A 144179-nucleotide genomic window follows, 5' to 3' on the forward strand; every position below is an offset into this window, starting at 1 on the left:
CTGAACTTTCATCTACCGAAACAAGCATTTCAATGGAAATCTCCATTCCTCAAGCGTTGTTATTAGATTGTAAAAGGAGATGGTTAAACAGCTTGGAAAACAGTCTGATGCTGGGAGGGATTGGGGGCAGGAGGAGAAGGGGATGACAGAGGATGAGATGGCTGGATGGCATCACTGACTCGATGGACTTGAGTCTGGGTGAACTCTGGGAGTTGGTGATGGACAGGGAGGCCTGGCGTGCTGCGATTCATGGGGTCGCAAAGAGTCGGACACGACTGAGCGACTGAACTGAACTGAAACAGCTTGGGAATCTAAGCTTAAAGATGAAGCCGAGTTCCTTTAACACGGTAAGCTTCCATGCTCCGGACACACTGGATCTGTAAATGTACATCATGGTGCATTAACATCTAAGAATGGTAGCATGATGATACTGTAAAAACACAGGAGTTTTATTTCTTAGAATGGAGCTTTTTGGAAATATAACCTCAAGATGCCTTAGAATCTAAGATTAAAGGCTTAAGATCTTAGCATCATAGAAGCTTAGAAAAGTAGTGGATTTAAAGTACCATAGAGTAACAAATAGAGTCCCAGGAATTTAGAAGTGTAGCTTCTTAGAATCATAACACATAAAATCTTTTAGATCTTATCATCTAGGGATCATAGAATTGTTAAAGGGCAGAATCATAGTATGTTAAAAACCTGTGTAATAGAATTTTTGAGAGATGCAATTTAATCATTGTGGGATCTTAGGTGTTATCTGTTTTAGCTTCTAACATTGTGGAGATTCTTTTATGAGGGTGTTTCTCAAACAGCATTGCAACTGACATTTTTGACTAGATAATTCATTGTCAGCATGGGAAGGAGAGGTTGCCATCCTGGGCACTGTCATATGTTCTGCAGAATTTCTAGCTTTTACCCAGCACTTTGCAGTAGCACCACCTCCATCATGACAATGAAAAGTACTTTCACCCATGGCCAAGTGTCCCAAGCACTGCTTAACAGCATCTGTTAGCTGATCATCCCTGAGGGAGGAAATTATCTTCTGAGGATTTCCCCAGCACTTCAAATTTAGTGTGTACTCTCTGCTAGGTTTGATCTCATTTGAACCTCACAGTTATTATCTTGCCACTTTACAAGCGAGAAGGCAAAGGTTTAGAGAACTTGAGTTCTTGGGGGTCACACAGCTGATACGGGGGTGGGGAAAGATTTGAAGTCACATATTGGACATTTCTCTAAATGCTGACTTCCCCCCTCAATTTCCGTGTTGGTGGCTTGAACCGTAGGAAAGCAGTTTCTTTTGTTGAACTGATTCCTACTTCTTCTTCCAGTCTTATTCATGATGCAATTATCTTACAGTTATAGCTTGTCAAAAAGCCAGACCGCAGAGGCAGACTCTCTGGAGTCCAATCCGAGATCCATGGTATGTCATCAATGTGACCTTGGAAAGGTCTTCACTTTTTCCGCCTATGTTTCTTCTACTGATGTTTGTTGTCTTTACTGCTGTGTGCATACTGTCCCCAGTTTTAATATGTTTAATACCTCTGTTTTAATATGCTGCATAATTTCAGTTCAGTTCAGTTTAGTCACTCAGTTGTGTCCAGCTTTTTGCAACCCCATGGACTGAAGCCAGCCAGGCCTACCTGTCCAGCACCAGCTCCCAGAGCTTGCTTAAACTCATGTCCATCGAGTTGGTGATGCCATCCAACCATCTCATCCTCTGTCGTCCACTTCTCCTCCTGCTTTCAATCTTTCTCAGCATCAGGGTCTTTTCAAATGAGTCAGCTTTTTTCATCAGGTGGCCAAAGTGTTGGAGTTTCAGCTTCAGCATTAGTCCTTCCAATGAATATTCGGGATTGATTTCCTTTAGGATGGACTAGTTGGATCGCCTTGCAGTCCAAGGGACTCTCAGGAGTCTTCTCCAGCACCACAGTTCAAAAGCATCAATTCTTTGGTGCAATATACATAGGCAGGGCTTGGCTGAATGATTCTTCTGTTCTACATGGTGTCAAAGGAGGTCACATGATGTTATTCAGTTGGCATATGGCCTGGTCGTGAGGATCCCAGATGAGTTTGCTGACATGCTTGACTCCTTGTTGGGGTGATGGGGAGGCTGGGCGTCTATGGAACAGCTGACTGAAAGGCAGGTGCAGATTTTCTGGCATGAAGGTCAGACATCTTACATGGTGTTTCTGGGCTCCAAGAGTGAGACTTCTGACAGTCAAGGTGGACACAGAGTGGCTTTTATATGACACGTTTCTGGAGCGACTGAGCACCTCGTGGGTCATTTCTCTAATGGTCAGCACAGTCAGAGTCCACCCAGGTCTGAGGGGAAGAGACAGACCCCATCTCACCATGGAGTGTCTAAGAATTCACAGCCATGTTTGAAAACCACTGCACCTACAAAAAGAGACAAGAGCAATGCTTACCTCATCAGGCTGTGAGTCTTAAAACGGCTACACTTGTAAAATGCTTAGCATATGAAGAGTAGTCTAAAATATGAGCAGCTTTTGTTTATATGTGAACTCTAATTCACAGGAATATCTCAGAGCTTGCAAGATCCCTGAAGCCTTAAACCTTTCCCAGAGCAGAGGAAGTCTTGAAGGCTGGGTGGGAGCCAGGGCACTTGAGGACACCGGATTAATTTAGACACAGCCCCAGAGAGGGGCTATGAGATAAAAGCATTTCCATTTTAGAGGGTGAAAGAGCTGCTTCCATAAGTGACCAAGGCAGAAGGGCCGGCCTGGATTTATTCACATCCGTATTGGAGTCGACGGCAAGTGTGTGTGCCTCTTACATGGCAACCGTGCTGAGCACAAGCAACAAATACAGTTAGGAGGTGAAATAATAAATCATTAGCAACCGTGAGCCTTTCCTTGTGTGGAACCATGAGGGGGGAGGATCCCTCAAGCAATTCAAACTCAATTACTCTGCTCACAGGGTGTTTGAAATGGAAACAAATGAAGGAGGCAACCTTGGAGGCAGGGGGCATCCATCAGTGCGGCTGAACGCGTTTTTGTCCCGGGCCGCTGGTTGGATTTTGTTAAATGGAAACAGGAGGGAAAATACTGAGAAGGACCCCTCACATCTGTAGAGCACGTCTAAGTTAGCAGAGTGGCTTACTGTCTGTCATCCCCTTGAGCTTCCTGGAAGTTTCAAATGGCTGAGTCCATTTTACCAAAGAGGTGACTGAAGTTTACACGCATCAGGAGCCTAACCCAGCATTACAGGCTACCGACTGCCAGGCCTAGAACACGGGCCCTTGGGTCCTCGCCTGCGCTTGTTTCCAGGGTTCTGGTGTGGGAAGAACTGAGCTATAGAGCAAGTGGGGCATTGTTTCTTCTGGAGACTCTGTCTTCTTTTCCATCTCTGTATGTGCTGTGCTTAGTCTGTTGAGTCGTGTCTGACTCTTCGCAACTCCAGGGACTGTAGCCCTCCAGGCTCCTCTGTCCATGGGATTCTCCAGGTAAGAATACTGGAGTGGGTTGCCATTTCCTACTCCAGGGGATCTTCCTGACCCAGGGATCAAACCCAGGTCTCCTGCACTGAAGGTGGATTCATTACCATCTGAGCCACTAGGGAAGCCCAAGAATACCAGAGTGGGTAGCCTATCCCTTTTCCAGGGAATCTTCCCAACCCAGGAATTGAATGGGAGTCTCCAGCATTGCAGGCAGATTCTTTACCAACTGAGCTACCAGGGAAGCCCCTCTCTTCCATCTGAAGTGAAGTGAAGTCTTCAGTCATGTCCAGCTGTCTGTGACCCCATGGACTATGGCCCATCGGGCTCCTCTGTCAACAGGCTTCTCCAGACAAGAATACTGGAGTGGGTTGCCATCCCTTCTCCTTGAGATCTTCCTGACCAGGGATTGAACCTGTGTCTCCTGCATTGCAGGCAGATTCTTTGCCATCTGAGCCACCACCTACATGCCCTCTATTCTGCAGAATCTCTTCAGGCCTGGATCTGGTGGGGAGCTATTCCCCTGCAGTAGTGGCTCGTGGAGTTCTGGACCTTATGAAATCTACCAGAGTGACCATATGGCTTGTTAGGACTGCCATGACACAGTGCCAGAGACTGTGTGGCTTACACAACAGGGGTTTATTTTCTCATAATTCTGGAGGCAGGCTGCCCAAGACCCAGGTGTCAGAGGATTGGTTCTGCAGAACCTCTCTCCTTGGTTTGTAGGTGCCCATCTTCCTGTGGCTTCATGTGGTCTTCCCTCTGTGTGTGTCTGTGACCTCATTGTCTCTTATCGAGACACTGGTCACATTAGATTAGGGCCTGCCCTAGGGACCTCATTTTAACTTAATCACCTCTTCTGTCTGCAAATGCAGTCACAGTTTCAATGATGCTTAAAGACCAGGCCTACTGAGATTATCTGAAGAGAGAGTTTGGAAAGAGAGTGGAAACCCAGGATGGGGCAATCCAGACCCCGTGCTGACATTCTCACAGGCAAGAGTTGGTTGGAGAAAGAGTCAGTGAAGAGGCTGAGAGAAAGTGACCAAAAACTGGGTATGTCAACAAGAAAAGATGGGAGTCCAGGAAGTAACAACACAAAAGAGTGTTTTGAGACAGAAGGAGGATTTTCTGAATTTAATAAAAAATAAAAACGGAGAAACAACTGTTGGGTTTGGCAAAATGGAATACATTATATCCTTGATAAGAAAAGATTTTGTGAGGAAGTAGAGGCAAAAACCTGAATAAAATTACTTGAAAGGAGACCTGAGGTATGCAAGTAGAAATGAAGATTATGATCAACTCTATTAATTTTGAATGAATGGGACTCGGGCTTCAAATGACTATGAACTTGGCTGCTGGCAGCATTATGCTGCTATCTTGCAGCTTTGAATCCAAAGAGTAATAGCACTAGCCCTTAATTACTGTTCCAAGTTCTGATTCAAAACATCCCTGTTGGGACCCCACCTTGGCCTAATTAGTCATGGCCGAGGGCTCCAAAAGAATGTGGCAGTTCCCAGGTAGGTCTGTCTGGGATGGGCCAAAAAAAGATGCAGGCAGGTGAGAGGGAGTGGGTAGTTCTCCAAACAGGGAGGAATGGCGCTGTTAAACAAAGCATCTTAGAAATCAGCTTGGTAAAGCCACACGGCAACCATGTGATGCAGACAGCAGTGTTACAACCAGTGTGTAAAGGATGAAACTCAGGCTCCTCCAGCTTGTCAGTGTATACATGCTAAGTTGCTTCAGCATCTCTGAGTCTTTTGTGACCACATGAACTGTAGCCCACCAGGCTTCTCTGTCTATGGGGTCTCCCAGGCAAGAATATGGGAATGGGTTGCCATGCCCTCCTCCAGGGAATCTTTGTGACCCAGGGATCAAATCTGTGTCTCTTATGTCTCCTGTATTGGCAGGTGGATTCTTTACCACTAGTGCCACCTGGGAAACCCCCCAGCTCATTAGGACAGAGTGTAAATTCATGCTCAGATCCAGTGGGCTCCCAAGAACTTGTGTTCATTCCAAACAATTACAAGATACCATGCGGTGAAAGTCAACACTTAAATACTGACTCAGGAGCAGTTTTGACACTATGCGTCAATGCAGGTGTTTCTGGAAAGTCTCTGGCCACTTTATGGCAAGTAATTCTCTACCCTGCCCACACCTGACAGCCACCTGAGAGTCAGAAGAGCTGACATTCTTTTCTAGGAATATTAGTGGAGTTCTTTGGGTCTTAAGATTTTTCATATGTCTTTGGTAAAAACACTAAACCATAAGAAGTTATTTGTGGCTTAAAGACATTCTTTTCAACTTCTGCTTGGCCATTCTCCCCTTATGTTAACTTAGCAAATAGCACAACATGTGTGAGTCTTCTTGACTTGGTCAGGCATAGGTTCTTCTCTATGCATCTATCGGGGGTGTGAGAAGAGAAGAATCTGTTGGTAGCTTCTGGCTCATTATTAAGTGTCTCTGGGTTGTGTGTGTCGGAGAAGGCAATGGCACCCCACTCCAGTACTCTTGCCTGGAAAATCCCATGGATGGAGGAGCCTGGTAGGCTGCAGTCCCTGGGGTTGCTAAGAGTTGGACATGACTGAGTGACTTCACTTTCACTTTTCACTTTCATGCATTGGAGAAGGAAATGGCAACCCACTCCAGTGTTCTTGCCTGAAGAATCCCAGGGACAGGGAGCCTGGTGGGCTGCCGTCTATGGGGTCACACAGAGTCGGACACGACTGAAGCGACTTAGCAGCAGCAGGGTTGTGTGTGAGGGTTTCCCACGTGGCGCAGGTGGTAAAGAACCTGCCTGCCAAAACAGGAGACAAAAGAGATGTGGGTACGATCCCTGGGTCTGGACGATCCCCTGGAGGAGGAAATGGCAACCCACTCCAGTATTCTTGCCTGGAAAATTTCATGGACAGAAGAGACTGATGGGCTACAGTCCATTTGGTCCCAAAGAGTCAGACATGACTGAAATGACTTAGCAGGCTTGTGTGTGAATGGGTGTGAGGGAAGGGTCTGTTTGTTTAGGCAACACTATTATAGTGCGATCATTCACATATGAGAATAAACTCACGACAGAGGCAGTATTATTTTAAAAGGGATCATAATGACGAAAGTGATTTTGTGTTATTTGGAGCCAATTTATTTTTATGTAACATAATGAAATGTGGACTCGATTTTGATAACCTACTCTCTTACATCTGCAGAGTTGCTAAAATGCCAAGCCTTCTTTCGTGTGTGTCCTGCCCTGGGAATTTAAGGTCATGCTGACTTCCACGGGTAGACTGGTAGGGCGAAACAGTTGTAACAATGTTGGATTTGTTTCTTACTTAGCAAAATGTTTAGCCTTCTGGCCTACATCACAGTTGAGCTAACCCCTCTAGTTTTCTGCGCAAGGCTCACTCTTTCTTCAGCAACAGCCTGTATTTTGATTCTTGAATAATGGGATTGGTCAGACCAAGTGCTGGGCTTTTACAGCTTCTGCTGTGCTGGGGCCCAGTTGTCTGCTGTCAGTATGGCATGAAGGAGGCCTGAAAAAAAGTGAAAATGTTCGTTGCTCAGTCATGCTCAACTCTTTGCAACCCCATGAACTGTAGCTCGCTAGGCTCCTCTGTCCATGGGATTTCCCAGGCAAGAAAACTGGAGGGGTTGTCATTTCCTTCTCCAGGGGATCTTCCCCACCCGGGGATCTAACCTGCGTCTCCTGCGTTGGCAGGCAGGTTCTTTACCATCTCGTCACCTGGAAGCCCAAAGACAAGGGTGTGTGTGCTCAATCACTCAGTCGTGTCTGACTCTTTGCGACCCCATGGACTGTAGCCCACCAAGTTCTTCTCTCCGTGGGAGTCTCCAGACAAGAATATTGGATTGGATTACCATGACCTCCTACAGGGCATCTTCCCAATCCTGGGACTGAAACCAGGTACCTGCATTGCAGGCAGATTCTTTAATGTCTGAGTCACCAGGGACCCCTGAAGAGGAGGGTTCAGTTCAGTTCAGTTTAGTCACTCAGTCGTGTCCGACTCTTTGCGACCCCATGAATCGCAGCACGCCAGGCCTCCCTGTCCATCACAAACTCCCAGAGTTCACTCAGACTCACGTCCATCTAGTCAGTGATGCCATCCAACCATCTCATCCTCTGTTGTCCCCTTCTCCTCCTGCCCCCAATCCCTCCCAGCATCAGTCTTTTCCAGTGAGTCAACTCTTCGCATGAGGTGGCCAAAGTACTGGAGTTTCAGCTTTAGCATCATTCCTTCCAAAGAAATCCCAGGGCTGATCTCCTTCAGAATAGGGAGCACCAAATTTAACTACCAAGGAAGACATCTTGACCCAACATTTATTAGAAAGATGTTATGGGAAATATTGAATTAAGTTTAAAAACTTGAAGTTGGATCTGCTCTCACTAGGCATATAACTTTTTTTCTCTCTTTACTTCTGGGGAAAGCAGAAACAATTAATATTCTGTGACTGTGGGCTATTTTTCTTACATAAGTCATATTAAGATATGGGTTCCATTGCCTAGGAGATAAATTATACACTTCGAAATAAAGGAAGATAAAGTGTAAAGCTGGCAACATATCTATGAATATACTTTCTATGCCAGAAATTAGATTTGCCTGCTTCAATTAGAGAATATAGAAAAATCTCTCTTAGTGTTCAAAATGATAAAAGAATTATAAATAGAGGTTTCTGTTGCACATCATTTCTGGTCCCTATGAGGAAAGGAAGACATCAGAATGGTTTCCTTCTTGTAGGCAGCTGCTTGTTTGAACCCAGGAGTTTGGTTGAGGGTTACAGGCAAACTCTTCGACATTCACTTATTTGTGTACGGGTGCTAAGTGTCTCCAGCCATGTCCAACTCTTTGAAACCCTCTGGACTGCAGCCCACAAGGCTCCTCTGTCCATGGGATTCTCCAGGCAAGAACACTGAAGTGGGTTTCCTTGCTTTTCTCCAAAGGATCTTCTTGACCCAGGGATAGAACCTGCATCTCCTATGTCTCCTGAATTAGCAGGTGGCTTCTTTACCACTAGCGCCACCTGGGAAGTCCTGACTCATTTATACAAGTAGGTTAAGCCAGGCCAGGACCTAGTATGGCTCCTAAGTTTAAAATAATTTCCCCTTTTCCAGAGTGATGAGCTGGATGCAGGCAATGTCTAAGCATCGCTTAGAATATGTGGCACGAAGCCAAGGAAGAGTAGCCACCCTTTGACGGCTTCTGACACCTTAACTTCCCATGGCTGTCCATCAGTGCATTTAAAATAAGTTTTAAAAATGAGTCTTATCCAGAGAAGGAGGTCTTCCCTACTCTAGGGAAGGTTCTGTAGGTATCTGCTCCCACATCAAGGGGGTGGGACAAAGTTCTGTCCTGTAGAATCGCGTGGATTCTTCTCCAGCATCCCAAGCACTGGTCTGTCCTTAGTGAGGGCCTACAGGTGAGCTCAGGGTGACTCAGGAGGGCGTGAGCAGCGCAGCACTTATTCAGAAAAGCCAGCATAACGTATCCTCTCTAGTGGTACTTCATTCTCGAATACGCACCAGGCAGGTGTCTCTGAGGTCTTTCTGTGCAGGACCTTAGTCCTTTCTGCTTGTGAAAAACAAGCCTGATGAGGAGTTGTCCTGTGGTGTTTCATAATCTCCCCTCTATTTTCTTTCTGGATGGAATAATGGAACTGCCAATTCGTGAATTGAATAATTGAAGAACTGTTGGCAGCTCATGAGTCAGAAAAAATCCTCCCTTTTGAAATGATTCTTTAGGGTGAACAATAGAGGCTTCCACTTCTTCCTCATCACCTGTCCTCCCATTGAACTGGAAACATTTGGGAAATCCCTGAGGCCCTGTTCCCTTGGGGGTCCTAGGCCAATCAGCGGCAGCCTTCTTTTCTAGACATCAGAATGAAAAATGGTCATTGTTCTATCATTGAAAAGCAAGTGTCTTCAAATAATTATGATTATCCTTTGTAGTAAATATTACGAATATCTCTCCAGCCATGGACTAGAGACCATAATCTAAATTCTTGTGAGATAAGGGGAGGCTAACTTTCCATAGCGAGGGGAAATCAAGCAGAAATAATAGTAATTTACACCTCTACAGGAATTATGGTTCATACTGTGATGTCGCAAATATATTTTGATCTTTCTCACCAGCACTGGGTAAGGCGATCCAAGATTATTGTTTCCATTTTACAGCTATACCTCAGAGAGGTTAACAGATTTCTGTAAGTTCACACAGTCAATTGGCGGTGAAACTAGAACAGAAAAAAAGACATCTTCTGGCAGAAACCCTGTGATTTTCCTACTATCATCCAAAAGTTGTGAAAGAAGTGGAACACTGCTTTGTTTTGTTTTTTAACCCTTGTTCTGTTGGTGCCATCATTAAAAAAGAGAGAGGTGGATGTTTTTTAAATAATTCAATATTCCTTAGAGGTAATTTATATGCTGGGTAAGTTTTTGAGGTTTGGCATCAGAATTCTAGAGTTTCAATTTCCAATTCTAGTATTCATTAACTATGGAAACGAGCAATTAAAAAATGTCATTAATCCTCATTTACGTTAGTTATAACATGATAAAAACCAAAAACCTACCTTGTTGGGCCATTGTACATTCAATTAAATAAAAATACATGCACTACACACAGCAGTCTTTGGTCAACGGTGACAGTGGCAATGGTGGTGATGTTGGTAACGAAAGGGGTAATAATAGGAATGGTGGTGATGGTGATGGTGATGGTAGGAATGGTGATGGTGGTGGTGGTGATGATGGTAACGATGATGGTGGTGGTGGTGATGGTGTGGTGGTGGTGGTCATGGTGATGGTGATGGTGATGGTGGTGATGGTGATGGTGATGGTGGTAGTAATGGTGATGGTAGTGGTGGTAATGATGGTAACAATGATGGTGGTGGTGGTGATGGTGATGGTAGTAATGGTGATGGTGGTGGTGGTAATGATGGTAACGATGATGATGGTGGTGGTGATAGTGTGGTGGTCGTGGTGATGGTGATGGTGATGGTAGTAATGGTGATGGTAGTGGTGGTAATGATGGTAATGATGATGGTGTGGTGGTGATGGTGTGGTGGTGGTGTGGTGGTCGTGGTGATGGTGATGGTGATGGTAGTAATGGTGATGGTAGTGGTGGTAATGATGGTAATGATGATGGTGTGGTGGTGATGGTGTGGTGGTGGTGTGGTGGTCGTGGTGATGGTGATGGTGGTGATGGTGTGGTGGTCGTGGTGATGGTGATGGTGGTAGTAATGGTGATGGTAGTGGTGGTAATGATGGTAACGATGATGATGGTGGTGGTGATGGTGTGGTGGTTGTGGTGATGGTGATGGTGGTGATGGTGTGGTGGTCATGGTGATGGTGATGGTGGTGGCCACAGTGATGGAGTGATGGTAGTAGTAGTAATATCAGTAGCAGCAAAAACAATATTCAGTATGTCAAGGATGCACAAACTGATATATTGAGAGAAGACTTGACTAATTTTAAGTTTAGCAGAATTTTGTGACCCCCTCTATTGTAATTTTTCTTGCACTGGAAACCAGAACCTCTGGAAAGATGGAACTTAAAATTATGGGGTCAGGAAGAATGAACTTTCCAATTCCTGTTGGGTCATTACCCTTGTGAAGGGCTATTGTATTTTATTTTGTCCTTGGCATTAGAGGATGGAGGTAATTTCATGGGTTTGCACTTGGTCTTTCCTACTATAACAGCTCTTGGGTAAACAGATGACATTTCCTTTCTGCCAACTGATAAGCATGTCCACACTGATTATATTTTTGAGAACTAGGAAAAGTACTACTGGGAGGGTTTGTGGGTTTAGTGACCTCACTCTGTGGTAGATATATTGCTGTTCACCAAATATCCCAGTTCCTTCCCTCTAAAGCCACATCTTGTGAGATGATTTTCTTTCCCCACCCCATTGGCTGTTGAAATGTGAGCAGAAGTGACCTGCGTACCTTTTGGCTCTATTTCTCCTCTTTCTACCACAAGGGCAGAGATTTCTTGGATAGACACTTTCTCATCAGACTTCCCCTATATGCGAGGCTATGTGAAGCAGAGATGAGGCTGAACCACGATGTGACTGAGAAAGAAATCTCTGTTGCCTTTGAAGTTGTTTGTGTGGGATCATTTAACCTGACAGACATACCTCATTAGATAATGATATACTAGGGTGCAGACCATATTTTAATTGTCACTAAACGGAGAAAGCAATGGCACCCCACTCCAGTACTCTTGCCTGCAAAATCCCATGGACAGAGAAGCCTGGTATGCTGTAGTCCATGGGGTTGCTAGGAGTCAGACATGACTGAGCGACTTCCTTTTCACTTTTCACTTTCACGCATTGGAGAAGGAAATGGCAACCCAGTTCAGTGTTCTTGCCTGGAGAATCCCAGGGATGGGGGAGCCTGGTGGGCTTCTGTCTATGGGGTCACACAGAGTCAGACATGACTGAAGTGACTTAGCAGCAGCAGCATAATATCTACCTTAGTTCCTGGAATACAGTAGGTACTCAATAAAGCTATTGCTTAATGACAAGTATCAATAGAAATGTATCTACTATTACTGCCTTACTTTGAAAACCCATAGATATTTCTGAATTTTGAAAGATTGTTAAGTTTCATCTTTCAATTATTTATAAATAATGGTAATTGATCCAAGATCTTGGGCTTCCTTGATAGCTCAGTTGGTAAAGAATCTGCCTGCAATGCTGGAGACCCCAGTTCCATTCCTGGGTTGGGAAGATCCACTGGAGAAGGGAAAGGTTACCCACTCCAGTATTCTGGCCTGGAGAATTCATTCCATGGACCGTATGGTTCATGGGATTGCAAAGAGTCTGACACAACTGAGTCACTTTCACTTTCACTTTAACCTAAGATCTTATACATAAGAGGCATTTAATACATACTTACTGATTTTCAAGAACCTGATATGCCTTAACCTTCCTGCCTCCTGTGGCACTTGATAACATATTACAATAGACCCTGAATTCCTCAAAGACAAGAATCTTGTTATGTTTATATTTATTTCCCCACAACCTAGATCATCCTTATCACATTTGTCACAATTTTGTGTCATATGCAACCAGACATTTAATATAGACTCGGTAAATGACTGACTGAATGATTATAAAGAAATATATTTCCCTTGGGTATGTTTTAGGTTGACAGGCTTGACATTATTTAGGGAAAGAGAGGGACATTTCCATCTCAAACAGCATCAGTTTACTCTCCTTAACTAAGAACTAGCCAATGATCAGATATTGACCTTATAGGCCTTCTAATGACCTTATAGTCATATTCACGACCTCAAGTGTCAGATTGCCTGTGGTTTTATTGATTAAAGGTACCTTGTAGAATATAGAACAGTTAGATAATTTTAGATAAAGAATTTTGTCATTATTGTCGGTGGTGTGTGTGTGACTATGTGTGTTTCTACCTAATTGATAAGCCCTCCCTACAATAGGGAATTACAAATGGTGTCATTCTGATGGCTAATCTCTGCTGAATTTGATCATAGGAAACACAAGTTGAGAGTGAATTTACTCACATTTATAAAATGTGTGGGGTCCATATGGGTGAACAGATTGCTTTATTCACAGGTTGTCCCATGTGGAGGTTAGAGCCAGACATAAATGTCCCTCCCTCTCTGCCCTTGATGTCAGGAAGAATCAGCTTGCGGCAGCCAGGGCTTGTGGTAATTTGGGGCTGACCACATGAACATCAATTACAGACATGTTCTTGGATCTGGATGGTTGGAATGACCTCTAACCTGTCTCCTTGCCTCCCACCTCCCTAATTTAATCCCTTCTTCATTGTTCTGCCAGACTCAGCTTCCCAAATCACCATTTATTTTTATCAGGTTGCTCCAGTCTGCAGTGGCAGAAACAGTCTGAGCCTGTTTCTGGTTTTCCAAATATCACCTTGGTCAGACTTAAAGGATCTGTAATAATACCAAAAAAATTGTATGCAAGCCTTACCTACAGATTAGAACCCAGGGATATTCCTTCTGGGGGAAAGAATTGATCATGGCCATCATCCTGGTGCTTTAGTCTGGGGCAATTGTAAGAATGAGCCCTTCTTTTCTTTTCCAATGTGTGTTCATCCCTCTCTGCCCAGGATCCTGTGCCTTGTTCTGATTGATGCTATCTCATTCTAAGAGGCATTATGGCAAGGTGGTAAGGACTTGGGTTTTGTAGTCAGACTTGGGCTCAGAGCCTCACGATTGCCCCTATCAGCTATTCAACCTTGAGCAAGTGACCTAGACTTTCAGATCCCAACTGCTTTATGCAAAAACCGAGGTAGCACTAGTGACCTCCAAAGGGTAAGGGATGCATTTTGCATGTTTTTGTTGATACATGTTGAACATTTAGTATTTGGGAGCTCTTGTTTAGTCATATGTCTGATGTTTTTGGAATATTAGCCTTCAGTTTTGTTTCATTTTTAAACATTCCTAATGACTCAGAGAGACTTGCATCTCTCTTGGATAACAGAAGGGTTCAGGATTTAGATCAACATTTGTGGAAGACACAGGGCCCCAGTTCGGCACAGACTTGAGATGATGTCAGAGGTCAGAAGCACAGTCATATTCACCTCTGACACTGCTGAGCAGTGAGTAATGGCTGACTTAGGCTGTCTTGCTGGGAGGCCACGATAAAAATTATGGACTTGTCAGTGGCAGTGATCTGGGTTATATCTTTACGTTGGTCATTGTTTATTGTGCCAACCTTGGGTGATCTTCAGATCCACTCAGTCTGAAGCATCCATCATCTGACATCATTCTAGGCTACGAAAGGATATAATCTAGCACTTTCACCTTCTCCCTGGATATCAAGACTCATCGCCACTGTATCTCCCAGCAAACAAGCTGCTTTTTGTACTGTGTCACTGGACATTTTGGGTTTTAAAATAAGGTTTTCCAAAAGATTAAAATCCTGCTGCAAGATAAACGAGCAATGAATTTGGAAACGAATGACTTGGCTTCTAATATCTTTTTGCCTCTCCTTCACTGTCTGGATGTGGCAGAGACACTTACCCTCTATGAGATCTGGTTTCCTCAACCACAGTATCTGCTTCCAGATGATGTAGGGTTGCTGTGCATGATAAATAGGACATTCATGATGTAAGTGCTTCATAAACTCTAGTCACAATAAGGGAATTTAAAAAAAAAAAGAGAGAGAAAGAGAAAGAAAATAGCAAAGAGGGAGATGATTAGGACTGATATAATGCAGATTCCTCTTTCTTGGTAGTCTTTAAACTCCATGACCAAGCTAACTTCCAACAAAGAAGAAGATGGCTTATTTAATATTTATATTTCTCTTGTATTAATCTATCATCAGTACTAATTTATTTTGTACACATTTATTAATTAGTATGTCTATTTCTATTGAGATTAGATTTGTGGAGAGAAGCACAGGTGCTTTTTTAAATTTGATTTGTCCTATAGATTCATTTTATTTGCTCTTAGATGAAAATGATGTGCCCTTACAGAAAGAAAAGAACCATGTTGATAGATGGTTCCCCTATCTAGACAGTGAAGGATATAGTTAAATAGGTAGAGACTTTCCTTATAATCATCAGTGCCTTGTTATAATTAGATTGTGAAGAATGCCATTTAGCTAAAATGCATAGGATCAGCATCAAGGTATCAGGGATTTAGAACCAAGTTCCTAAGGTACCTATGTACTTGACTTTGAACCACCCTCTGTTAGTGATAAAACATTTTTGTCAAATCACCTAAAGAAAAAGTTTCTTAAAGAGTAAAAGAAGACTTCCCTGATGGTTCAGTGGTTAAGACTCTGCACTTCCAAGGCAAGGGGTGAGGCTTTGATTCCTGGTCTGGGAACTAAGACCCACATGCCATGGTATGTGGCCAAAAAAGAAAAGCGTAAGGGATAAGAGTTGGGATTTGGCTGAGCGTATCTGAGGAGTATTTTTCAAAACATGGTCTTAGATGTACCCAAGCATTGGACAAATTGCCCAAGTATCATGTTAAAAACACAGATAATAAGACCTAATGAATCAGAACCCTGGGATGGGGGCCTTAGGACATGAGTGTTGGAGATGTCTCCAGATGCTTTGGAGGTCTGCATCCTGAAGACCATGCTTTGAGGAACAGCATTTTGGAAGTATTGTTCCTGATAAGCATACTGTTAATATAGTTCGATTTTTTTTTTAATGTGCAAGAAACTAGAGATACACTGTTAGTTGTATGTCTGATCTGAGATGGACCTGTAGGTGCCATCCTCAGTTTAAATCTTATTTTGTTTACTTCCAGATGAGCATGTTTCCTTTGGACCCTAACAGCCCACCTGTAACTTCTGCTTTCTCATGTCAAGAGTTGCTGAATGTTCATTCTCCCTTCACAGGTATGGGTTCACCATCTTGGAAGCCGGATGTTTCAGTCGGGAAGGGAGCAGGAAGTAGCGCCATACCCTTCACTCTATGGATAATGAAGCGTGGATGTGTGATGCTGCTGAGGCCGGACCCACATCCTCACCCTCGGGGCTCCAGGAGCCATTCTGTCCTCTCTCTGGGGCTTCCCATGTGTTGGTCACTCAGTCGTGTCTGATTCTTTGTGACCTCATGGACTGTAGCCCAGCAGGCCCCTCTGTCCGTGGAATTCTCCAGGCAAGAATACTGGACTGGGTTGCCACTTCCTTCTCCATCTGGCATGCAACTGTGGGCTTCACTAGTTCAATCTCCTGCTGGTGTCCGGCCAGGTGTGCCTTCCCAAGCCTACCCAACACCACTTCACTACCTGCCGGCTCACCTCGGCCACCACAATCCCATCAGCACTTGAGTGGGATTCACTCTTTACATCTACTTTAAATTTCAGGGCTTTGCCATGCCTGATGATTTCTGCTTAATAGACTCTAGTGTACCTCCTCCCTCTGTTGACAACCCTCTGCCTTTTCATCACAGGGCCTTTGGAAAAAACTTCCCCAACCTTTCACCTTTTGCCTCCTTCACCTGCAACTGTGTTTCATTCAACAGGCCTCAGCTTAAATGGCATCTCCCTGGGGAGTCAGGCCCCCAAGATTATTGAACCTGGTACTGGAGAATACCAGGCACTTGCCTCGTCTGCAATGACGTTGGTGCATTTCTGGATGATGATGCCCTTGTACTTTGCATCCTGAATACAGAGTCCCTGTGAGGAACAGTGTTTCTCATTCATTATTGCATGCTCATCACTTGTTTGTGTGTATGTGTGTTTGTGTGAGTGCACATATGTGTGCTCAGTCATGTCTGACTCCTTGAGACCCCTTGGACTGTAGCCCACCAGGCTCTTCTGTCCATGGAAGTTTTCAGGCAAGAATATTGAGTGGGTTACCATTTCTTCCTCCAGGGGATCTTCCTGACCCAGGGGTTGAACCAGCATCTCTTTCATCTCCTACATTGGCAGGCGGATACTTTACCATGCCACCACCTGGGAAGCCTGTGTAGATGCCTAGTTTAAACAAAAAAAGAAAGGCCTACATGGGACCATTTTGTTGTTGGAATAAACATTAGGAAAATAGAACCATGAAGCAGAATTCAGTTACCAACAAGTGAAGTTCATCGTGAGTACAGGATATGAGCTTAGAAATGTCTGTGCTAATACTGCACAAAGGCAGCAGCTGAAAATGTAATCATTCAGTTCAGTACGCTGCATGTAAGTTAAATAAGCAGGGTGACAATATACAGCCTAGACGTACTCCTTTCCCAATTTGGAACCAGTCTGTTGTTCCATGCCCAGTTCTAACTGTTGCTTCTTGATCCGCATACAGATTTCTCAGGAGGCAGGTAAGGTGGTCTGGTATTCCCATCTCTTGAAAAATTTTCCACATATAATCACATATATAATTTTCCTAATATAATCATTAGGTTCTCAATAAATCTTAGATAATATGGAGTAAACCTTCCATTCCTTCATGACATTCATCCACTTTCAGCAGGTAAAAACCAGGCAAAGTTTTACCATTCTAGAAGTGTTTTTCCTGAAGTGTTTATGCACCACCTAAGTGATGGGGTTGGATCCCTGAGTTGGAATGAGCCCCTGGAGAAGGAAATGGTAACCAAATCCAGTATTCTTGCCTGGGAAATTACACGGACAGAGGAGACTGATGGGCTACAGTCCATGGAGTCCAAAGAGTCTGACACAACTGAGTGACTGATACTTTTCACTTTTATTTTCACACAATTTTATTGTAAGCCTTTTTCTTTTTAACTCAAAAGGTGTGTTGTTTGAATGTAAATGCTTATTGTTTCATCAGACTGTTATAGACAAACACACACACACACAGAGAAAGCACATGCGTGTATTGAAAAGTTGTCTTATAAAGTAATTAAATACATAAAACTGGGAATCCAACATTCTGAATTTAAATATAAGCATCGGCATACGCCATCTTACTGGAGTGGACAAGTTATATAATCTCCCTGGAGCATACTATATTATTTATGAAATGTAGTTAGTAATACTACCTTCCTCAACAAACCGTGAAGAGGATTAAATAAGGTATTCTCTGTAAAGCAATTAGCAGAGTGCTTAGAGCGTACTTGCACTAAAAATATTTGTTTTTATTTCCATGACACATGTTAACCTAGCCATATTTGAACAGTGCTAGAGCACAGTGTCCGGCCATAAGCAACATTGGCTCCTGAATTATCAGGACTAAAACACCAACATGGTAAACACCCTCTTTGGAGAAGAATAAAGTTTCCATTTTTCCTCCTATCTAATGAATATTTGTATTTCATTGTGCTAAATGAACCAAGATATTTCCAAGCCTCTGTCATTGACCTATGGAATTAGCAACCAACCAAACAACCAGATATCAAATAAGGTATTTGTAAACTTGTTAACTTTGAGGGTGGGTCCATCTCCTCATTTTATCCTGTAACCTACTGAATTCTGTGGAGTTATAGGCAATGCCATCTTTCACTATATTTTCAGCTATCCCCTCAGAGCAGCCCTGTACTTGTTTGCTATTCCCTTAGACTTATAAAAGCAGTATAAGGAAAGGGGTTAGAGGGATGAGTATAAGGGTTATATTCATCTTTTCTTGGAAAAAATAATGTATCTAATTTCCAATGAACACCAGATAGAAGGTATTTTTAAAAATTTACTTAAAAGATTCATTGAAGTTTTATCTGAAGCTGTGGCTCACATGGTAAAGAATCTGCCTGCAATGTGGGAGACCTGGGTTTGATCCCTGGGTTGGGAAGAGCCCCTGGAGGAGGACATGGCAACCCACTCCAGTGTTCTTGCCTGGAGAATCCCCAGGGACAGAGGAGCCTGGCGGGCCACAGTCCATGGGGTCACAAAGAGTCAGACACGATTGAGCAACTAAGCATATGACGTTCAAGAACTGGTCACGTTGGAAGAGTGGGAGGTTGGTTTGTCACTCATGATATTTCTTTTCACGTAGAGATCATCCATCAGTAAAACAGTTCTGTCTTCTCTCCATCATTCACTGAGGTTGAGGAAATGAGGCAAGTTCCATGATGAACAATTTTGGGAGAGGGTATGTACGGTTTTATTCTTCCTGTTACCCTTTCTTGTGACCTTGTCTATTCACAAAAATTGTGTGCTTTCAGTTTGACTCAGCTTTGTTGTAAACTAATTGGTAAAGATCCCAAGTGCACTAAGAAAATCTCATCCCTTTAATCTTTTATAGTCACTCAAGTTGCTTCAGAACTCTGACTGGAAAATATATTATTTTTTAAGATTTAGTTCAGTGCGAGGTACCATTCATGTGGAATTTTGATCTGAAGGGTCATTGTTGCTTGTGGAGGATTTTCCATAAGAAAATATCCCCAAATGTGGAGCTGAACCAAAATAACTCCAGAAACTAAGTGAAAAAAAAAAGTGTTGCAATATTTAAGGAATAATTAACAAAAATGGGTCACCCGGAGGCTCATGAAAGTTTTCCAAATAAACATAAAAAATGGAATTTATTGATGCCTTTGACAAGAATGAGTTAGTATAGTGGTAGAGGAAAAAAATGATGTGACAAAAAGACAGAATGAGATATGAACTAGAGGAGAAAAGTTACTTGAGAAATTTTGCTTTTAAGAAGAGGAGAAAAATAAGGCAGAAGGGCCTAGGGATATGGACTCGATGCATATTACTTCTTAGAAGGAGGCATTATAGCACATTTGTATGTGATGAGAAATAATTGAACGAAGAGAAAAAATTGATAATGTAGGGAGAGAAACATTAAACATTAGGATTAGTGACATAAACTAGTTCTAAAAGACAACATATTGTATGATTCCACTCAGGTGTAATGTCAAGAAAAGACACATTTATAGACATAAAGTAAATTAGTGGTTGGTTAGTGAAAAGGGTAAATGTGAAATGACTTCTAATAGATTAGTGGCTTCTTCTGGGCATGATGAATATATCCTAAAATTAAATTTTGGTAGTGGTTGTACAACTCTGTAACTATATTAAAAACCACTGGATCATACATTTTATACAGGTGAAGCATAAGGTTGATGAATTTTGTTTCAATAAAGCTATTTTAAGAAGAAATGGGTGGTAAGCAAACACAATGTTAAACATTTGAATACAACTACTCATGCATTGACATTTCAAAGTAATGACAATAATGCTTACTACTCGGAGTTGTAAAGTTCCACAAAGAAATTTGATCTGAGGTGAAATTAACATTTGCTTTCTAAGGAGGTGAATTGGATTTATGCTTAAAATACACACATTTTCTAAGAGTATAGTCCAGATATTGCTTAAATTCAGATTTTTAAGATTAGGTAAAGTTTAAATTTTTAAAGTCATTAAAAAATGATGCAAATATTTTGTGTTATACACATTCAAAATTAGTAGAGAAATTAAATTTTTAATGAGAATAAAAATCAGTATAAGAGAATCCAAAAGGAAAGAAAATTTTAAGACACTATCACAATAAAAATCAAACAGAAAGTGACACATAATATATTAGAAATAAATTAAAATATATCAGTGGGCACAATTAATTTGAATGGTCTGATTGTCCAGTTACAAGAGATTGCTAACTGCTGCTAAGTCACTTCAGTCGCGTCCGACCCTGTGCGACCCCATAGACAGCAGCCCACCAGGCTCCCCCGTCCCTGGGATTCTTCAGGGAAGAACACTGGAGTGGGTTGCCATTTCCTTCTCCAATGCATGAAAATGAAAAGTGAAAGTGAAGTCGCTCAGTCGTGCCCGACCCTCAGCGACCCCATGGACTGCAGCCTTCCAGGCTCCTCCATCCATGGGATTTTCCAGGCAAGAGTACTGGAGTGGGGTGCCATTGCCTTCTCCATACAAGAGATTAGAAAGAGTTAAAATATTGGCAGATTGGATGAAAAAAATTCAGGTATATGTTGCTATAACAGATATATCTAAAACAAAAGAACAGAAATTGGTTGAAAGTAAATGGATTGAAAAATATATACCAGGTTAGAATTGTGTTCATATGCAACTAACAGAAATCTCATATGACATTGGCTTGCAGAAAATAAAACTTTATTTCAATCTCACATAAATGAATGCATTGTTGGGAGGTTGGGGTTTTTATGGTGGCATTTCTCACGGATGATTCAAGTACTTTGGGGAAAGGATAATGAGGGGCAGTCATTAGTCCTTGCCAAATCAAGGGAGAGGTATAATAAAAACCATCCCGCTAATCCAGATTACTGTTAGACAAAGTAGACTGTAAGAACAGAGCACTGATGGAGGCAAAGACGGTCCAGTTTGAATAATCATACCTTTTGATGTTAAATTTGACACAAGTGGATCAAAGTCACTGAGCTTTATTTACATACAGGTGTCAACTTGCTCAGCGATGAATTCATATGCTGAAATGATGACATTTGACATATTCAGCTCTCTTTCCTCTCTCCCTCTCTGTCTGTTTGTCTGTCTCTTTCTCCCTCTCTTCTCTAAAACCACTTCTTGCCACAAACCATATACAAAAATAAAACAGATAAGAAATCCACATGTAACTGCTAGAAGTATAAGACTTCGAGAGAAAAACAGGCAGAAATCTCCATGATGTTCTGGTTAGGCAAGTATTTCAAAATAGGACACAAAAAACAAACACCATAAAGGAGACACAGGTACTTTTGACTTCATCAAACTTAAAAACATTAAAAACATCTGCTATTTAAAACCCATGTTTAATAAAATTAAAAGATAAAATCTAAACTAGGAGAAAATATTCACAATAGATATATCTGGTAAAGTACTGATATTTATTAATAAAAAATAAAAATCTTTTATAAGTCAATAATGTAAAGGTTAATATTTACTAATTATTGTCATTCATAAATAGAGAAATATTTATTTACAAATATTTTATTTATGAAATTAAATGAACTAAAGGATTTAAAACATGTATAGCACAGTAAAAGATACTCATGTTCATTATTCATTACAGAAATGCAAATTAAACCACAATGATATTACTATTATACCAACACTAACATGGCTAAAGCCTAAAAAGCCTGATGATATCAAGAGTTGTCAAGGATGGGGGTAATTAGGGGAAGAGGATTGAGAGGTATTAATATAAAATGTGTAAGTCACAAGGATATATTTTACAGCACAGGAAATACAGCCAATATTTAATACTAAATTAAAATGGAGTCTAATCTATAAAAATTATTGAAGCACTGTATTGTACACCTAAAGCTAATATAGTATTGTAAATGAGCTATATTTCGGTAAAATAAGTTTTAAAAGAATGATTAAGGCGTTTAGGTAATCATTTCGGGGTGTTTTTAGTGATCCTGATTAAGGAATGGATTTAATATTCAACAGAATCAGAATACTTCATAGTGTGATGGAAGTTTCATAAAATATTTATATATGTGTAATAATCTACATTAATGTCATATTAATATCAGTGTTTATATGAAACATGCTGTCTCAAATCTCTGGTTCCCAGGTCTGGAACTGCCCACATGACCACTAACTAGCCCTTCTCTTTTATCCAGCTGTGACTATTTATTCTGACTCTAATGCTAGCTCTAATTTTATAATCCCAGCCTTGCCTTGGATCTCCTGGCTCAACTTCCCACCTTTCTTTGAGCTCTGTCCACTCATGATCTGGCCATGAAGGTTTACCTGCGGCCAGGTACCAATGTGCAGATTTACGAAGTATAAACACTGTGCTGGGAGGTCTTTCCTCCCTCATTATCCCTATTATCTTGGAATAATTTAACAGCCTCAAGTCCCTCAAAAGACTATCACAGTTAACAAAAAAAAACAACAACTTCCTAGGAGGAGATGAGAGTTGATAATCTAATGGGTCTTTTTCATGTTTTACTGCACATCTCTGTGATAGAAGCAAATGTAATTTTTATGTAGTTATAAGAAGGAAAATTGAAACAGGGGTCATTTTGTAACATTATATTCCTGGGCACTTGTTCCAACTCCTGTCTGCAGTCACTGTTCACCACTCTGGTGTAATTGCATAGGTCATTTGGGGAAAAGCATAATTATACCTTAAGGTAATGTTCCCTCATGCATTATTAAGCTGTGAATTTTCCTAAAGTAGGCAGAGGGAGTGAACTAGGTGACTGGAAGGGAAGTTAGAGGATATTGAATTGGAAGGGGCTTAAGGATCAGGTTCATCTCCTCTGCAGGGCTTTACTCCTGACTGGAATATCATCTTGAAAGGCCCTGACCATCAACAAATGCCTGACCAAATGGCGTCAGCATTTATTTTTATTTGATGGTCTCGCTCTTTAGGTGGAGGGCCTCTTGAAGGTGATAACTAGTCTAACACCTCCAGATTTTCTCAATATCCAGCACATTGCTTGGGTATTGAGAAGGAAATCGCAACCTGCCCAGGTATTTTTGCCTGCAGATCTCATGGACATTGCAGCCTACTGGGCTACAGTCCCTGGGGGCTGCAAAGAGTAGGACATGACTCAGCGACTAAACGACAAGCACCCTGCCTGGCACAGTGCAGAAACTCAGTGTTTCCTGCTGAGTGAATGTTGAAGACATTTCCAAGAAAAGGAAATACGAGATGGGCTTTCTTTGACAGATTATGCTCCATTTCCAAACATTTGGGCCAGTGAAAGAGACAGTTTTAGAGTCTGCTGGAACCTGAGTTTCATAAAGGAGAAATGAATGTAGATGGCAAAAAAAGTTAGACATGGAGATGGAGGTGGTTTAGATAATTGATGTCTGCCAGTTTGTCACTTAACTGTCATAAGTATCAGAATGTTCACACATAAAATGTGGATATCTACTGATTAGGTTGTATCAGGTTCGTGGAAATATAGCATCTGCAAGTGCTTTCTTGGTGGCTCAGTCAGTAAAGAATCCACCTGGAATGCTGGAGACCTGGGTTTGATCCCTGCATAAGGAAGATCCCCTGGAGGAGGGCATGGCAACCCACTCCAGTATTCTTGCCTGGAGAATCCCATGGACAGAGGAGCCTGACAGGCTATAGTTCATGGAATTGCAAAGAGTCACATGACTGAGAGACTAAGCACAAGTGAAGAACGCAATGACAAGTTCAGCATAATAATGCAAATGATATTTACCTGCTGTCTTCAAGGCATAGCACAAGATTATTTACATTCAATAAAGCTTTTTTTTTTCCCTTCAATCAATGACCATGCATTAATCAGTTATGATGTGCCAAGAAGTGTGCGAGGTTCAGGGGTACAACTGTGACCTAGGTGCGGTCAGGTGGGGGAGTCAGACAAGCCAGCGCATCACCATCCAAGGCAGGGAGGCTTGACCAGATCTATAAAGGAAGAGATTTGTCTTTAATTCACTTCTCCCTTTAGTACTTTAACTCCTTAAAGAAGGAAATACACTTGCAAATTAACCAGATAGAGGTTAATGAGCTATGATATTCAACGTGCCTGTACTAGAGCTTGGCACATAATCTGTGCTCAGTAAACATTAGCTATGTTATTAGGTAAGGAGATGCCTACTGACCTCAGTTTTCTTGTTAGAAAAACAATTATAAATATGAAACAAAGTAAAGCTGGAAAATGAGAGAGTGGCAGGGACTGAGTCAGAAAAGGCATTGCAGAGAAGGTGACTTTGGGGAGAAGAACTGAATTAATAAAAGGAGACAGCAAGAAAAACAGTAAGTAGGAAGAGTATTCTAGACAGAGGAAACAGACAGAAGACACTAAGCAGAGGATTGGTTGGCGAGCTCAAGGGATATTATGTAAAGACAGCAAACTGACATACAAGAGGCACTCAGCAAGTACTCAATATGTGAAGTCCTCACCTTTTATAAATTGCTTTCATGTAGATTACTGTATTCATCCTTATACCTGTTCCAAGATGATGTTTCATGAAAGAGACTGAAAAAAGGGTTTGCTCTGGGTTTCATAGCTACTCTGTGAGGCAAGCAGGTCTTAGACCCACAATTCCTGACTCATTTTGTCATCCTTTATGTATTGTTAGCAGCTGAACTTATGATTTTCCCTCTGTTCACATTTTCCAGCCCAAATCCCTGAATCAATGTCCTTCCTGTATTTAAGTATGGAAGCTATCCGGAGACAATACACCTTTAAACAAGATGTTGACTTACATCTCATAGAGTTGTAAGCCCTCTCTTCCACCCACGCACCATATTTCCTTTTGAACAGACATGCTCATACATGCACACTCAGTGCTAGTTATAAAAGAAAAGACACTCGATTACAGGGTGTTTAAGTTTTTAGAGAAGCCAGGATTCCTTTCCATTTCTTCATATCGCATCCTACCTTGGCCACTTTCTCCTTCTCCACTACGTCAAAGCCCTCTGCGATACTAGAGTGTCTGCAGGGTTATGGCATAACCACACATTATGGAGATGACTGTTGGACTCACACCTTCTGTCTCTGGGTGTTCACACTGGTTTACTCTTGGCAAGATGCGGTTCATAAGCAGGCCTCTGAAATAGACAGAGAGAAATGCTTGTCATGTTTCGGTCCAGATGCTCTCAGGGATCAAAGGTCCCTTGGCTACGAGTCATTCCCTTGGAAGCTGTGCAGTGGGCTTTGCACAGGGAATCAGGGTCTAATTCTTCCCTGTAGTAACCGAGCATTGTTCTGGAAGCAAGGGTGAGTTGTTTTTGCATTCTTTACCCTCCCAGGTCAGAATGAGTGAAAAAAGGAACATAAATATCTAAGTTTGAATCCAAACACAGGTAGCTCCAACTGTATAATTTTGAGCAACTTGTTTAGTTACTCTTAGATTTTGTTTCTACCACTGAAAGTAGACATAAAATGTCTATCTATCTTTTTCCTTCCTTCCCTCTCTCTTTCTTTCATCCAAGTTCAACCTGTTCTATTTTCCAGTCATTTATCTCTTTTGGCGGCACATGTGTTCAGGAAGTAATGAAAAGGTCTCCTCTTCTTTCAAGATGTAAGAAACAGGCCTTGAGTTTTTTGAAGACTGAGCCCTCCCCGCTCTGGAGGAGACCAGTGATTCTGCAAACCTCGTTGCTAATGATTTTGATACCTTCTTTTTAAAAAAGATGACGTTTTGAACTAATTATAGATTCACATTGCAAAGCGAGTAAGAGCGGTTCTGTGTGCCTCCCACCTCAGTTCCCTCAGTGCAGGATTGCATGATCATCTGTGACAATATCGCAACCAGAAAAATGGTATTGGCACGATAAAATAAAATAAAATACCTGCTTTTAGGGATCCTGCGTAACGTTTTGGCGCTCATATTGTAGCATTCACTTTTTCTTTCTCTAAAATTTCTATCTGAGGGAGTTATACACAGAAATACAGGATCTATTCATGTCTGAACAAAAGCCTAACACTGCTAATGAGGGGATCTTGGGTAAAAACTGGATTGGAGAAACTTGGTGAGGCTGCAGGTTTCAGTGAAATTCCATTTCCCCTTCTCTATCTTCAGAGTTCATGCACTTTCATTCCAGAGAGAACACAACACTCACAGAAGTTAGGGACAAGACTAGGTCTGCCATGGACAAAGTAGGCTCTGTCTCAAGTTGCTGAGCCCTGAAGCGTCCAGAGTGGGCACACAGGAGCATCCTTTAGCTCGCCATTCATTATCAGAGCAGGAGATGTAAGAGGGAGACTAATGGTGACCTTCAAAGACAATAACCCGGTTTCCTGGAAAAGTGTGCAGCCTAATACGTCTTCTGACTTTCAGCTTCTCTCAACTTCTCCTCCTCTGGGACAGACAGTTCCGGCCCAGGGAAGATGTGTGTTGAGACAGGCAGAGGGAGCATAAAGGGGTAGAGAGGGTTTTCATCACATACCTCATAGGGTATCTAAGAGGATTTTATGAACCAGTACCAGCAAGATACTCAGCCCAGCATTGGGAGCATAGTAATTGCTCAATAAGAATAATGTTGTTCTCCTAACATATATCCTATTCAAGAAGCTGATCCTCAAATAGACAGAGAATCTCAGTGTTGGAAGGTGACTTAGAAAGTGACCAGTCCCACCCCATGCAGACATCCCTTCTCCGAAATACTCGCCCGGTTGTCTGACATTCTCTTCTAGACTGAGTCATGCTCCTGAGGGGGGACTCCAGACGGAAGCTAGAGTGGGCTGGCTCCGTTAGCACCCATCCCTAGCCTCCTAATAAATCTTTCTGTGTTGAGGAGGCTGAAAAGATAAGATCTATACTTCCAAGACACTCTTGCAGCTAGAGTTCATGTAGCTCCTAGGTTCTGCAAAGCAGGTGTGCTTTCTGAAACCCAGAGGCTGATGTGAGCCACCTGAGCTATTGCTCTGAGAGAGTGATGGTGGTATTTCTGGCATCCAGTTATGGAGTCACAGGTGCCCAGGACAGTGAGGGCAGCATGTTTCTGCTAGACGGGACCTGCGATGTGCCGAGCTGCTGTATTTATGGCTGTTCCCGGGAAATCTGATCCCCCCAGAGATTCTGGGAGTGCTGAAATATAATAAATATTTCTTCTCCTGCTTAAGATAGCTAGATTGATTTTATTTTTTAAACAACGACCCTGATTAATATACCCTTCACAGGCTCTATATTATCTAAACAATAAAATGTGATATATTCCTGTGACAGCCAAGTGTCTACATGATTTACCCCCTGGGACATCTCCTGTCTCATCTCTCACCCCGCCCAACCCCTGACCTTTCATTTCCATTCTGCCTCAGAGTTTCATGAATATCTCCTTTCCATTTCCAGGAAAGTTTGGTTTAGATAAATTTGGCATTTATTGAGCCGACTCTGGGCCCTCAGACTTTATGTCTGTTAGTTCTCTGTGTGTATGTGTGTAAGAAATCACCATTGAATGCTTGTTAGTTTCCAGTCATTTATCTAGGCTTAGGCTTCCAAAACAGTATGGAATTTAAAATTAGGTGGACTAAGAATAGGAACAAGAAAAATAAAGATATATATTAGAAATATGTATTTTATATATATTTGAAACATATCACTGTAAATGACTCATGGGGAAAAATGTTCCCTTGGGAGGAAATGCTGGATTTAGAATCAGAATTTTGACCAAGAGTCAGTCCTTTTGAATGAAAGAAAGAAAACAACCTCTGGAGAAAGATTTCTAAGCAGAGGCAACAACAAAGGCAAAGACTCCAAGGGCTTCCCTTGTGGCTCAGATGGTAAAGAACCCGCCTGCAGTGCAGGGGCCCAGGTTCCATCCCTGGGTCAGAAAGATCCCCTGGAGAAGGGAATGGCAACCCTGCTCCAGTATTCCAGCCCCTAGAATCCCATGGACAGAGGAGCCTGGTGGGCTATGGTCCAGGGGGTCGCAAAGAGTTGGATACGACTGAGTGACTAGGCATGAGCACCAAGGCAGAACAAAGGGTGTAGTCTGTGAAGAATCAAGGGAGGGTCCTTGTGTCTAGAAGACAGAGCAGCCGGATGATGAGAAATGGTAAGAGAGAGGGAGGGATGCAGGGTGGGGAGGGAGAGAAGGAGCAAGCAATGAGAATTTAAATTCTGACCTCCTGAATTAGACTCAACAATATAAATCGTCTCTCATGTGACAGTCCTGCAAAATTCTGAAGGTCCCAGTGAACGTGGACTGGAGACCACTGTCCCAGAGCAGCACAGTGAAAGGAGGTAAGTGGCTGGCTTCGTGGGCACAGTGCCCTCCAGGGAGATGTCCAGAACAAGGCTGAGTCAAAATGGAATAAATGTAACTGCTCGTCCTTTTGGACTGCTTTAAACAACTTTCCAGATAGTTGGTTTTTCTCTGCACCCCCAGTTCTTATCCAACCACCTGGCATAGAATGTTCACTCAGAGGGTGGTGATTATAGGACTGGTGGACAAAAAAGTACTCTCAGGCTGCTGTGAACTCTCAACATAGCCCCTCATTCTTCCATCTCCTTTTACAGATGAAGAAACTAAAGCCCAGATGGCTGATGGAACTTTGGAAAGATCACACAAATATTTAGTGATGAAGCTATAAGTAAAACCTGAGGCGTGAGACTCCCAGTCCAGTGATTTTGTGCTAAAAATTGCATGAAAATTACCTGACTCTAGTTTTCAATGGAATAAAAAATAAATTATACAGCTGGGAGCTGTCTAGCACGGTGACTGTAACACATATAAACTCTGCAAATGTTTGTGGAATTGAATTAGAAATCGGAAAGATTCAGAAAGCTTCTCTGGTTTATCTAACCTCTCATTTTGCACTGAGATGGAAAGTGGGTGCCGGAGCTGGGGATGACCTTTGCCAAGGTCGCATGGCTCATCGGCCACAGAGCTGCCCAGAGAATCCCTGAACCCTTTGCCTCTTGATCCAACACTCCCTTCCTCGCATGTGGCACTGGAGTGTGACTGAGGTTCTGGAGGCTGAGTCTGAGGGTAAAGAGGCATGACATTGTTTAAAGCCATTTCATTGTCAGCTCAATCTGAGGCGGCTGAGTAGGAAAAGACAGTAATTCAAGTTGTCAGGGCCCTTAGAAACCTGCTCTGGGGTGTTGTATTCATAATGGAAAGAATTGTAATGCTTGAACATGGTTATTCTTGGGCCCATTCTAAAACCAAGAGTGTGTATTCTCAGCAGGCTCCATGCAGACAATTACAGTTAAACACAAACCTCCAGATAAGCTAAATTTCCGGGACTTGGTAAATAGTTCCATGTTCAGATAGTGTCCTCTTGCTGGGTGCTGCTGGCATAAGGCAGAGGGGACGGACAGAGCAACTGTGGACTCCATTTGCCAGCATCTCTCTGGGTCATCCTTGTCTCCTGTGTCCCTGGTAACTTTGGGAGGCACATAAAACACTCCCCCAATTCCCTAACAGTGTAGAACCAGTCTGAGCCACTCATCCCACTTTTTCTTGCTCTGCAAACTGAGTTAGTCCCAAATGACCTTCCAAAGGCAGACACTTAATCAATAGGAGGTTCTAATGAGCCTCATTTGCCACCGCAGCTATGTGGGAGGGGAGAAGGCAAATCACAAATAGGAGAAGCCTTATCTCCTCTCCAGCTGCCTGCAGGGAGTGAACTCATGCCCTTTTCTGCATCTTCAACTCTTTCTTTCATTCCTTTAAGTGTTTTTCCTTTCTAGAGAGAGTGAAGAGAGAAAAAAAATGTGCTACGCTAACACTGAATTCACCCCAACTTTTTAGCAGAATGCAAACCTGAAGCCTTTAGAGCTTCCCAGGTAGTACTAGTGATAAAAACCCACCTGCCAATGCAGGAGATGTAAGAAAGCGGGTTTGATCCCTGGGTTGGGAAGATCCCCTGGCGGAGGGCGTTAGAACCCACTCTAGTATTCTTGCTTGGAGAATCCCCACGGACAAAGGAGCCTGGTGGGCTACAGTTCATGGGATCATACCGAATCAGACACAACTGAAATGATTTAGGATGCACATACAAACCTAAAGCCTTACAAATGAGCTATCCTCAAAGACCCACTGTTTCTCCAGCTGATTTTTTCACTTTCAAATAAGAAACTGAGTTCTATAAAGAAGAAGCAACTCGGATACAGTCATCCTATAAGCTCAGTACAGGGCAGTATGTAGATCTCAGTGTTTCTGTATCTACAGAGCTCTTTGCCTCACACTTGAAAGTGAAAGTGATGTAGCTCAGTTGTGTCTGACTCTTTGCGACCCCCGGTGGACTGTAGCCTATCAGGCTCCTCCGTCCATGGGATTCTCCAGGCAAGAATACTGGAGTGGGTTGCCATTCCCTTCTCCAGGGATCTTCCCTACCCAGGGATTGAACCCGGATCTCTTGCATTGCAGGGAGATGCTTTACCATCTGAGCCACCTCACACTTAGCTGATGTCAAATTTCCTAGGTTATTCTGGTGACATTAAGAAATATGTAGGCTGATACACATCGAACTTCTCTTGTAGCAATGTTTTCAGAGAAATTTCATAAGACACATGTGAAACCCTTCCCATTTCATCCATGGTACTTTTTTCATTCCAGAGGCACCGGTTACCACCTGAGTTATTCAGTGATTCTGAGAGACTTGTCTTTTTGCTCCTCTAATACCAAATGCATCTTCAAAATAAGAGATCTGAGGCCTTGGAAGAATGTTCAAGTCCATTTTCATAGACTCAGAGGAGCCTCTGAGAGGTGCTACGGAAGCGACTTCCTTTGGAATCATCTCCAGTTCTGCTGGGAAAAGCTTTCTCTTCAGGATCAGCAAGTCCTGGGTATGAAGCTCAGGGCTGAGTTTCTTTCTGTGGTTGCTGGAAAAGTATGATCCTGCCTCTCAATTCTCTGGGCTAAAGCACAGAGGTCATGATAGCCTCTCAAAGAGTTTATATGACTGTTACTATGTTATCTGCCTATCTTCTTCATTTGTTAATCATTAAAGGCAGTGAGTGCACAAATTCATTATGTTAGGGTTCTTTCATGCAACATAGGAGTGGTTCATAGCTGAGTTTCAGAGTCCTGGGACCATCAGGCAGCCCGAGAGGATGGTTGACAGGAACTCTTTTTAAAAAAAATTTATTTATTTTAATTGGAGGCTAATTACTTTACAATACTGTAGTGGTTTTTTTTTTTTTTTTGCCATACATTGACATGAATTAGCCATGGGTGTACATGTGTCCCCCATCCTGAAGCCCCCTCTTGCCACCCTTTCCATCCTGTCCCTCAGGGTCATCCCAGTGCACCAGCCCTGAGCACCCTGTCTCATGCATCAAACCTGGACTGGCAATCTGTTTCACATATGATAATATACATGTTTCAGTGCCATTCTCCCAAATCATCCCACCCTTGCCCTCTCCCACAGAGTCCGTTCTATACATCTATGTCTTTTTTGCTGTCTCACATACAGGGTTATCATTACCATGTTTCTAAATTCCATATACATGTGTACTGTATTGGTGTTTTTCTTTCTGACTTACCTCCCTCTGTATAATAGGCTCCATTTCATCCACCTCATTAGAACTGATTCAAACGTATTCTTTTTAATGTCTGAGTAATACTCCTTTGTGTATATGTACCATAGCTTTCTTATCCATTCGTCTGCTGATGGACATCTAGGTTGCTTCCATGTCCTGGCTGTGAGCACCTGCTTATTACTTTTCTGCTCCTTTTGACTCTCCCTGTGCTGTGATATGGGCACGTAGGTCTCTCTCATTCTTCCAGCCCAATGTTTGTATATATTCCTGTGGCCTCCATAGAAATCATGCCTCTTCTTCTCACCTTTAAGGGGCAGACCCCAGAGCAGGGACAGGCAGTAACACTTCAGGGGTGTCTTTAGGTTGGTAGAGTTGGACATGACTTAGCCACTGAACAACAACAACAAGTTAGGTTAGTGAATGTTCTGTGGTCCAGATTAAGCTGAACAGCAACAACAAATTAGGTTAGTGAATGTTCTGTAGTCTAGACTAGGCACGACTAGTTCTCCTCTTCTGCTCTGCAGTTTTGCTTTTAGACACACACTGAGAGATCAAGACCCTTAGGTTTGCTGAACTGATTCAGGCTTTCTCATTAGTGCACACTCTGTCATTCCCTTGGTGTATCTATCCTTGAAAACTTGCTGCTGAGTGCGAATCTGCTGTCTCGTCCAGAAGAGCAATGGAGCAGACAGCGGCTCCATCTTCATCTGCAGCCCCAACATATACTCTCTGGCTGCCTTGCACCTGCAAGGAAGTCAGGAGCAGCAGATGCTCTTCGGTTATGTCTTTTTTTGCATCAGAATAGTAGTGAGACCTGAGGTTTTAGCAGCATCATTATGGAAAAATACCTTAACTTGCCTTATGAATAGCTTCTGTTTAGCCAAATGTAGGCCTTCTTGGTATAGACACAGCAAGGCCACCAAATGGCTTAGTTGAGTTTACTGATTCCTACCTGGGGCTTGAGACAGAAACACAGCACAATGAGTGAGGGCGAATTTCCCATGCCCTGTGTGCATTTCCTTTCCAGTAACAGAAGTGGTGCAGCCAGGAAAAAACAGGTTGTTTCTAAATTCCTGGCCAGAATACCAATAGAGTACCATTTTAATCACATTTCATCTCGTTACTCACATCATCTTCCATTAGGACAAGTAGCACTGTAACATTTTACCAGGCTTCCATTGAATATTGACCTCTCTATTGCGTAGTATATCTTTTGGGAAAATGTGGTGAAGAAATGTTCATGCAATGGTGAATAAGTGAATAAATGAATCAGTTCAGTTGTTCAGTCGTATCCAACTCTTTGCGAACCCATGGACTGCAGCAAGCCTCTCTGTCCATCGCCAACTCCTGGAGTTTACTCAAACTCATGTCCACTGAGCCCATCCAACCATCTCATCCTCTGTTGTCCCCTTCTCCTCCCACCTTTGATCTTTCCCAGCATCAGGGTCTTTTCAAATGAGTCAGTTCTTTGCATTAGGTGGCCAAAGAATTGGAGTTTTAGCTTCAGCATCAGTCCTTCTAATGAATATTCAGGACTGATTTCCTTTAAAATGGACTGATTTGATCTCCTTGCTGTCCAAGGGACTCTCAAGAGTCTTCTCCAGCACCAGAGTTCAAAAGCATCTATTCTTCGGCACTCAGCTTTCCCTACAGTCCAACTCTCACATCCATACATGACTACTGGAAAAACCATAGCTTTGACTAGACAGGCGTTTGTTGGCAAAGTAATGTCTCTGCTTTTTAATATGCTGTCTAGGTTGGTCATAACTTTTCTTCCAAGGAACAAGTGTCTTTTAATTTCATTGCTGCAATCACCATCTGCAATGATTTTGGAGCCCAAATAGATAAAGTCTGTCACTGTTTCCACTGTTTCCCCATCTATTTACCATGAAGTGATGAATAAATGAATAAAATTACCTAATTGCCAAAATTTTTTTATGGAACATGCCAATATTGCTTGCTGGAAAAATTTTAACTCAGTGATCCAACGGTTCAGGAATGTGTAGTCATGTTGGTATTTGACATTTGTTTTGCATATCATATTATATTAGAAATAAAAATGGGGAAAAACCAAATAACAATTGAAATAAATGAGGAAGCATTTTAAATTTATCAAGAGATAATGATTAATGCTTTATTTTTAATTAAAACATTCTATCTATCTATTCATCTAACTAGAGAATTAGAGAACCTCGTTTAGATTAAAAGATTTAGATGCTATTTAAATGTATGGGCACAAACGTCCCAATATCTTTTCTGAGATTCATCCTGGGCAACGCTCAAAGCCTGAGGACATAAATCTTTATATCCCCTTGATGACTACTTCTCTTGTGTTTTCAAGCCCCCAACACTGACAGTCCTGTGGTCCTATGGTATAGCACGTGCGTGCGTGCTCAGTCACTCAGTCATGTCCAACACTTTTTCAGTCCCTTTGACTGTAGCCTGCCAGACTCCTCTATCCATGGAAGTTTACCAGGCAAGAACACTGGAATGGGTTGCCATTTCCTCCTCCGGGGGATCTTCCCAACCCAGGGATGGTACTAGCGTCTCTTATGTCTCCTGCATTGGCAAGCAGGTTCTTGACCACTAGCACCAGCTGGGAACAACCTACTTCATATGATTACAAAAATTAAAGGAATTTTATTGCATATAAGCAGATAATGTATCTATAAATACTTGTGGTTTACAGTAAGAGCTAACTAATTTACTATCAATACCTATTAGTATACAATGCATTCTTGTTTTTTGTTTTATTTTCTTAGCTTACTTTCCTCCTTCTTGGGACATAATCTGAAACCTATTTTTCATAGTTAAAAAGATCTGCCAGAATGTCTTACTAAACAAAATGCAATCTTATTCGTAAGATAAATTCTGATACTAGGTTTAAAATATAATTTATAATCTTTGCTTGTTTCTCTGCAAAATACTTTTAGAAAGAGAAGAGGAAGAGGATGGAATAAAAACATCACTCACAGGCCACATTGAAAGCCTATTGCCAAGTATTCTAGGATTTAAACTCTAAGTTTTCTTTTATTTCACCTAGATTGGCATAACTATTTGCAATCTCCTAAATTCATCATGTTTTTTCCTTAGTCTTCTATTAATATTTTTAGCTCCTCTTGGAAAAGTTATGCTTTTTTTAAGTTTATATACTCTCTATATGTCATGTCCAGTCTGATCTTAGCTGGCTGAGGGCCATTTTACACAATTTGATTGAGACTAAGAGGAATGGTTTCATATATATTTCTTCTTTATTTCAAAGGCCTAAAATTTAATTTATCACATATCTAGTAGTCTCTATTTTCACAGTTTTTTTAAAAAAAATCTTGTCTTTAGTCAATGCACAAAGGTTTGTGATGGATGGGGATTCGTTTGTATCAAAGACCTACATTTGCTGGATATTAATCTGAAAGAAGAAAATGAATCTTTCTAGGATTCATCCCCTTGTTCTGTATAATAGTAGCCGTTTCAGAGTGTTTGTGGGGAAGTGAAATGATGTTCACGGTAGACACTCAACAAAAGGCATATGCTAAAAATAATGATGCTGATGATGGTGGTGGAGATACTGATGAGAGTTTTATTAGGAGAGAAATAGGGCAAAAGCGAATAAACGCTTGGCAATGGAATAAGCACAGATGTTAAAACCAAACAAAATCAGGCTCAAATCTTAAGACCTCAATTTTAGCTAGGTAACTTGACTGTGTAAAACTTTGAATCCTCTGTATTTTTATCTCTGAAATGGGGATTTTTAAAAAATTTTGCACAATTTTTAAATGTTACTTTCCACTTACAGTTATTACAAAACATTGGCTGTATTCCTCTTATTGTACTGCACATCCTCGAGTCCATCTCACACCCGACAGTTCATGCCTCCCGCTCCTCCACCCCTATATTGCCCCTCCCCTTCTCACTGGTAACCACTAAATTGTTCTCTATATCTGTGAGTCTGCTTACTTTATGTTATATTTACTAGTTTGTCGTATTTTTTAGGTTCCAGATGTAAGCAATGTCATAGGGCATTTATCTTTTTCTGTCTGACTTATGAAATGGGGAATGTCAATAATACGGTCTACCTCATGAATTTGTTTTGAGAATTAGGAAGAATCTATATAAATGCCATTCTCTAGATATGCAGGTAGATAAACAGATGATAGATATAGGCTGATCAACAGCATATATATATATAAGTATAATTTGCATACAATGTATACATTTGTAATTATAAATACATAATTGTTCACAGTACTTTCATTCATAAGTGTGCTTTGCTTAGAGAAAAGGCTGTCAGAGGATAAGCTCTTTTTTGTAAGGCGTATGTATATTTGGAGTTTTTGCTTTCATTTTCCTCAGCCCGTGTTACTGAGATCACTGTGAGAGGAGAGAGAATGCCTTGCTGTGTGCCAGGTGCTTCACTCAAATGTCACGGCCACTGTACCAGGTTTCATTGAACAAATTACTGCTAAGGGTACACCATGGCATCGCAGTACCTTCAGATCCATTAAGAGACAATTTGCTAATTCCATAAGAGGATGGATCAGGGATAATATTGGTATTACCTGTGTCCCTCGAGTTCAGCAGTTCTTCTCACATTCATTTCATCCAATTAATCCTGATAGCTGTTATGCCCATCACAGAAGTGGATAAACTCACCACAAGATCAGTGAGAATGTGTCAGGTCCCGCTAAGAGGTGATGTTGCTACCCGATATAGAATCCAGTGGCCTTAATTTCTGTCTCTGTTCTTGCTCTCAGACACTGTAGGCTGTCCTGCCATGCTCTTTGTAAAAGTTCGAGACAAATTTGAACCAACAGAAAGAACACTGATGCTTGGAATTACACAGTTGCTATAAATATTGTATATTAAGCATTGAAGTGGAGGACCAGGATAAAGAGGAAACTGGGAGCTATGGAATATGTTATATAAGGAAGAGAGAATGAATTGAGAACATTTAGTTTAGAGAAGGAAAAATGCAACACTGGAAACTGTACCCATGTAAATAACACTCTGAAATTTACAAAGCATTTATATATCTCTATGTCCTCATTTACCCTTCAAAAGAATTTGTAGTCTAATCAGGTCTTCTATTTTTACAGATGAGAAATCTGAACCTAGAGCTTGGTAGTATCTGTAAGGTGACACTCTTAGGAAGTTTAGGAAAGTCAATATCTTGAGATAAGTATTAGATAATCTGGTATTAGTTGTTAGATGATGCAATTATGCATATTAATCGAGGAGAGTGAAAAAGTTGGCTTAAAGCTCAACATTCAGAAAATGAAGATCATGGCATCTGGTCCCATCACTTCATGGGAAATAGATGGGGAAACAGTGGAAGCAGTGTCAGACTTTATTTTTCTGGGCTCCAAAATCATGGCAGATGGTGACTGCAGCCATGAAATTAAAAGACGCTTACTCCTTGGAAGGAAAGTTATGACCAACCTAGATAGAATATTCAAAAGCAGAGACATTACTTTGCCAACAAAGGTCCATCTAGTCAAGGCTATGGTTTTTCCTGTGGTCATGTATGGATGTGAGAGTTGGACTGTGAAGAAAGCTGAGCACCGAAGGATTGATGCTTTTGAACTGTGGTGTTGGAGAAGACTCTTGAGAGTCCCTTGGACTGCAAGAAGATCCAACCAGTCCATTCTGAAGGAGATCAGCCCTGGGTGTTCTTTGGAAGGACTGATGCTAAAGCTGAAACTCCAATACTTTGGCCACCTCATGCAAAGAGTTGACTCATTGGAAAAGACTCTGATGCTGGGAGGGATTGGGGGCAGGAGGAGAAGGGGATGACAGAGGATGAGATGGCTGGATGGCATCACCAACTTGATGCAGGTGAGTTTGAGTAAACTCCGGGAGTTGGTGATGGACAGGGAGGCCTGGCGTGCTGCGATTCATGGGGTCACAAAGAGTCGGACATGACTAAGCGACTGAACTGAACTGAACTGAACTGAATCGAATCCAAAAGAGGCCTGTTTTTTTCTAGGAGTTTTATGATTTCTAGTCTTTCATTCAAGTTTTAAATCCATCTTGAGCTGATTTTGTATATGGTGTGAGATAGTGATCTAATTTCATTTTGCTTTATGTGGCTGTCCAGTTTTCCCAACACTGTTTATTGAAGAAACTATCCTATATCTATTGTGTCTTCTTTGCGCCTTTGTTGAAAATTAACTGTCCATATATCTGTGAGTTCATTCCTGGGCTCTCAGTTCTGTTCCATTGGTCTATGTGTCTGTTTTTCTGCCAGAATCATGCTGTTTTCATTACCAGAGCTTTGTAGCATAATTTGAAATCAGAGAGTGTGATACTTCCAGCTTTGTTCACTTGACAAGATTCAACCCCATTTATGTAAAATATTTTTCATAGAATTGTATAATTTTTCATAAAACATGTAAAATTGTTACAGAAGGACTGTACCTCAGCATAACGAAAGCCATATATGACACACCCACAGCTGACATCACACTCAATTATTAAGGTGAGAAACTGGAAGAGGTTCCTCTGAGATCCGAAGTGAGATGAGAATGCCCACTCTTGCCACTGATCCAACAATTAAGCAAGAAAAAGAAATAAGAGGCAAACAATTTGGAAAGGAAAAAGTAAAACTCTCACTATATGCAGATGACATGATTTCATATACAGAAAACTCTAAAAGCTCCACCAAATAGCTATTACAAATAATATATGAGTGGAGTACAATTACAGAGCACAAAATCATTACACAAAAATCTACCTTATTTCTCTCTACTGACAATGAGCTAGCAGAAAGGAAAACTAAGAAAATAATCTCATTTATAATCACAACAGAAAGAATATCTAGACATAAATTTAATCAAAGAGGTGAAAGACCTGTTAACTATAAGATGTGGTTGAAAGAAATTGAAGATGAGGGCTTCCTCTTATGAGCAAGTCATAAAGAATCCAGCTGCCAACGCAGGAGACACGGGTTCAGTCCCTCATCCTGGAAGATGCCACATGCAGCCAAGCATGTAAGGCCTTGCGCCACAATTACTAAGCCTGTGCTCTAGAGCCAAGGAGCCCGCAGGCTGCAACCACTGCAGCCAGCACGCCCTGGAGCCCGCGCTCCGCAAAAGGAGGAGCCGCTGCAGCGAGAAGCCCCGGCACCACAACCTGAGGGCAGGCCCTGCTCGCTGCAGCTAGAGAAAGGCCTGAACAGCAACCCAGACCCGATGCAGCTAGGAGTAAAATGCAATTTAAAAATTAGTGCAAGCATAAAAAAAGAAATTGAAGACACAAAGAAATGGAAAGATATTCTGCCTCATGGATTAGAAGAATTAACATTGTTAAAATGTCCGTATTGCCTAAAGCAATCTACAGATTCAGTGCAATCCTTATCAAAATCCTGTGAATTTTTTTCACAGAAATAGAAAAAAAAATCCTAAAATGTCTGTAGAATGACAAAAAGATCCTAAATAGCTAAAGCAATCTTGAAAACACACACACACACACAGGGATTTACATTATATTTTTTCTCTTCCTGAAAAATTCTTCCTCTACATCTTCTTATGACTCGCTACTTCTTAGCGCTCAGAGTTCAGGTTATATGTTACCTTTTGGGGTCAGACTTCTTTGCCTAACTCATCTAAAGACGTTCCCCTGGAAACCTCTGCATATTACAACATTCCTCTCTTTTTGATTTCAGTCTTTATAACAGACGCTTCTATCTTGTTTATTCATTTATCATCTGCTCCTCTCTGCTAGAATTTCATTCCAAGAAAGCAGGCACTTTGCCCAGTTTATTCACTATTCTATTCTTGGTATCTAAAACAGTACCTGATACATAATAGATGACAAATATTTACTGAGTGAATGAAAGGGTATGTTGATTTTTAGCAGTGAAAAGGCAAGATAGTTATCTTTGTAAAATATAGGAGAATTAATAAACTTATGTTTAGCCCTAGGGGTCAGAAACAGGCTTGACAAATGAGATTCTAGAGAGGTAATAGACTTTAATCCTTCAAAAGGAAAGAACTTTATAGAGTATTATATATCTGTATCAAAGAAATAGGCTGTCCAGTATAATGGATGGCTCAGCAGTAAAAAATCTGTCTGCAATGCCCAACAGGCAGGAGACATGGGTTTGATCCTTGGGTTGGGAAGATCTCCTGGAGGAGAGCATGGCAACCCACTGCAGTATTCTTGCCTGGAGAATTCCATGGACAGAGGAGCCTGGAAGGCTATATAGTCCACAGGGTTGCAGAGTCGGACACATCTGAGCAACTAAACACAAACAGTGGTTAGTTCATGCTCAGGGAGAAGAGAGACAAGCATGCCCAAATGCAGGGATGCTCATATCAGGCGGTGGTTACAACAAGGTGGTCTCTATTCTACTTTCTCACTTCTGGAAGCTATAACTCTAAGGGGGCATTTTGTATGGAGAATGTTGTTTTATGGGGCAAAAGCAAATTAGTAGGCAAGCGTCCTCATTGTACTTTATTATTTTCCACTAAAAGTCATACAAATCATAAGATGATACTGGGAAATGCATATGATCTTCTTTGCAAATGCTTTATGCTGAAAGAGAGATTTTTAAACAGTATATTAGATTTTAATTTACAGTAAATATGCAATTACTCTCAATCGGTGGTTTTGGTTGCAAGTAACCAAAAAACATGACTAAAAATGGTTTAAACAAATAGGGGTTTATAATATCCATTTAAATGAAGTCTGGAACTAGTCAGTTCCTGGCACGGATTTAACTGTGGTATCGCTGATCTTTCACACTTTTGTTTCTGTCCACTCTTCTAGTTTCTAGATGGATAGCTCTGCTTCTCAAGTAGTTTCACAGAGTAAGTTGCTAACTCTTTCTGAGTGTTAGTCTCATATGTAAAATATTAAAAATATTAATAGTGCCTCTTTTATTGCACTGCTATTAGAAGTCAAAGGATAATGTATGACCAGAGCTTTGCTCTTGTCTTTGCCTCCAAGGGCTCTACCATTTAAACCCCTTTTATGGGGAGGTGATCCTACAAGGAGGGAAAATGATACAGAGGGGAGAGAAAGGCCAAGGCACACTCATGGGCGGGATTCCACAGTGGGACTCAGGTTCGAGTCCCCCAAGATCTGCTAAAGAAACTTCAAATTGTCCAACAACAGACCAGAAAGTCTGGAGTTTTAACCCAGGGACTGCCATCCTAAGTTGATTAATCGTTGGTCCCTGGTTGTCTATTCCTTCTGCCCACGATCTGTGACTGCCTCCGGTGGAACTCCAGCACTCATGGTGCTGGGTAAGCCCTTAGGCAGAGGAGAGAAGGAAAAGGACCACATGCTTGAGGTTGGGAGCTGCCCACCTGCCAGGTCTAGGAAGACTCAGATGCGCTGAGGGGTGTGAGTGAGGCAGCCCTAACCCTCAACCCTAACCTTAACCCTAACCCTTAACCCTTAACCTTTAACCTTAACCCTTAACCCTAACCCTTAATCCTTAACCCTTAACCCTAACCCTGGCATCTGCTAAATTCACCAGGTAAGGGGAGCAGATCTTGTTACTATAGTTGCCGCTGCTACTGATTTTGTCATTGTGGTTACTATTATTGACCCTACTTTTACTATTATTTTACTTTTTAAGAAAGTATTAGACGGCTAAAGAAAATGACCTGCACCTGCAGAATAACAAAGAATGTGCTTTTTCTCTAGCTTTCCCATCAGAAAATTGGGAAATGCCAATAATGGAGATTTACTCCAAACAAAAATAGGTAATTTTCAACATTTCAAGTTTCCAGAGGTAACTAGAAGGTGGGCTCCAGAACAGACAAACCAGTCCTAGGGTTAATTACCATGGTTTCCCTGCTATTTCACCGGTTTCTTACAATTTAGTCTTTTCTTTCTTTCTCCCTCTGCGTCTGTTTGCCGGAAGCCAGTGGTCTGGGCATGGTGCCCAGTTTGATTTAATTTTGGTTTTCTACTTATGCAGCATCCTAGCTGTGGTCTGGAGATGACATATTACAAATTGTGTTTAGGCGTTTTTGTTTATTTATGGTGGGACAAGTACAGAAAGCTTGTGCCCAGCTTGTTTGGATAATAACGTTTAAAACAAGAGAAATAAAACTAATAGCAAATGATAATACATACAAATGTGTGGTTATACAGAACACTTGTGCATGTTTACATGCCTTCAAATGGAGCTTCAGATATAATAAGAGAACATTGCTGTCTTATTTCCAGTCCTTTGCCATCTCTTCCCGTAATAACCTAGAAAATATGAGAAAACCCAGAATAGAGGCGTGGGGCCGTGATGTGCCATCTGAAAGCACTGGGTACGTGCATGCAAGGACTGGCATGAAGTTGGAGGTTTGCAGAGGGCTTTAAAAAATGCAGAGCAGGGACTGAGCTGGGATCCAACGAAATCCTCAAGGTAACAAAGCAGGAGCTGGACTTGCCAGGGGGCAGGCAGACCAGCTGTGTCACATTGTGTCTGCAAAGTTCTGATGAAGCTTTCTGTAGTTTGTGGGTGGGATCTGGACTGTTTCTTATAATGTTCCTGGTAACTTTCAGGTGTTAAAATGTCCAGTTCCACCCACGTGGTCACTCATCCAATTTAAAACCTTTCTCTTCCCCTTGGCTTCCCCTTCTGTCTCAGACCAGAAAACATTCAGGAAGAGGCTGAGAAAGGTACTTTCACCCGTTCATTCTATTTTTCTTCGTCTCCTCCTCACTCTCCCCGTACTGCCTTTGATCTTCCGGGGACAGAGCAGGTGGAGAGGAGTGGTAGTGGGAAGGTGGAAATGCAGTTTTGTGGCCAGCAGGGTTGTGATTTGCAGATGTTCAGTGGGAGTTAGTCCTTCTTGGCGCCTCCCCAGGTGGTTCAAAGTGGAACCTCCCCAAGCAAGAAGGTCTGGGTCAGCCCCTTGGCAAGGGTGGTCTGACCCCGGCTGCTGTCTCTGCTTCTATCTTATTCTTCACTTCCGGTGGTTATCCTCATCACTCCAGCAAACACCTTTTGTCTTTAGATTTCTGTTTGAATCAGGCATCAATCCTTAAGCCCCTGGATTTCAAGGAACACACAACCAATTCTCTGATTCCCTTGAAGCCCTTAGCTTTACGGTGAAAGGGCAGAAAGCCCTCTTCTCCTCCTGGTGAGCAAGAATTTACAGACCTACAACCCTGGTCAGAGTAGGTCTTCCAGCCTTTTCCAGCTGTGCTTAGCCTGTCAAAAACCAATGTCACGGTTGGATGAGTCCTTGTGGTTCTTATTATGGTTGCCTTCAAGAAATAACTATCAGAAACTTTGAAAAAATGGAAGCTTATTACTTGCAAGACCTGGAATTACACAGAGAGTCCACTGGACCATATAGAGATGTCCAGTGGGGAGGGGGGTCGGGGGAGGGAAGAGCATGCCTGGATTTTCCTCTCATTGGAGTCAAGGGTTGAGATCTAGGGTCTTTGGGGCTCATTCTCTATTGGTGAATTAAAACGTAAGAGTGAGAATTTAAATCATGGGAAGAGAAAAAAAAATTAATGCAAGTGGTCAGTAACTGAAATGGAAGGAAGCCTCAGAGAGGGTGCATCTGGCACTCTGTCTAGGCTATGGTTGTGTTTATTCAAGAAACCTCATTGAAATGGTGCCTCCTTGGTATGGATGCCTTTGGTAAGTCAGGCACTTCAATTACCAAAGAAAGGAAAAGGAAAAAAACAAATAAATAACAACAAGAAAATAATGGTCAGCATTTACACTACAAGTCTTCAACTTCTGACCTCCTCTACTTATAAGATGGACTAGTTCTGATATAGCCACCAGCTATGGGTCAAAAAATTGATGCTTTTGAACTGTGGTGCTGGGGACTTACTCTTGAAAGTCCCTTGGACAGCAAGGAGATCAAACCTAGACAATCCTAAAGGAAATCAGTCCTGAATATCCACTGGAAGGATTGATGCTGAAGCTGAAGCTCCAATACTTTGGCTACCTGATGCAAAGAACTGATTCATTGAAAAACAGTCCTGATGCTGAGAAAGATTGAACGCAGGAGGACAAGGGGGTGACACAGGATAAGATGATTGGATGGCATCACCGACTCAATGGACATGAATTTAAGCAAACTCTAGGAAATGGTGAAGGATAAGAAAGCCTGGTATGGTGCAGTTCATGGGATCTCAAAGAGTTGGACACGACTGAACAACTGAACAACAACAGGGCCATCACGTTTGCAAGACCTGCACTGCAACAGTGTACTTAGACTTGGTTAATTCCGTTGTCAGCATCTGTGACTTCTGCAGAATCTGAGACCACAGGAAGAGTCATCCTTAACATCCTATCATGAACTGATCCACAACAGGAAATCAGAGGAGAGCAAACATGGAGCTTCCTGTATATGTTGGCTTCACTCCTACAACGCCATCTGTCACTGGACACCATAAGCTTATTGGGATCCTTGGAGGAGTCTTTCCTAGAGTTCTGCACCACTACAAGGCCATGGTACTACCTGGCCAGAGAGCAAGGGAAACAATAGTCCACCAACCGAGAGATGGCAAGTGGCATGGAGCTTCAAAGCACAGATCACTTCATCCTCGATTTGCTGAGTTTTAGCTCTGCAGGTTCAGAGTTGTGGACCCAGGAAATATATTTAATCTTTCTGTGCTTCGATGTTGTATCAATAAGATGAAAATAATAGTACTCATTTTATAGGTGGTTCTAAAGGATGATCTGAGATAATGTATACGAGATACTTAGAACAACATGCAAGATAAAAAGGCAATAAAGGACAGCTATGACTGGCTTGGGCTTCCCTGGTGGCTCAGCTGGTAAAGAGTCTGCCTGCAATGAGGGAGACCTGGGTTCGATCCCTGGATTGGGAAGATCCCCTGGAGGAGGGCATGGCAACCCACTCCAGTTTTCTGGCCTGGAGAATGTCCATAGACAGAGGGGCCTGGCATGTTCATTGGGTCACAAACAGTCAGACATGACTGAGTGGCTTTCACTTTCATACTTTTTTCTTTCATGACTGGCTTAGGGTTTGAATGCCACCCACTACCCCCACCCTCACCTCCACACACACACACACACACACACATACACACACACACACACACACAATGGCTACTGTTATTTTTAAGTCCAAGAAAGAAGACATGACTGATCAGTGGCCTCTCCTTGGCCTCTGTCTCTGGCTCACTCTGAACCCACTCCCTCATGCGATCAGCGTCTCCCTCACTCATCTCTGGTGATGACTCACCGTAAGGGTGCCTTGGAATATGTTCCTCCTTCTCCCCAGGACACTTTCTCACTGTGGCATCACGTGGGGCCCTCTAGGGAAATTGGAAATGTGAACGTCTTGCCCCTGATAGTTGAGCAGTGTTCTGGGGCAGACGCTTCCCTCTGAGACTCTCCCTGACCATGGTAGTGTGCTGCCAGGCTAGAGGAGCCCTGAATCTCTCACGTATCTCATGATTCTTGCTTTTCCCCAAACAACCGCTGCTTGGTGATCGCGTTCTCCACGTTGTATGTGCCTCACTGCTCATGTATGAGAGAGAGACGGGGTCCCCTCGACTCCTCCGAAACGCCTTACTCTTGGGCCAACCTCTCCCCACTCCCGCAGTCCATTCCATTTCTTCCTGCTCTGACCGCTCAGCTTTTCTCTTGCCCCAGATGCTTCTCCAGCTCAGAAATTTTGCCTCAGCTTCTCATTTTGCCTCTGAGGCATGAAATCAGAAAGTGGTTTTTTGTTTTTTGTTTTTTTTTGGTATTACACTCCATATTTTGACCTCTCTGATCAGGATTATAGACCCTTTTAAGTGAACTGACCTTAAAGAATAGTCCCAGATAGCAAAACCTTCTAATCCAGAATTCCATTTACTGGCTCTGTCCCTGTAAAATTACCTGTCAGTTACCTGTCAGTGGGTTTACTCTGCGACTGTCTTTACCCACTGTTGGAAAATTCTATTTTTGTTTCATCGTTTTTTTTTTTTTTTTTGCACCATTATGCTGTTGTTTCAGCATCTTCCTTACCTGGACTGGGGCCATGAAAGTAGTATGTCTCAAAATTTAGTATAATATGTATGAATCACCTAGGGATCTTGTTAAAATGCATATTTAGATTCAGTGCGTCTGGGGCGGGGCTCGAGATTCTTGCTTTTTTAACAAGCTCCCAGGTGATCTGGATGTCACGATGCCCCCATGGTCCACAGTTTGAGTAGAAAGTGTTAGGGCTGCTGGCTCCAGCTTTCCACCCTGTTAGCCTCCTTCAGACTCACGTTGGTCCAGACCCTGCTCTGACCAGCGCTGACAAATGGATCATGGCTCTTAGTAAACAGCATGGTCAGGATTTAAGCCCAGGTGGCCTAGACGTTGGTGTCTACTGTAAGTGGAAACATGTTTCTCAGGCTTTGAATCGTAATCATAGGTCACATTGTCCAAGCATTTACAGGCCAAGCATTGAACAAAGTGCTTTACATCTATGACTTTGAAAAAAAAAAAATCAAATCTCACAACAATTCTGTGAAGTAGGCATTACCGTTATCCCAATTTCATACTTGAGGACTCTGAGGTTAATGAACTTCATAGGAAATGATGGGGTTGAAATTCAAATCTAGGAAGTAGCATCATTTTTTTTTAGATAAACGCTATTAACTAGTTGTGTGTGTGCGTTCATAATATTGTTCCAAGTATATATAGACGTGCAGAATAGAAGCCAGTTAGGAGACCCTGAATTGAGGTTTATTGTCATTGCTGCATTCCTACCTTGTCTGTTACAAAAATACATATTTTAAAATTAGTTTTGATTAATTATTTACTTATTTGTCTGTGTCTGGTCTTAGTTGCCACAGGCAAACTCTTAGTCGCAGCATGAGGGATCTAGTTCCCTGACCACATATTGAACCCAGGGCCCCTGCATGGGGAGCTTGGAATCTTAGCAACTGGAAAACCCGGGAAGTCTAAATTAGCTTTTAAAGAAAAAAAGGAAAAAAAAAAACCAAAACAGTGCACAATAGTTTCAAATCTCAAATCTTCACCTTGTATTTATTTATTTTTTTGTTTTTTTAATTTTCAAAAAGTCAGAGTTCGACTCTCAAGTTAACCCCTTATGAGGCTAGATCTCAGTATCCATATTGGTTACAGAGCTGGGGATTCTGTTGTCAATTGTAAGCACATCAGAGTAAACTAAGGGTTTTCCTAAGTCTACACATGTGACCACCCCCACAGTATTTTTTTTTTTGGTTGTTCTGGGTCTTCAGCGAGTGGGGACCACTCTCTAGTTATGGTGCTTGGGCTTCCCTTGTGGGGCACAGGGCCTATGGTGTGCGGGCTTCAGCAGTTGCAGCTCTCAGACTCTAGAGTGCAGGGTGCATGCGTTCAGTTGCCTGTGGCATGTGGAATCTTCCCAGACCAGGGAATCAAACCCACGTCCCTTGCATTGGCAGGCAGATTTTTAACCACTGGAGCACCACGGAAGTCCCACCCCCATGAGATTCTGATACAGACAGGCTGGTGTCCAGGGATCTGTCACCCCTAATCCCCAAGTAATTCAAACATAAACTTTGGTAGAGAACTCCTTGACTAAATGATCTCTGCTGCTGCTGCTAAGTCACTTCAGTCGTGTTCGACTCTGTTCGACCCCATAGGTGGCAGCCCACCAGGCTCCTCCATCCCTGGGATTCTCCAGGCAAGAACACTGGAGTGGGTTGCCATTTCCTTCTCCAATGCATGAAACTGAAAAGTGAAAGTGAAGTCATTCAGTCGTGTCTGACTCTTAACGACCCCATGGACTGCAGCCCACCAGGCTCCTCCATCCATGGGATTTTCCATGCAAGAGTACTGGAGTGGGTTGCCATTGCCTTCTCTGAATGATCTCTGAGCTATTTGTTTTTACACTCAACACTAGCTATGCCACTAATCCCTACCAAACTGTATCCTTGCTTTCAGTTGGAGCTTTTGCCTTCCCTGTAGAAGCAGACAGTGCTGGAAGAGGCTTGTTTTGTGTCTGAAACCTTCTCCACTCAAGGTGAATGATTAGTGTGACTGTTGCCCCAGCTAAAGCAATCCTAACGTGGAATGCACTGTTGGTCAGGCGATAGGTGGCTTAATTAGCAGGAGTCAAGGCACAGCTGCTGGCAGTCTGGGACTCCATAAGGCTGTCGAGCATCTGCTATGACTCTATGAAAGCTGGAGGGCAGGAAACCACGGGGAGTAGTCTATTTCTATGGTGTGTTTCTGTTGATGAAATTGTCTACATGCAGAATGAGCCCATTGATCTTTATTTGGAAAGTCTTGAGAATCTTCTTTGCTTGAAAGCATGTGGCAGGGTTTCACTGTTTATCAGCAGAGACCCTACTGGGAGTATGGAGTGGCACATGGCACAGCTAGCTTGGGTCAGCCATGAAACTCTGTTCTTATTCCTCATCCTGTCTCTCTCTTTCTCTCTCTGTGCTTTTCTCCCCCATTTCTCTTTATCTTAAATAATCATAAAATATTTAGATAAGAAATGTCCAGAGAGGTCACTTAGTGTAGTAGTCCTTGATTTCTGACCAAGAGATAATTATTTTTCTAAGTTTCCTCATTAGCTGTGTATAATTTTCTCATGTTTGGACTTTTCAATAATACAGTATATGTTTTAAAGTCTCCAAAATTATTCTCCTACGCAGCCACTTTGGGGATTCCTCATGTTACAGATGGCTAAGTTGAAGCCCAGAGAAGTGAAAAAATGATTGTTCACATCTAGGAAGTGATAGAATAGATCCAGATTACTTGATTTCCCAGACCAGTTTTCTTTTCCATCCTGTATCATTTCCATTTCTTGTCACCCATCAATTACTGCACTAGAGCTTTTCTGTAGCACACAGAAGATATTTTTCTCCATCTAGCACTGCATTTTCTTGGGCACCGTCTTGTCTCCTATGCCGTAACATGATTCATGAGGTGACCAATCATAGGACTTTGTCCTCTGACCCCAGGTTCAGCGTGTAACCCAGATGCTGCCTGTCATTCATTCTTCTTGTCTCAGGGCTGTGCTTTTCATTAAGCTCAGCCAACAGAGCTCTTCCCTTGGGTTCTTCAACTTGTGATGGGAAGTGCCTGTCTTTTAGGTTACAAAGATGAAAGCTGGTGGTGCCACAGTAGACCTCTGGAATAAAGCAAAAATCTGGTTAATTATAACCGGTCTGTTTGCATTATTGTAACTTTTATACTGGTCTATTTAATAAAGAATTCACAGGAGTCAGGACTTGATTTTGTTATAAGTAAGTTCCACCACTCTTCATGTAAATAACTTTGGCTATCACTTCTACCTCCCAGAGTTCATTCTTAATCTTGTTGTTGGGTTGTTCAGTTGCTAAGTTGTGTTGGATTCTTTGTGACCCCATGGACTGCAGCTTACAGGGCTTCCCTGTCCCTCACTATCTCCTGGAGTTTGCTCAAACTCATGTCCAGTGACTTGGTAAAGACAGTATAATAAAACCTGATCTTCCAGTTGTACAGAGTTTTTGAGACAAGAGCAGTAGATATTATCTATGGACACATTTTGCAAAGTTAGACTCTTCTCTTGTTTTCTGACCAAGTATCTGACCAAGTGTTCTATCTCCATCTGCCCTCAAGATCTTCTCACCGAAGCCTAGCAGTGCTCTCTATAAACGTCCCTGCCTCAAATCAGGAAATAAACCTGAAGACACAGAACTCAAAACCTGTTAATAAGCAATGGAACCCACAGGAAAGCAAAAAACAGCAAAAAACGCATCCTCCGGCATATTGTGATATAAAAGAAAAAGCAATGACTAGAAATGAATGTGTGTTCAGGATGACTTCCTTCATTCCTAAAGAAAATGGTCCACAGCCAGCTCACAACGAAAACATGCAACTGCTGACCAGCAGTGTGATCTTACCCTTACATTTTACAGCCATGATTAGTGAGTGACAACATTAGAATGGGAAAAAAAAAATTGGCTGTAGGTGCACATCAAGTGTTCCACGAGCCAGGCAGTTTGCCTGGGTTTTTGATTACATGCATTGATTTGGAGTGACAATGGCAGTGTGCAAGAGGGGGGCAGTGGTGCCAGAAACTTCAGACCAGGGACAAGATGATATTGAGGTTTCCAGATCGGATAGAAAATAGAACATGCCTGCTATTGGGCCATACAACTGCAGCTACCTCACCAGCCTAGGGGCCAGCTATTTCTTCTTTTTCTTCTCTTATTTCATAGCAGCGTTTGGTAATCAACCTGTTATCATCTCCTTTGTGGTTGCCATTAGCTACTATCTTCTTTGAGAGTTGGCTTATCCTGAAAATGGCAGGCTCCAAAATCAATTCCACAGGAGTAGTGAGTGGTAAGAGTGCCCAAGATACAGTAGTCAGAAATTTGACCCACTGTCTTTCAAGGCGATTGGATATCCATTTGTATTTAGAGGACTGGAGATATTACTCATTCATAGAATTGCAAAGATACAGAATTGCCTACAGGAGTAGCAATAGGAAGAACTCGTTTAACTAAAGGAAGGAGAGAGGGAAGCAGGAAGGAAGGGTGAAGGCAAGAAGGAAGGAAGGAAGGGAGATGCAGAGCTGGACAAGACCATTTACTAAATGTTTCAAGGATATATAAGCTGATTCCTTAAATCAAACCTCTTTAGAGAATCCTTGCTTGCTCCTTGGAAGAAAAGCTATGAGCAACCTAGACAACATATTAAAAAACAGAGACATTATTTTGCCAACAAACGTTTGTCTGGTCAAAGCTATGATTTTAGCAGTAGTCATGTATGAATGTGAGGTTTGGACTCACAAGTCTTTGCCCCCAAGTGGCTCACCTTTTAGCAAGGGGACAGACACAAGCACATGTATTAAAAAACAAATGATAAGGACATCTGTAAAGGGAGAGTTGGAAGGAAGTCAGAAAGTTTTTTGAGAGAACTGACTTCTGACATGAGTTTTGAAACAGCAATAGTTTCCCAAGATAACAGAAAGTGAAGTGAAAGTGAAAGTTGCTCAGTCGTGTCCGACTCTTTGAGACCCCATGAACTATACAGTCCATGGAATTCTCCAGGCCAGAATACTGGAGTGGGTAGCCTTTCCCTTCTCCTGGGGATCTTCCCAACCCAGGGATCGAACCCAGGTCTCCCGCATTGCAGGCGAATTCTTTACCAGCTGAGCCACAAGGAAAGCCAAAGGGAAATCTATTTTTAGACATCTATCATCTTTTGAATCCTGAGCCCTAATAATTCAGGGGCTATCTTCAGTCATCTTTGTAAATTCAAGACTTAGTGCATACGGTAGCCATTAAGTCAACATTTTAAACATTGTTCCTGGAAGTTTGCTATGTACCCTGCCCTAGTAGCTGAACATGCATGTACACGTGTGTGCATGCACACACACACACACACACACACACACACACACACACACACGGACGGTTTGTAACATTTATCCGTTAAGGCTAAGGACAGGCATGCCCTCACTCGCCCTCTTTCCGAGCTGTGTTTTCGAGGACTGCGCTTGCCCTCAGAGTGGGTAGGCTCGTGTTAGCTGCATCCCCCTCTCCTAAAGCTAGAGGATTGACCACATGCTTCCCATTGGCAAGGATCCTGAAAAGCCACTTCCCATTAACCATTAAATTTCCCTCTTTCTCTGCACATATTTCACTTCAAAGATTCTGCTGACCTTTCTGTGATAAATGTGATTCACTCTAAAACTTAAGGGTCAAATGGAAAAGAGGAAAATCTGACATTTGGAGTCACCATTCATTAGGCTCAATAAGGCCAGAGATCACCTTAAAAGGCAACATATATCACCCCAAATTGAGAGTATTTTGACTCACGGTGACTGTTTGGGCAACTTAAAAAAAAATGTTCTACCAACTAATTTGCAACTGGTATTTGGGGGACTGCTGCTGCTGCTGCTAAGTCGCTTCAGTCACGTCCGACTCTGTGCGACCCCAGAGACGGCAGCCCACCAGGCTTCCCGGTCCCTGGGATTCTCCAGGCAAGAACACCAGAGTGGGTTGCCATTTCCTTCTCCAATGCATGAAAGTGAAAAGTGAAAGTGAAGTCTCTCAGTCGTGTCCGACTCTTAGCGACCCCATGGACTTCAGCCCACCAGTCTCCTCCGTCCATGGGATTTTCCAGGCAAGAGTACTGGAGTGGGGTGCCATTTGGGGGACTATTCCTTCCTTTATATCCAGATCAGACAGAACTTGAACTGGTGGCTAAAATTGTGCTGCATTTGTTATTATACTTCTATCAGGACTTAAGAAAAAGAACTGGATTCTAGACAAACCTCTGTCATTCATTCTCTGAATGACTTTGATCTACTTTCTTAATTTTTTTCTGAGTTATCATTAAAATAGAAATCCTTACAACAATTAAGTTTTGATCAGCTGCTATATCTAAGGCTCTAGGCTAGGTACTAGAGTCCCAGGTGTGAGAGAGACAGATAAGAGCTTAGACTCTTATCAGGGCGTAAGCAATAAATGACATGATTTAAAAGAGTACTGAACATTAACCATGATTATATATAGGTACAAACTCTGGTGCATACATTGAAAACCTGTGTTAAAGCAATGGTTGTTTTGTTTACAAGCTGTATGAGCTGATAAAAAACTGCTTCATCTTGTCTAGAAAAAGGGAAATAGCACATTAATTCAACAAATATTTATTGAAAAAATGTCTAGATAATGGTGATATAATATTGAATAAAGGAGATATGAGTACTGCATCCCTGGGCTTTGTCTTAGTGTTTATTTTGAGAACCATTTATGAAAATGTATATGAATGTCTATTTAAAATTATAAATACTTGTAATTATTAAATGACTGTTGAAGATATAGGATCGTGTTCCTCAGGGTTTCGTGACCTCTGTTTCATTTTTGTATTTCATTGTATATAGATACAATATGCTGTATCTATCTTCCTGTTCAATTTTGGCCTTTGAACCCATGTGTGATAACAGCTCATTTACTTGTCAGGAAATAGAAATCAGTATTAACCCAGTCTTCTTCTAACCTCACAGCAGTGGTGTTTTCTGTCCACATTACTGACCCTGAGTATTATCAGTTCAGATGGGTCTTCTGAACCCCAAGGGGAAGAGCGTCTGATACAAGCGTTACAGTGAGTGCTCATAAGTGCATTTTGTTTTTTTGCATTTGAGAATTAAAAAAAAAAAATTCCTAGTCTATGTCTCTCATAAGTGGAAATTTTCTATTAAGTTGATGATTACAGAACAAAAACAGGGCAGGATGGGTGAAAGAAGTTGACAGTGGCCATAGCAACCATCTAGAACCAGGGTGTGGAGACACGACCCTTCACAGCTCCTTGTTGGCATTAGCGGACAGTGAAGAGGCTTGCCTACCACAGACCTAAACATGGTCTCGTATTTCTCAACAGAGCACTCTAGGCAGACACCCCTAATGGAGTGGAGGCACCACATGCTTTAAAATACAGTTTTCAATCCCTGTTCTGTGCAAGACTCTAGTTTTGCAATTGAGGAGAAGTGAATTGTTTGTGATTGCCTATCAGTTGATGACTAGGAAAGCACTCAAACCCAATCCAGTGCCCTTTTTAAGTTTTTCACCAAAACACTTTGCTCTTTAGTCACAACAGACAACAGCTTTTATTAAACACACACACACACACACACACAAACACAGGATGGTCCCGTATCATAGCAATCTAGACACTGCTTCTTCAGCTTATGTTCTCCCTACGTCCAACATGAATAACATCAGATCATAGATCACACATTTTAGAATTACAGAGCAATGGACAACTCCACCTGGGTCACAGAAATTAAGATGATTTACATGAATTTCCTGATACACAATTGAAACTGATGCCATTGGTGGCGGCCTATAGTCCCTAAGTATTTTTGTGATGCTGGCCCAACTTCAACTGCCAGCACCCACAATTCTTCCCCTGAGGTCATTCCCTGGCTTGCAGAGCCTCTCTCTGTCCTTGTGAAGGGTGGGCAAGAAGTGTCAGGGCCCTAGTGCCTCCTGGGTGAGGCCTTAACCCATCAGCTAATGGGAGGGGTTGGTTCAGTACACCAGCTCCATTGTGCCTTGGATAGGATGACTCGGGTATGTCCTACATTGGCTCTCCTGTCCTCTAGCAGGATTAAGCTCTAGTTGCCAGCTGTGGTCATTGCTTCCTTGTTAATACCCTTTCGATGGCTGCTTCCCTTGACTCCTTCCAGATGCACCTCCTCATTCCCCCACGGCTGTTTCCTGAGACCACTTCCCAGGTGAACTACTGACGCTCAGATCCTCGTCTACAGTCTGCTCCTACAGACCCCAAACCAGGACAGAAATACATCCACACAGCAAATTTACCACATGCCTATACAAATTTGGCTTCCCTGATGATAAATGATAAAGAATCTACCTGCCAGTGCAAGAGACCTGGTTTTGATCCCCGAGTTGGGAAGATCCCCAGGAGGAGGAAATGGCAACCCACTCTGCCTAGGAAATCCCATCGACAGAAGAGTCTGGTGTGCTACAGTCCATGGGGTCGCAAAGAGTCAGACATGACTAACATAACACACACACCCGTTAACTCCTGTTCTGAGGCTAGTCATATGGGAAAAAAACAACACCGAATAAAATCCCTGCCTTCAGTATACTTACACTTTTCCCTACTTAGTAGTTCTCTCAGCTTAAGAGAAGAAGCCAGAGAACACTCAGCTTTAGACTCCTACTAAAAATTAAAGCATGATCAAAGAGCGATGCACAACAAAAACTTAATGTTTGTATAGTAAGAGACGTGTACAAAATTTTTGGCTGTGAGTGTATTCAGTCATGTCTGACTCTTTGCGACCCCATGAACTGTAACTCACCAGGCTTCTCTGTCCATGAGGTTATCCTGGCAGAACTCTGAAGTGGGTTGTCATTTCCTCCTCCAGGAGATCTTCCTAACCCAGAGATCAAACCTACATCTCCTGTGGCTCCTGAATTACAGGTGGATTCTTTACCACTAAGCCACCTGGGAAGCCCTAAAATTTTTAGCTACCACACCTTAAAAGCAATCAAAGCCTGAAGAGGTTGGTTGGGTAGCTATTTCACCCTTACCATTTCACAGATGAGGAAATTGAGGCTTAGGGACATGATTTAGCAGATTAATTCTACAGGTAAACCTCAGGGCCAGCACTCAAGCTCACTGCAATATCTCTTCCGCCTCGCTTGTCTTTGTAGCTTCTATAACAAGAACATGAGGACGCTGCTGCATATAAAATGACTGCTTCCAGTAATCCCATCCTGCAACTAAATTATTGTTTCCTCACCTTCTTTTGAAGCAGGCAGGTTAGGTCATTTCTGGGAAGAGTTGTTTCCATGGCCCATTGATTTGCTTTCACTGGGCATCTCTTTTCCTGGCAGAATAGTCTGTCGATGGGCAGATGCAGCTTATCATGCATTGTGCGATGCTGTGCTGTGCTTAGTCACTCGGTTGTGTCTGATTCTCTGCAACCCCATGGACTGTAGCCCACCAGGCTCCTCTGTCCCTAGGCAAGAATACTGGAGTGGGTTGCCATGCCCTCCTCCAAGGGATCGTATCAGCCCAGGGATACAACCTACGTCTCCTGTGTCTCCTGCATTTGTAGGCGGATTCTTTACTGCTGAACCCCCTGGGAAGCCCCATCATGCATTACAGAAGTTTATAACTCTGGGGAAGTGACTGAAAAAAAGGTGGGGAATAGCTATTGCTTAAAATAAGAATCCTAGATGTTTGGTATTTGTGTATGTAGAGGGGAGGTTACTATGGAGATCAAGGGCTGGCAGCATGGTTGGCATGATAGAGTGGAACACGCCCAGGCCCCAGCATCTCTCTCTCTGACCATCACAGTGACCACCGCCTGTCAGCTGTATATAATCATGGGCCAATCCATGCACCCTTGTGCCCTCCAGGTTCATTCCAGCCCATGGGTAAAGTTTAACCCGGATGGGAAATTGCCAGCCACTCAACCTCTCCATCTGGTACCAATCAGAAATAAATGCTATTGGCCATAATCCTTGAATGCATTACTCAAAGGATGTCTAAAATAAAAAATGAATAGTGTAAGACATTGGGCTATCCAGCTACATTTATTATGTTATGCACAAAACAAAATGCTGAGTGTAAGTCTATCTCTGCTTTATAGACAAGACAACTGAGGCTCCAAAACATGAAGCAATGTGCTCTTGATCACATGACCCAGAAAGGAAACAGCTTGGACCCAAACCATGGCTTCTGGTTTCCTCTGGGAGTGCTTTATGTGTCTGTATTCTCTTCTTTCTCACCCAGCTGACCCAGTTCATAGAGGTCAGTTTCTTCTCCCCTGAATGATACATCCATTCCCTTGCTATTTTTTCTCTTCTATGCCTCTCACTCCCTCATTTGTACTGAGACCTTATCCCAAGGTGGCCCACTTAAAGGAGACATAGATACATAGGTTTCTGTTAACACAGGTTAATTTCCCAAATTTCAAACTCCTCTTAGTCCAGTTTTTCACTTTCTTCTCTCTGCTTAGTTACTATGTCACAGTATACTTCTCTCTACTGATGAGACACACTAAAACCAGCAGACATGGCTTCTAACGAATGTGAATCATTGGGTGCTATAGGCCTCTGCATCTTGGGACAGAGGGGTGTCTCGGTTGAATTCCTTTTGTACATTAAGGTATATCTGTCCATCAGTATATACTGAACATTTCCTGTGTAATGGACTGTCCCAAATAGAGGTGAAATTTACATGTGAAGAAATTGGCAAAAGAATAAAGTGTGAATAGAAAAACCTGGGAAACATTTGACTTAAGATTTTAGGATTCAGTTTTTAGTAGATGAAAAAGATAGACCTGTGATCCAGCAAGAGAAAGCATGATGGACAAACCTGAGGAGAACACAAACTCAGCTCAGACGGCAGAAGTTGTGGAAAGTTGGTAGAAGATGATCTATTGCTCGAGAATGGATAAAAACCGGAATCTCGTCCAAACATCCTATTTCATAGACGAGTATGCTTGAGAGTCACTGGAATTTAGCAACTCATCCAAGGAACTCAAGACTGGCTCATTTATTTTAGGGACATAAGTAAATATAGTCCAACTTATTTTTGCTGAATTGACTAGTTCATCCTTACAAGATGATTAACCTAAAAAGCTCTTAATGTAAGAATTAAGATGACACATTGAAAATATTGCAACTACTCTAAGAAATTATGAGTGCCAATGAATACAAAAAAAATATGAGCAGAAACAAATGAAAGAAAAAGGTGAGATTTAGGTGTTTCTGTGGCTGCCTTAGTTGATAACACGGCTCATATAGTACATTGAGTTGTCAAAATTAGACCCTACCTTTCTAATTAATCATTCCCCCAATCAATTTTCTGTGCATGAGTTTTGAGTACAAAGCAAGTAGAGAATACTTATCAAAAAATCCAAAGAATTCTAAAGACTAATTTGCATGAACTGGCTTTTCCTTTTTGAGCACCCGAAGTATTAATAAATGACCCTGCTACAATTGTCCCACAGTCCCCATATCTTATACTATTTTACAGAGGGAAGGCTTCATTTTTTTGCATCAGGATAGCTTTGAGAATCTAGCAAAAGCTTTAGAGCCTGCATGGAGACAGAATCCAGAAAAAATGCACCTAATTAATTACAAACAATATACTTCATTTGCGTGCACATTTTTATACACCCACAAAGCATAAACATTCCATATGGAATATTCCATTGACTTGGAATTTATAAACTACGGTTAAAAACTATTTTACACCTTACAAAGTGAGTTCAAAAAATTCATGTGAAATTTACATCTCTGTGTAGCAATGAGAAAACAGAGGTATGAAGCGTCTTTTCCTCATTCACACAGCTGGTACTTGCTGGAGCCAAACATGGCTCCAGGACTTTTGGTCAGGTTCCATGACATGATGCTATTATTGCCATCATCCATGCAAAAACGTTGATGGACTATGGCAGATGAGAATAAGGGGGACACAATGCAGAACACAGTTTATGTCTCACTGTAAATGAAGCTGGGGTCAAAGAGATGAAAGGGCCTCTCTGAACTGCCTTTTCTAAAACCGGCAGGATGAGCTTTTGAGAGTGTAAATTGGGTACACGCAGAGAGCCAACAAGAGCACTGCATTCTGTGCAAGCTCACATCCTGGTGTTCTTCAAATATTCATTTGCTTCCCTGTGCAGAAGCATCAATTAACCATAAGTCAGCTTCACAATCCCAGGCCACTGTTGTTCCTTTGGCTACAACTAGGCTCCCTCAATCAGGAGACAATCAATGAAAGATAAATTCGCTGGGCTTAATTGAATCTTCCATATTCAAGTCTGCCTTCTCCATTTGATAAGAAAAGAGATATTTAAAGAAGTTCATGTCTCCTGAATGTCAAAAGCTCTTGGCAGGGCTTGCAAAATTGTTCAGTTAGTCCCTTTCCTCGGCCATGTATCTGCCTCTAACTCATATTCCATTCCAGGTCTCTAGAACTGTAATGACCCAGGGCATATCTTATTCATCTCTGTACCCCTGAGTTCTAGGGAGATGGATAGGCAATAAACAAGTAAATAAACAGATAATTTAATGGGCAGTGGTAAGTACTCTGAGGTCAGGAGATAGCACTGAGATGGAGAATGGGGATTTATTTTTTTCTGGGACTTATGGGACTCTCTCCCTGGTGTTCTCATTGGAGTGAAGACCTGAGTGAAGAAAAAGACATGGCCCTTGAACATCTGGAGGGAGAATATTCAAAACAGGAAGCAGCAAGTACACTTGCTAAAGACAGGCACATGCTGGGCAGGCTTGATGAAAAGAGAAGGTGGGTGGCTGGTGTGTGACACACGGTGGGCTCTCAACAGACATGAAAAGAACTAGCACCTTAAACAACACCTGGGCAGAGTAAACCTGCAGCGAATATTTCTTGTATGGATACATTTGTATCACTCCCCCCCAAACTAAATATGCCTCCGTTCAGTTCAGTTGCTAAGTCGTGTCCGACTCTTTGCAACCCCATGAATCGCAGCACGCCAGGCCTCCCTGTCCATCACCAACTCCTGGAGTTCACTCAGACTCACGTCCATCGAGTCAGTGATGCCATCCAGCCATCTCATCCTCTGTCGTCCCCTTCTCCTCCTGCCCCCAATCCCTCCCAGCATCAGGGTCGTTTCCAACTAAATATGCCTACATATCTGTAAGTGTTAGCTGTCTTCCCAATCCAGGAATCTTGTTAAATGTGCTTTATAACAGGAGCTAAAGCATGGACCTACATATTTTATGTTCATTCTGCTTTTTAAATCCCATGCTAAGTACATCAGATGAATGTGATGATTCTCATTTTATAGACAAAGAACCCGTAGTGATGGAAAAGCTTATTCTCACCCACCATAAAAATTGGGATCTCAGATTTTGCTCATAAGCCTCTACTTCACCACCTACTACAAGGCAAAAGGACAAGAGGGTGGCAGAGGATGAGATGGTTAGATAGCATCACTGATTCAATGGACATGAACTTGGGCAAACTCTGGAAGATAAGATAGTGAAGGACTGGGAGTCCTGGTGTGCTGGAGTCCATGGGGTCGCAAAGAGTTGGACACAACTTAGCAACTGAATAAAAACAACACTGCCTTTCCAGGAGTCAGATGGAAGAATCCCTCTTGATGGTAGAGATTTTTAAAGAAGGTGGATTCAGTTAAGTATAATATGGATTGTGGAAAATTCTAAGCATACCAGTCAAAGTCTAGCAGGGAGTAGACATCACATTCAAAGGAGGAATTGAGCTCATTGAAAAAGAGGGAGATAGAGGGACTGTTCATGAAGTAGGCAAAGTGATGGGAACTGATAAGGGTCAGGGAAGTGTCTGGATACTAGCATCGAGGAAAGCCACTGAAATGGTCAGAGCCCAGGGAGACTTCAGGATGCAGTAATACATGCATCTACAGGAGAGAGGCCACAAGATAGGAGTTGGCCAGGGCAACTGACTTACCCAGCTTAGCTTGGGCCTTTCCCAGTTTTCTATGGCAAGTCTGGAGAAACCTCTCAGTCTCGAGTAAGCTAGTGCTGAGTGAGCTCAGCTGTGATCTTATGCAGAGGACTGTAATCAGTGCTGACCACAGCCCAGTAGGGGTGAGAGCTGGCAGGGGGTACTTTCTCCTATCCCCTTTTCTGCCCTTGAACCTCAGTCCATGTCTTACACTGGCCACACCCAATGGGAAGCTCAAATGCAAGAGAGTCTAGATGACTCAGTCTCTAAAGATCAGCTTGAGGGAGCATAGCGCAGGGTAGAGAAGGACTGAAAATGGATATGTGAGGTGGAGTGGAAAATACTTGTGCAGTAGGATATAGGCTACCTGTTGGCAATGAGAGACCCAGGAATCAGTGGTTGCCTGTGTAAGACTGTGAGACGTTTATACAAGACTCACTCCTTAGCATGATATTCATGGCTCTGTAACATCCTCGACTTGGTTTCCCAATTTGCCCAGTGTGTTACCTATACATACTCATGCTACAGCCACCTGGCACTCCTACCCTTCACCACATCTACATGCTTTGACTCCATGGCATTGCGCAGAGAAAGCTGAGCACTGAAGAATTGATACTTCCTAGCTGTAGTGCTGGAAAAGACACTTGAGAGTCCCTTGGACAGCTAGGAGATCAAACCAGTCAATCTTGTTGTTGTTGTTCAGTCGCTCAGCTGTGTCTGACTCTTTGTGACCCCATGGACTGCAGCATGCCAGGCTTCTCTGTCCTTCACTATCTCCCAGAGCTTGTTCAAACTCATGTCCATTGAGTCAGTGATGCCATCCAACTATTCAACTTCTCCTCTGTCTTCCCCTTCCCCTCCTGCCTTCAGTCTTAAAGGAAATCAACTCTGAATATTCACTGGAAGGACTGATGCTTAAGCTGAAGCTTTATAATTTGGCCACCTGATGTGAAGAGCTGATTCATTGGAGAAGACCCTGGTGCTGGGAAAAGTTGAGGGCATGAGGAGAAGGAAACGACAGAGGATGAGATGGTCAGACAGCATCATCAACTCAATGGATATGAGTTTGAACAAACTCTTGGAGACAGCAAAGGACAGGGAAGCCTGGTGTGCTGCAGTCCCTGGGGTTGCAAAGAGTCAGACATGACTGAGCAACTGAATGACAACAAATGACCTTGCTAATTCAACTGTGCCACTGTGATGTCTTCCTTACCTCCTCTCTGGGCAGCTTATTCACGTCAAAGAATGTAACCTAACCTCACCACAAAATGATCTTTTCCCTCTAGCCTCCCACTAGAGTTTATACCTTGCAGACTCTCACTGCTTACTTGTCTTGTCATGCGTCTCCTGAGTATCTCTTGGAACTTACCCTGCGATCACTCAGATGGGAAGACTCTATTCAACAGTGCCCGTATCTTATTTATTTTTCACCCCAACCCAAACCTAGCATAATATGGTACATCGTGGGTGCTCCCAATCAGCTTTATTTCTGCATAGAACTGAGCTGAAAAGCACACCTTGGTAGAGGCCTGAAGTCATCACAAGCACCAGCAATGGCTTGAGCAATTTAATGAGAAGGGTAACACAGGTTGCCCTCAGGACCTCCTTACAGGTCTGCTCTTGTGAAACAAAATGCTCAACTATCTGTCTGCGGGATGATTTTGGAGCCTGCTGTCTTCAAATTAAAACCCAGTGTGGGGTTGAAGGACAAACATCTCACCAGCAGTGGGTACATTTGTTACCTTTGTGGAATGGTTGCATGGTTCTTCCAGATAGAAAAGAGATTTATAGCATAATAAGCCAAAATATATGTTGATAGATTAAGGAGAGGAAAATTTATGCTTCCATGATTTGTAATAAATAAGTAAAGATGTGTTTTAGATACATTAGGCCAAATGTCTTTGCCCCATTCTAAACAGTGCAAGAGAACATAAGTTATTTATTATGCATTTAGTTAGCAGCTGCGCACTGAACTTCTAATACTCCAGGTGCTGCCCTCAGGGGAGAGAGGGAAAAAAGAGATGGAGTGAGGAGAAAAGAATTTCAATCCTGGCATCCCTATACCTGCGTGTCTGAACCTTGGCATTTTACTTGACCTCTCAGAGCCCTGTTTTCCACATCTAATGAAGTTGGGATAATAATAAACCTTCTGCTTCTCAGGGCTTTGAGAATTAAACGTTGGAGACTCTAAAGTTGCATAAACATGACCTTATAATTAACAACTCAGTGATTCTCCATCTCAAGTTCCTTCCAGTAAAATGAAGGCAGTGGTGCCAGCTCTGTTTACATCATGGTGTGGATCACAGATTTAAGGAAATTATTGCATATCATGGGAACATATCTCAATGCAGAGGCACCAGGTTCGATCCTGGTCTTTGTGAACCAGTAGTCCAGCATGGGGAGAAGGCATGGCAACCCACTCCAGTGTTCTTGCCTGGAGAATCCCAGGGACAGGGGAGCCTGGTGGGCTGCCATCTCTGGGGTCGCACAGTCGGACACGACTGAAGCGACTTAGCAGCAGCAGCAGCAGTCCAGCATGAACTTTAGAAGGAGCCCTACAGTTATACTGCCCACACTCCTGTCCTAAGTCCCTTTCTATTTGTATGAGTTTGTGTGGCTTGAGTACTCATTCACTTAGTTATGTCTGATCATTTTGCAACCCCATTGACTGCAGCTGGCCAGGCTCCTCTGTCCATGGGATTTCCCAGGCAAGAATACTAGAGTGACTTTTCTTCTCCCAGGGATCTCCTGACCCAGGGATTGAACACATTTCCTGTGTCTCCTACATTGCAAGTAGATTCTTTACCCGCTAAGCCATCAGGGAAGCCCCTGTATGCGTTTAAATAAGCTATTTAATCCATCTTAGTCTATGATTTCTTATCTATAAAAAAATGATAATGTTATCCCCTTTAAGAGGTTGCTGGTGGGTTTCAGAAGCACCATCTCTGCAGAGTGACTATCCCCATGCATGGTGCACAGTGCACCTTAATAAAGGTAAACTTTGATTACAAACCGGTTTGTAGTGAATTCCCTAACTTCTGTGTGCCTTGGCATGCTGAGTATGATAATACTGCAAAGCATCATTGAAACGATCTATCTCATAGACCAGACATTGCAAGATGTTCACCATTCTGGTAAAAGATGGTTTGGGAAACATTAGAGCAGGGGTGAACCAGGCTTATCCAGCCATGGTGATTTCAAGGTGTTCTTTACAAAATGTAACACGACTGAAATATTTTCCTTTTACCGTTCAACATCTAATCACTCTGAAGAGGAAAGAAAAAAAAAAAAAGCATGGAAAAGAAATGTTCCCCGATGTTGGCATCTAATTTGGATCAGCCCAGTGCCAAGGTTTTCTGAGATGTGTGGTAATCAGGAGCCCCTTGCTGCAGCCAGTATGCTTTTGTGCAAGACACTTAGGCTTGTCCTAGGCCTGCTTCTCATTACATCATTTTCTCCTCCAGTACTTCTCTCCATAGGCTGCTGGGCAGGAAATAGACCCCAGGTAATTGGTCGCATTAAAACAGAACATCCAGATGCCTACTGAAAAGGAGATTTTAAAATTAGATTCTGCTGCAATTAGGAGGCTGTGTTCTCATTCTCTTCCTCAAGTCCCATTCCTATTCTAAGCAAAGTTTGTGTTCTTGAAAGAAACGCACGAGACTCTGACCCTAACGGTCACCGTGTCAGTGGTGGGAGGGACTCTGGGCTAGGCTGGCATCCGCTGATTGGAGCCTGCCTGTTGATGTCAGGGACACCTGCCTTTCCTCTGCCCCTGTCCTTGCTCAGCTCTCTGACATCTCTCTGACATCTCGGACAGCTGCTGCTGTGGGACCAGGGATAAGAAGAGAAGGGTGGCGGGGAGGCTGCCCTGGAGCTCATCTGCATCTTCACGGAAATGATCCTGTTCACTGGTGCGCAGGCAGCGATTTTCCCACCTTGATTCACTCATTACACTCTTCTCTCTGCTTCAATACATTTCTCCCCGAGGCCCCTGTCAGGGACGCTGCTTCTCCTGAGATTAGAGCACCAGTGATTGGCCTTCGGGACCTAGGGCTCGCCTTTCCTAATGATCTTATAATGGCCCCTGGGCTGAGTCAAGCCACCTGACAGATAACGATGTCAATTATGCAAAGCCAAAATCATGCCTTCTTATTTGGAACCATGTCTCTTTAGTTCTCTTTTGTTAGAAGCAGAGCCAGGCAATAGCAAGATAAATGCTGATTTTATACATGCTTCTTAAATGCTTTTAGACTGGTTTGAATCCAAGGTCCAACACAGCCATGCCATGCAATGAGATAATAATACTAGTTTCCTCGTTGATTACGTATTGATGGAATTGAACTAAATGTGCTATATACACAGCTTTTAGAATACCTTAGAACATTAATGTTGTTAGTTATCCCCCTTGTTACTCATAACACTTAGAGGTTTCCTCACCTCCTCTGCAGCACAGTGACTTTGACCAAATGCGGGGAGGCTTCTGAGGGAGGAGGACAGGGGATGATTGAAGGTGAGTTATTTGCTATTGATTTATTTGGTTTTTGTTTGTTTGTTTTCAGTAGTTCAGTTCAGTGGCTCAGTCATATCCAACTCTTTGTGACCCCATGGACTGCAGTGCGCCAGGCCTCCCTGTCCATTACCAACTCCCGGAGTTTACTCAAACTCCTGTCCATTGAGTCAGTGATGCCATCCAACCATCTCATCCTCTGTCATCCCCTTCTCCTCCTGCCTTCAATCTTTCCCAGCATCGGGGTCTTTTCAAATGAGTCAGCTCTTCACATCAGGTGGCCAAAGTATTGGAGTTTCAGCTTCAGCATCAGTCCTTCCAATGAATATTCAGGACTGATTTCCTTTAGGATGGACTGTAGTCCAAGGGACTCTCAAGAGTGTTTTCCAACACTGCAGTTCAAAAGCATCAATTCTCTGGTGCTCAACTTTGTTTATAGTCCAACTCTCACATCCATACGTGACTACTGCAAAATGTATAGCTTTGACTAGACAGACTTTTGTTGGCAAAGTAATGTCTCTGCTTTTTAATATGCTGTCTAGGTTGGTCATAACTTTTCTTCCAAGGAGGAAGCGTCTTTTAATTTCATTGCTACAGTCACCATCTGCAGTGATTTGGGAGCCCAAAACAATAAAGTCAGTCACTATTTCCACTGCTTCCCCATCTATTTGCCATGTAGTGATGGGACCAGATGCCATGATCTTAGCTTTCTGAATGTTGAGTTTTAAGCCAAATTTTTCATTCTCCTCTTTCACTTTCATCAAGAGGCTTTTTAGTTCTCCTTTGCATTCTGCCACAAGGGTAGTGTCATCTGCATATCTGAGGTTATTGATATTTCTCCCAGAAAAATTGATTCCAGCTTGTGCTTCATCCAGCCCAGCATTTCTCATGATGTACTCTGAATATAAGTTAAATGAGCAGGGTGACAATATACAGCCTTGACATACTTCTTTCCCTGTTTGGAACCAGTCTGTTGTTCCATGTCCAATTCTAACTGTTGCTTCCTGACCTGCATACAGATTTCTCAAGATGCAGGTCTTGTGGTCTGGTATTCCCATCTCTTGAAGAATTTCCCACAGTTTGTTGTGATCCACACAGTCAAAGCCTTTGGCATAGTCAATAAAGTGGAAATATATATTTTTTTCTGGAACTCTCTGGCTTTTTTGATGATCCAATGGGTATTGGCAATTTGATCTCTGATTCCTCTGCCTTTTCAGAGACCCTACAGAGACTGAGACAGAGCTGTGTTTGATCATCTCCTGTGGAGGTACAGCTCAGCAGTGGACAGTCACAGGGGCAGGGGCTCTGGGTGCAACAGACTTGGGTATGGCATAAGCCCTCTTGGAGGAGGTCACCATTAACCCCACCATAGAGCTGCCAGAACTTACACAGGAGTAGGAAAGAGACTCTTGGCAGGCACAAACAGAACTTTCTGTGCACCAGGACTCAGTAGAAAGGAGCAGTGACCTCACAAAAGACTGACCTGGACTTGCCCGGAAGTGTCCAGGAGTCTCCAGTGAAGGCATGGGTCAGTGGTGGCCTGGTGCAGGGTTGGGTGCAGTGAGTCTAGCAGTACAATGCATGGGACCTTTTGAAGGAGGCCACCATTATCTTCATTATCTCCACCATAGTTTGGCCCCAGGTAAATAACAGGGAGGGAATACAGCCCCACCCATCAAAAGAAAATTGGATTAAAGATTTACTGAGCATGGCCCCACCCATCAGAACAAGACCCAGTTTTCCCCTCAGTCAGTCTTTCCCATCAGGAAGCTTCCATAAGCCTCTTATCCTTCTCCATCAGAGGGCAGTCAGACTGAAAACCACAATCACAGAAAACTAACCAATCTGATCACATGGACCACAGCCTTGTCTAACTCAAAGAAACTATGAGCCAGGCCATATAGGGCCACCCAAGACGTATGGGTCATGGTGGAGAGTTCTGAAGAAAAGTGGCCCACTGGATAAGGGAATGGCAAACCATTTCAGTGTTCTTGCCTTGAGAACCCCATGAACTTGTTTTCAGAGACAGAGCTAGGTAAGAATAGAGGCAGGTGACTTAGCATTTTCGGTCATGCATCTGGAGGGCTGTTAGGGGCTTTCCCATAAGCCTAGAGCACCTGCACAGTGATGGAGTTTGCAGACACAGTGAGATGAGCCAGTCCCTCTCACACCTCCGCCTCCTGCTTTAGTTCACTCGCACCTTCACTTCTGCTTCTGAGCTGCAGACTCCCAGGACTCAGGAATGTTTTAGGAACTGGGTCACATTTCTGAGCAACCAGACAAGCTATGAGCCCCAAGATCTGGGTTTTGTCATAGATTTCTGTGGCTCATCACCTGCTTACACTTAGCAGCTTTTGTGGGGAGAACAGTGAATTAAAAATGAATGAATAGGATATTCTATACATTGTCCTTGGAGTGATGAGGTTTTCTCTGTCCTTAGGTGCAAGTTGCCTGGGTAAAGGCAAGCATACTGTGCCTCTAACTTACCTGCAATATTTGGGTGGAATTTGCTTTTGTGGGCTCTAATTTCATGACGGATTCTGACTCCTGCACACTGAACTCACTTTAATTATGATTTTTAGTTTTGCTCAGTTGGGAAGGATTTCTCTTCTGCAGAGGTCTGACCAGGACTCTAGCTGGTTTTCTGTTTGTTTTTTAAATTAATTTGTATTGGAGTATGGATGATATACAATGTTGTTATATTCTGCTGTACAGTGAAGTGAATCAGTTACACATACACATATACATCCACTCTTTTTTAGACTCTCTTCCCATATATGTCACTACAGAGTATTGAGTAGAGCTCCCTGTGCTATACAGTAGGTCCTTATTAATCATCTATTTTACATAGCTGTGTGCATGTCAATATCACTGTTTTTACCCATGGTTCTTGGTAATTAGTTCCTAATATTCCTTTGCTCTCATCTATCAGTTTTCACACATTTAGTGCCACATGTAGGAGTGGTAAACAGAATGCTTTTTTTTTTTTTTTTTGGTCACTGCTTCAGCCTTCCTCACTTCTTCATCTTAGTTACTAAATATCCCAGAGAGGAGCAAAATTCACCACCCCCAAATATCTCCTGGGCATGCAGATTATTTTGAGCTTAAAATGATCCAGACCCAAAAGACAGAAAGAATTTTTGACCCTCTCCCCTACTGGGATCTTCCCTAGTGACTCAGATGGTTAAAAAAACCTGCCTATAATGCAGGTTGATCCCTGTGTTGGGAAGATCCTCTGGAGAAGGGAATAGCAACTCACTACAGTATTGTTGCCTCCTTGGGGTTGCAAAGACTGAAGACTCTTTGCAACGCCCGTTCCAGGAAGGGCGTTGTCACCAGAGGTAACACCAGTGTGACCTCGGTGTAGACAGGGAAAGTCAAAGTCAAAGTCACTCTGTTGTGTCCGACTCTTTGAGAGCCCATGGACTATACAGTCCATGAAATTTTCTAGGCCAGAATACTGGAGTGGGTAGCCATTCCCTTCTCCAGGGGATCTTCCCAACCCAGGGATCGAACCCAGGTCTCCCACATTGCAGGTGGATTCTTTACCAGCTGAGCCACCAGGGAAGCCCAAGAATACTGGGATCTGGGTAGCCCATCTCTTCTACAGCAGATCTTTCCAATCGAGGAATCAAACCGGGATCTCCTGCATTGCAGGCAGATTCTTTACCAACTGAGCTTTCAGGGAAGCCTGTAAACAGGGAGGAACCTAGCAAATTGTCTTTTGTTAAAATTCCTCTCTGTGTCCATTGTCTCATCCCAGCTCAGCAAACATTTATTTACCAAACATTTTCTTTTCATGTCAATTGCCTTCCTGCTCTTTGAGGTCCCCAACCATCACCCCCAATATTTTCTTTTGTCTTTAGCTGAAGATGGTATTTAAGGTGAAGGTTTTGGCCATTTGGTGAGCTACCGTTTTCCTGGGTCTCTCCCATGTATGTATGTTATCGAGCCTCTGTTTGGTTTTCTCCTAGTAATCTGTCTCATGCCAATTTCATAGACCAGCCAGAAGAACCTAAAAGGTTGGAGGAAAATTTCTCCCCCCTTGACAACCCCTTTGGTCACCATTGCATCCCTGCAGTTCCTGGAGGCTGTTGGTTCTGAAACAGTGGCTTACACGCCAGTTCCCCCACCCCCACAAGGCTACTCAACCCTGCTTCTCAAAGAGCCCAAGACCCAGCTGGACAGAGAATTAGGACAACTTCTGTCTCCAGTGACTATTATGAAGAAAACCCCATGCTCACTGCTGATGCCTGGTCTTGGTTTCATTGTGATATTCTGCATGAAGTCTGGATGTTGTAGCCACATGTTCCGGGAAACAAACTCACTCAGAAGGACAATGCAGATAGTGGAGTGCAGTTTATTACACCGGTGGGCCCAAGGTAAAGTCTCCTCTTAGCCAAGGACCCTGACCAGCATTTGTGAAAATCTTTTATACCCCATGTGTATGTGTCTGAACCCACCACTTCAAATTCCTTGAGACTTACATAAACCAAGGAAAATACAATCCCAATAACCCCATCATTCATGTGCTATGTGCTCATGTGCTCAAACAATTAGTCAATAATCAGTAAACCCAAGGTTACACTCCGATAGATACAGAAAAATTTATGGCCTGTCTGGAGGAAGGGGTGATTAGTGTGTTTTCTCTTAGGCGATGTGTAACCTAGATATGATCTTCAAGGTTCCCCTGTGTGGAGGGGGTCTTATCCTTCTGTTGTTATTTTCATAGGTACTAAACACAGAGTTCTGGAGAAGGCAATGGCACCCCACGCCAGTACTCTTGCCTGGAAAATCCCACGGATGGAGGAGCCTGGTGGGCTGCAGTCCATGGGGTCGCTGAGGGTCGGACATGACTGAGCGACTTCACTTTCACTTTTCACTTTCATGCATTGGAGAAGGAAATGGCAACCCACTCCAGTATTCTTGCCTGGAGAATCCCAGGGACGGGGAGCCTGGTGGGCTGCCATCTATGGGACCGCATAGAGTCAGACACGACTAAAGTGACTTAGCAGCAGCAGCAGCAAACACAGAGTTCAGAGTCCATTGGAAAGGTGGCTGAGCATGATCAGCATGAATAGGCCTAAGATGGAGTCCAGCCCCTATGAATTCCTTCTTCATGGAGACCCAGTGTGGGATAGAAGGGGACTGTTGAAAAGAAAGCAGGGGTGAGAGACAGAGGAGATGAGAAGATGCTACGAAGCTCTCTTGAAACTGGAGGGAAGGGGCCATGAGCCAAAGAATGAATGAACCAGGGAGCCTCTACAAGCTGGAAAAGGCAGGAAACAATCCTCCCGAAGGGCTTTCAGAATGACACAGCCCTGCTGACATGAGTTCAGCCCAGTGAAACCAAGTTTGGATTCCTGACCTCTAGGACTGTGTAATTACAGATCTGTGCTGCTTTGATAATTGGTTTATGGTAATTTGTTTCAGGAGTAATAGAAAACCAATGAATTTGTCCCAAGCCTTTTTTTTTCCCTGTAAGATTTTCGTTACGTATACATTTTGTTATTTCCCACCATAAGGCACAGAAGGCAAAGCACACCACTTCAGTGGTGACCTCATTACCACCCTACAATCCTGGGGTGATAAAGTTTTAAGCTCTTTCTCCCCTCACTTTTCATGTTTTCTTCCTTGGGTCAGTTTCAAGGCTTACCTCTCCACTCACCAATCCTTGGCTCTTCTCTATAAGGAAAGCTTATTCTGCATTAGTTGAGATAAATTCAGTGTCTACAACCCAGGTTAAATGGGATAACGTGGAAAAATGCTGATACTATTCCATATTCCCTCTTAAGAACTAAGCCATCATTGACTTTCTTGTTCTCTTTAGAAATATAGTTCAATATTATTTTGCCTTTTCTGGCTTCTCCCATCCAGGGTCTTTATTGGTTTGTCTTCTTTTCCTTCCTTAAATATCAATGTGTTTTACAGCTTGGAAAATTCTAGTTTTTCACACAGTTCTGCTCTTCACACAATGAAAGGCAACTCTATTCTTTGAGCATTGGGGGTCAGAAACTTCTGAGATACCCTTGACATTTTTTTTTTTTTTTCTTTTTAATAATCCACATCCAATCCTTGAGTAAATCCTGTTGACTTGGCTTGGCTTTCATATTTACCCACATCTGACCTATTTCTGACTCCTCTGCTACTACTAGGGTCCAAGCCAGCCTTTGTCTCTTACAAGAACCATTGCAGCTACTTTCTACCTGCTCTTCCTGCATCTACACTTGGGCACAGTGCTATCGTGAACCAGTGGGCTGGAGGATCCTTTCAAATGTGAGTCCACTTCAGGCCCCAACTCAGCCCTCTCACCCCTCACCTCACTCAGAACGAAGCTGCATCCTCAGAGGGGCGTCCACTGCCCTGGCCGTCTGGGCTTTCTCCACTTTGCTGACTCATCTGCTGCCCTCCTGCTTGCTCTGTGGTGTCCACAGAGGCTTCTTCTTCATTCTAGAGCAAATGAGACATGCTTCTGTGTCAGGGGGCTCACACTTGTCATTTCATCTTCTTTTGACGTCCATGTGGCCCACTGCCTCACTTCTAAGTCTGTGCAAATGTCTTCACTTACGCCTACTCTGATCAACACGTTCAAAGTTTCAACCTCTATATGATATCATCATATGATGAATCTAAAAATTAATACAAGTGAGCATATATGCAAAACAGAAACAGACTCGCAGATACAGAGAACAAACAAGTGGTAACCAGTGGGGAGCGGGAAGTGGGGAGGGTGCATTAGGGATTAAGAAATACAAACCAGTGTGTATGAAACAGACGAGTAACAGGGATTATCGTACAGCACAAGGGATTACAGCCGTGATCTTATAATAATTTTTAGTGGAATATAATCTAAAAAGATACTAAATCACTATGCTGTACACCTGAAACTAATATTGTAAATATACCATACTTTAATTAAAAAGTAAATAAAATTTCAACCTCTACCATGGCACTTAACTTAATTCTGAACAGTCCATGTAACTCACTCTTTTATCACATTCATCATCAGAATGCCCCACATAGTTTGGTGACAGCAAGAAGTTTTACCTACTTCTATTTCACAATTGTTTTAGTGTTTGAAACAGTGCCTAGCATACAGTAAAGGCATATATATACATATATGCCTAATTGTATATATGCACACACACTCTTTCCTGTTTCATATGTTTTCTTTGGGCAACACTGTCCAGTTCTATATATGTTGAACTTTTCCTGATCTATATACTGTTCCATCTCTATATTGAATTTTTCCTGATCTCTCTCAATATGGCCTTAAATAAAGGAATGACACCACCATTTACCCAGATGCCTAAATCAGAAATCAGGAGTTTCCATCTATTTCATTCAGCCTGTAAATGCTCACTGCATCCCTCTCTTATACCAGGAACAGTGTTATCAATCATAGAAAACTTTGCAACAAAAAAGAAAGGATTCTCACTTTCATGAGCTTATGAGCAAGTGGTGGACAGCTAATCAGAAAGGACAGGCCAACTCAGTGGAGACAATATTTACTTTACATTCTTCCAGTTTCCGTGTGTGAAAGGGGCTTTTGCCAAAAGATTAAAAGATGAGTGATAATGACAGTAAAATAATATTCCTAACAATATTAGCAAAGAACTCATATTGCACTGACCACGTGTCAGACTTTATATGTATTATGTCTGGTGCATATTTTGTTTCACTGAGTCCTTATGAGATGGGTGGTATTTTTGTCCCCATTTCACCAATGTGCATGTTAAAGAATCCAGAGGTTACATGGTTTGTTCAAGACACAGAGCAAGTTAAGTGCCAGAGCTGGATCTGAACCCAGACAGCCTGGTCCAAGGGTCCAACTCTTCACCGCTGTAAGAACGTTCCATGTTCCTCCTCCCATCAGTCCTTTGGGAAATGAAATCAGGCATTTGAAGCTCAGAACGTTCTACTCCCTGTATAGGCTCAGATTTCTGGTACTATCCCTCATCAGGTCTCTTCCCTCAGCTCCATGGGAAGACACTGACTTGCAGTTACTAGTTTTAATCTGCTCTCTCAGCTTTCCAGTGCCTGGGCAGCCAATCATGTGTCCTTGGTCCCCTCTTTTTGAGACACTTACTGTGGTTTTATTCTCCTGATTGAACTCTGATCTAGGTTCATTCATGTCTCTGTTCTCACAATAACTCTACCCTCTGTGCACAATTACTCCCACTTTGTACTTTGGAAAACCAAGGCTCAGATAAACTATTCCATGCAGTTTTTCAAGGTCATAGTGAAAGTGAAAGTGAAGTCACTCAGTCATGCCCGACTCTTTGCCACCCCATGGACAGTAGCCTGCACCAAGCTCCTCTGTCCGTGTGATTTTCCAGGCAAGAGTACTGGAGTGGGTTGCCATTTCCTTCTCCAAGGTCATAGATAGGCTCAATCCCCAGGACTGTCTACTTTCAATACCTGTAGTAATTTTGTGGGTATGATGGTTGGCATCTTCAAATTAAACATTCAAGGACTTACCAACTCAAAGTTGGACATCTTACTTAAATTGTCTTCTTCAAAGCTCTACTGTTATCCCCCAAATGTTTCAACATTCCTCAGCATTTTCTTTTTAATTTCACCAGTGATGTCTTCAATCTTCCAAGCTTTGAAAGAGTATGTGTAGTTAAGAAAAAGTTGATAGAGCTCGATCTTGAAAATAAAATGATCTTATTCTACTTGAAAACATCATGGGAATTAAACACATAACTACAAAATGACAAAACTATACTTCCTATGAGATGCAGGAGTTGGCTCTGAATTCATTAACTGAGATCCAGTTAAGTAGCTAATGCTGGCAAGAAGCAATAGGGTAGAAACCCTGGATCTTTTAGGATACAGTTCCTAAAAAGACAACAGTCCACTGTGGTTTGAGTGAAATAGTCTTTGTCAGAAAATAATTTGAAGGAACAAAATGAATGTTACTGTACGTTTGTTAAATACCGGGGTCACTCTGTTTATATAACAGATGTTTCTCAGGGGCTGTAGGTAAGAATGGGAAGGTGGGTGAACTTGTGTTGGGTTCAGGCACAAGTTCCCAGGATGCTAGAGATGGGAAATGCTAGAAAACCAGGAAACATGCCATTAAATTGTACTCAGAGAATCATTTCCCTTCCATTCCGCCTGTCAGTCCTTAGCAGCCGTGATTCACTCCCACAATCTTATTTTATTAAAATATCACTCTTCACCCACTTTTCAGGAATTGTGTACTACAATTTATTTTTCTGAAGGATGTAAATTAAAAGGCAAACAGAAAGTGTATTTGGCTTGGCTGAGTAGGAAAAAAGATGCAGCTTTCCTAGTCACAAAACCTAGGGAATGTTTGGGTGCCAACCCACCTTGTCTTTTCAAAAGCTCCAGAAACAGTGTCTATTTCAGTGCTGCTGAAAATGTAGCATCTTTATTCAATGGAGACACAGCTTGTGGAGAGAAGAGAGGCAAACCGGCAGATGAATAGGACGTGAGGAGACGGCAGAAGGAAGAACGATTCTGATTTCTTGGGAAACGTCTTATTACAGCCAAGTGGGAGGGACGATGAGAATAGAAACAGCATTGAGAAGCAAAGAAAGAGACAAAGAGAAATTGTTGGTGACTTTGAGATGTTTCTCCATCATGAAAAACAGGCAAAGAAAAGTTTCCCATATCCAGAGTAATCGTGCTCAGAAAAGTGGATATTAAATAAGTGGGAGAAGGGTCAGATGCAGAGGCAATGTGTTGGATAAGATGGTTCATTTTTCCGATTTTACTTTATATGCTTTTGGACACACCCTGTGGCCTGTGGGATCTTAGTTCCCTGACAAGGGATTGAACCTGGACCCAGGAAGTGAAAGCTCAGCCCAGGAAGTAAAAGTTCAGACAGTAAAGAATCTGCCTGCAGTGCAGGAGACCTGGATTCTATCCCCGGGTCAGGAAGATCTCCTGGAGAAGGGAATGGCAACTCACTCCAGTATTTTTGTCTGGAGAATCCCATGGACAGAGGAGCCTGGTGGGCTACTGTCCATGGGGTCACGAAGAGTCAGACACGACTGAGTGACCGACACACTTGGACTAACCACTGGACCCCCAGAGACTTCCCTTATTTCCCTGGTCTTAGAGTGGGAAGTCAGGCTGTTCTGTGGGAAGGTGCTGATGGAAGCAGAGGACATCTGAAGCTTATTCTAGAAGGTGTATTAGGGAAACACAGCCTAGGTTCCCACATTTGAAAGACAAGTCTGAGAAACAGGAGGCAGATTGGGCTAAGGATCACACTCTTTATCTTACCACTGACCATGTGGTACCAGGTCAGGCTGTTACATACACAGGTCTCCCAGGCCTTCTCCCCAGTCCTGACTGCAGGGCAACTTCACCAGCTGTTCATGGACCACACCAACCATGACTGGCCCATACCAGAGACATCCTGATTTCAGTCTGTATATTTCTCCTGTTTGGTACATTTTCTGGGACAATGGAATAGGTCACCCAAAAAGTGTTAAAAAGAAATTGAATTATTCCTATTCTGTGCCTCTGATCCCATGTCATACTATGAAATAATTAAAAATGTACACTTGGTCTTCCTGCCTGGCTTCTGAGATGCTCTGGAGGGATAAAGGTGAAAGAAGGGTCTTTTGTTATTTGTAACAACCCCTTTCATCCATGTCTGAGTTTACGTTAGTGAGGTGACTTTTGGAAAGCACCCAAAGATGAGGAGTTGGTTACCACTTGACTATAGATGATTAGAAGCTTGGGACTTTCAGGGCCATCCCCCCTCCCCCGCCACCCAAGGAAGGGAGATGGGCCAGGGGTTGAATTATTCATCAATGATTAACACCTAAATCAACTGGGCTGGGTAAAGAAGCCTCCGTAAGAACCCTTACCAAAGGCACCTGGAGAGCTTCTGAGTTGGTGAACACATCAAGGTCTCAGGAGAGGACGTATCTGGGGAGGACACGGGATCTCTGTGCCCCTGCCCACAGCCTTGCCCTGGTCATCTCTCCCATGTGGCTGTTCCTGAGTCGTTGTGGCTGTTGTTCAGTCACCAAGTCCTGTGTCACCCTTCACATCTCCATGGACTGCAGCATACCAGGCTTCCCCGTCCCTCACTATCTCCCAGAGTTTGCCCAGGTTCATGTCCATTGAATCAGAGATGTCACCCAGCCATCTCATCTTCTGTTGCCCTCTTCTGCCTTCAATATTTCCCAGAATCAGTGTCTTTTCCTGAGTTGCATCCTTTGTAACAAATCAGTGTGCGCTCAGTTGCTTAGTCGTGTCTGATTCTGTGTGACCGCATGGACTGTAGCCCATCACATTCCTCTGTCCATCGGGTTTCTCAGGCAAGAATTCTGGAGTGGGTTGCCACTTCCTACTCTGGAGGAATCTTCCCTGACCAGGGATTGAACCTACGTCTTTTGTATCTCCTGCACTGGCAGGAGGGTTCTTTACCACTGTGCCACCTGGGAATTTGTCAGTGATACCAAGTAAAGTATTTCCCTGGCTTTTGTGAGCTATTCTAGCAAACCATCAAGCTTGGGGTGGGGGGAAGATTATAGGAATCCCCAAATTATAGCCTATAAGCCAGGAGCATGGGTGACCTCCTAGACGTGCGATCATCCATCTGAAGTGAGGGCAGTCCTGTGGGACCAAGCCCTTAACTTCTGGGGTCTGTGCTAACTCTGCACAGTTAATGTCAGAACTGTTTCAAGGGAGGGGAAAAAAAAAAACCCACGCATTTGATGAGAGAGGAGGAAAACCAGTGTTTTAATTTACTGGGTAAGTCCTCCTTCACTGAGAAGTCAGAGTGAGTGGAGAACAACTTCCCTTTGATCATCTCAAAGGCATACCCAGGTCCCCTGAGAGCCAGGCTCCTCGGAGGAAGAGCAGGCAGGTTCGGCCAGGCACCCAGTGATCTGACAGCTACAATAGCTCCGTTGTGCTAATGGGCTCCTCTTAATGCAGAGAGATCAGCTTTGCAATTTGCTCAACAGCCCTGGGCCAGATTTGCAGAGGCCCATATTGCTCCCACTCAGGCCATGCTGACTGCAAGTCAGAGCTGGGGAGCAAAGCCAGTGTGCCTGTGTGAATAACCTTCCGGGGCCCCCTGCACTCCAATTATTTACTGAGGCAGCTCCCTGAGCCTGGATAATTGCCGATAGAAAGCATCGATGCTGATAATTAGAACTGGCCAAGAGGCAAATGCGGCCTCTGAGAGTGATCATATTGGCCCTGATGCTCATTTAAGGAAAATTCCGCTATGTCTCCATTGCCGGGCGCAGTTTTCCTATCTGGGTGTGTGTGCAACTGCCCTTATGACTCCTGTTTTCCCATTTTCTCATCCGTGGCCCCATGAATAGACAATCCTAGAGCTGCACTCTCTCTCTCTCTTTCATGCACTTTATTCTCTGAAGAAGGTTCTGTACTCTTTCCCCCACATTCCTCAGAAGAATCAGTTGTCATGTCAGTAGAGAGGGCTTTGAAGTCAGACAGAAATGGGCTTGGAGCTGAGCTTTCCACTTCCAAGCTGTGTGGTGTAGAGAATCACTTCATCTCCTGTGTGCATGCTCAGGCATTCAGTCATGTCCGATTCTTTTGTGACCCCCTGGACTCCCACCAGGATCCTCCATTCATGGGGATATCCCAGCAAGAATACTGAAGTGGGTTGCCATTTTCTCCTCCAGTGGATCTTCCAGACCCAGGGATCAAACCCACATGTCCTGCATTGGGAGGCAGATTCTTTACCACTGAGCCACCTGGGAAGTCCTCACTTCACTTCACTGTGCCTTAACTTTGCCATCTGTAAAATGGGGTAAGGATAGACCCCTTAAATAGTAATAACATGGTTTTGTGAGGATTAGCTGAGTTAATGCGGGCCAAGTGTGTAGAACAATGCCTAACACTTAGCACGCCCTCTGCGAATGCTGGACACTATTTGCCAGAAAGTGGAGCTTCACTTGAAAGATTTATGTTAAGTTTGTGAAAGTGCAGGTTTTATCATAGTCAGGTAGGGTGGAGCCAACAGAGAAGGCAACTGCCTTTAAAAAGACAGTTCACTACTCAGAGTCTCAAGGGAGGGGGCTCACAGCACAGGGGATCACACAGGGTGGGGCTGGGAGTGCCAGGGTCAGTCTGGAGGCTGAGGGAGAAGAGAGAGAAGGTGGGCAGGAGCCTTTACTGTGGACGCAGTGTAAGTCGGTTTATGATGGGCTAATCTGAATCGTTTCAGCAGACTCTGGGGAGTAGAGGCTGAATCTGGTTAAACCTTCTGGCGCCTGGCCCTGGGTGATTAAGACAGATGCATAGTGGCCCAAAGTGTAAGAGCCCCATAAAGAAGGCACTGGGGGTGTGGCTGGTTTGCATGTGAAAGGTGCACTCGCAGGCATGTCCTGTAATGTCTCTAGAAATTGATGGACCTTGAGAGGAGCAACCTCTCCGAAGTCAGCAAGGCACCAGATGTTAAAGCATCAGAAATAGATAATCAAAAAGCATGATTAACACATGCCCTTCCTCAGGTGTGTCCAGAAATAAAGGGGAAATCAAGGAAAACAGCCATCATTGTGGATGTAAGCCAGGGTATCTAAGAATCTTAGGAGAGTCGCTTCCTCTCTTGTCTGAAGTTCCTCATCCCTCCTTGTGAGATGACTCCTGTCAGAATCCTCGCTTGGCTTCTTGCAACAGAGTTAGTACTCACTGTTTTGGGTGAGGTTGGCCACTAGGTTTAAATATGTTTTCCTCATGGTAAGGACCTGTTTCCCTGTGCATGGTCTCCAGACCTGTCTTCATGGTTTATTTTTGCTCTTCTTGGTTTCTACACAACAAGTAAGAGTGAGCTGTTTAAAAATGCAAAGTTAATCATGGCATTCCCTTGCTCAAAATGACCTCCCATCACTCTAAGGAAAAAGCTGATATCCTAACTTGGTCTGTAAAGAAGGCTCCATCGGGGTCCCGCTTTCCTCCCCATGCTCCCAATCACTGTCTGCCTAGGGCTGTATTGTGTTCCTTCCCCTTTTCCCATGCACCATGCTCCTCTCTGAGAAACTTCCCACGTGTCATTTCCATCAACTGAAGATATATTCTCAGTACGCTGCTCTGCATAGTCACCTGGCAAATTTTCATGTATCTTTCAAACCTCAGTAATTATGTTAAGGAAATCTTTGTTGTTCACCCCAGATCAGGTCAGTCCCTTAAAATTCACTGCCATAGTACCTTGTATTTCTGCTTTATCATAGTTTAAAATAGTTAAATTTAGTGAGTTTTAATCTGTTTTTTCCCTACTGTCTCCCTGTTGACTTGCAAAATATATGAACACATATATGACATACATGGTCTACATGTGTCTTATTTAAGGTATAATACCCAGTGCACAATGCCTGGCATATATTTGGAAAATACCATAGACATTTATCTCTAATCCCATTTAAAATAGTGTAGGAATTACTGTGAAAATTAATTTCTTTTCTTGGGACTCTATAGTAATTTTCTCAAACATGTCTTAGAGACCTGAATGTTTTTCATTTGTAAAGTAATAAGATTTAAAATTTGTACTTCATAGGATTATTAGAAGAATTTAATGAAAGCATGCATGTGAAGACATTGTGTAAATGGCAATGCATTATACAATTGTAATGAGTATTATTACAAAAAGTTAATCAATGAGACTTTAAAAATGTGTCTTATTTCAGGCATTCAACTCTATGATTTACATAAATTATTAATTTCATTGTGATTTATTTGAAGATAATTGAGAGTTGATGTAAAGGCAATGAACTACATATGACTTTGGGATTATGATATAAAAGAACACCTATTTATACAGAAAGGGTATGGTATCTGAGTTTTCTCACCCCCTTTAAGTGAGATGACCAGACTTGAAGGGTGACTTGTTTGTTTTTTTTTCTGTCCTGTGCCACATTATACGGGAACTTAGAATCCCAGATTCCCATCGAAAGAACCGGACTCCTGATGACTACTATTGAATTTAGGAGTTGGTAATAAACTTTGACACACATAAAGTCAATTTTTGTTGGCATAATTTGAAAGGGCAGCTCGTCTTTTGTAGCTAGAAACCATCATAAGGTTTGAAGTACCAAGTATTCTCACCTGGAGGAGAGTGTTAAATTTTAATGAAGGTCTTTTTCCAGAATAGATGAAAATTTCCTGATGATAATGTCACTACAGGGAAAACGACCTTTGTGGAAGGCATGGGTTTAGTGCAATGAATCCATCACTGCGGAAGAATGTGGGAAACCTGGGCTTCGTTCTTTTACGGCCACTGTGACCCCCGCTGTGGGTCCAGGCACGTCCTTCACTCCTGTAATTTGAATCTCGAATGGTGAGGGGTTTGGAAGCTGATACTGCTCATTTAGCAAATATTGAGCCCTGTCTCTGAGCCAGACACGGTGTGGGAATCTGGAGGCAAAAACTTCTTGCCAAATACGAAGTCAATAACAGAAGTCCCAGGACACAGATAATGTAAACACTTTGTCAGTTTTCCCTGCATCATACATCATACAATAATCCTTCAAACAGTCCCCATATTTTACAGTCTTTTGCTAACCAAAATATGTATATGCAAATGAACAATTTCCAATTTTACTTTCATATTTTACTTATAAAACTAATATAAAGGCATCACAACCATTTGGAAACAGTAAGAGAAATACACACACTGATAAATAATATCCACACTAATTTAAAAAAGAACCACACTGATCTTCACACTATTCAAAAGAGACAATACTATAATGTGTGTGTGTTAGTCACTCAATCGTGCCCAACTCTTTGTGACCCCATGGATCCACATCATAAAAAATTAGTTCCAGATCTGAATTTTCCACTCCAGCCATTCTTTATGAATATGCACACTCTATGTGCATATTTTTGAATTGACACTTATTTTTAAAAATTATTTTATGTTTTGTTTTCCCTTCCAGTCTATTATCTATGTGTATTTTGCATAGTAATAAGCAATGCATAAATATTTTATCTACTTTTTAATTTTAAACATTATATAAAAAATATTTTCTAGTTTTCTATATGCTACTTCTAATTAATATTTGCAATTCCTGCACAACATTGCAAGGAATGCTTACACAGAGTTGGTTTAACCAGTTCCCACTTGGTCATTTATGTTCTCCTTCATGTATAATGTTCCAGAGAAAGTGGGCATTCCCATATATGTAGCTTTCCCTTTCATATTATTTTCTATACCTAGGTCCTCAGGGATAGAATGCTGGAGCAAATACAGGTATGATTTTTAAAATATAAAATAATTTTCCAGAAGAAATGCACAGTAACAGTAGAAGGCTCACTCTACATATACCAGAACCAAGTCCTCCATTTATTAAAAGCAAACACACCCAATACAAAAACTAAGCCCTTTTAAATAGTTTATGGTGTTTTAATTCTATATTTTTACTGTTAATCAGACATATATGCTATTTATTAGATTTCTTGGTCAGAGGGGAGAATTGAGGTTGCCACACCAAATTGTGATAATTGCAGCCAAGATGAAATAACTTGGTATTTCACTTAGGGAGTTTTTTTTTTTTTTTTAAAGATTAAATATGCTGTTACATTTGGTTGCTTAAATTATTGAAAATAATTCCAGGATCCCTTTTAGTAATTTCACAACCACCACACACGATCTTTCTTGGAAACCACTGAAATACATTTTCACACATACATGAAATCCTACCCTCCTAGTATATATGTTTGGGCTTGAAGGAGCATCATACAGCCACATGTTTCATGGCACCTATCTTATTTTATTCATTCATTTATTTGTTTTTACCTGTTACATTCACTGGGAAAGCTTCTTATTTTTTAAATCAATTTGTATTGGAGAATAGTTGCTTTACAATGCTGTGTTAGTTTCTATTGTCCAGCAAAATGAATCAGTCATAGATATACATATATATCCCCTCTTTTAAACTTCCTTTCCATTTATGGCCTACATCTTAAATATTAAGAAACTGAGGTTTCAGGTGAATCAGAATGTCAGGGAATGTCTGTGCCCACTCAGGTCCCTGCAGCTCACTAAGCTGCTATCTGTTTGTATTTCCCTTCTGATAGTGATTTCAACAGTTTACCAGCAACAACTCAGTTACTAATGCCATGGGACACCCCGTGCAGAAAGGAGTCACAGTACTTTTCTTATGCGTCCACTGGGTTTTGTTGTCATCCACAGGGGAATCTGGCTTTGCGTTCTCCATTTTGCTTGACCAAGCAATCATTCAAAAGTTCCAAACCATATTTTGTCATCATAAATATTTTAAAAACACATTTAGGTTTTTAGAATTTTTCTAATTTGGTGAATTTGTTCTAGTTCAGATTAATTCTTCTAAGTAAATATAATTTTATGTAGTACTCTGATAACTCTCAGTATACATCATTATATGAAATTTCACTTCCAGAATTGGAAAGAATCAGTAACAGTTTCTCCAAAACCTGTCTGTATGTTTTCAAAATGAAATGCTTTTGCTAAATAAAATCCAGTAATATTCATTAAAATAGATAACGTCTCTTTTCTCATATTCCTGAGGGCCAGCAAAGACAGCTTCTGAAAACTCTTGTTGGTTCAAGTTTTACTCATTAGCAGACAGCTTAGGGATGAAGACTCTGTAACTTGGAAGAATGTATTTGAGTTCAAACCTAAACTTTCCCATTGCGTGGGCTTGTTGGAGTTACTTAACCTCTGGATCCTTTGCATCCTCTTATTTGGGTTGGGGTGGTTTGTTGCTCACTGAGTATAGGAAAAAAATGACATATTGCAATGGACGTGCTTAGCGTCAGCGCTCCTGAAATTGTAGCCAGTGGCAGTAGTCTTTCAGGCACTTGTTATCAAGCATGCACACCCCGCCTTCCAACTCGAAGTCTCTTCTTCCCAAATTAAACGCCTCTTTTCTTTTGTTGAACTTTAGCCTCCATGACAGTAAATTAGCCAATTCATAAATGAATGAAATTGTCCTCCATAAAATTCAGATGATATTGTCTGAACTACATGACAATTTTATTTAAAATATTAATAAATTAAAAAAATAGAGAACTGAGTCCACTAGATGAGTGGGCCCAGCATGTCATTTTAAAAGAAGAATGAAGGGAAAATGAAAATTAGAAAACTGTAGCCACAGAAATTAATAATAAACAAATAAAAATGAAAAAGTCTTTTTAAAAAAATTTCATTCCTTACCTTTGTTCGCAGTGGGGCTTCCCTGGTAACTCACACCATAAAGAATCTGCCTACAATGCGGGAGACCTAGGTTCAATCCCTGGGTTGGGAAGATCCTGGAGAAGGGAATGGCTATCCACTCCAGTATTCTTGCCTAGAGAATACAGTGAACAGAGGAGCCTGGTGGGCTACAGTCTATGGGGTCACAAAGAGTCAGACACGACTGAGCAACTTTCACTTTGTTCCCAATAATTATTTGGAATAATTGCATGCCACTATAATTCTACCTAAAATCTCAGGATTTAAGGTGATTATGGACACATATAGACCAACACATATCTTTTACAATATGTCTACTGGGTAGCTGGATTTATTGTTTAAACATCTCTACACAGAGGATGTCCATTACTTCATGAGATGGCTTTTTTTTTTTTTTTAACCACTATGCAGACCTCAAACTACCGCACAATTGCACTCATCTCACAGGCTAGTAAAGTAATGCTCAAAATTCTCCAAGCCAGGCTTCAGCAATACGTGAACCGTGAACTTCCAGATGTTCAAGCTGGTTTTAGAAAAGGCAGAGGAACCAGAGATCAAATTGCCAATATCCACTGGATCATGGGAAAAGCAAGAGAGTTCCAGAAAAGCATCTATTTCTGCTTGATTGACTATGCCAAAGCCTTTGACTGTGTGGATCACAACAAACTGTGGACAATTCTGAAAGAGATGGGAATACCAGACCACAAGACCTGCATCTTGAGAAACCTATATACAGGTCAGGAAGCAACAGTTAGAACTGGACATGGAACAACAGACTGGTTCCAAATAGGAAAAGGAGTCCGTCAAGGCTGTATATTGTCACCCTGCTTATTTAATTTCTATGCAGAGTACATCATGAGAAACTCTGGGCTGGAGGAAGCACAAGCTGGAATCAAGATTGCCAGGAGAAATATCAATCACCTCAGATATGCAGATGACACCATCCTTATGGCAGAAAATGAAGAGGAACTCAAAAGCCTCTTGATGAAAGTGAAAGTGGAGAGTGAAAAAGTTGGCTTAAAGCTCAACATTCAGAAAACAAAGATCATGGCATCTGGTCCCATCACTTCATGGGAAATCGATAAGGAAACAGTGGAAACAATGTCAGACTTTATTTCTGGGGGCTCCAAAATCACCGCAGATGGTGACTGCAGCCATGAAATTAGAAGACGCTTACTCCTTGGAAGGAAAGTTATGACCAACCTAGATAGCATATTGAAAATCAGAGACATTACTTTACCAACAAAAGTCCATCTAGTCAAGGCTATGGTTTTTTCAGTGGTCATGTATGGATGTGAGAGTTGGACTGTGAAGAAAGCTGAGCACCGAAGTATTGATGCTTTTGAACTGTGGTGTTGGAGAAGACTCTTGAGAGTCCCTTGGACTGCAAGGAGATCCAACCAGTCCATTCTGAAGGAGATCAGCCCTGGGATTTCTTTGGAAGGAATGATGCTAAAGCTGAAACTCCAGTACTTTGGCCACCTCATGCGAAGAGTTGACTCATTGGAAAAGACTCTGATGCTGGGAGGGATTGGAGGCAGGAGGAGAAGGGGACAGACAGAGGATGAGATGGCTGGATGGCATCACTGACTCGATGGACGTGAGTTTGAGTGAACTCTGGGAGTTGGTGATGGATGGGGAGGCCTGGTGTGCTTCGATTCATGGTGTTGCAAGGAGTCGGACACAACTGAGCGACTGAACTGAACTGAACTGAACTGATGCAGACCTAATTGATACAAATTAAGACTATCTTTTCTCATGCTGCCTTCTGCCTGGAATGATCGAGTCTCTGCCTTCTCTAAACTTCAGTCTTCAAGTTTGAGGTCCTATTGCCTTCAAGTAGACCTAGGCATCCCTCCTTCTGGATCTCTGTGCATTTGTGAAAGGCTTAATTAGAACTCAGATCATATTGTTCTAGACAGTGAAATCATTTATTGAAAAACTCAAGTACTTTCATCTTGTTTGTCTGAATAACACCTAAAACAGTGCTGGAAATACAGTCTATAGACCTTTGTTGAATGAATCAAGAATAAATGATTGAATAGGCTGAATGTATACATGAATGAAAGAAAACGTTTGTCTCTGAATAATTCTCTATGGAAGTTAGACTCTGCATTTTGAAAATGTGATCTTCTCTCCTGAGTAAATTGAAAAAAAAAAAATTGCCAGTGTACCATACTGAGAGTACCCTTTATACACTAAGACCATAATGGGTAAAGTGACCTCTAATTTTAAAATGATACTTTTAAAAATGTAAAATAAAGTGCTTAAGTTTTGTAAAATAGAAAATGCCACCATAATCACCATCTGCTCTATAAAACTACTGAGCTAGATTAGGTCTGACATTAACAAGAATTCTATCAAGGCATTGACTAGTGAAATCATGGATAAGACCCAGGAACTTCAGCTCTTAAAAGACCAACAGGATGACACAAGCCCTAATAAGAGAAAGCCAGAAGTATATTTTAATTCTGTTGAGTTAAATTGTTTTATGAGAAATTCAAAGAATGAAAGAAAAAACGAAAGCAAAAGGAAAGTTTGACTTTCTGAGATGATGATTAATAGGATCTGGTGCTTAATAGGCTACTGTTTGCAATTCATTCATAAAAGCTGTGATGATACTGTTATTGCTGCTGTTAGATGAACTACATGGCATCAATGTAATGGTGAGACTGGGACTCAGCAGTCGCTCTGTGCAGTGCTCTCTGTTGTTATGCTCACTTTCAGATTGGGTTTGGCTATGATTTCCTGCTGGCCTTGATGGAAGGGAATCACAGGACATGTGTTATGGACTTGGCTATGGGCACCATCACAGGAAAGTCACAGTCTGCTACACTCCCCACTCCTTATTCCATACAGTGTAGACATACATTACATGTGTCAATCAAAGCACTCATCCATGCACCAAGAATCATAAAGTGTTCTAGCAGTAAGACAATACAGCTAAATAATCTCATATTTTCTCATGCAAGATCTCTATTAGATAGGGATTTTATTCATTTTTGTGAGGAGTTTAAGAGATTCAGTCAGAAACATATCTACTAAGTCATGGCTCTTGACCACATCTTCTCCTTGTAAATTCACTAATCACTGCATCTCCCTCTCTTTAAGGGCTTACAAAGTGTAAAGCATAATGCTAGGTATGCTGCAAGAAAGAGAAAATAATACAGGATGTTTGCCCATAAGGAGGACTGTCCTGTCTTCTAGTGGCATTTTAACTAAGCATTTAAGTCAGCTTGAAATGTATTAGTTCATGTGTGGGAGGGTTCCAGATAAGACAGGATAGACCCAGGGCCATGGCCATGGGCTTGCTGCCTGGGTCATCACATGGGGCCCTGGGCTTCGAGGAGCTTCTCATTGGTTTCATGCTCTACTGTTCTGTCTTGAAATGGGTAGTAATTATGGAACAAGGGATCCTGCATCCTCATTTTGCCCTAGATGCCTCAGATTATATAACTTCTCCTGGATAGCCCTTAATTAGAGCCTTGGATCCACAGTGATGATGAAAGTCAGAGAAGATATAACGTGTCAGGGGGCTGGTTGAGAGCTGTCTTTGTTCCCTAGCTCTAGATAGAGAAGATCAGTTCTGTAGACCCTAAAGTTACTTAATGAAACTTTTATGTTACACATTTTAGTGTCCCATGAAAATGTAGCTTCAGTATACAAAATCACTTTTCATGATTTTTTCTAGCTATTGCAAAATTTCTCAAACATACAAAAAAAATAAAAGAAGTTGAAAACACATGTTAACAATGAATTGAACTGTTACTCACGTGGAAACACACACTTGCACACATTTTGCTGAACCATTTGAAAATCAGTTTCAAGCATCATGGTATTTTAGCTTTCAGTGTTTAATCATACCTTTTCTAGAGATAAAAGTGATATTCTAGGTAACCCATTACTCTTGTAACCCCTGAAAAAAATAATAAAATCCATGTATATCACTTAATATTTAATCCATATTCAAATCTCCCAGTTTTCCCAAAAAAAAGGCCCACCTTGATTACCATTTTAATCATTTCCAAAAACTTTTTGGCAGTAAATTTTTTAATTTGTATTTTATGTTATGGCTTTTCCTCACTTAATAGGTATGTATCCATTTTTTAATCATTTAATTATTCTCTTGAGCTTTAATATGCATCTTTAAGTCTTCAAGTCTACCTTCAAATAATAAAATTATATTTTATATATGAAATGTGACAAAATTCTGTTTCCCCTTTCTATATTTTTTACTATTACAAGTACTCTCTTCTACATAGGTAAGACCTCACTAAACATATCATTATTTTTGCTTTAAACAGCTGATTAAAAACTTATGAGTAAAAGTGGTTTATATTGATCTACATGCTTGCTATTTATGATTTTTTTAAAGTTTTCATGCATTATATTTCTGTTTATTTTTTAATTTTTTGAAGTATAATTGATCCACACGCTATGTTATTTCCAGGTGCACAAAATACTGATTTGATATTTCTTTATATTACAAAATGATCACCATGATCTAGTTACCATCTATTACCCTATTTATAGCATTCTTCATTCAGTTATGTAGACCTGAGTTCCATTTGGTATCACTTCTGCCTGAAGAAATTCTTTTAATATCTTCTGTAGTACATGTCACATGATGATAAATTCTCAGAGCCTTTCTTTGTTTGAAATTATGTTTTCATCATGTATGAAACTAGCTAGGTTCAGTATAATTTCTAATATTATTATATTATCATTTCTTAGTTCATTTATTATTTTATTCAATGTTTTGGTCTTCTGAATTGCATTGTTGCTGGTGAGAAGTCAGTGAGGCTTTTGCTATATTCCTTTGTACATGATTTATAGTATTCATCTAAAATTTTCAATTAATACACAATGTATTTCCAAAGATCAGTGATTCTTTCCATTTCTTTTAAATGTATCTTTCCTCCTTGTGCTTCAGCTTGTACACTTTCTTTTCCTAGATCTTCAGGTTTCCTGGTTCTTGCTATTACCTACTCTATTATTAATATCATCTGTTAAGATTTTTCATTTCTAATGGTACAGTATTTTTTCTTCAGCTTGAGAAGTTCAATTTATTCTTTTTCACATCTTCCTTTTATCTATTTGCTGTGTTCATATTTTCCTTTAAATGCACCCGAAGCATTTGTTGGGGCTTCCTGGCTAGATCGAATGGTAAACAATCTGCCTGCAATGCAAGAGAACTGGGTTCGGTCCCTGGGTTGTGAAGATCCCCTGGAGAAGGGCCTGGCAACCCACTCCAGCATTACTGCCTAGAGAATTCCATGGACAGAAGAGCCTGGCAGGCTGCAGTCCATGGGGTCACAAAGAGTCAGACACGAATGAGTGACTAACACACTTTAAAACATTTATATTGTTTTTATAGACTTTATTTGCTAATTCTATCATTTCTGTCACTTCTGAATCCATATTTATTGAATTATTTTAGTGTCTGGCTCAGCTGGTAAAGAATGTACCTGCAAAGAGGTAGACCTGGGTTTGATCCCTGGGTTGTGAAGATCCCCTAGAGAAGGGAAAGGCTACCCATTCCAGTATTCTGGCCTGGAGAATTCCACAGACTCTATAGTCCATGGAGTCGCAAAGAGTCGGACATGACAGCGAATTTCACTTTCCTTTTTTTTTTTTTCTTCTCAATTCTATATTTTACATTTGAATATTTTTATTTTGAATGTCAATATTAGTTGTCTTTTTATAGAGTGTTGAGTCCAGTTTTGGAATTTAGTTTAGCCACTGACAGAATTTCTTAATTTTTAAGGCTTCTTTTTAAGTTCTTTCTTTTCCCTCTTCAATTCAGTTCAGTTCAATTAGTCGCTCAGTCGTGTCCGACTCTTTGTGACCCCATGAATCACAGCACGCCAGGCATCCCTGTCCATCACCAACTCCCGAAGTTCACTCAAACTCACATCCATTGAGTCGGTGATGCCATCCAGCCATCTCATCCTCTGTCATCCCCTTATCCTCCTGCCCCCAATCCCTCCCAGCATCAGAGTCTTTTCCAATGAGTCAACTCTTCGCATGAGGTGGCCAAAGTACTGGAGTTTCAGCTTTAGCATCATTCCTTCCCAAGAAATCCCAGGGCTGATCTCCTTCAGAATGGACTGGTTGGATCTCCTTGCAGTCCAAGGGACTCTCAAGAGTCTTCTCCAGCACCAGACTTCAAAAGCATCTATTCTTCAGTGCTCAGCTTTCTTCACAGTCCAACTCTCACATCCATACATGACCACAGGAAAAACCATAGCCTTGACTAGATGGACCTTGTTGGCAAAGTAATGTCTCTGATTTTCAATATGCTATCTAGATTGGTCATAACTTTTCTTCCAAGGAGTAAGCGTCTTTTAATTTCATGGCTGCAGTCACCATCTGTAGTGATTTTGGAGCCCCCCAAAATAAAGTCTGACACTGTTTCCACTGTTTCCCCATCGATTCCCCATAAAGTGATGGGACCAGATGCCATGATCTTCATCTTCTGAATGTTGAGCTCTAGAGCAGCCTTAATCTAAGTCCACTTTATCCTTAATATGTGGCTCTCTGGAGTTCAGCTTACAGCTCCTTAGCATATGACTTTTGCCCGGATTTGAAGGAGTTTCACTCTATGATCAGCTTAGTATTCAGGCAACATCACAAGGAAATTGTGTGTATATTTCTGGAACTCTTTCTCAACACCACTTCTTCTAATCTATGCCTCTGCCCCACAAATACCAGCATATTTGCCCTCCATGAGTTCCCATTTCTGGTTCATCTCAGTTAGAACTTGTACTCTGTTTGCTCTGCATTCCAGATATTCCTTCCCTCTGGGCAGGAGGATGACTTCGTCTCATGGCTTATATTTTCCCCTAGGGATCATGGGCTTGCCATGATCTATGATCTAATCCACAAAAATTTAGTTTTCCCATGTAAGACTTCCCAGGTGGCTCAGTGGGCAAAACATCCATCTGCAATGCAGGAGATGCAGGAGACATGGGTTCAATTCCTGGTTTGGGAAAATCCCCTGGACGATGCCATGGCAACCCACTCCAGTATTCTTGCCTGGAGAATCCAATGGACAGAGGAGCCTGACGGACTACAATCAATGGGGTCTCAAAGAGTCAGACATGACTGAAGCGACTGAGCATGCATGTCAGACAACAGTGTTGTTTTTTTCCTTCATACTTATTTGGTCTAGTTATTTTCATTATTTATGGCATGAAGGAAGGCTTTCTACTTGTTACTTGGCTGGATGTGCAATCCTTGAGACATTTAACCGTGGAATTGACCATAGTATATTAATTTGGACAAGTTCTTTACATTTTTTTGAACTCTAAAATTTTTATCTATAAAGCATGTTTAATAAAATTCACCTCATAGGCTCATTGTAGGGAGTGTTGGACAATAGAGCCATTGACTTTCTGCTATTATACCCTAGCTGTCTCCCAAATTCTTAACTTGTATTTATTTCATCTAATGCTCTTAAATGAAGCATTTGAAGTCATTGAAGTGTATGTTATTATTGATATTATTTTCATTTTACAAGTTACCCACAAGGCCTCAAAGAAGTTGATTTTCAAAGGCCCATACTAGTTAGAAGCAGTCTTTAATTTCAGACCTTGAGCTGGTGCTAACTGTGTCACACTGCTTCTAATCTATGTAAAAATAGTCTTGCCCGTACCCTGATAAATACTTTAACTTGATAATATAAAATTCTTAGTTTCTTTTTCTAATATGGTAATGAAGACTAAACGTGAGATGTTTTTTAATTCTCTTTCATGAAAAAATTGGCAATACAATTGCCTTTGGGGAAGGTAAAAAGAAAGACAATTATGTCAAAGATTTTTTGTTTTGTTTTAAGCAGGAGATTGCCTTTCTGTGGGCTGAAAAATAAGAAGTCACAGTGAAGCTTTGGGCAGGTACAGTGTCTTAGGTTGCGTGTCCTCTGAGAGAGTGTAGATCACTAATCTCAGCCCTTCATCTCCATTTTCCTGAAGAGAAAAGAAGCGCCAATAGTGAGAAATGATTTGTACATGGTCACACAGGTTCCTTGCGCTCACAGATAAAGTACAGATATGTGTACCTACATACACAAATTTTGTACACATTTTATTCTGCAATATGTCCTGTCTACCCTCAGCTTTTAGAAGACAGCCTGCCATTTGCACATCTAATAAATACATGAACCATGAACTTCCAGATGTTCAAGCTGGTTTTAGAAAAGGCAGAGGAACCAGAGATCAAATTGCCAACATCCACTGGATCATGGAAAAAGCAAGAGAGTTTCAGAAAAGCATCTATTTCTGCTTTATTGACTATGCCAAAGCCTTTGACTGTGTGGATCACAATAAACTGTGGACAATTCTTCAAGAGATGGGAATACCAGACCACCTGACCTGCCTCTTGAGAAACCTATATGCAGGTCAGGAAGCAACAGTTAGAACTGGACATGGCACAACAGACTGGTTCCAAATAGGAAAAGGAGTACGTCAAGGCTGTATATTGTCACCCTGCTTATTTAACTTCTATGCAGAGTACATCATGAGAAACGCTGGGCTGGAGGAAGCACAAGCTGGAATCAAGATTGCCGGGAGATAAATCAATCACCTCAGATATGCAGATGACACCACCCTTATGGCAGAAAGTGAAGAAGAACTAAAAAGCCTCTTAATGAAAGTGAAAGAAGAGAGTGAAAAAGTTGACTTAAAGCTCAACATTCAGAAAACAAAGATCATGGCATCTGGTCCTGTCACTTCATGGGAAATAGATGGGGAAACAGTGGAAACAGTGTCAGACTTTATTTTTGGGGGCTCCAAAATCACTGCAGATGGTGACTGCAGCCATGAAATTAGAAGACGCTTACTCCTTGGAAGAAAAGTTATGACCAACCTAGATAGCATATTGAAAAGCAGAGATGTTACTTTGCCAACAAAGGTCCATCTAGTCAAGGCTATGGTTTTTCCTGTGGTCATGTATGGATGTGAGAGTTGGACTGTGAAGAAAGCTGAGCGCTGAAGAATTGATGCTTTTGAACTATGGTGTCATCCAACAAGTCCATTCTAAAAGAGATCAGTCCTGGGATTTCTTTGGAAGGAATGATGCTAAAGCTGAAACTCCAGTACTTTGGCCACCTCATGTGAAGAGTTGACTCATTGGAAAAGACTCTGATGCTGGGAGGGATTGGGGGCAGGAGGAGAAGGGGACGACAGAGGAAGAGATGGCTGGATGGCATCACCAACTCGATGGACGTGAGTTTGAGTGAACTCCGGGAGTTGGCGATGGACAGGGAGGCCTGGGGTGCTGCGATTCATGGGGTTGCAAAGAGTCAGACACGACTGAGCAACTGAACTGAACTGAATTGAACTGAAGACAATAAAAAGCAAGTAGACAAATGTTAGCTGACTTTCTTCTTTAATATTTACTGTTATGCATGGTATTAGTATGCTTTGTTTTATTGTCCTTCCCTAGAAAAATAAATACCAGAAATTAGGCTACGTATTAGTCAACTATGACCACAATAATGCGGTATAACAGGCCAGCCCAAAGCTCAGTGGCCTAAAACAGCTGTCTTATTATCACCCCTGCATGTGCAGGTTGGTGGGTTCAGCTGGTTTCATCTGCCTTCTGCTCTGCTTCTCTTTGAATGTCTGAAGGCTGACTGGAGCAGCAATGACCCATGTTCCTCTCATTCCTTGTCTGTGACCAGTGGGCTGTCCCAGAAATGTTCTTCTGATCGTAATGGCAGAAGGCAAGAGGGGAAGCAGAAACATGTAAGATGTCTTAAGGTCTAAATTCAGACTTGGTGCAGTTTTCTCCTCCAAAGCAAGTATGGCTCAATCAGCACCAAGTAGCGAGTATTGATACAAATACGCTGCCCACTAGTGAGAGTAACGGAAAAGTCTCAGGGCATGGACATTTGGAGGAGGGAGAATCAGAGTTAATAGGAAAAATCTATTGTGAGCTAAAATCCTCTTCGAAGACTTTCTTCTACTTGGGGTTGGTGCATACCCTTTCAGACCTTTAATTAATGATTAATTAAGGTACTTTGTAAAAATACAGAATGTTTACTATATGAACATGTGTATATGTCATATCACATCATATGTATTGCTCCACTTGTGTTTATCAACAATAAATCTTGGATGACTCTATAACAGCATGTACAGCTATATCATTTAAGTGTTTCTTCATATTATAAAGGATGAATGCATATGTCTACTTAGCCATTTCTCTATTGTTAGACATTTAGATGTGTTTTTAATGCTCAGTATTATAAACAGTGCCTTAATGAGCATTCTTGTGCCTTACTTCCCATTTTTCTCTAGAGCAGCCAGCAGAAATGACCATTTTAGGGCATGTTGATTTTGAATTTCATATTGTAATATACTTTTTGAAACAATTTCAATATGGCTATATAAATCTACATTTCCTCCAGCAATGCACACATACCTACTTGTCTACACCATCACTAACACTTATCAAACAGTTCATTTTTTTTTCTCTCAAATGAGTGAAAAACCTCAATTTCTCTGCCAGGGATTTGATATAATTTTTATTTAAATGATGGAATCATCATTCTCCACAAAGCACACTCTATAAAACAAAGCTGTACAGTTATGTGATGTAAACACAGTGCTTTTGAGAATTCCTACATTCTTAATCCCATTCTTGTCCTGTGGAGTTGTACAGAGAACACTAAAGATATCTTGTTCATGTCAAAATTTACCTTGTTTGATACAATCTTTCAAGATCTATGCCCTGACTTTAACCCCTACTTCTGTCTTATCCAGAATGGTTGAGATAATTGTTTCATTTCTCCCATCAATATGAATTTGAAGTCTCAAATGAGTACTTCTCCACTCAATACTAAAATCTCATCATACCCACTCCCAAAGCCCAAAGAGTAATGATCTCATTTGTCTCTGTCTTTTATGGCAAATGGGAAAAAAAAAAAAAAAGCTTTAGGAAAATTATCTGAGTTCTCATCTTTAACATCACAGGTATAGAAATTAATGACATCTTGGGTTCTATGTTTATTATAGAACTATGTTTATTGCAGAGTTTCCCTGGGTGCCTCAGACATTAAAGAATCTACCTTCAATGTGAAAGATCCAGGTTTGATCCCTGGGTTGGGAATATCCTCTGGAGAAGGAAATGCAACCCAATCCAGTATTCTTGACAGGAGAATCCCATGGACAGAGAGAAGCCTGATTGGCTACAGTCCATGGGGTCACAAAGAGTCAGACACAACAGAATGACTAACAAACTAGGTTCTATGGTCTACAATGTGGAGATAAGAGATATAAGTAATATCTGAATGAAGAGTAAAAATAACTCTCTGGTCTGGTGGAGAGAGCACTTGAGTAGCTCCCAGGAAATATTGAACACCCAGGCCCCTCTCCCCTACATGCATCCTGTGCACTAATTACAATAAAATTGGGGAAAACATTCGCTTTCTTATCTTATGTCTTTACCTAAAGAATGAAAGATACTCTGAAAAACTGTGAAAAGGACATCAATTGTGTGAGTGCAGATAAATGGCTTTCATATGACTACATATGTGAAATATGCAAGCACAGTGTGAAAACCATCAAAATTAATTATTTTCACAAACATGGGATAACCAAAGGGCTTCCCTGATGACTCAACAGGTAAAGAATCTGCCTGCAATGAAAGAGACGTAGGATAAGCAGTTTCTATCACTGTCTTGGGAAGATCCTCTGGAGGAGGGCATGGTGACCCACTCTAGTATTCTTGCCTGGAGAATCCCATGGACAGAGAAGCCTGGAGGGCTGCAGTCCATGAGGTTTCAAAGATTTGGACATGACTGCTCAAACAAACTTTGTGTGCACCAGGACCCAGAGACCCCACAGAGACTGAAAACAGAACTGTGTTTGAGTGTCTCCTGTGGAGGTACAGGTCAGCAGTGGACTGCTGCAGGGAAGGCACTCTGGGTGTACCAGACTTGGGTATGGCATAAGCCCTCTTGGAGGAGGTCACCATTAACCCCACCATAGAGCTGCCAGAACTTACACAGGACTGGGGAAATAAACACTTGGAGGGCACAAACAGAACCTTGTGCACACCAGGACCCAGGAGAAAGGAGCAGTGACCCCACAAGAGACTGACCCAGACTTGCCCATGAGTATCCAGGAGTCTCTGGCACAGGCGTGCATTGGCAGTGGCCTGCTACGGGGTCGGGGGCATTGAGTGGGGCAGTGCGTTCATAGACCTTTTGAAGGGGGCCACCATTATCTTCATTACCTCCTCCATAGTTTGGCCCCAGGTCAAATAACAGGGAGGGAACATAGCCCCACCCTTCAACAGAAAATTGGATTAAAGATTTACTGAGCATGGCCCTGCCCATCATAACAAGACCCAGTTTCCCCCTCAGTCTCTCTCATTAGGAAGCTTCCATAAGCTTCTTTTCCTTCTCCATCAGAGGGCAGCCAGACAGAAAACCACAATCACAGAAAACTAACCAATCTGATCACATGGACCACAGCCTTGTCTAACTCAATGAAACTATGAGCCATGCTGTGTAGGACCACCCAAGATGGACGGGTCATGGTGGAGAGTTCTGAAAAAACGTGGTCCACTGGAGAAGGGAATGGCAAACCACTTCAGTCTTCTTGCCTTGAGAACCCCATGAACAGTATGAAAAGGCAAAAAGATAGGACACTGAGAGATGACCTCCCCAGGTTGGTAGGTGTCCAATATGCTACTGGAGATCAGTAGGGGGATAACGCCAGAAACAATGAAGAGATGGAGCCAAATCTAAAACAACACCTAGTTGTGGATGTGACTGGTGTTGGAAGTAAAGTCTGATGCCATAAAGAGCAATACTGCATAGGAACCTGGAAAGTTAGGTCCATGAATCAAGGCCAATTGGAAGTGGTCAAACAGGAGATGGCAAGAGTAAATGTCAACATTTTAGGAATCAGCAAACTAAAATGGACTAGAATGGGAGAATTTAACTCAGATGACCATTATATCTACTACTGTGGGCAAGAATCCCTTAGAAGAAATGGAGTAGCCATCATAGTCAACAAAAGAGTCCAAAATGCAGTACTTGGATGCAGTCAAAAAAAAGGACAGAATCAACTCTGTTCGTTTCCAAGGCAAACCATTCAATATTAAAGTAATCCAAGTCTATGCCCCAACCATTAATGTTGAAGAAGCTGAAGTTGAATGGTTCTATGAAGACCTACAAACCTTCTAGAACTAACACCCAAAAAAGATGTCCTTTTCATTATAGGGGACTGGAATGCAGAAGTAGGAATTCAAGAAATGCCTGGAATAACAGCCAAATTTGGCCTTGGAATACGGAATGAAGCAGGGCAAAGACTAATAGAGTTTTGCCAAGAGAACACACTGGGCATAGCAAACACCGTCTTCCAACAACACAAGAGAAGACTCTATACATGGACATCACCAGATGGTCAACACTGAAATCAGATTGATTATGTTCTTTGCAGCCAAAGATGGAGACGCTCTATACAGTCAGTGAAAACAAGACTGGGAGCTGACTGTGACTCAGATCATGAACTCCTTATTGCCAAATTCAAACTTAAATTGAAGAAAGTAGGGAAAACCACTAGACCATTCATGTATGACCTAAATCAAATCCCTTATGATTATACAGTGGAAGTAACGAATAGATTCAAGGGATTAGCTCTGATAGACAGAGATCCTGAAGAACTATGGACAGAGGTTCCTGACATTGTACAGGAGGCAGGGTTTAAGACAATCCCCAAGAAAAAGAAATGCAGAAAGGCAAAATGGTTGTCTGAGAAGGCCTTACAAATAGTGGTGAAAAGAAGAGAAGTGAAAGGCAAAAGAGAAAAGGAAAGATATACCCTTTGAATGCAGAGTTCCATAGAATAGCAAGGAGAGATAAGAAAGCCTTCCTCAGTGATCAATACAAAGAAATAGAGGAAAACAATAGAATGGGAAAGACTAGAGATGTCTTCATGAAAATTAGAGATACCAAGGGAATATTTCATGCAAAGATGGGCACAATAAAGGACAGACATGGTATGGACTTAACAGACGCAGAAGATATTAAGAAGAGGTGGCAAGAATACACAGAAGAACTGTACAAAAAAATCTTCACAACCCAGATAATCATGATGGTGTGATCACTTACCTAGAGCCAGACATCCTGGAATGTGAAGTCAACTGGGCCTTCGGAAGCATCAGTACGAACAAAGCTAGTGGAGGTGATGGAATTCCAGTTAAGCTATTTCAAATCCTGAAAGATGATGCTGTGAAAGTGCTGCACTCAATATGCCAGCAAATTTGAAAAACTCCGCAGTGGCCACAAGAGTGAAAAAGGTCAGTTTTCATTCCAATCCCAAAGAAAGGCAATGCCAAAGAATGCTCAAACTACCACACAATTACACTTATCTCACACACTAGCAAAGTAATGCTCAAAATTCTCCAAACCATGAATCATGAACTTCCAGATATTCAACCTGGATTTAGAAAAGGCAACAGAACAAGAGATCAAATTGTCAACATCTCTTGCATCATCAAAAGAGCAAGAGAGTTCCAGAATAACATCTACTTCTGTTTCATTGACTATGCAAAAGTCTTTGACCGTATGGATCACAACAAACTGTGGAAAATTCTTAAACAGATAGGAATACTGGACCACCTGACCTGCCTCTTGAGAAATCTGTATGCAGGTCAGGAAGCAACAGTTAGAACTGGACATGGAACAACAGACTGGTTCCAAATAGGGAAAGGAGTACGTCAAGGCTGAATGCTGCCACCTTGCTTATTTAACTTATATGCAGAGTACATCATGAGAAACGCTGGGCTGGAAGAAGCACAAGCTGGAACCAAGACTGCCGGGAGAATTATCAATAGCCTCAGATGTGCAGTTGACACCACCCTTATGGCAGAAAGTAAAGAAGAACTAAAGAGCCTCTTGATGAAAGCAAAAGAGGAGAGTGAATAAGTTGGCTTAAAACTCAACATTCAGAAAACTAAGATCATGGTATCTGGTCCTATCCTTTCATGGCAAATAGATGAGGAAATGGTGGAAACTTTATCTTTTTGGGCTCCAAAATCACTGCCGATGGTGACTGCAGCCATGAAATTAAAAGACGCTTGTTCCTCAGAATAAAAGTTATGACCAACCTAGACAGCATATTAAAAAGCAGAGACATTGCCTTGCCAACAAAAGTCTGTCAGTCATAGCTATGGTTTTTCCAGTAGTCACATATGGATGTGAGAGTTGGAATATAAAGAAAGCTGAGCACTGAAGAACTGATGCTTTTGAACTGTGGTGTTGGAGAAGACACTTGAGAGTCCCTTGGACTGCAAGGAGATCCAACCAGTCCATCCTAAAGGAAATCAGTCTTGAATATTCATTGGAAGGTCTGATGCTAAAGCTGAAATCCAGTACTTTGGCCACCTAATGTGAAAAACTGACTCATAGAAAAGACCCTGATGCTGGGAAAGATTGAAGATGGGAGGAGAAGGGGATGACAGAAGATGAGATGGTTGGATGGCATCACTGACTCAATGAACATGAGTTTGAGTAAACTCCTGGAGTTGATGATGGACAGGGAGGCCTGGCGTGCTGCATTCCATGGGGTGGCAAACGTGTCTCAGTTGGACATGACTGAGCGAGTGAACTGAACTGAAGTGAGTGACTAAACAACAACAGTCTTCATAAGGCAGACAATTCTGTGCTTTTTTTCCCCTTAGTATTCTCTTTCCCTTCATCATGGAATGCCTCATCATCATTTTCTCGCTTATAAAACTCCTATTCACCGTCCAAGTGCTGAACCTCCCCTGTCAAGCTATCCATGCCTTTTCCAGGCAAAGTTGATTCCAGTTGCTTCTGTGTTCCTGCTGCAAGGCAGGCAGCTGTGTGTCGTGGTGTCAGAAAACTCACCTTTTCTTGAAAGATTCTCACCTAGGAAACCAGAAACAGACTTTAAACTCGCCTACGATCTCTTTCCGCCAGCAGCACCTGCCCTTCCCTGAGACAGACTGCTAGAAAAATCTTTCTAAACTGCATCTTTCAGCACATTGCATTTCAATATGCATAATCTCAACATACTTTTCTGTGAAAAATAGCACCCAGGGAGTTTCGGCGCACATCCGAGGCTTTTTACAATTGTGGAAGTCAGAGAGGTCAAGTGATTCGACCTAGGTCACAGAGCTAATAAATGGCAGAGAGAATATGCAAACTCAGATCTGTCTGCTTCTGCTTCCGCCCTGCCCCTTTCTACCGCACTGCGAAGGGCGAGACCAGCTTCCTGTGCTGTGTGCCTGTGGACTGGCAACGCGTGGGGTAATTTGGGAAAGAGAAGTTATATAAGCGACGTAACCTATTTCTTATGCACGATATGTCTCTGCAGCCTGAGCTTAATTTAAATCAGCCACAGGAATGGCTCCACATATTGGAGTCAACAGATGGGAGTGGGCACCTCTGTCACTCACAAATATAGTACTTTGACCAGTTGTGAAGGAACTCAAGTGGTGAAAAGTACAGCTAATATTTCTTTCCCATTCCTCTATTTCCAGCTTTTTCTCTATGCCTTTAACATGCTCTCTATTTCTTCCTTTAAATCTCTGTTTCTTTCTCTCTCGTGCACCCATACACACATACATACACAGACAAACAAGCTCACTTGTCCATGGAAGAGGGATAAATATAGAAGCATTTCTATAATCCAGGCACAAGAGTACTTCCTGGAGCTAACATGGTTCCAGCTTGGTTCTTGGTTCCATTCTTTCCCACTGAACCTAAATCTGAAGGTTCAAGGTTCAAGGTAGGACCTCCTTAGGCCATTTCTATGTGGACTTTTCATAAAGAATCCAGTGCCTGGAAATGAGATGCTCACTGCAGTTTGCTCCTATGGCCCACCTCTTCAGCAGCACAAACTGTCATATAAAATAATTGACCGATTTAGATGTTTCACGCCCCACCTAGAGTGTGAACTTCTCCAAGTATGACTCTGTTCCAGTTGTCAGCTGTCTTCCTATCTCTGGTGGCTCAGTGGTAAAGAATCTGCCTGAAAATGCAGGAGATGCAAAAGATGTGGATTCAATCCTTGGGTCAAGAAGATCTCCCAGAGTAGGAAATGGCAACCCACTCAAGTACTCTTGCCTGAAAAATCCCATGGACAGAGGAGCCTGGTGGGCTATAGTCCATGGGGTCATGAAAGAGTCGGACACAACTTAGCCAAACAACAACAATAACAACTTCCTATCCCACATCACAGTGTCTAGTACAGAAAGCACACTTAAAACACATGAAAAAAGAAGATTCTTGGTATAGAGTAGTTGGTTGTTCTTAGCCTGAAGGCAGATTTGAAGGCTCCCTCCGAAGGCCTGATGGTGGTCATGTGCAAGATGAGTTTGACTTCCTGGGTAGAAGTAGAACAAAGACCAAAGCCAAGAGGTCCCAGGCAACTTAAACCCATGCTAACGTAATGAAGAAGCTTCCAGTAGAAAATCCCTCCAAAGGCAGTTAAATGTTGTCTAAGGAAATGAACGTGTCACTGGAGATTTCAAGCACCAAAGGAATGACATCTTGTCTGGGGTGCTTTGAGTTGAATCAAGCAACTAACACAGTAAATTTAGACAATCTTTAAAGGTCCAGTCATCTTTGTGCATCTGGAAACACACAGACACACACACACACACACACACACACTAAGGAAACACAGCCTACAGAGTACTAAGTTCATCACTGCTGTATTTATGATTCTATTACTCTAAGTGCCTGGTTTATCATGTCATGACATGTTTATCATGTCTTAAGACTTTGCATGTGATCTTCATGCACCATCTATCCTTCGTTCTTAACCCCAAATCATATTTTAAATTCAAGATGTTTTTTGAAATCAAAGCACCCTGGTTTTATTTCCTATAGTTTTAATTACAGGTTTAATTAAGCAATTATTTCTTGATACTTAAAAATATCTGTTTCCACTCAACATTCTTACTACGAGAGTCAGAACCAGCATGTTTCTCTGTCTCAAAACAGAGACAGAGAATAACTGTGTTTTATAGAATAACTCTGAAGTAAGTATTTATCCAATAAATGACTGGGTGAAAAAAATCGATGTTCAAAGACACTACTCTTTCTGTGACCAGATGGATTTTTCCCTTCTTTTTCCATTTGTATATTTTGCTGTTTGTCTTCGAAGGAATTTCAAATACTTTACAGCAAAGAACATCCTCCAGGTGTCTTGAAATTGGCAAACAAGTCTTCTTTGATAGGTCCTGGGAACTTGCCAGTCATTTTGGGCAGACAAGGATCTCAGGACACAGTGGGTCCTATGGCTCACTCTCTGGGGAAGGGAACACAAGGTCTGCAGAGAAGCAAAACCTTCACAAAGGGGTAGGAACTGGGTGGCCAGCAGCAGAAAGTCCCTTACAAGCAGGGGGCTCCTCCTCCAGCAGATCTCCCCATCCCAGGGATCGAACCCAGGTCTCCCTCATTGTAGATTCTTTACTGTCTGAGCCACTCGAGAAGTTGGGATTGTGGTGTTGAAGACTTGGCGGTCCAAACGTGGCCCCCAGCCAAAGACAGCCCTGTGAGGTCTGGAGGGAAGAAAAACAAAACCTTTGTTAAGTCTCCTTTCACGTTTTCCTCTTTTTTTTTTTTTTTTTTCCTCTCTCTCTTTTTTTGTGAATGTATCGGTTTTCATTTTTGGCACAAGATAAAAGTAGCTTTCTTACTGCCCTACCTCTCTGAGTCATAACTGGAGTCAGAAACATAAGATGTTTCACACAGAATTCTACAGCCAAGTTGATTTCCTGCTTGAGTTCTAAGATGGAGCAACTGAAAATATTAGGTGTCTCTGAGGTCCCCGAGGCCCGAGGAGGGCACAGCCTAGAAATGCCAAGCAAGCCGAACAGCATCCTGTCTGTTTTCACTGTTACAGGACTCTCTGCTGACCTCCCTGTCTACGTGGGGTGATGCCAAGCAGGGAAGGGTCAGCATGCAGGGAACCAGGGTGCAGGAAACTTGTTCCTAAAGTGTCAGATGGTAAGCGGCTCAGGCTCTGCAGGCCTCGTGATCTCCGCACCCGATTACTCAGCTTACCCTGGAGAGCAACACCAGCCTTCGACTTCACACCAACAAATAAGGGAGCTGGAGTTCCAACAGAATGTTGTTTCCGAAGGCGGGATCTGACCCACGGGCAAAGTTTGCTGACCTCTGCTTTGGAGAAAGGAAGGCTAATACACCCTATGAACTTGCAGAGCCCTGATCTTCTGTGATTCTGATATCTTGTTTACAAAACAAGAATAATTTTTGATCCCCCTTCCCCCCCCAAAAAAATGCCAAGGCTTCCCAGGTGGCACAAAGGTAAAGAATCCACCTGCCATGCAGGAGCCGCAAAAGCGGGATCCGCAAAAAAAGTTCCATCTCTGCGTCAGAAAGATCCCCAGAGGAGGAAATGGCAACCCACTCCAGTATTCCTGCCGGGAAAACACCAGGGACAAAGGAGCCTGGTGGGCTACAGTCCATGGGGTCACAGAGCTGGACACGACTAACCATGAAAAAAAGAAAAAGTACAAAACATACGAGTAGACTATTCGTATTTAAATGATTTAATTGTCACCGTAGCCTGGAAAGGTTGATATGATTCTTGTTGTATGGATATGGAAACTTAGAGAAGATAAGAGACACTCAGCCCAGGGATGTAGTAAGTGAAGGGCAGGACTGGAAAAGAAATTTGGTTTTAAACTAAACAGGATGCCAAAATACATGAGTACCTCAGCTATAATGATCAAATGAGAAACCTCATTTACAATGCTGGTAAGTTTCTTTGGGATTCTGTATGTCTTTTTAAATTTATACTTCCACATATTTTCTTATTTTATATTATTCCTGTGAAGTAGATTTTATATATATATATATATATGTATGTATATAAAATATACATGAAAGGAGAAGGAAATGGCAACCCACTCTAGTATTCTTCAATGGGAAATCCCAAGGACAGAGGAGTCTGGCAGGCTATAGTCCATGTGGTCACAAAAGAGTCAGACACGACTGAGTGACTAAACAATATATATGAAAGCACTTTGCATAGGGTTAAGCCTGACTGCATGCACTCACATGTCACTACCGACGTGCAGTTTCATAGAAGCAGGGTGAGCACTAGCCTAGCATAAGAGACAAGAGGCATGGGATTGAACTGTGAAACACCAAGAGCTGAGTCATTCCTCCAGGGAGGTGCGGGAACAGTGCAGAAAACCAAACAGGGAGAATACCATAACGTGCAAACCCACTCTGAAGTCTGCTGGGAAGGAGGAGGAGAGCTCTGTGGATCTGGGAGGCCATGCTGCTGAGGCTGTTAAATCAACCAGGCCTCAGGAACTGCAGCTGATACAGTGTCAGTGTGGAGTGGAGATGAGATGGGAAGAAAGGAATCCCCAGGGAAGAGAAGGAATTCAAAGCAAAGAAACCGCTGTGACTCAAACTCAGGTGAGATCTAGGGCTATGTTTAAGGATTAAAATGAGAATAGTTTGCCCCTGCAGGTATTTGGGCAAGGGTTTGGCTTTAGAAGCAGAGAATGTGGAAACTTCCAGAGATTTTTTAAATTGTAAAATACATGTATGCTTAATCATGTCCAACTCTTTGCAACCCCATGGACTGTAGCTCCCCAGGTTCCTCTGCCCATGGGATTTCCCAGGCAAGAATACTAGAGTGGGTTGCCATTTCCTTCTCCAGTAAAATATATGACATGGATCAAAAACTTTAGCAGAGTCCATAGTATAATATGATCAACTGGGTTAATTCAGTTCAGTCTCTCAGTCAGTTCAGTTCAGTTCAGTTCAGTTGCTCAGCTGTGTCCAACTCTTTGTGACCCAAGGACTGCAGCATGCCAGGCCTCCCTGTCCATCAGCAGCTTCTAGAGTTTACTCAAACTCCTGTCCATTGAGTCGGTGATGCCATCCAACCATCTTATCCTCTGTCATCCCCCTTCTCCTCCTGCCTTCAGTCTTTCCCAGCATCAGGTCTTTTCAAATGAATCAGTTCTTCGAGTCAGGTGGCCAAAGTATTGGAGTTTCAGTTTCACCATCAGTCCTTCCAATGAATATTCAGGACTGATTTCCTTTAGGATGGACTGGTTGGATCTCCTTGCATTCCAAGGGACTCTCAAGTGTCTTCTCCAACACCACAGTTCAAAAGAATCAATTTTTCGGCGCTCAGTTTTCTTTATAGTCTCAACTCTCACATCCATACATGACTACTGGAAAAACCATAGCTTTGACTAGACGGACCTTTGTTGGCAAAGTAACGTCTCTGGGTTCATTTCCGACCATATATGACACACACGTGACTTAAGCTCTCTAAGCCTCAGATTTCTCTTTTATTGCAAAGAGATCTTAGTAGTTTTCCTACAGTGCCTTGTTTGTGGTCCAGTAAAGATTGATTGGTACTAGTCGTTATTATCCTAGAGACCTGTGCATGAAGGTGGGCAGTTATTAAGTCTCATAGAATATTGGTAATACAGCAGGCAGATGTCTGGTCACACTTGGAAAGGATGGAACCAGAGAATCTCTGTCCAAAGTTCCACTTATTCATGGGGCAGGAGCCATCTTCAAGTCACAGCTGTCCTTTCTGGGTCCAGAGGAAGGAGTAAACTGACTGTCATGACCAACTGGCCAACTGCAAAGGGATGGGGAGTGAGGCTAAACCTGACTTGGATAATTAAGACCCCTGGATGCCTGCCAACATGTTGGACTGCTCTTCTGTGGGCAAAAGGCATGAGGAAAGGCGACTACACCTTTCAGCTCTACTGAGAGTCGGAAGTGGTGCTCCATGTTTTCACTGATACCATCTCGTTCAACCTGGAAGCCAGCCCTAAGGACAGAGAAGCAAACTGATTTACCCAGACTACACAAAAATCAGTGCTGAGGTTTGAAAACATGCCTAATTCTAAACTCATGCCTTTTCTCCAAATTCTATTATCTACTGTATCTATTTTATATACCGTATCTATCTATTTTATGTTTTGATGATACATACACAGTTTCCTTATGTTGATTTCCTACCTAGGATATTGCACGTGCTCAATCACTGAGTCATAGCTGACTCTTTGTGACCTCATGGACTGTAGCCTGCCAGGCTCCTCTGTCATGGAATTTTTCAGGCAAGAATACTGGAGTGGATATCCATTTCCTCCTCCAGGAGATCTTCCCACCCCAGGGATAGAACTGGCATCTCCTGCACGGACAGGCGGATTCTTTACCACTGTGCCACCAAGGAGGCATTGTTGCAGTTCAGTAGCTCAGTTGTGTCTGATTCTTTGTAGTACCATGGACTGCAGCACACTCGGTCACGCCTGATGGTTTGTGACTCCATGGACTGCAGCACGCCAGCCTTCCCTGTCCTTCACCATCACCTAGGTTGTATTTTCCCAGAAATTGCATTTCCACAAATATTTACTAAGCATGTAAGTGAACAGGTAGATCATCTCATTAAAACTACTTTGAAGAAAGTAAGACTGAACCATCTCATTTCATCCATTTCGTTTCATTTTCATGAAACCTCATATTTGGTATAAGATTCTCATTTAGCAAGGGAAGCACCTGAGGCTCCAAAAGGCTATCCAAATTACTTAAGTAGAAACTGCCAATAGATTGAGCTGCTGGAATTCAGTATCTGCTCACACCCCTCCCAGCCCACTATACCTTGCACAGCCTTTGCCTTATGAGGTCTCAGTAGCTTAGACTGTCATGTTTCTGTACCTGCTGGGAGCATCCAGAACCCCAAGATCCACTTCAGGAGGTTGGAGAGAGAAGCATTCTCTGATGTCTGTAATAATACCGTATGGTCATAGAGGTTGTCTACTGCTAGATCCTCTGGTTCATTTCCTCCTGGATATATTTCCTTAAAGTGGAAACATGGATTGACAGAGATGTTTCTATTGATGGGAAGACTCTGGCACGAGCATCAGGTGCTAATGGCTCCAGGTCAGCTGAACCAAGAGAGCAGTGCCTATTGATATCCTTGAGCAAATAGGTCATTTACACCATAGACTGTGAATATCTCCTCACTCAGAAGGCAGTAGCCACAGACACTAGCCCCAAGGAACAGATATTCAGAGAGCCATTCACTCCCTAAACAATGTATTCAGAAGCATTACTGTATCTTGTGCATGTCAGGAATAATACGGTATGTAACTCTGGGCATGGAGAATGCCGAGACAGACCTCAGCAGTGAGCATCTGGTGGAGGAGCTGGATTCTATTTAGAGAATTCAGGGGACTGCTAACACAGCTTCTCTTCAGGAGAAACACTCCATGTTCATTAGGAATAGGGGACTCTGGGTTTCTTTACCAATATATTCAGTATTAAAGGCATGTGGTACCAAGAGGCAGGAAGATGCAGCAATTGAAAAGACCATCTCTGGAGCACACTGCCTAGATTAATTTCCCTTCCCAGTCACTTTTTGGGCAATTTCTTTAGCCTGTCTAAGTCTTTTTCCTCCTCTGTAAAATGAGGGTTAAAAAAAGAATATTTATGATAATTCAATAAATGAATGCCTAAGAAGTATTTATAAGCATTCAATAAAGTTTATCTATTACTGTTCACCCATTATAGAGCCAGACATTGAGAGGTGGAGGAAAAAAAAATAATTCAAATATGTGAAGACTGATGGTAAAATGTAAGGAAGCAGAAAGAAACAGCCCATTCATCCAAAAACCTTTTCATTTATCACCAGATCACAGATAAAGTTTGGGGGCAAATGAAGAAATGACCCAGAGCCTCGCGTCTCCTCTCCTACCCTCACCTCTGTTTGCCACTGTATGACTTCGGCGTCCTATTGACTATGTAATCTGATGCATTTTCCCACTCAAAATTAGAAGTCTACTTGGCTTCAGGGTATTAACTATTTCTTTATTTCTCATGGGTTCAAGGTCAACAAGTGCACACAAATGAATTAAATTTTAATCCTTGATACATAACACTCCCTTCATTGGTTCATTCAAGGTTCCCTTACCCATTTTGATACCCAACAAAGGCCATAAATCCCTCAGCCTGATTCCCCTCTATCTTTCCAGCCCCATGTCCCCACCCAAGTAAACACTTCTAAATTCTGCATTCATCATTCCCTTGTTTGCATTTTAAATATTTTTTCACATCTATATGATAGTATATTTGCATATTTTTTTCTCTAATATCATGAAAACAATATCTCATGTTATATGTAATCCTTTGGAATTTATTTTTTGATTGAAAATTATGCTGCTCACTTTTATTCACACTATTGAATGGGGGGATAGTTTATCCATTTCAACTTCAACACTATGCTTAATGTACATTAGATCATTTTTCCATTCTCCCATCAATGTGAATTTGAGAAATTTCATGATTTTTTGTATTTTTGGATACTCTATTGACACACAATCTTTCTAACCCCTGGAATTTTTACTTTCCACTTTTACTACTTGAATAGCAGAGCAATGATGTCTCACAATCTTTATTGTCTTTCCCTGAATTCTAATTCAGAGGAAGATATCCTCATATGTTTATATGTATCTTCTGGCCAATAACCATATATTGAGTAATTTTCTGAGAATCACAGAGCCACGGGGCTGGTATTCAAACCTAAATCATTCAGATTTTAAAGCCAAGCCATTTCCTACAGTACGCGGTAATGATGACACTGTTGGAAACAGACAGCATTAGTATTGATGTAGCTGTCGGCTCTGAGAGTTCTTTGAACTTCTTGTAAATTTTTTAATGTAGACATTTGGAGCTCATTTCATTGACAGCAGATCTGTGCTTTCACAGTGAGATATTTATAAACCATCCTCCAAGCTAGATTATTTGGAAAGAGGAAACGAATCTTTGAATAACTTTGAGGAGAAAAAACAAGGAAAAAAAAAAAATCAAACTTCCTCCTGCATCATCACAGAATTTTAGAGTTGGAAGAAAACTAGAAATCAGTGCAGCCTCTCCTAGCTCTCTACTCTGCTACTTTATTTTACAGTCAACAAACCTGGGCCCCACACCTCCGGGTGACTTCCTCAGGGTTACAAATGGCTGTTGGAGAGGTATCAGCTGTCTTTTGCTGGGTGGCAAACCACCCCATGTTCAGTGGCGTTAAACCATACTCACGTTGTTTACTCATAATGCTGTAGATTATCAGTTTAGTGCAGCAGGGTGCTTTTCCTGCTGGGCTTGCTTAGAGTAACTTTTGCTCTGTAGGTCCACTAATGGGTTGGCTGACCTAGGGTTTCTGAGCTGGGATGGCTTGTCTTGTTCTATGATGCCACCTCCTTTATTAGACCGGCCTGGGCTTCCTCTCCTGGTCATGGTAGAGTTCGTGGTGGTAGAGAAGGTAATCCTCAGTCTAATCTCTTTTCATGTTCATTGATTTCATATACTGTTGGGCAGATCACATCACGTGGTCAAGGCCAGATTTCATGGATGAGAGAAAGATTTTTAACTTGATGAAAGGCATGGCAAAAATCACATTTTTTTTTTTTCCACACTGCAAGCTATTTTTTTTTTTTAATGAATTGACTTGAATTATCCTCCATAATGGCTCTACCACTCTGCATTCCCCTCAACAATGAATGAGAGTTCCTGTTGCTTGACATCCTCACCAGCACTGGGTGTTGGAAGTGGTTTAGATTTTAGCCATTTTAGTGGATGAGGGATGATATCTCACTGGGTCAGTCTGTCATTTCCTGGAACCTGTGGTGTTGAGCATCTTTTCACATGTTTATTTGGGCCAAGTTTTAATCTCTAGATCAAGTTGGAAAGAAACAGTATCAACATTTTAAAAGTATATACATAAAAATATACAATGTATAATATAATAATACATAAAGGAATGGGAGGAATTTGTAGTCATTTTTTTTGCAATCTACACCACAGATACATGTATAATGTGCTTTCCTTAACAGTTTATCTCTTTTTACAATAAATAAAACCACTATAAGCAATTTATAAGAGAAATTTTTCCCTAGCATTGATCATTTGTTAGATTAGAGCCAGGAAGTGGTGCATAGTATTTTACATAATACTCTCTCAGATGCATGATGGTAGGCGTGAAGACCCCACTTCAAAGCAAAGGAAGTCAAGTTTTAAAGAGAGGTGCGGCTGCTGGCAGCAGTCTTTGCTCTCACATCCTCTCCTGGCCCTTCCCCTGTTCTGGTCCCTGTCTTTAGGCCACATTTCCCAAGCAGCTGCATCAGCTATCTTCCAGGGTTGGCCAACAGGAGGCACTAGAAATACACTGAACAGAAGGAGAAAAGACACGCCAAGGACATTTCTCGTTTTGCTTTTCTGCCTCGGGCTGTATGTCTAACAGCTGCTGCCTCTGAAGTGGAGCTTCCTCTCTCTCCAGGCAGGGCCACCTTACTTTCTTCTTTCAGGTCTATTGCACAGACCTTGGTAACAACACCCCCTGCTTTGTTCCACTGAGAGGTAACATAAGCTTCCTCTCCTTCTAAAGCCTCAGTTGCCTCATCCTCCACTGCTTGGGCCCCTCCGCCTCTCCCATCACCTGTGAATCCAATTCCCTGTACAAAACCCACCTGTATTATTTATGGCAAATATTTTAATCTTCTTTGGTTGGACTCTGATTCACACAGCAGCTTTTCCCAAATTCCCATAGATTTTTAGAGGTGAAAATAAATATAGGTCCAGATTGAATCCCCAAGCTTCCCATTCCCTGCTTCCTCTCTTGTGAAATATTTGTGTGTAATACAGAATAAACCTTCTGAAAAATAATTGATGTCCCCAGAAAGATTAGAGCAGATGCTGCTTCTATAAAAATGAGAACAATATCATTTGAAGTAAGAATAAATATCAATTCAACAGTTTAAAGACAAATTCGAAGAAAGCCTCTGGGAAATAAAACAAAAAGTCAAAGAGATGGATACTTGGAGAGGAAACATTTACAGATTACTATCCGCAAAGAAGATTTTATAAATAATGCAATGTACACACAGCTTCTAGTAATGATAAAGTGCTTTGGCGAAACTACTGTGCCCACAAGTCACATTTATAAAATCTGGACAAAAGATTAAAACAACCACCGCCACCATCCTTTCTGAAAGTAACCAAAGTAGGAAGAAATTGGAGAAAGGTATCCACTGTACTAACAGAGATGTAACCTTCTGTAGCTTTTTTTTTTTAAACACAAGGTTATTCTTCAAGCTGGCTTCCCTGGTGGCTCAGTCAAGAAAGAGTCTGCCTGCAATGCAGGAGACCTGGGTTTGATCCCTGGGTGGGGAAGATCCCCTGGAGAAGGAAATGGCAACCTACTCCGATATTCTTGAATAGAGAATTCCACGGACCGAGGAACGTGGTGGGCTACAGTCCATGGGGTCACAGAGAATCAGACACGACTGAGTAACTAGCTTTCTTTTCTTTTGTTCTTCAATCTACATACACTGTTGGGAAAGTAGAAAGTTACAATCTTGTTGGTTTGTGGTATCAAAGGAGAGAGAGACTGGAAGAACAGAGGGAGTTTAACGGGGAAATAAAAGGGAAGCAGCTGTAATAAAAGGGAGGCAGAAGTGCTAACATCCCCCATGTAATCCCTGTCTCTAAACTATGCATCACAGTGGGAGATGTCAAGGGACCCAGTGAAGAAACAGAAGCTGGAACCTGGAAGTACTGAGAAGAGATTACAGCTGATGTTTAGAGAGAGAGACCAGTGAACTAGCAGCTATGTGAATGAGATTTATAGGAATTACCCTGTGTGAAATAAGTCTAACACAAAAGAATGCACTCTTTATGATTCCATTAATGTTAAGCTTTAGAAGAGGCATAACTAACCTATGGTGGATAAAAATCAGAAAAGTGGTTGCCTCTCTGCCGGGGTGGGAACTGACTGGGAAGAGACTTCATGGAAATATTTTTTATCTTGAGAGAGGGATAGGTTATATGGGCGCATGTATTTGTTAAGAGCACGCACTCAAGATGTATATCAGTTCAGTTCAGTTCAGTCGCTCAGCCGTGTCTGACTCTTTGCGACCCCATGAGTCGAAGCACGCCAGGCCTCCCTGTCCATCACCAACTCCCTGAGTTTACTCAGACTCACGTCCATCGAGTCAGTGATGCCATCCAGTCATCTCATCCTCTGTCGTCCCCTTCTCCTCCTGCCCCCAATCCCTCCCAGCATCAGAGTCTTTTCCAATGCTTCAACGTATATAAAGTTTACTTCAAATTTTTATATTATAATAATGTGCTCAGTTCTGTCCAACTCTTTGCGACCCCATAGACTGTAGTCTGCAAGGCTTCTCTGCCCATGGAATTTTCCAGGCCAGAATACTGTAGTGGGTTGTCATTTCCTTCTCTAGGGGATCTTCCCAACTCAGTGATCAAACCTGTGTCTCTCATTTCTCCTGCATTAGCATGTGGATTCTTAACCACTGAGCCAACTTTTTTTACTTTTATCACTCAATAAAGTATAATCTCAGTGAAGTGGTGGGATCTTACCCATTTGGTTTCACTATTATATCCTGGCAGATAAAATAATTTCTGATATATAGTTGTTGATTCATCAATATTCATTGAATGAACTAATGATTTGGGCTTTCTGCAAATCCTTTATTGACTCCTAAATGTCTACATCTGTGACATCTACAATTACATTTTGCAAACTGTTTATATGCATACTGTTTTCATCACATAACCAGGATATCTGACAATCACTAGACATAAAGTTTTATTATGTGAACAATGATAGAAACCCAGTGTTAAATGGAGAGGGATGTTTGAGTGGGGATTAATATAATTCATCAAGTCAGTATTTTCTTTTCTTTTCTTACTAGGCAACCTCATGTGCCACCTCACAATATGAGTACTTAGCCAATGAGTGTCCTTGCATTAGTAACACACTCAGCAACATGCTAAAAAGCAGTAAAAGACCAAGCTTAAAGGACACCGTTCTAGTTCCAAAAACGCAAGGAATATTTCACGTTAGAAAATACACCAATATATTTCATCTCCTTAAAATATTATTAAAGAAAACCAAAATAGTCTCATCTAAGTAGACAGTGAAAACACATACTTGAGTAAATGAAGAAATCTAGTTAGTTCAAGGACGATAAGAATCGATATTGTAAAGACCTTAAATTGATTTCTACATCCAAAGCAATCCTAATCAAATCCCAAAATGGTTTTTTCATGGCATTTGATGAAGTGTTCTAACATTCATATGGAAAGGAAAATGTGTAAGAATAGCAGAGCCTATCAAGAGGTACAAAGTTCCAGTTATAAAATAATAAGTCATGAGGATGTAATGAAGAGCATGGTGACTATAGTCAATAATATTACACTTCAAATTTGAAAGTTGCTAATCTGCCTCTTGAGAAATTTGTATGCAGGTCAGGAAGCAACAGTTAGAACTGGACATGGAACAACAGACTGGTTCCAAATAGGAAAAGGAGTACGTCAAGGCTGTATACTGTCACCCTGCTTATTTAACTTATATGCAGAGTACATCATGAGAAACGCTGGACTGGAAGAAACACAAGCTGGAATCGAGATTGCCAGGAGAAATATCAATAACCTCAGATATGCAGATGACACCACCCTTATGGCAGAAAGTGAAGAGGAAGTAAAAAGCCTCTTGATGAAAGTGAAAGTGGAGAGAAAAAGTTGGCTTAAAGCTCAACATTCAGAAAACGAAGATCATGGCATCTGGTCCCATCACTTCGTGGGAAATAGATGAGGAAACAGTAGAAACAGTGTCAGACTTTATTTTTATGGGCTCCAAAATCACTACAGATGGTGACTGCAGCCATGAAATTAAAAGACGCTTACTCCTTGGCAGGAAAGTTATGACCAACCTAGATAGCATATTAAAAAGCAGAGACATTACTTTGCCAACAAAGGTCCGTCTAGTCAAGGCTATGGTTTTTCCTGTGGTCATGTATGGATGTGAGAGTTGGACTGTGAAGAAGGCTGAGCGCCAAAGAATTGATGCTTTTGAAGTGTGGTGTTGGAGAAGACTCTTAAGAGTCCCTTGGACTGCAAGGAGATCCAACCAGTCCATTCTGAAGGAGATCAGCCCTGGGATTTCTTTGGAAGGAATGATGCTAAAGCTGAAACTCCAGTACTTTGGCCACCTCATGCAAAGAGTTGACTCATTGGAAAAGACCCTGATGCTGGGAGGGACTGGGGGCAGGAGGATAAGGGGACGACAGGATGAGATGGCTGGATGGCATCACCGATTCGATGGACGTGAGTCTGAGTGAACTCCAGGAGTTGGTGATGGACAGGGAGGCCTGGCGTGCTGCGATTCATGGGGTTGCAAAGAGTTGGACACGACTGAGTGACTGAACTGAACTGAACTGAAGAAAGTAAATCTGAAAAATTCTCATCACAAGAAAAAAACATTTGCAACTCTGTGTGATGACAGATGTTAACTAGATTCATTGTGGAGATCATTTTGTAAATTATGCAAACATCGAGTCATCATATTGTGCACCTGAAACTAACATAATGTTGTATGTCAATTATACTTCAATAAAACAGAATAATCTAGCTAAGATTTCAATAGAAATGTTGCTGTTTAATCAGAAATAAATTATTTTAAAGTTTAAGTAATTAAAAGATAGTGACGTATGTGTGAACTGCATACAGACTGGTCATTAGAGCAGATGAGTCCATTAATAGATTGTCTTGCATTTGGAAATTCAGTTAATGGTTGACATTGAAGAGGGAAGCATCTGTTACACAGCCCTAATGGGTGAGTCCCTATTGAGGGTTGTGTGAATGGCGCCCCCTAGTGAGGGAGACCATGCATTATCTGCAGGGTCCTGCAAGAAAGTTCTTTGGAAAAGAGGGAACTAGTTCTTAGGGACTTCCCTGGTGGCTCAGATGGTAAAGCCTCTGCCTACAATGCGGGAGATCCGGGTTCAATCCCTGGGTCGGGAAGATCCCCTGGAGAAGGGGATGGCAACCCACTCCAGTAGTGTTGCCTGGAAAATCCCATGGACGGAGAAACGTGGTAGGCTACAGTCCGTGGGGTTGCAAAGAGTTGGACATGACTGAGCCACTTTGCTTTCCTTTCCTTTAAACCAGTTCTTGGGCTTCCCTCATAGCTCAGTCAGCCTTCCTGGGTCGGGAAGATCCCCTGGAGAAGGACATGGCAACCCGTTCCAGTATTCTTGTCTGGAGAATCCCATGGACAGAGGAGCCTGGCGGGCTACAGTCCATGGGGTGGCAAGAGTCGGACACGACTGAGCGACTCGTGGTCAGACACCACGAGTACCACCAAACTAGTTCTTTACATGGCGTGGGGTCATTAAGTCATGCATTTGAAGAACAAATACAGCTAGTCAACACTTCATACATTTAGACAAATCAGTGATTTAAGAATACAGTCTTAAAAAAGAATTCCAAAAAGTTTAAAAGAAATTATGTGAGAATATGATTATATTGTTTGTATAAAGAAATTGTTTCTAAAAAGCCACAGGAAGCAGAATCAATACAGGAAAAAAAAATTCAACTGAGTCAAACTTCACTTCTGTGAAAAACTGTCTCATAAACCACACAGAAAGGTAAGTAAAGCACTGAGAAAAATATATGCTGCAATATATCAAATTGCCCTAGTTATGTACAGAACCTCTTCAAATAAATCTGAAAATAATATAACTTTTAAAAGTTTCACAATTTAAATATTCTTACAAAGAAAAGAAAATACAAATTATAAATAAAAATTAGTTACTTAACCTAACTACTAATTAGTAAAATTATGAGGTACTTTTTTTTTTTACAAAATAGATTTGTCTATTTCTTTTTAATTGAATTATATATGTTGTTAGCAAGTTGATGGAGCTGATATATACATATATTCTCAATGCTGCTGGGATTGAAATTTGATAAAGTATCATTTTATTTTTCTATTATGTGTGGAAGATTTTTACAATATAAATGATCATTAATCCATATCATAAAAAATTAGAGAAAATGGACTATAGCTCTGTACACTAACCAGATTTTCAAATTTTATGCTGCTTGAAAGCAGTTTTTTTAAAAAAATCATATTATATTTATGATTTAAAAATCATATTTTAAAATCATATTGTCAATTAAAGTGTAGTATATAAATCCATGAAACGAATGCAGAACTGTTTACATATTTATATTATATATATATATATATATATATATATATATATACACATAAAGTGAGGATCGGAGTAGGCAATGGCAACCCACTCCAGTACTCTTGCCTGGAAAATCCCATGGATGGAGGAACCTGGTGGGCTGCAGTCCATGGGGTCGAGAAGAGTCAGACATAACTCAGCGACTTCACTTTCACTTTTCACTTTCACGCATTGGAGAAGGAAGCGGCAACCCACTCCAGTGTTCTTGCCTGGAGAATCCCAGGGACAGGGGAGCTTGGTGGGCTTCCGTCTATGGGTTCGCACAGAGTCAGACATGACTGAAGTGATTTAGCAGCAGCAGCATCAGCAGCAGCAAAGTGAGGATAGAGACGGTAAAACATAAATTATATAAAACATAATCTCATCCTTCCCTTAGTAGATGAAGGTGTGGAAGAGGGACATTCATTTTATCTAAATCATATAAAAGTATTTTTATGAGAAATTATTCCCAAGAAACTTCTATACTTTGCAATATATAAAAATGTAAAATAATATGAATTGAATTATGCAAATACTGTGTGAAATACCTTTTAAATTAATTTAATTTACTTTGTTATTTCAGATATTGATATTTTTCTTGCTTTCTTCAGTGAATCACATTTTAAATCAATTTAGTTCCTCACTATTATTTTCTCTACCTTTCACTAAGCTGGCGCTTCCCTGATGGCTCAGATGGTAAAGAATCTGCCTGTAATTCAGGAGACCTGGGTTCGATCTCACCTGAATTTGATCCCTGGATTGGGAATATCCCCTGGAGAAGGAAATGGGAACCCACTCCAATATTCTTGCCTGGAAAATTCCATGAACAGAGGAGCCTGGTGGGCTACAGTCCATGGAGTAGCAAAGAATGGGACCTGACTGAGTGACTAACACTTCACTAGGTTGTGTTTAAAAGCAGACATTACTTTGCCAACAAAGGTCCGTCCAGTCAAGGCTATGGTTTTTCCAGTAGTCACATATGGATGTGAGAGTTGGACTATAAAGAAAGCTGAGCACTGAAGAATTGATGCTTTTTAACTGTAGTGTTGGAGAAGACTCTTGAGAGTTCCTTGGACTGCAAGGAGATCCAACCAGTCCATCCTAAAGGAAATCAGTCCTGAGTGTTCATTGTAAGGACTGATATTGAAGCTGAAACTCCATTACTTTGGCCACCTGATGCGAAGACCTGACTCATTTGAAAAGACCCTGATGCTGGGAAAGATTGAAGGTGGGAAGAAAAGGGGACGACAGAGGATGAGCTAGTTGGATGGCATCACCGACTCAATGGATATGAGTTTGGGTAGGCTCTGGCAGTTGGTGATGGACAGCGAGGCCTGGCATGCTGCAGTCCGTGGGGTTGCAAAGAGTTGAACATGACTGAGCGACTGAACTGAACTGAGGCTGAGTTTGCTCAAGTGCAGATAGGGAACCAACATGGCCTCTGAGCTGGTGTTTCTATTTCATCTGGAAGTGGGGGCATGTCTCTGTCTCTCCTCCCAGGAATGTCCTAGTGATGGTCCCTCCACTGCCATGGCTTTGTATAGTGCATCATCCCATCTTGTGCTAAGAAGAAGACTTGTGAATTAAGTAGCTGTGAGAGTTGGACTATAAAGAAATCTGAGTGCAGAAGAATTGATGCTTTTGAACTGTGGTGTTGGAGAAGACTCTTGAGAGTCCCTTGTACTGCAAGGAGATCCAACCACTCCATCCTAAATGAGATTAGTCCTGGGTGTTCATTGGAGGGACTGATGTTGAAGCTGAAACTCCAGTACTTTGGCCACCTGATTCGGAGAGCTGACTCATTTGAAAAGACCCTGATGCTGGGAGAGATTGAGGGCAGGAGGAGAAGGGGATGACAGAGGATGAGATGGTTGGATGGCATCACCGACACAATGGACATGGGTTTGGGTGGACTTGGAACTTGGACAGGGAGGCCTGCCGTGCTGTGGTTCATGGGGTCACAAAGAGTTGGACACGACTGAGTGAGTAAACTGAACTGAAAATAATTTTGTTCTCTATATTTATCTTATAAATTTGACTCAAGCTCTTCTGCATTATATATATTTTTGTATTTAAAGGAAAATACATGCTTACTGTTTACATCGAGTATCTCACACACCACCTTCAAATACCTCTGAAACTTCTAACATCTACATACCATGTGGCTTTTGACATGAAATAAAATATTAACACATTGTATTTTATGCTGTAAATAGCTGATGTTGTTGTCCTATGCACTCTAAGTGATATAAACCTTCAACTTATGGCTGTTCTTCAGATCAAGCTGTATCTTTTGTTCCTACTCAAATTTGTGAAGATTTCAAAGGGGAGGAAAACAAAATAGAACATGTGATAAAAGGTTTGTGTTTACTGAAATATTAATGTTCTGTGGCAGACATGTGTGGAGCTGGCTGCTGAGTTCTTGAAACTTGAAGGTACTTTGTGAATCTTGTCCAAATCACTCCACAATTTAATATCCCATTTTCTTTCTGGAGCCTCCTGCCTCAGTCACAAAACTTCTGACAACACACATATTTTCTAGGACAAGGAGGCTGTCTGAAACACATATTTTCTCTCAGATCAAATATACAATCTGTCAACAGTGCCTTTATCCTGCTTGATGTTATGCATTTAACATTTGGCTTATAGTACGGGGCAATAAAAGAGGAAAGAAGCTGAAGCCACAAAGCCCAGACAGGAGAGAGGGAGTATGAATGGTATTTTTACAAAATTCTAATTAAGGAGCCAGGGAGCTTCAGGAGCCAGGGAAAATCACTTGTGAACTTTTTTAAAGCAAGTTTTCAATAATTTCTAAAGATCGAATGGAAAGAAATACTGTCACACGGCTTGCTACACAGTCATCTACACACCCACACACACCTTCGTATCTCCACCCAGCATCACACACTCACATACACATGGATACACACAGATATCAACCCCCACTGCCACCAAAATACCACACATAATCCCACCCACAGACACACAGACACACATTCTCTCTTAACTCACCATGGTGGCACTATGATTTATATTATAATAAATATAAATATATAAATTATATAATATAATAAAATTTATAAATTTATATAGCTATATAAATAAATATAAATCTTAACCCTGTTTCTGGCGCAGAGCTCTTAAACTCTTTGGGATGTTCTCTGTGATGAGAGCAACAAAGGTGTCTCTTTGATGTCACCTTTTGGACCCACCTAAGCTTAGATGTGGAGAAGGCAGTGGCACCCCACTCCAGTACTCTTGCCTGGAAAATCCCATGGATGGAGGAGCCTGGTAGGCTGCAGTCCATGGGGTCGCTAAGAGTCAGACACAACTCAGCGACTTCACTTTCACTTTTCACTTTCATCCATTGGAGGAGGAAATGGCAACCCACTCCAGTACTCTTGCCTGGAGAATCCCAGGGACAGGGGAGCCTGGTGGGCTGCCATCTGTAGGGTTGCACAGAGTCAGACACAACTGAAGTGACTTAGCAGCGGCAGCAGCAAGCATAGATGCGGGCTCACTACCCGGAGAGCCAACCTTATGATTCAGTTCATTTCAGTTCAGTCGCTGAGTCGTGTCCAACTCTTTGCAACCCCATGAATCGCAGCACACCAGGCCTCCCTGTCCATCACCAAACCCCGGAGTTTACTCAAACTCATGTCCATCGAGCCGGTGATGCCATCCAGCCATCTCATCCTCTGTCGTCTCCCTCTCCTCCTGCCCCCAATCCCTCCCAGCATCAGAGTCTTTTCCAATGAGTCAACTCTTTGCATGAGGTGGCCAAAGTATTGGAGTTTCAGCTTCAGCATCAGTTCTTCCAATGAACACCCAGGACTAATTTCCTTTGGAATGGACTGGTTGGATCTCCTTGCAGTCCAAGAGATTCTCAAGAGTTTTCTTCAACAACACAGTTCAAAAGCATCAATTCTTCAGTGCTTAGCTTTTTTCACAGTTCAACTCTCACATCCATACATGACCACAGGAAAAACCATAGCCTTGACTAGACAGACCTTTGTTGGCAAAGTAATGTCTCTGCTTTTTAATATGCTATCTAGGTTGGTCATAACTTTCCTTCCAAGGAGTAAGCGTCTTTTAATTTCATGGCTGCAATCACCATCTGCAGTGATTTTGGAGCCCCCCAAAATTAAGTCTGACACTGTTTCCACTGTTTCCCCATCTATTTCCCATGAAGTGATGGGACCAGATGCCATGATCTTAGTTTTCTGAATGTTGAGCTTTAAGCCAACTTTTTCACTCTCCTCTTTCACTTTCATCGAGAGTCTCTTTAGCTCCTCTTCACTTTCTGCCATAAGGGTGGTGTCATCTGCATATCTGAGGTTATTGATATTTCTCCCTGCAATCTTGATTGCAGCTTGTGCTTCTTCCAGCCCAGCATTTCTCATGATGTACTCTGCATATAGGATTGGAATATTCAGTCTTACAAACCTGACCTCTGGGGAGGGAAGAGTACCTGGAGGTTAAATCAGTCCCGGATGGCCAATGATGTAATGAATCATGCCTATGTAATAAAGCCTCCGGAAGCACTGTTCAGAGAGCTTCCGGGTTGGTGAACATGTCGGGGCACTGGAGGTGCGTCAGGCCTGGAGAGGGCGCGAGACCCTCCTGCCCTCCCATGTCCTGTGCCTCTTTTCCATCTGGCTGTTTCTGAGTGCTTTCATTTTACAATAAACTAGTGATCTAGAGAATGAAATATTTCTTGGAGTTCTGTGAGCCACTCTAGCCAATTAATTGTACCCAAGCTGGGTTGAGAACCTCTGATTCCATCAGAAGGTACTGGCAGCAACCTAGGCTTGTGGCTGAAGTCTGTAGGGGAAGAATGGAGAGGGGTCTGTCTTGAGCTCTTTGCTGTGGAATCTGATGATCTCTTGAGGGGAGCCAGTCACAGTGGAGGAGGTGACACTAAGCTGGTGTAGGCCACCCAGCTGGTGTCACAGAGGATCTGTCCTTGTTGATGGGGGAATCACCACCCCCATTCTAGAATTGGGTCCAGGGACCCTCAAATAAAATAGCCACCAACATTTATGCGTATATTCACAGTGTACATACACGCAAGCAAACACATACACAACCCATTGTTTTCAATCCAGTGTGACCTTCCAGCAAAAGCATTTCCGAAGTAAAACCGCTATCTGGCCGAAGTTACTCGCATCAAAGAGAAGACAGTAACGGTATCTTGGCAAGGATAATGATAAAATTTAAAAAATAAAATAAAAAAATAATTAAGTAAAACAGACACTTCTCTTGCTTTTCCTAGATCCTATTCAGTCCCCTACCCAATCCATGCCCTCTGGCTTTAGAGGCAACACAGGGCACCCCAATCAGACTGTCCTCATGCCACCCTCTCTGTTTTCTCCACCCTTGTAAGAAATGAGGGCATTCCAAGTCTTGAGCTGTGACTGTTCAGCCTCCTCAACTCTCACCTTGACTCAAAATTTAAGTTCCTGGGACTTCATTTTTTCTGTGGCATTCTTAAAATTTTACCCCTTCCCCCCACCCTTGGAATTTGCTGTTCTGGATAGAATTGCCAAATAAAACATAAGGCACACATCTAAATATGAATTTTAGATAATTAATTAATTCAAAGTATGAACCCAGAAATGGAGGGGGGCACAGACTTTCTTTAAAAATTGCTTTTTATATAAAATGCAAATTTAGCTGGGCAGGCTATATTTTTCAAATGTTCTTATATCCTTTTTAAAAAAATCAAAGTATAGTTAATTTACAATATTGTGTTAGTTTCATATGTACAATATTGACTCAGTATTTTTGCAGATTATATTTCTTTACAGATAATGGATATAAGTCAGCTGTGCTACGCAGTGTATCTTCTTGTTTACTTATATGTTTCAATTTAGTAACATTGAATATAGTAATTTGTATCTATTAATCCCATACCCCTAACTTGTCCCTCCCCTCTTCCCACTCCCCTTTGGTAAGTCACAAGCTTGTTTTCTACGTCTGTGAGTCTGTTTCTGTTTTGCACATTTGTTCATTTGTATCATTTTTAGATTCTACATATCAGTGATATAATATAGTATTTGCCTTTCTCTGTGTGACTTATTTCACTAAGTCTAATATTCTCTGGGAGCTTGTCTTATTGGCTCAGTGGTTAAGAACCCACCTGCCAATGCAGGAGATGCAGGTTCAATCCATGTTGGGAAGATCTCCTGGAGAAAGAAATGGCAATCTACTCCATTTTATTCTTGCCTAGGAAATCTCATGGAGAGAGGAGCCTGGTGAGGTATAGTCCACGGAGTTGCAGAAGAGTTGGACACAAGTTATCATCTGAGCAACATTATTCTCTAGGCCCATTCACATTTTGCAAATGGCAATATTCCCCTTATATTTTAAGTCTGAGTAGTATTCCATTGTGGAGAAGGCAATGGCACCCCACTCCAGTACTCTTGCCTGGAAAATCCCATGGATGGAGGAACCTGGCAGGCTGTAGTCCATGGGGTCGCTAAGAGTAGGACACGACTGAATGTCTTCCCTTTCACTTTTCCCTTTCATGCATTGGAGAAGGAAATGCCAACCCACTCCAGTGTTCTTGCCTGGAGAATCCTGGGGATGGGGTAGCCTCATAGGCTGCCGTCTATAGGGTCACACAGAGTCGGACACAACTGAAGTGACTTAGCAGCAGCAGCAACAGCAGTATTCCATTGCATTTATAGACCACATGTTCTTAATCCAACCATCTATTGGGTAGTATGTGGGTTGTTTTCATTTCTTGGCTATTGTAAATAGTGCTGCTATGAACACTAGGGTACACTATCTTTTTGAATTAGTATTTTCATTTTTTTTTTCTGGATATCTACCCAGAACTTGAATTGCTATATCATATGGTAATTCTAGTTTTAGTTTTTTAAGGTATCTTTATACTGTTTTTCATAGTGGCTGCACTAATTTACATGCCCATCAATAGTGTACAAGGGTTCTCTTTTCTCCACACACTCTCCAGTATGTGTTATTTGTAGACTTTTTGATGATAGCCATTCTGACAGATGTGAGGTGATGCTATGCAACTGTGAGACATGCAATTGTTGTGAGATAGTTGTGAGACAGTTGTGAGACATGCATATAGAAATCATTTTTATTTCTATATGCATATCTCCAATAATTAGTGATATTGGGCATCTTTTCATATGCCTATTAGCCATCTGTACGTCTTCCTTGGAAAAAAATGTTTTCAAGTCTTGGCAGACTGTACTCTTAATTGCCATGCTCACAACTCTAATTCTGAATGAGAAACAGGATAAAAGAGAAAATGGCAAAAATTTTCTTTAATTATAATTTAACTTTTTAAAATTAAAATTAAGTACAAGCATGCAAAAACAGACAGAGGAGAAACATTTCTTCTTCCCTGGGGATGACCTACGAGGAAATGGGCAGAGACAGACCTACATAGGAAGAAGCCTAGAAGGTCTTTTCCTATCGTAAATTTGGGGAAAACAGATTATGTTCCCTGTTGACTCAGCTGGTAAAGAATCCGACTGCAATGCAGGAGGCCTTGGTTCAATCCCTGGGTTGGGAAGATCCCCTGGAGAAGGGAAAGGCCTTCAGTATTCTGGCCTGGAGAACTCTTGGGGTAGCAAAGAGTCGGACATGCCTGAGCAACTTTCACTTTTCTAAAGAAGTTACAAATTCCTCTGAATTAAGATTCTTTATTTTTAGTTGAAAAGAATCTGTGTTATTTTCCTATATAACCATACGATCTCAGATGCAGAAAGGAGTCTAAGAATCTCAGCTGGGTGAGGGGATAGTTAGCATTTGGTCCTTCAAGAACTGAATGAGATGTCACAAGACCGTACATAGCATAGTTGGAACCAGGTTCAGTAAAAATAGATGTCTTGGCAACGAATCAATCTAAAAGGAGTCACAGATGAAATATCAATAGCACCACGTTAGGACTTTTCTTATCATCATGTTATTGGTCCCACACTCAGGCATGCAATCATTTTATTCTTTTGGTCTTCTTCTGGATAATGAAAAGATTACATTTGTTGCTATTTCTCACCTCCAAGTAGAGTCCTGTAACTCAAGTCCGCAATAGAGTACACTGCCCTGTGGATCTCCGTGTAGCCAGCCAGGATGGGTGTTGGTGTCCCAGCGTACCAGGGCACCATACATTATAACCCGTCTGCCTCTGACTGGTTACATGCTCAGCATGCTTCTGGCTGCACATAAGATAATAACTGAATCAACGTGGCTTAAAATAACATGGGTTATTTTAAGAGATAACAGCTCAGAAATTTGGTTCACTACTCAAATGAGTCATAAAATTTCCAGGCTTTTCTGATTGAAAAAAAAAATCTCTCTCCTCAATCTATTGGCAATGTCTCAACAGATTGTAAGACATGATGGGAAAATGCCTATGACAGCTCCAGGGATTAGGACCTCATAAAGCAATGCTTGTCGTGGCAAAATAGGAGCACAGTCACCACGGCACCGCTCTTAATTAGCAAGCAATGCCTTGCCTAGAAGCCCACTCTGCTCCTGTTCCCAGGAGAACCGTCTTCTGTCTCATTGACTAGTAGTGAATAACCCCCAAATGAAGAATGAATACAAAAAATTAGAATAAAATTATTTTGCAAGTCCTAATGAAAGAACGGATATAGCCAATAATTATCAGTGACTGCAGACGTCACCATAAAAGAGGCAATCAGACCTGGTGTGCCTTCTGCTGGATGAAAGTCTTGCTCAAAGGGTTAAAACTGACCAAGTCCTTAGATCTAATTAGTGATTTGCAGAAAATGCAGAGAGGCGTCCCAGGTGGGTCAGTGGTAGAGTCTGCCTGTCGATGCAGGGGGCGTGGGTTTAATCCCTGGATCGGGAAGATCCCCTGGAGGAGGAAATGGCAACCCACTCCAGTGTTCTTGCATGGAGAATCCCCCATGGACAAAGGAGCCTGGCGGGCTACAGTCCGTGGGGTCTCAAAGACTCAGACATGACTGAAGCGACTTAGCACACATGCTATATAACAAGTGAAAACAATGTATGTACATTATTTGAATTCTAATTAAAGCAACAAGCCTTTAAGATAAAGAAGATTATTACCGATTTTAGACTCTATTTAAGGGGGTCATTTCTGTCAGCAAAAAACGAGGCGCCCCTCGGTGTTTGCCCAGGGTTAACGAGCTGTCTGACTGAAATGGCCAGAGAATGCTCATGTTGCCACACACTAGGAAAAGTTATTTCCAAACAGACATATTTTAAGGTTTATGATATTTTCACATTCACTTTGTTTATTTGCTTCCTGCCTTCCCCTTCCCACTGGGAGTACGTTCAGAAGAGCCAACTGTTACGGAAGTATTTTTGGTCCAGAGCTATTCAAGGAAGTGTTCAGAATCTCCTGGGAGAGTCTGTTCTCAGGAGGCAGGCTGCGTGAACCGTGTGGGGCTCAAAGACTCAAGATTCAGTAACACACTGTAACTTTAGGAATTTATTGACAACCCATGTTGTCTGAGCTATTTTTCTAAGTAACAAAGAGATGATCCAGATAGCATTTTACATGATATAAAGGCTTTTTATAAGTTTTTTTTTTTAAATGTGAACTTCCCAACCACTACATTACAGAGGTGGTTGGTGGAAGGAGGACATTGTACCTTGTTGAATGCTTTCTAGGTGCTAGTCACCTTGTTAATAGTTAGTTCCTTAATTTATAAACAACCCTGACCAGTAGATTTTTCTTTGTCACTTTACAGATTGGAGACATTGAATGATCAGAGATGATGCAAAAAGACCAACGTCTCATGATAATTAAGTGGTTGACTTCAAATGATGCCATGTGATGTAGAAAGGATGAGTTGGGGTAGCACCTACTTTATTTCATGATGACTCGAGTGGTATCAACTACATTTCTCGAAAGAAAAAAATAAAAATCAAAAAGTTACAAACAGTCTGTGCAGTTCCCAAGGGAATACTGGTCTGGAGTCCAGCTCTTCATTTGCCTGTTCTATATATCTTGTATATCTTGCCTGTTCTACATATGCCACAGCGGCCTTTCAAGAATCTATCTGCTCACGATCTGTTATTCCCTCAGATTTTGCTGGGGGCCATGGGGGAAGCAGAAGAGGCATGAGTCATGTCTGCAACATCAAAATACACTTGTAACAAAGGTGCTTAACCCCAAGAACAGTGTAATCTAACTGAAACACAAAGGTGCAGATAGAGCTCACTACCATATCAAGAGCCCACAATACAAGAAACTTACGAGGAATGAACTTAGTGGATAGAGGAAGAATCAAAAGAAAGTGTTCTTTCTAATAATCAGAGGTAAATTCTGTTGTGTCTTCCATTGCCAGGTAGCTATGCACTGTGAGCGAGTCCATTAACCTTGTTGAGGCTTGATTTCTTTGCTGCAAAATGTGGATAATTACATCTACTGAGCAAGGCTTTATGTGTGCTCTACCCTTTTGTCTCTACCCTTTGTACTCCATAAATCTATCTGCACTATCTTATTTCTCTTAGCAAACTGGGAGCTACGGGGGGACATGTGCTGCATCATGGCCATCACTGTTGGAGTCTTGCTCCTAATTAGCTCAGACACAGACATGCCAATGATTCAAAATATTTATGCAATGGTGGACATAATTACCACCTACTTTTACACATCACTAGAACTTCCTAGGTTTTTTTTTCTTTTTCCTGTATAAAATAGGAATAACTAATACAATAGATATGGAAATATGTTAACTGCAAATGGCATAACAGTGTTCAGTTCAGTTCAGTCACTCAGTCCTGTCTGACTCTTTGCGACCCCATGAATTGCAGCACGCCAGGCCTCCCTGTCCATCACCAACTCCCAGAGTTCACTCAGACTCACATCCATCGAGTCAGTGATGCCGTCCAGCCATCTCATCCTCTGTCGTCCCCTTCTCCTCCTGCCCCCAATCCCTCCCAGCATCAGGGTCTTTTGTTAATTACTAAGCAAGTTATTTTTATATATAAACTGCTTTCTTGAAAGTGCAACACAGAAACTACATTAGTAGAGTGTCTCTTTTAAAATGTGCCCTTCACATATCAATTACATCTACTGGTTTAAAAATATATCCATAGAGCTACTCATGCAGACTCCAATGCACTAGTTACCTAAAGCAGAATTATTCCTTTCTCCTTACCACGTGTTCTAATAAATCCCAGCCATGAAATCAGAGTCTGGGGATTGGCCATGCTTGGATGGTAAGGAACTGAGGATGCTGGAAGAGGTACAGCATGTTTCACATACACATCTGCGTACATAAGCATACTCTGGTCATGCTGTCTTAAAAATATATTTACTCAATGCAAGGTGTACAGTTGAGTTTTGTGTAGTTTGATTTCTAAAATAGCACATTTTGTGAGAGTAACAGTAGCTGTGGTCCATGGCACACTGATCCCTACTGAGTTGAAAAATGCTACAAATAAAAATATTGCTAATAAACATAGCAAAATTGTTTGCAATGTGATACACAAAAGGCTAGTGTATCTGCTATAAATAATTCAAAGTCATTACTCCTCAAGTAAATGAAAATTAAAGCCACGAGTTGATACTATTAGCTGCATATCTTTTTTAAAATGACTATACTGAATGCTAGTGAAGGACATGGAACACCTGGACCAGAATTCTCAAATACTGTGAAGGCCTGTTTAAAACAGTACTTGGAAATAAGTTGGCAGTTGGTTACCAGTTAAATATACACTGCAACGCTTAATTTTATGTGTCAAGCTGGCTAGGTCATGGTTCCCAGATAGTTTTCAAACATTATTCTAAATATTCTGTGAAGGTGTTCTTAAGATGAGATTAATTAATAGTAAGTAGATTCATTTTCTAATTTCTCTTTTGATTTTTCCTTTGATCCATGGGTTATTTATAAGAGTAGGTAAGTTTCAAATATTTGGAATGTTTCTGGAGATTTTTTTCCTATTGATTTCTAATTTATTTCAGTTGTGGTCAGAGAAATGCTTCATTAGTTTCAATCAGTTTAAATTTATTAAGACTTGTTTTGTAACTGAGAATATGGGGTTTCTTGTTAAATGTTTTGATTACTCTTATTTACCTTGTGTAGTTTCTCTATGCCCCAGTTCATCTTTGGGGTGATGTGGTGAAGGCGGGTGTCATCCTCTATGTACAGAGTGGTTGATACTACAGGAAAAAGCCTCAAACTTACAAAACTTGGAGCTTTAATAGGAGCTGTGATAGCTCAGTTGGTAAATCATCTGCCTGCAATGCAGGAGACCCAGGTTCGATTCCTGGGTCGGGAAAGATCCTCTGGAGAAGGAAATGGGAACCCACTCAAGTATTCTTGCCTGGAGAATCCCATGGACAGAGGAGCCTGGAGGACTACAGTCCATGGGATCGAAAGAGTCGGACATGACTTAGCGACTAAACCACGACCACATATATACCCCTTCTCACATCTAGAGAAAAGCAAAAACTTTGCCCTTAATGTAAATAATTCCTCTCTGGAGAAACTAGAGGAAGGTCCTTACTTCAGAATGCAAGTATTTAGCTCTGAGGGATATAAGAAAAATTTCATTACCTTTGGATTGAGAGAAAATGTTTATACTAAATAGGAGACATATGGGTCCAGATTTATCACCCTTGTGATGAAGATAAAATAGTTTTGGGGAGAGAAGGAATCATTCTCTATTCTCACAGTATCCAAGAAAAACATAATCACCAAAAAATAAAAATATCTGCATTGTTTTATTTATTTATTTTTTGTCATGTTGGTGAGGAGAGCAAACTTTTTTGAAGAATGCTGTAGTTGTGTTCTCAGCAAGCTAGTAGGAAGTGTTACCTTCTGAACAAATGTAAGATTTTATGTTTGATAAGATTCCCCAGGGGTCAATGGTGATAATAAGATTCCCCAGGGGTCAATGGTGATAATAAGATTCCCCAGGGGTCAAATGGTGGCCCCCTAACAGCAAAAGAGGGCTTCCCTGGTGGCTCAGATGGTAAAGAATCTGCCTGCGATGCAGAAGACCCAGTTTTGATCCCTGGGTTGAGAAGATCTCCTGGAGAAGGGAACAGCTATCCACACCAGTTCTCTTGCCTGGAGAATTACATGGACTGAGGAGCCTGGCAGGCTACAGTTCATGCGGTTGGAAGAGTTGGACGTGACTGAATGACCAAGCACGCAACAGCAAGAGAAGGGTGGAAATCATCACTATGATGGGCAGAAGTGACATGACATGGCGATTACCAATGGTTTGACCAGCAGAGGTCTTTGGTATTGGCTAAATGATCTTTGTGTCCCTAGACAAAAATTAGTGGGCAGCCAACTAAAGTTGTAATATTTAGGATAAGCTAAAATCTTTAGGTCTGGCAAGCAAGTTTCTCATTTTTTCTCTTCAGAGAGATGACCAGAAGCGTGGATATACACTGATTCATCAGATCAGATCAGATCAGATCAGTCGCTCAGTCGCGTCCGACTCTTTGCAACCCCATGAATTGCAGCACACCAGGCCTCCCTGTCCACCACCAACTCCCGGAGTTCACACAGACTCACGTCCATCGAGTCAGTGATGCCATCATAGTTAGTGACTAATAGTTTGGCTTAATATCAATGACTTGGAAAGAATAAAATATGCCTATGAATGCTTACCAAAGAAAAATCTCAGAAGAGAAAAATTTTCATCATCATTGAGCAAATGACAAAACTTTCCTCATCATTGGGTAAATCAGTCCATCTTGTGGATGTCAATCAGCCTCTTTCCCAGTCACGTGTGTTCTTCCACAACGGGTTTATGGACCAAATGGAATTGACAACGGCGGCGGAAGACATGCATGGGCTCAGCTACACAGCTTCCTCTCACCAACACTCATTTGGCTACAGCACTGCTGAGGGGCCGCACTGCTAACAGCACAGATGAACATCACTCTCCAGAGGGGTCCGTCAGTCACCTCAGGGTAGCTTGATTATATCTGACCACGTCTATTAGGGACGGGCAATGGTTTACTACTGCTCACTCAGGGCACTGACTATGCCCCAAATTCTGTGTCAACTCACCTTCTTTGGACTTACATAATTCTCTATTTATTATCATTGTAGTCCACATAGGATTCTTTATGGCCAAGGAGCTAATTTTACAGAATATAAAGTGCAACAATGGCCTTTTGCCCATGTGATTCACTTGTCTTTTGATGTTCCCCATCACGGGAAAGCAGAGAGCCTGAGAGAAAATTGAATGGCCTTTCTGGAGGCTCAATTACAGTGCCAGCTGAGAGGCAATAACTTACAGGCTGATGCAATGTCCTGAGGATGTACATGTGCCCTAAATCCACAGGCAGTATATGGGGCTACATCCCCCCTAGCCAGGACCCATGGGTCTAAAATCAAAAAGAGAAAATGGGAGTGGATCCTCTCACTACTGACTCTGAAGATTCAATAGTGATCATTTTCTTCTTATCTCCACAACACTGAAATCTGCTGGTTTGAAGGTCTTTGTTCCTAAGAAAAAGAAATGTTCTCATCAGGGAACACAGCAGTAGCAGTCTATTGAACTGAACATGAGGGGGTCATTTGGCCACTTAGCACTTCTCAGGCCAGTAAGCCAAGGGAAAAAGGGAACTGTTGTCCTGGCTGGTCTTAACTACCTAGTTGGCCAAAAAGTTCATTTGGGCTTTTCTGTACCATGTTATGGAAAAATCTAGACAGACTTTTTGGCCAAGCCAATACACAGAATAAGAATAAGGAAGAATTTGGTTCCTACATATGATCATGGTAGAGAAGGTTATATCTGGAATGCAGGAAATCTCCTTGGATGTCTCAATATTTTCTGATAAAAGTTAGTATAACTGTACACAATACAATACACAAGACTGCTAATAGCCCAGAGTCTTTAGAAACAAAGATCTGGAAACACTAGTTAAGGAAACATTAAACACCAGTTAATGTATGTTTGCTGAGGGCAAAGGAAATATAGAATAGTAGAGACAGAAGGAAATTATAACTGTAAATTACAAACATGTGACCAGTTACAGGAATAAGTAGTAGTTATTAGTATTTCTATTTAATTTTAACATGGATACATTTGTGATTATATTAACAAACTGTTTTCCTTTTCCGTGCCCTAATTGTAGATATGTTAATCACCATTAACATTATATCTCAATGTTTGCATTAAATGACATCTAACAGGTAACATAACACCATTTGAAAAGGAATTAATATTACACAAAGATGAATAAAAAGATGTATGAGACTTGGCATTTTCTTTAATGGAGAGGTTTAGCAAGTTTTTATTTATGGGAGGGATAGTAGCATATGTTGGGCTTCCCTGGTACTTCAGCTGATAAGGAATCAGCCTGCAATTCAAGAGACACTGATTCAATTCCTGGATTGGGAAGATACCCTGGAGAAGAGATAGGGCTACCCACTCCAGTATTCTTGGGTTTCCGTGGTGGCTTAAATGATAAAAAATTCCACCTGCAATGCAGGAGACCTGGATTCGATCCCTGGGTTGGGAAGATCCCCTGGAGGAGGGCATGGCAACCCACTCTAATACTCTTGCCTGGAGAATCCCCATGGACAGAGGAGCCTGGTGGGCTACAGTCCATAAGGTCGCAGAGTCGGACACTACTGAGTGAGGGACTAAGCACATTTGCATATGTTAGATGAAAGCACAGAGGGTCTTTAGAGTGGTGAAACAATACTGTACACTATAATAGTGGATACATTACATTGTATTATACATTTGTCAAGATTCATAGAACTAGGTGGCACAAGGAGTGAGCTCTGAAATAAATATGGACTTTGGTTAATAATAATAAATATCGGTTCATCAATTTACTAAATGTAGCACACTAAGAAAGATAATGAAAATAAGTGAAACTTGGGGTGGAGAAAGAGAATATACAGAAATTCTCTATTTTCTGCTCAATTTTCTTTCTATAAACCTAAAACTGCTTTAAAAATAAGTTCTATTGATTAGAAAAAACACTTTAAAGTTGTGATTTTGTAGAAAAAGTAACCAACAAGTATCCTTTTCTTTCCCTGCCTACCTCCAGCTAGCCATCCTTCCCCAATTTCACCCTGCTGGTCAGCAGCAACCCCAGAACATCTCCAGGTGCTCAGCTGTGAATTTGCAGAGGGAGGAGCCGCGAAGACCCTCGACCGACCCTCACCCTATACCTGCCTTCATGGCTACATCCCAGCGACTGCAGGCACCCATCGTCCCAGAAATGATGGCTCATTCTCCCAAGCAGAACAAAAATGTGCTCAGACATTTTCTGATTCTTCTGAGAACTTTCCTTCCTCATCTTCTCCTACAGTCGTGTAAGATCTAATCCCTGATATGAAGTTCTTATTCCATAATACATACACGGCTTCTGCTTCCGTGATTAAACCTTAACTGGACAGGTTTAAAAATAGCCTTTCCATTATATTCTAAAGACTACCCATGGAAGCAGGGCAATCATGTTTACGGTCACCAAGTAAAATTAAAAGACCATTGTGAAAAAAAGAGAGGAAATTTCTATTGCTTCATTCCCTGGTGATAGGCCTTCAATATTTGTTTCTCATTTGTGGGCCTGTGAATGAAGACTTTATCTGGAATTGCAACGCATATTTAAAGTGACTTACTATTAAGCATCTTGCAGCACTGGTAACATGCTCTTCTACAGAGCACTTAATTTGTATACCTTATCCAGGCACACATTCTGCAGAATAAATAAACAGTAACTCACTCCTCTGCTTGATAAGTGACTAGGCATTGTATATTTTAAGCAAGTTAGACCACATCTAATTCAAACTGCTTTTAATAGCTTATATTTTTCTCCCAACAGCTGCTCCATACAGGGGAAATAACTCTGAACTAGACCACAAGTGTTTATGTAAAAATCTTGGCACCGGGTATATTATCTGACATAATTACACCTTTGACAGATGCAAATGTGGAGCCTAAAACCCTGAACACGTTGTGAAATGTTTTCTAATTAACTAATTCCCTGTGTTTCTTGACCATTGTTAGAGATAACATTTTATGATTAATCAGCCTGATGGGAATGTGTGTGTGTGTGCTTGTGTGTGTGCATGTGCATGCATTTGTGTATTCACATGGCAATGTTTAGGCAATGGTTTGTTGTTGTTTAGTCACTAAGCTGTATCTAACTCTTTTGCAACGCCGTGGACTGTAGCCCACCAGACTCCACTAGAGTGGGTTGCCCTTTCCTTCTCTAGGAGATCTTCCTGAGCCAGGGTCTTCCTGAGCCAGGTCTTCTGCATTGCAGGCAGATTCTTTACCACTGAGCCACTGGGGAAGGCTTGGGCAATGGCGCAATATCTGTTAGCTGCCCCTGTAGTTGTCTCCTGGGAGACAGGCAAACCTACAGTTCTACTATCTTCAACCCATCCTGTCCATCTGAATGAGAGCCTGAAGTCACTTTGAAAGAAAACTGACAATAGAATTCCTAACATGGTGTGAGAGTTGGACTCTAAAGAAAGCTGAGCACCAAAGAATTGATGCTTTTGAACTGTGGTATTGGAGAAGACTCTTGAGAGTCCCTTGGACTGGAAGGAGATCCAACCAGTCCATCCTAAAGGAAATCAGTCCTGAATATTCCTTGGAAGCTGATGTTGAAGCTGAAACTCCAATACTTTGGCAACCTGATGTGAAGGACTGGCTCATTGGAAAAGATCCTGATGCTGAGAAAGATTAAAGGCAGGAGGCGAAGGGGGCGACAGGTTGGATGGCATCCCTGACTCGATAGACATGAGTTTGAGCAAGCTCCAAGACTTGGCAATGGACAGGGAAGCCTGGCTTGCTACAGTTCATGGGGTCACAAAGAGTTGGACATGACTGAATGACTGGACTGAAGTGAAAAATTTTCACTGTCCATGAATAAAGCTTGTTCATGTGTGTGTGAGAGGTTGTTTTTGTTTATTATGCAGCCACATTAATTAATTTACAAACTGGCTGCTTCTACACTACAATGACGGCTCAGACAGTAAAGCATCTGCCTGCAATGCGGGAGACCCGGGTTCGATTCCTGGGTCAGGAAGATCCCCTGGAGAAGGAAATGGCAATCCACTCCAGCACTCTTGCCTGGAAAATCCCATGGATGGAGGAGCCTGATAGGCTATAGTCCATGGGGTCGCAAAGAGTCAGGCATGACTGAGCGACTTCACTTTTCACACAATGACAGGGTGACTGTGACAGACACCTTGGTGTATTCACTATCTGTCTCTTTATAGAAAACATTTGCCACCGCCTCGATTAGAGTATTATCTGTTATATTTTGGTATTCAAATAACGTTTTCTGATTATTATATCTGGAAAAGGTGCAGTCACTACAAAACTGGATCTCTCTATATGTCCACGAATGATCACTTAATATTCAGCAAATCTCAGCTCTTCAACTAAATCTTACAGGAAGAATTTGGTCCATCTCATCAGCCTCATGAAGCCCCAAGGAACAAATAAAATGAAAAGGCAATTGAAATCAAACTTGTAAATTTACATGGTAATTGGGAGTGGTGGGAAGATATTAGGGACATATGACAGGCTACATGTTCTCAAATATCTTCATAGTTCAATGAAAATGTCCAAAGAATTAAGTTTCACAACTGAACTTTTCTCTGGCCTTTTACTTTAAAATAATTATTCATTTAATAATTATTGGGTTGGCCAAAAAGTTTGTTTGGGTTTTCTTAAAAAAAAAAAAACCACAAAGAACAGAATGAACTTTTGGACCAACCCAATATTACATAAGCATCAATAAACAGAAACAGAGATGAAAAGCCCAAGTTTTCAAGAACCGTGGACTCCAGTCATCTCATGAACTGTCTTAAGAGTCAAGAGAGTAAAGTAGAAAGATGATGGAAATCTGTTCAATGACTTGAACTGATTTATAAACCTACCTGAGGCTCAGTTTTCCTATCTTTTAAATTGATGAACTGAAAATTCTCAGGTTTTAAATTGTTGAATTACAATTTTCCTTCCCCTCACACTATTGTTTTGGGGTTTACATGAGAGATTACACTGTCAAGGTCTACAGATATCTCCCTGGTATCTAGTAAAAAATAGGTACACAGTGATTAAATAAAGTTTCATGCTTCTGAAAGGAGTTTTGATTCAGGCTCTAATATGCCAAAAAAAAGCATATGCTGAAGACATGGATTGCTTGGATCCAGCCCCAAAAGTCTTGGATTTATTTCTAGAAGGTAAAGTTCAAGAAGAGTATGATTAAATTCCACAAAAAACAACTCAAAACCTCCAAAACAGATGCAAGTGTCATCATGATTAACCCACAGAGCACATTTTAATGCTTTTATAATAAACCAGAATGAGTACATTGCATTCCCATCCGCAGAGTGAGCGGTCTGGATATTGCACATTAATGTGAGTTACAGTGTCTAAGAGCTGTTATTTCCAAAAGTATATTAATAATCCCAACTCTGTCTCCAGGGAGATTGCCATGGAACTCCTCCAAGGTGCTCGTTTTAGAAATCTGGAGTCCAGAGCAGGTCTACACAAAAATAAAATAAAATAACATAGACAAGCAAGGCAACCTTTCGGGTAATTAAGTCATCACCTTGTAAACACTTGCACAGAGTATCTGGATTGGTCAGGACCTCTCAGACTTTGCTTTATATTAGAATTATTTGGAAGAACTTAGTGACAACAAAGATACTATCTACAGATCATTGAAAGGATTGGTGCCACCTTCCTGAAAATTTTCCCCTCTCTGATTGTTTCTTCTCTGTTTTACTGGTTTTTCTTTCACTTCATTCATTAATTAATTCATTGTCTTATTCATATATTGATTCAACCAGTCATTTTCCATGAGAGATACTAGATTCTGAGTATATTTATTTTTTTAATAAAGTAAACGTGTCCTTTGTCCTTGAGTTGTGTGCAGCATATAGGGCCTATCTGTTCAATTTTTAGTTTCTACTATTCTGGGTAATTGACAATACCTGCTGGATCATTGAAAAAGCAAAAGAGTTCCAGAAAAACATCTACTTCTGCTTTATTGACTATGCCAAAGCCTTTGACTGTGTGGATCACAATAAACTGTGGAAATTTCTGAAAGAGATGGGAATACCAGACCACCTGACCTGCCTCTTGAGAAACCTAAATGCAGGTCAGGAAGCAACAGTTAGAACTGGACATGGAACAACAGACTGGTTCCAAATAGGAAAAGGAGTACATCAAGTATGTATATTGTCACCCTCTTATTTAACTTATATGCAGAGTACATCATGAGAAACACTAGGCTGGATAAAGCACAAGCTGGAATCAAGATTGCCAGGAGAAATATCAATAACCTCAGATATGCAGATGCTGCTGCTGCTGCTGCTGCTGCGTCGATTCAGTTGTGTCCGACTCTGTGCCACCCCATTGACGGCAGCCCACCAGGCTCCACCGTCCTTGGGATTCTCCATGGAAGAACACTGGAGTGGGTTAATATGCATATGATACCACCCTTATGGCAGAAAGTGAAGAGGAGGTAAAGAGACTCTCGATGAAAGTGAAAGAGGAGAGTGAAAAAATTGGCTTAAAGCTCAACATTCAGAAAACGAAGATCATGGCATCTGGTCCCATCACTTCATGGGAAATAGATGGGGAAACAGTGGAAACAGTGTCAGACTTTATTTTTTTGGGCTCCAAAATCACTGCAGATGGTGATTGCAGCCATGAAATTAAAAGACACTTACTCTTTGGGAGGAAAGTTATGACCATCTAGATAACATATTGAAAAACAGAGATATTACTTTGCCAACAAAGGTCCGTCTAGTCAAGGCTATGGATTTTCCAGTGGTTATGTATGGATTGTGAGAGTTGGACTGTGAAGCTGAGCACCGAAGAATTGATGCTTTTGAAGTGTGGTGTTGGAGAAGACTCTTGAGAGTCCCTTGGACTGCAAGGAGATCTAACAAGTCCATCCTAAAGGAGATCAGTCCTGGGTGTTCATTGGAAGGACTGATGCTGAAGCTGAAACTCCAGTACTTTGGCCACCTCATGTGAAGAGTTGACTCATTGGAAAAGACTCTGATGCTGGGAGGGATTGGGGACAAGAGGAGAAGGGGACAACAGAGAATGAGATGGCTGGATGGCATCACTGACTCGATGGATATGAGTTTGGGTAAACTCTGGGAGTTGGTGATGGACAGGGAGGCCTGGTGTGCTATGATTCATGGGGCTGCAAAGAGTTGGACACAACTGAGTGACTGAACTGAACTGAATTCTAGGTAATAAAGATAACATACTGGATATATCTTTTAGGAACTGAAATTCTGATGAGAAAGACTGAGAACAAATAATGCTTATACAGAGTGAACTGATCTGTACAAAAGACAACACATAATTAAATGTTTATGCTGATGAGGGATTGACTATTGTGTACTGGAGTTGAGTCTTAGAAAATTTCTTTAGAAAGAAGAAATATTAGAGGTAGTGTGCCCTGCACCACATAGAAGGAGTTATTGGCTGAACTGTGTTCCCCTCAAATTCATATGTTGAATCCTTAATACCCAGTACCTCAGAATGTGATTTTGTTTGGAAGTCTCTTAAATGGATAATTAAGTTAAAATGCAGGGCTTCCCAGGTGGCACTAGTGGTAAAGAACCCACCTGCCAATGCAGGAGACATAAAAGATGAGGGTTCAATCCCTGAGTCAGAAAGATCTCCTGGAGGAGGTCAGTGGCAACCCACTCCACTATTCTTGGCTGGAGAATCCCATGGACAGAGGAGCCTGGCAGACTATAGTCCATGGGGTTGCAAGGGGTAGGACATGACTGAACTACTCAGCATGCACACACACAAATTAAAACGTGGTCTTTTGAGTGGACCCTAATAAAATATGACAGGTGCCTTATAAGAGGAAATTTGGAAACAGACATACACAGAAGGAAGACCACGTGAAGGCACAGTGAGAAGACAGACGATTATAAGCCAAGGAGAGAAGCCTAAAAGACCAGCCCTTCTGACACCTTGATCTTGACCTCCAGCCTCCAGAATTGTGAGCAACTCTGCTGTCAGGGCTGCCTGGTTTGTAACTCTTTTCATGGCAGCCCCAGCAGTCTAACCGATGTGGGGGGACTAAGCAGACACTCACCTCTCTTCTGTGAAGCCCTCCAGTCACTCCTACTCTCATCGCTTTTGCTGTAAAACTCTTTTTCCCCTTGTTTTTATTCTTTGGGATTACATTCTTCTTTTCTGCCTTATATCATCTTCACTTTTACTGTCCTGATACCTCACTGTATTTTGGAATTACTCGTGAAGTAAGGGAAAGAAGCAGAGTCTCAGGACCTCATAAAATTCTAGTTATGCCACCTACTCGTGGCCCTAAATGAATCTCTTCCTGATTTCGAGCACCACTAACTGGGCTAGTAGATGGAGACAGTGCACAATTCACCAGCTGGCTGTAAAGCATAAATATAAGACTACAAACCTAAGTGCTCAGGAGACTAGCCACCTAATATATTTATACTCTAGTGTGTATTGAATTTGAATGTCTTGAGGCAATTTATTCCAGTTTAATGAAACTAATTTGTGGAGGAAAATGTTCATATTGAATCCAAACCTTACTCAGTTACCTTTTACTCTTTAATACAAATTCTACTCTCAGAACCAGAGCACAATATCTCTCTGTAGAGTCAGAAAAGTAAATTAAATATTTTTTTTCCTTCCTTGGCATTCAGTTTGTATATTTTTCGGCTAGTTGTTTAATTTGATGCTTCTCTGATTAGTAAAGAGACCAAGTCAGTTTAACTGGATCACAGGGGAGTAGGAAGGGAAAGTAGGGATGACTAGGATTTTTTACAGGGAGGTTGCTATACTGAAATTATACTTTTAAAAATCTGGAAGCATCTGTGGGTAAAAAAGAAAAAAAAAATCAAAGGCCTTATTCAGGAATGAATAGAAACTGGAGAGTCCAGGAGGAAGAAATTGAGAGAAATTGATATGCTGTGATGGGAGGACGACAGATAAAATCCCAGAGATGTTTGTCAATATTACCATTGACATTTCCTCTTTAAATACCCTAATAAAACAGATAACTTTTCTTAGCCCCAAAGTACCACCCATTTAAAATATTGTAGTAAATTGAAACATATAAATAGAATAAGTTAAATGTGACTTAAAATCCTATCATTTAGAAAGAATCACTATTAGCTTTTTGCAGCCTTTTAGCCTATATATATATATATACATATTTTTTTAATTCACAAAGTGCAATTTGTTTTCTATAGTCTCATTTGTAGCCCAATTTTTGTACTTCAAAACTAATAAAAATTAAATATCTTTACATGCAGAAACATATTTAACTTTGTAACAGGGTTTGGTGTATATTATCAGTACCTTTGTAAATGGTACCATCTTACTAGAAGGTAATTTGTTAGAAGCTTAAAGTGAATTAGCACTTTGATGTCAGTGTGGTATTATTTGTGCTTTAATTTGCATTTCTTTGATGAGGATTTCAAAAACCATATTTTCCATATTTACATTGGCTATTTCCATTTACTATTTTTTTTGCCTTTTATTTTATTATTTTAATTAATTTATTTTAATTGGAAGCTAATTACTTTAAAATAATTTTTGCCATACATTGACATGAATCAGCCATGGATGTACATGTGTCCCCCATCCTGAAACCCCTCCCACCTCCCTCCCTGTCCCATCCCTCAGGGTTGTCCCAGTGCCCCGGTTTTGAGTGCCCTGTTTCATGCATCAAACTTGGACTGGTGATCTATTTCACATATGGTAATATACATGTTTCAATGCTATTCTCTCAAATCATCCCACCCTTGCCTTCTCCCACAGAGTCCAAAAGTCTGTTCTTTATATCTGTCTCTTTTGCTGTCTCACATATACAGTCATTGTTACCATCTTTCTAAATTCTATATACATGCATTAATATACTGTATTGGTGGTTTTTTTTTTTCTGACTTACTTCACTCTGTGTAATAGGCTCCAGTTTCATCCACCTCACAAGAACTGATTCAAATGTATTCTTTTTAATGGCTGAGTAATACTCCATTGTGTATATGTACCACTGCTTTCTTATCAATTCATCTGCTGACAGACATCTGGGTTGCTTCCATGTCCAAGGTATTATAAACAGTGCTGCGATGACCATTGGGGTACATGTGTCTCTTTCAATTCTGGTTTCCTCGGTGTGTATGCCCAGCAGTGGGATTGCTGGGTCATATGGCAGTTCTATTTCCAGTTTTTTAAGGAACCTCCACACTGTTCTCCCTAGTGGCTGTACTAGTTTGCATTCCCACCAACAGTGTAAGAGGGTTCCCTTTTCTCCACACCCTCTCCAGCATTTATTGTTTGTAGACTTTTTGATAGCAGCCATTACTATTTCTTGAATGGAATAGTTACACTCTTTACTCATTTTCCTGACTACATATCTATGAATCCTCGTTTATTGGTAAGACAGATTTCACCTATTCACTAATCTAGTCCGTCATGTATTTTGGTGATTTGTAATTTACCTTTTTATTTTATAAGGTTGGATGATTATAGATTCCAATCACTTCTACTCTGATGAATTAATCTATGTTTTTTCTGTTACCAAAGAACCTAGGTTTGCAGGATTTTGAAAATTTAAAAAAGATAGGAAAAAGGAAGGAAAGGAGGAAGGAAGGAAGGGAAATAGTAAAGAATAAATTTCAAGGCAGTAGTGACCAACGATTTGGCAGACTTTAGTCCATGTCATTACAGAGAAGGGCACAGATTAGCAACTAAAATCATTACCACCAATGACCAATCATATTTTATGTTATCATTTCTTGAAAGTTGCCCCTAAGATGTTGCAATCCAGACAGTTTTCATCATAAGACAAGAAAAAGATAAATTCCAATTCAATCTCTTCCTGAAACCCAATACACACTTGAATGATTTGACTAAACCTTGAGTTCACTAAGTAGGTTAATTGAATTATGTGGTTTCATCCAATGAGAATTTCTATTCACTTGTCTCCAGAGGAGTTTGAATGTATCAGGCCCTTTCACCAGAGGTCAAATGGTGATAGCTTCTGGGATCAATTAGTGAGTTGTCTAATTAGATTTGATTAACCAGCTCTGAACCATGACTGATTCTTGTGTGAGCAATGCCTCTTCCGTGTATTAGCTTTGCTGACTAACTTGGTAACTTCTGATAGGCTGTATACAAAGGAAGGCTTTACCCATTTGCAGAGATTATGTCCCATGAAGAAGATGGAGAAAGCAGCAGCAAGTAAAATCTGTAATTTTCCATTTTTTCAACATGCCTACAATTCATGGAAATACATTTGGGCACTCTTGTGTTGAGCATGATTATAATATTAGTACTAAACTCTTGTGAAAGTGAAAGTGTTAGTTGCTCATTCATGTCTGACTCTTTGTGACTATATGGACCATCAGGCTCTTCTGTCCATGGAATTCTCAAGACAAGAATACTGGAGTTGGTTGCTAGTTCCTCCTCCAGGCATCATTCCCTACCCAAGTCAAACTAGCATCTCTTATGTCTCCTGCATTGGCAGGCGGGTTCTTTACTACTAGCACCACCTGGCAAGCCTCCAAACATTTGTGTGTGTGTGTGTGTGTGTGTGTGTGTATTAGTCACTCAGTTGTGTCCAACTCTTTGTGACCCCATGGACTGCAGCCCTCCAGGCTGTTCATGGGATTCTCTGGGCAAGAATACTGGAGTGAGTGGCAATTTCCTTCTCCAGGGGATCTTCCCTACCCAGCAATCAAGCCTAGGTCTCCTGCATTGCAGACAGATTCTTTACCATCTGAACCACCAGGGAAGCGATGCCCTATAAATCTTTTCTACTCGTGAGTTAGTAGAGGTAAAAGACCATAAGCACTGAAATCATATCAGTCCTGATTCAGCCCTTGACTCTATCATTTACCCATCCACTTTGCCAATCACAGCTCACTGCTTTCCTGAGTCTCACCACCTATAAACAAGCTCTAGAAAGTCCACTTCTCCTAATTCTGTTTCCCTGAATAAGACTAATGTTCAGGTAGTTAATAACAACCAACTTGAAAATGGTGACTGTTGCTCAGGGGTAACTTTGTCCCCTTGAGCATACTACATCTATCCTCAGTGAACTCACAGGGAGCTTGAATGGAGTCACTTGGCTTCAGGGAAACCAACAGAGAATCATCGACCCTTGGCCTCTAGAGCACCAGTTAACGTTACCTCTGATATTGAACTGCCTCTGATTAATTCCATTGCCTTACGTCTTGTGTGTGTGTGTGCTTAGTAGCTCAGTTGTGTCTGACTCTTTGTGACACCATGGACTGCAGTCCACCAGGCTCCTCTGCCCACTGGATTTTCCAGACAAGAATACTGGAGTGTGTTGTAATTTCCTTCTTCAGGAGATCTTCCTTACTCAGAGATCAGACCTGAGTCTCCGGTGTCTCCTACATTGGAAGGCAGATTCTTTTACCACCAAGTCACCTGGGAAGCTCTTATGTCTTCCATGTAATAAATTCGGATGCCTGTCTTTACCTGGTATTCACTCTTTACTCTGGCTCTCATTCCTCACCCTCTGTGTGCACAGTTTCTAAGTTCTATTGATTCAGTCTCCTAAAATGTCTGGAATCCACTTGTCTCCTTCATATTTCTCAGGACTCCCTCAGTTACAGATACCATTAAGCTCACTCATATTACTGCAACAGTCTTTTTCTTCTTCTACTTTAATTTTCATCCCATCACATCCATTTTTATTTATAGACTAGTCAGTGAGATTTCTTCTGAAATAAGTACCCAGTGATGTCATTTTTTCTAAAATCCTTTAAGAGTTACCAGTTACACAGACAGCAGAAATCTCGATAGCCTCACATAGGTGCAGACCTACCATGTGATTCAGTGAACTTTAATTTTCCTGCAAACCCACCTTCATCTCTCACCATGTATGAACTCACATGTCTTAGAGTCCTTTACTGATCTATTGTTTCTAAGCCTTTATAGAGAATATCTACTAATCTGTGCAGGATTTTAAGATGACCTTCCAGGAAACATTCACCAGTTTCCACCACCTACAGTAGGCGTCTCTCCCCTGAGTTCCAATAACATGCAGTACACACCTCTATTTTGTCTTATACTGAAATGCAGTAATCGAAAATGTAATAAAATATCTTTCATCCCTTTGTCTCCGGCTGTATACAGTGTCTGCTTATATTGTGTTCAAAACAGTTCTACTTGTGACTCAATTAATGAATGACATTTTATTCCTTTTTTTCCCTTCCATTTCTCAAAGATCCTTAACTTACTCTTGTCTCATGCAGATGATGCTTATCTCTACACGTGCTTTATCTCCCCCATAGAATTGTGAAAGCCCAAGGAAAGGAGTCATGTTTGAACTTTTTATATAAATTTTTTGTTGAAGTGTTTGTAGGAATAATACAAGGAGAATTAATTTTGCATACTCTCCCCAGGTTTCTCTAGTTTTGCAAAACTAGTTTTTGGTATTCCTTATACTTTTTGGCACAATACATGACTTGTGTAGGGACTATGCAAATAATTGTTGACTGATTCACAGGTTATTGGACAGCTTCTGTATAGGTACCCCACTCAGGAGTGTCCATGAAACCTAGTGCCTAAGGAAAACACCATAGTGGATAGAATTTCAAAGAGCACATTAGATGAGCTACTTTGTCTGGACTGAGAGATGGCCAGAAATATGAATCTGCATTCACCTAAAGCAGCTGATCAGTATAACCTGCTTTACTACATGAGGCCCCATTCATCATGCTGTGGGTATGGGCGGGGGTTCTTTTCTAGAATAGACATGTATTCTGGTAATAGAATTATCATTCCTGGTCATAATGCCTCTTCCAGCAGGGCCATCTGTGGACTCAAAGAATGCCTCATTCATGGTCAAAATTGTGTACATAGCATTAAGTGAAGTGAAGTTGCTCAGTCGTGTCTGACTCTTTGCGAGCCCCTGGACAGTAGCCAACGAGGCTCCTCCGTCCATGGGATTTTCCAGGCAAGAATACTGGAGTGGGGTGCCATTTCCTTCTCCAGGGGATCTTCCCGACCCAGGGATGGAACCTGGGTCTCCCGCATTGTAGGCAGACACTTTATCATCTGAACCACCAGGAAGTTGCTTTACTTCTATTTACATAGCATTACTTCTAATCAAGAAATTCATCTCACAGCAAAGAAAATACAGCAAAGCTTTTGTCCATAGAATTAAGCATTTTGTGGTTGTTGTTGCTGTTGTTTGTTTTTTACTTCATACTTGGTCATTCAGAAGTATGGGTGTAGCGGGGAGATGGGGTTGACTTACTGAGGACTCAGTTATCATGTCAGTTTTGAGACAGAACTCTAAAAGAATTAAGTTCTATATTACACAGTGCTTAATATGCTTTGAAACAATTTGAACCATATTATAAGATGCTTAGTTCCTCATTGCTAAAGTAGGCGGGATTGGAAAAGGGATGTACTGGGGTGGCTCCTGTTGTTATTAGTCCAAAGAGCCCACTCACTTCCCTTGTGGCTCAGCTGGTAAAGAATCTGCCTGCCATGTGAGAGACCTGGGTTCAGTCCCCGGGTTGGGAAGATCCCCTGGAGAAGGGAACGGCTACCCATTCCAGTATTCTGGCCTGGAGAATTCCATGGACAGTCCATGGGGTCACAAAAAGTCAGACACAACTGAGTGACTTTCACTTTCAGCCCACTCACAGAATTTTCAGTTCCCATCCTGGCAACTCCAAACTCTGCTGGTTTGAAGACCTTAGCTCAAAAACAAGAAATGCTTCCAGTAGGACACATAACAATGATTCCAGTAAATGGAAAGTTGAGACAGACCTCTGGTCATTTGGTGATCCTGTCATTAAACCAAAAGGCAAAGAAAAAATTAAATAAAAGACAAGGAGGGGAGTTATTATTATGGGCTAGAGTGACTGATCCATATTATTAAGAGGAAACTGGACAGTTGCTCCACATACAGACAAGGAGAGCTGTGTCAGAGAGCCAGGGGATATTCTGAAATGATTAATATTTCCATTTCCAATAGTAGAAGTTAATGGAAAACTGCTAGGAACAAAATAAGATGACCATAAAATATTCAGACCCTTCAGAAATAAAGGTTTGGATCATTCTCTCAGTGCAGACCTTTAATCAGATGGGTTCCTGCTGACAGTAGTGGAAATATGGACTGGATAGTGGAGAAGAAAGCCATAGATATCAATGGTGACCTCAGAGGAAGCTGTAGAAACAAGAAGTGTAGGCAGCTTGCATGTTTTCTTTTTGTGTTGTGTGTTTATAATTATTCCTACATATTAATTTTTTCTTTCCCTTTTTATCCTTACAATTTTGTATAAGTTTGTTGCAGATTAGGTTTCATAGCATTACTTAGTACCAGAATATTTAATGGGGCTGTGATTAATCTGAGGGGTAAATAATGTGGTCAGCAATTAATAGTTAACACAATGACTGTCAAGAGTGTGGGTCTTCTCACTCGGGGGAAAATATGAGAGCTTGGACACTTGTTCAGAGGCTAGCAGCCTCTAGTGAGGTAAAAGCAGAGTTGTTTTGCTTTAATATAGAAGTCCAAGACTGTGCAGAGGGGTATTTATGAATGCTGTGTGTCCCAAATGGTGGACTCTGCAGATAATTAACTTGCTGCCTCTCAGCTCCTAAACCACCCTGCTTTGCAATGCTTGTGATCTGAAGAACCAGACACTGCACACTGTGTTTTCCTTTGCCAGCTGGTTCTATGTTATGTTAGGGTCTGCCAGCAGCCCGTCCTGGGCACGCACTGCAAGGCTAGAAGGAACCACACAGTCCCCGTGCTTCTCTACAGTGGAAAGGGCAACTGCCTGCAGCGGTCCTTGGCACCATCACCAAAGAGGCGGGCTGCCCTTG

The sequence above is a fragment of the Bos grunniens genome, chromosome 14 (assembly GCF_055505025.1).
Source record: "Bos grunniens cultivar Pamir isolate PY7600 chromosome 14, Bosgru_T2T1.0, whole genome shotgun sequence".
Lineage (NCBI taxonomy): Eukaryota > Metazoa > Chordata > Mammalia > Artiodactyla > Bovidae > Bos > Bos grunniens.